The sequence below is a fragment of the Equus przewalskii genome, chromosome 5 (assembly GCF_037783145.1).
Source record: "Equus przewalskii isolate Varuska chromosome 5, EquPr2, whole genome shotgun sequence".
NCBI lineage: Eukaryota > Metazoa > Chordata > Mammalia > Perissodactyla > Equidae > Equus > Equus przewalskii.
In genome coordinates, this window is record NC_091835.1 from 8,643,030 (window position 1) to 8,772,736 (window position 129,707).

General features: G+C 51.0%; 10 protein-coding genes and 2 long non-coding RNA genes across 58 annotated transcripts; 7 read left to right on the forward strand and 5 right to left on the reverse strand.

Annotated features, from left to right (window-relative positions):
- The first annotated feature begins 8,666 nt into the window (after nt 1-8,666).
- Nucleotides 8,667-11,628, forward strand: ZFAND2B (zinc finger AN1-type containing 2B). 8 transcript variants are annotated; one of them, XM_070618360.1, is made up of 10 exons: nt 8,667-8,765; nt 8,889-8,961; nt 9,241-9,335; nt 9,562-9,693; nt 9,824-9,975; nt 10,230-10,322; nt 10,398-10,458; nt 10,544-10,611; nt 10,938-11,010; nt 11,231-11,628. In XM_070618360.1, the coding sequence occupies exons 2-10, from the start codon at nt 8,907-8,909 to the stop codon at nt 11,273-11,275; spliced, it is 774 nt and encodes a 257-aa protein (XP_070474461.1). In that variant the 5' UTR covers nt 8,667-8,765; nt 8,889-8,906; the 3' UTR covers nt 11,276-11,628. The 8 variants fall into 8 exon arrangements, with proteins under 8 accessions (XP_070474461.1, XP_070474465.1, XP_070474463.1 ...); XM_070618364.1 differs by having other exon boundaries at nt 8,673-8,765; nt 11,335-11,628; XM_070618362.1 differs by having other exon boundaries at nt 8,680-8,765; nt 8,886-8,961.
- A 121-nt stretch (nt 11,629-11,749) lies between these two features.
- On the reverse strand, nt 11,750-19,415 carry ABCB6 (ATP binding cassette subfamily B member 6 (LAN blood group)). Its single transcript, XM_008529957.2, has 19 exons — nt 18,088-19,415; nt 17,623-17,760; nt 17,186-17,372; nt 16,864-16,965; nt 16,517-16,700; nt 15,802-15,923; nt 15,179-15,288; nt 14,925-14,990; nt 14,652-14,777; nt 14,452-14,528; nt 14,299-14,362; nt 14,112-14,197; nt 13,846-13,903; nt 13,521-13,625; nt 12,952-13,126; nt 12,693-12,805; nt 12,357-12,451; nt 12,217-12,285; nt 11,750-12,033 (listed from the first exon to the last, which is right to left on the reverse strand). Exons 1-19 carry the CDS (start codon nt 18,634-18,636, stop codon nt 11,937-11,939), a joined length of 2,523 nt encoding a protein of 840 aa, XP_008528179.1. The 5' UTR covers nt 18,637-19,415; the 3' UTR covers nt 11,750-11,936.
- Nucleotides 13,069-16,192, forward strand: LOC139083236 (uncharacterized). The gene is made up of 2 exons (XR_011539789.1): nt 13,069-13,205; nt 13,485-16,192. It is a non-coding gene; the product is annotated as an uncharacterized lncRNA (long non-coding RNA).
- ATG9A (autophagy related 9A) lies at nt 19,312-28,670 on the reverse strand. 18 transcript variants are annotated; one of them, XM_008529958.2, is made up of 16 exons: nt 28,319-28,670; nt 27,262-27,319; nt 26,732-26,863; nt 26,569-26,612; nt 25,975-26,039; nt 25,036-25,197; nt 24,731-24,872; nt 23,751-24,499; nt 23,514-23,667; nt 23,231-23,410; nt 22,579-22,827; nt 22,199-22,377; nt 21,974-22,091; nt 21,005-21,227; nt 20,668-20,813; nt 19,312-20,385 (listed from the first exon to the last, which is right to left on the reverse strand). In XM_008529958.2, exons 3-16 carry the CDS (start codon nt 26,832-26,834, stop codon nt 20,380-20,382), a joined length of 2,520 nt encoding a protein of 839 aa, XP_008528180.2. In that variant the 5' UTR covers nt 26,835-26,863; nt 27,262-27,319; nt 28,319-28,670; the 3' UTR covers nt 19,312-20,379. The 18 variants fall into 18 exon arrangements, with proteins under 18 accessions (XP_008528180.2, XP_008528181.2, XP_070474438.1 ...); XM_008529959.2 differs by having other exon boundaries at nt 27,262-27,316; nt 28,319-28,513; XM_070618337.1 differs by having other exon boundaries at nt 27,262-27,316; nt 27,857-28,441.
- Nucleotides 28,642-34,895, forward strand: ANKZF1 (ankyrin repeat and zinc finger peptidyl tRNA hydrolase 1). 2 transcript variants are annotated; one of them, XM_008529971.2, is made up of 14 exons: nt 28,642-28,812; nt 29,077-29,254; nt 30,039-30,151; nt 30,369-30,471; nt 30,595-30,788; nt 31,196-31,308; nt 31,402-31,549; nt 31,833-32,061; nt 32,252-32,401; nt 33,034-33,517; nt 33,682-33,793; nt 33,925-34,092; nt 34,229-34,314; nt 34,543-34,895. In XM_008529971.2, the coding sequence occupies exons 2-14, from the start codon at nt 29,107-29,109 to the stop codon at nt 34,664-34,666; spliced, it is 2,172 nt and encodes a 723-aa protein (XP_008528193.1). In that variant the 5' UTR covers nt 28,642-28,812; nt 29,077-29,106; the 3' UTR covers nt 34,667-34,895. The 2 variants fall into 2 exon arrangements, with proteins under 2 accessions (XP_008528193.1, XP_070474459.1); XM_070618358.1 differs by having other exon boundaries at nt 28,676-28,782.
- On the reverse strand, nt 32,928-45,555 carry GLB1L (galactosidase beta 1 like). Of its 10 annotated transcripts, none has more exons than XM_070618350.1 (18): nt 45,318-45,555; nt 43,990-44,116; nt 43,645-43,811; nt 43,238-43,388; nt 42,983-43,043; nt 38,218-38,312; nt 37,929-38,118; nt 37,798-37,856; nt 37,575-37,696; nt 37,424-37,464; nt 37,107-37,225; nt 36,711-36,785; nt 36,519-36,608; nt 36,264-36,377; nt 35,860-35,991; nt 35,413-35,628; nt 33,899-35,260; nt 32,928-33,798 (listed from the first exon to the last, which is right to left on the reverse strand). In XM_070618350.1, exons 1-17 carry the CDS (start codon nt 45,539-45,541, stop codon nt 34,991-34,993), a joined length of 2,253 nt encoding a protein of 750 aa, XP_070474451.1. In that variant the 5' UTR covers nt 45,542-45,555; the 3' UTR covers nt 32,928-33,798; nt 33,899-34,990. The 10 variants fall into 10 exon arrangements, with proteins under 10 accessions (XP_070474451.1, XP_070474452.1, XP_070474457.1 ...); XM_070618351.1 differs by having other exon boundaries at nt 37,944-38,118; nt 45,318-45,542; XM_070618356.1 differs by having other exon boundaries at nt 37,944-38,118; nt 43,990-44,302; nt 45,318-45,542.
- STK16 (serine/threonine kinase 16) lies at nt 45,513-48,974 on the forward strand. 2 transcript variants are annotated; one of them, XM_008529974.2, is made up of 8 exons: nt 45,513-45,610; nt 45,992-46,181; nt 46,763-46,982; nt 47,241-47,374; nt 47,542-47,662; nt 47,788-47,883; nt 48,281-48,402; nt 48,515-48,974. In XM_008529974.2, the coding sequence occupies exons 2-8, from the start codon at nt 46,096-46,098 to the stop codon at nt 48,651-48,653; spliced, it is 918 nt and encodes a 305-aa protein (XP_008528196.1). In that variant the 5' UTR covers nt 45,513-45,610; nt 45,992-46,095; the 3' UTR covers nt 48,654-48,974. The 2 variants fall into 2 exon arrangements, with proteins under 2 accessions (XP_008528196.1, XP_008528197.1); XM_008529975.2 differs by having other exon boundaries at nt 45,585-45,664.
- A 1,434-nt stretch (nt 48,975-50,408) lies between these two features.
- Nucleotides 50,409-54,612, reverse strand: TUBA4A (tubulin alpha 4a). The gene is made up of 4 exons (XM_008529978.2): nt 54,144-54,612; nt 52,143-52,365; nt 51,688-51,836; nt 50,409-51,448 (listed from the first exon to the last, which is right to left on the reverse strand). The coding sequence occupies exons 1-4, from the start codon at nt 54,144-54,146 to the stop codon at nt 50,477-50,479; spliced, it is 1,347 nt and encodes a 448-aa protein (XP_008528200.1). The 5' UTR covers nt 54,147-54,612; the 3' UTR covers nt 50,409-50,476.
- Nucleotides 54,613-63,714: 9,102 nt separating this feature from the next.
- LOC103557443 (tubulin alpha-1D chain) lies at nt 63,715-69,403 on the forward strand. The gene is made up of 4 exons (XM_070618369.1): nt 63,715-63,839; nt 66,911-67,133; nt 67,473-67,621; nt 68,369-69,403. Exons 1-4 carry the CDS (start codon nt 63,837-63,839, stop codon nt 69,350-69,352), a joined length of 1,359 nt encoding a protein of 452 aa, XP_070474470.1. The 5' UTR covers nt 63,715-63,836; the 3' UTR covers nt 69,353-69,403.
- Nucleotides 69,404-74,259: 4,856 nt separating this feature from the next.
- Nucleotides 74,260-83,023, forward strand: DNAJB2 (DnaJ heat shock protein family (Hsp40) member B2). Of its 6 annotated transcripts, none has more exons than XR_011539791.1 (10): nt 74,260-74,372; nt 76,142-76,237; nt 76,906-77,015; nt 78,074-78,127; nt 78,294-78,416; nt 79,212-79,304; nt 79,519-79,621; nt 79,803-79,873; nt 80,712-81,849; nt 82,057-83,023. XR_011539791.1 is itself a non-coding variant. In XM_070618372.1 (10 exons), exons 2-10 carry the CDS (start codon nt 76,173-76,175, stop codon nt 82,065-82,067), a joined length of 837 nt encoding a protein of 278 aa, XP_070474473.1. In that variant the 5' UTR covers nt 74,272-74,372; nt 76,142-76,172; the 3' UTR covers nt 82,068-83,023. The 6 variants fall into 6 exon arrangements, 4 of the variants coding, with proteins under 4 accessions (XP_070474473.1, XP_070474471.1, XP_070474472.1 ...); XM_070618372.1 differs by having other exon boundaries at nt 74,272-74,372; nt 80,712-80,918; XR_011539790.1 differs by lacking the exon at nt 74,260-74,372 and adding an exon at nt 75,613-75,859.
- A 1,940-nt stretch (nt 83,024-84,963) lies between these two features.
- Nucleotides 84,964-122,385, reverse strand: PTPRN (protein tyrosine phosphatase receptor type N). Of its 7 annotated transcripts, none has more exons than XM_070619905.1 (27): nt 122,274-122,385; nt 120,260-120,364; nt 119,108-119,240; nt 118,837-118,876; nt 118,627-118,716; nt 101,447-101,497; nt 101,115-101,228; nt 98,122-98,218; nt 96,947-97,208; nt 96,508-96,862; nt 95,912-96,043; nt 95,279-95,313; nt 94,383-94,657; nt 94,083-94,169; nt 93,673-93,752; nt 93,448-93,512; nt 92,568-92,786; nt 91,944-92,144; nt 91,695-91,842; nt 91,461-91,534; nt 91,148-91,225; nt 90,939-91,058; nt 89,812-89,978; nt 86,848-86,901; nt 86,131-86,195; nt 85,851-85,924; nt 84,964-85,641 (listed from the first exon to the last, which is right to left on the reverse strand). In XM_070619905.1, the coding sequence occupies exons 3-27, from the start codon at nt 119,156-119,158 to the stop codon at nt 85,570-85,572; spliced, it is 3,006 nt and encodes a 1,001-aa protein (XP_070476006.1). In that variant the 5' UTR covers nt 119,159-119,240; nt 120,260-120,364; nt 122,274-122,385; the 3' UTR covers nt 84,964-85,569. The 7 variants fall into 7 exon arrangements, with proteins under 7 accessions (XP_070476006.1, XP_070476005.1, XP_070476007.1 ...); XM_070619904.1 differs by lacking the exon at nt 122,274-122,385 and adding an exon at nt 122,109-122,249; XM_070619906.1 differs by lacking the exon at nt 122,274-122,385 and adding an exon at nt 121,301-121,437.
- LOC139083453 (uncharacterized) lies at nt 121,479-126,096 on the forward strand. Its single transcript, XR_011540162.1, has 4 exons — nt 121,479-121,524; nt 122,064-122,260; nt 123,287-123,503; nt 125,944-126,096. It is a non-coding gene; the product is annotated as an uncharacterized lncRNA (long non-coding RNA).
- The last annotated feature ends 3,611 nt before the right edge of the window (nt 126,097-129,707 follow it).

Sequence of the window (129,707 nt, forward strand, 5' to 3'; positions counted from 1 at the left end):
CAACCTGGCTTGCTCCTTGTTGTTTACCACTTAGGTTTCAGCTTTCTCAGATCCCCAGTCATCTCTCTCCCTTTAGCTTTCCATTTTCCAAAGCATTTTTGTCATATCTCCTTGTATTCTTTCTTCTTCTGTTCTCTTTATTTTTTGTGGTTATTTTAGTGGAGTTTGAGAAGGGAGCAAACATAAAATGAGTGTGTTCGATCTCCATATTGAACAGCAAGTCCCTTTCCACCCTCCTAGCCTCTTGGGCGCTCAACCTCCTCTGTGTTCTACTTGGAAGGATAATCTGGAACATTTCCAGCGCTCTTGCCATGCCCTTCCTGTGGCTGGAACACCTGCGGCATCTTGTCTGCCTGGAGAACTCTCACTATCCCTCCCAGCCTCACTCCTGGGCATTACTGGCTCCCTTCTCTGTGTTCCCTTGGCCTCTATACATCCATTACAGTGTGGTTTGCAAACTGGGAGTCATGAAACTAGTGGGTCATGAAATCAATTTTGTGGACCTTAAATAGCATTTATTTTACATTTATATATATACTGCGGTGAGAATAAGATATATTTCTCACTGTGAGTCAAGGCTGAATAAGTTTGAAAGCCACTATATTAGGCCACTTTTCACTTTGAATTAGTTGTTTATGTGTCATCAGGACTAGACATTGAACAACTTGAGGGGAGAGAACACACTCTATTCACCCTCTCTGTGCCCAGGCCCTAGCGTAAGATCTGACAAGGCTTGGTTCATGTTTAGCAAATTGAACCAAATATATATGGAATCACTGTGTAACCTGTGAAGTCATACGAATTTGAACTATGTGTCCAAACTAGGAGTCTATAATTAGGTCACAGGAGAGCCAGGACAAGTGACTGAGTATTGTCACAGAGATTGCATATCACACACCTGCGAGAGCAAGGCAGACCTCAGTGAAGGCAGAGCCGTGCTTGTCTCCTGAGACCTGAAGCCAGCTCCAGAGAAAGAACTTCCCCACCCTGGTCATCTCACTCAGATATTGAAATACCTTGCTCTGATGGGGTGTTCAGTTATGGATAACCCACAGAGAGATTTGGGGTTTTCCACTATCCCTCTGAGAAAACCACCACTTAAATTCCTCTTCCCAGTTGTTAAAGAGGTTATAGAGTAGAATTTGGGAAGGCTGTGTTGCACAATGAAAGAACAAGGGACTTAAGGCAATACAAAAATCTGAGTCCAGATCCCATTTCTGTAAGCAAGCAACTGAATCTCTCTCCATCTCAGTTTTCTTCTCTGCAAAATGGGAATAGATAGTATCTACTTCAAAAGGTTTTCATGAGGGATTAAATAAACTAAGACATGAGTAGGAGCAGGACAGGACAGTTAACAAAACAGTTTTTTCTTTCTCTTTCTGTGTGCCCTGTGTCTCATAGCATTGATTGGGGGGGAGAAAAACCACTAAACAAACATCCGAGTAGAACTGGGCCCAAGATGCCCTTGCTGGCATCCTTGCTGCTTCAAACCTGCTGATGCTGAAATAAGAGGTGTCTGGCCGTGATTGCACCTGCTAATTTGTAGAGGAGCCGATTTCTGCTGTTCCAATGAGAGGCTGCTGCTCAGTTACCCACTGCTAAAGCCCAAAGCTGCTCAGCAGGTCTGCGTAGACTTTCTTGGTCTACAATAAGAGAGACTAGAGAATGCTCAATTGTTAATTGGTATCTTCTGACACAGCTCGTTCAAGGTGGAAAATGTTATTGGATTTCTCTTGGTGTTCTCCTTAATCCATTATTCAGGAAGTAGGAAACCTACATCCAAACTGTGTATGAGGGAGTGGTGACTTGGGTCGTTTGTCACCCTTTTTAACTTTTGGGAAGCTCCTGGGCTGTTGATCCACACAGGACTATAACCCATCAGTCAGGAAATGTTTTGTGTGAGAAAAGAGAGACTGTGAGGGCTTCACTCTCTCTAGTGGTCCGGGGGTCTCTGAGGCAAGCCTGTTACGGCAGTTCAAACGTTCTGGCTCATGCTCAAGAGACAGCTCCAAAGACTATTTTTATGGTGCTCTAAGCCTTTGGTCATCTGAGCATCCGTGGAGTGGGCGTGGGGAGAGAGGCAGTATTTATCTTTGTTTAGTCTGCTCCAGACAAGGTTCCCCAAACTGGAAGCCTACAATTCTAAAGCCACAGATGAATGTAGAGAGAGAAAAAAATGAATAAATAAAATTCTTGAAACTAAATGATTATGGTTTCACATGAAAAGAATGATTTAAAATCTGACAGTTGTATATTAAGACAAAATCAAAGCATTTATAAAGCCCTGAAGGTAATTTAAAATTAAAAACAAGTAAACAGAATATTAATGCACAGAATATAATATAACTATATCAGGAATCTTTCCAGAGCTGTGAGGGGAGGGTCCCTAAGGCTGATTGGGGAGCTCGGCAATCCTGCCACTGCTACTACCACAGTCACCACCTTGTGTAGACAAGACAGCAGCAAAAAGTTCCAACTGGGTGAATCAAATGCTCATTTTTATTAAAATGAGCCACAACAGGTGTATCACAAAGGAAACTTTGGGTTGAAAATGCAGAAAAACTTGCTAATAAGGACGTTTACTCTCTCACATAACAAGAGGCCAGATGTGGTGTGCGAGGTTGGTTAATTCATCAGTGACCCTGGATCTTTTTCATCTTTCTTCTCTGCCATCGTCAGCATGTTGGTTTGTCTTCTCTGCTTGGCTCCACTCATGGTCACAAAATGGCTGCCTGAATGCTGGATGTCACAGGTAATGTCTAGAGCAGAAATAAATTCTCATCCAAATAGACAGTATGTGTGTATAAAGGTTTTATTTAAATCATAAATGAGGAAACTGGTAAAGAAAATAAAAAGTTGTTTCTCTGAGTGTTTTCAGGAAAGAAATATATATATCAATAAGTGAAAAAAATTACTAAGTTAGATACAAAGCTGACCAACATTTCACAGGGCTAAAAATAACGCCTTTGGGGTTAATGTTTCTTCAAGGCTACACAAAAACAACACCTTATCAATTTCTACAGGTTCACGTTACAGAACTGTAAACTCTTGCTTTTATCAGTTGTAGACTGGTAGTCGAAAATACTGTGACAACAGTTCTATTCCCAAGAGTATCAGATGAAGGTCAAATAGGGCTTATTAGAAAAACTCTGGCATTATATATATATATATTTTTTTTTTTTTTAAGATTTTATTTTTTTCCTTTTTCTCCCCAAAGCCCCAGGTACATAGTTGTATATTCTTCGTTGTGCGTCCTTCTAGTTGTGGCATGTGGGACGCTGCCTCAGCGTGGTTTGATGAGCAGTGCCATGTCCGTGCCCAGGATTCGAACCAACAAAACACTGGGCCGCCCGCAGCAGAGCGCACAAACTTAACCACTCGGCCACGGGGCCAGCCCCTGGCATTATATTTTCAAAAAAAGGAGTGATCATCATTTTGTGTTTTTTAAAGTTTGGGATAAATTTTTCTTTCAGATAAAAATTGTTTTTACATGCCTTAACGAAGAGGAATGAGGGCAGTTTAACCGGCTTAGAGCAGGTTTTTCAAACTGAAGTTTGCAACCCACTAAAGGGATGGTGGTGTGGAAATCAATGTAGTGTATGGCAAGCAGCATTTTAAAAAAATGAAATAGAACAATATCAGAGTGTATCAACCATACTAAGGTCAAGTATCAGTTTTGTGTCTCTTTGCGTGTGTACATGTGTGTGTATGTTGAGTTACAAAACATAGTTCCTCACGTGGGTAATGTTTAAAAAGTTTGAAAAACACTGACTTAGACCATTTAAGACTCATCCTGGGAGCTGCAAAGGGACACAAGCAAAACACAACCACTCGGAAAAGAAGGATTAAAATCAGGGTTTTGTCCTCAAGGAGGCAGCTGGGGAATGACAGTTGGGTAGACAACCAGCAGAGTGGGCTACAACAGGAGACTGACCGAGCGCTGCTCAATCCTGTTGTTCTCATCCACACACCCCATGAGCTAAGAAAAAGACCCTGCACACTCTTGGCTGCCGTGTGACTTTAAGTGACCCACCCACCACCTGCTTCATTACTTCAAGCTCAGGAGGGTCCAAATATCATAAAAGTCATCCTTTATTTCCCTTCGTGACATTAGTTGTCTCCCAAATATCTGTTTTCCTTCACTAACATAATAATTGAAATTTTATCTGGGCACATGGCCACCCAGTTAAGGACTACATTTCCCAGCTTCCCTGGCACTAGGGATAACCATGTGACTAAGTGTTGGCGGGTGTATTGTGCACAGAAGTGATGTATGCAAATTCAGGGTCATGCCGTTAAATAGCGGCGGTATGCCCTCCTTTTCCTCTCCCACCTTCTGCTGCCTGGAACGAGGACTCATTTGGGACCGCGTGGACAAAGGCAGCACCATAGGGATGGTGGAGCAACAAAATAGGAGGTGTCTAGGTCCCTGACTTGCTGTCGTACTAGCCCTGGATTATTACATAAACAAGAAATTAAACTTCTTTCTTGTTTATGCCACTGTTATTTTGAGTCCCTGTTATGGCAGCTTAACCTATATCCTAATTCATACCCTCGTCTTATGCATTATTAGTAGAAAATGGTTGGAGTGTGAAGGGCTAAGGTACACAGAAGTTTGGCACATCTGATTTTAAGGAGTGTGGACTCGAAACCATACTCTCAGACAGTGACTGTTTGCCTTCATGTCTGGGCTCCAAAACCCAGCGGGCTGAGGATTAGATGGAAGGTCAGAGAAGAACAATTCTTGCCCACAACATGTGCTGCTTAGATTAAACCATATGATACTGTTATTTTTTTAAAGTAACAAAAAAAAAGTGATATATTAGCAATTTCATAAATTTGAATCTAATAAAACTGATGCTGGATTTCACAGATATGGATTATGGAATTCACAAGCAGTAAGCTCTTCAACAACTGTCCTTTCTAAAGGGCCTAGGCCAAAACCTGAATCCCCATGGCAGAGGTCCCTTAAGTGCACACCTGGGCCAAGAGTCTCCCGCTTGTCATTAGACTGACTTCAGGCTGTGACCAGAGATTCTGACAAAGCCTTGAGAAATATCCTGAATCTAATGGGATGACTTATAACTATCTTAACAGGGACAAAATGAAACCAATAAAGCAATGGCAGTTAGCCGCAGTCTTGCTGGGGGCTGTAGACTCGGGGAGGAGGCAAAAGAGTCAGGTGAGGATGAAACCCAGGGGTGTGAGCCGCAAGACCAATCTCTTTCTCTGGAGCTCACTGTGTCCCAACAGTGAGGGGATTGCAGGTGACCATCTCTTTTCCTGTCCCTCAGTCAGCATGACAGTCTCGTACAAGGGCAGATAGCCGTCCCTTAGCTTATATGTTACAGGCCCAATGGTGTTATGAACACTAGTTCTTTTGGCTTTGATTCCAAATTCCCAGGAATCAATCTGATTGGACATATATTTTAGATGCTCCTGGTGCCCCACGCCACCTCTCCTTGGCCCATCTCTGACTTCAGCGGCCGCTGTAGTAGACAGTTCTTATGAGCCCTGAAGGCTTCCCACCTTTATTAAAGCCCAGCCTCAGTATCTCTGCCTTGGGGCTTTCCCCAAAGCTGTCATTTATTTATTTTCATCAGGGTAACACTGAATTATAACATTATATAAATTTCAGGCATACATCATTACATCTCGATTTCTGTGTAGACTATATTATGGTCACCACTCAAAGATCAATTACCATCTGTCACTGTACACATGCGCCCTTTTGTTCCTTTCTCCCTCCCTGCTTCCCCTCTGGTAACCACCAATCTAATCTCTATATCTATGTGTTTGTTTGTTGTTGTTTATCTTCCACTTATGAATATCCCCAAAGCCTACGGAGCTCAATCAACTTGCACACAGTGCGGTTGGCTGTGTAAGACGGGTATGAGGGAGTTACCGCCCCCAGCAGCAACTCCCAACTTATGAAAGACAGCCTCCTGTCCTTTAGAGGGACAACTCTGAGGGGCTTTCTATATGCTTCCTCCAAGGGTTCTCAGTGGAATCGAGCTCCTATTACCTCAGTGGTAACAATAAACACTCTTTATCGGTTTTCCTGCCTTCCCTGTCTCCCTTCTTCCTACTCTCTTACTCTGGCTAGGATTACCTCCCATATAAATTAGTTGTACCCAAATCTTTGTCCCATGCTATGCTTTTGGTGGACCACAAGCTTAGATATCCAATATGGGTCAGATGACCACTCCCAGACCAATTATAGTTGCCAGGGGCAGAAACACCCCAGGGCATGAGGGTGGGTTGAGGGAAGCAGCTGCTGGAATTTCCCTGAAGGACTGGCCAAAGGTGTTCCATACACTAACAGAATATTTGGCTGAACTTTTGCATAGAGGTAGGTCAAGGTATTTCTTGCAGACAAGGTCAGGATTTTTCCTTTAAAAATTGAGTACTTTATGATTGCTCTGGATGTAGAATTTTTTTCTGTTTTATCTTTCAGCAATATATTGGAAAGTTACTTATGTTAAAATCTCTCTTTCATATCTAACCTTTCTATCACACTCTCGTTAATTCTAAGCATTGCCCCCACCCTGGTTCAAGCCGTCATCATCTCGTGCCTGGAGAAAAGCAGCAGCCTCCTACTGGACTCGCTTCCAGTCTCACACTTCCTCCAATCTGTTCTCCACTCCGAAACCAGAGCGTCTTTCCCAAAATACGAATCTGAACTTGTCCCTCCCCTGCTTAAAGCTATCTATAGTTTCTCATTATACAGTCATGTGTTGGTTAAAGACAGGGATACATTCTGAGAAATGTGTCGTTAGGTGATTTTGTCGTTGTGTAAACATCATAGAGCACACTTATACAAACCTAGATGGTGTAGCCTACTACACACCCACGCCATATGGTTCTAATTTTAAGAGACCACATCGTATGTGTGGTTCATCCTTGAGTGAAATGTCATTATGCAGCGCATGACTGGATTTATGTTTAAATTCTCAATACCAATGTGGCCCCCACTACCTGAGGTGACTTGGCTCCTGCTATCTCTCCAGCTTCATCTCCTGCCAAGCTGCCTCTTACACCCTAACATCCAGTGCCTCAAACTTTTTTAAAGCTCACCTAAAGGAGCTTGTTTCCTCTTATCTCCAAGTCTTCGTCTCTGCTGTTTCCTCTGCAGGAAAAACACCCCCTTCCTTTCTCCCTTGGCCTTCACTCAGCCAACATCTGATCACCTTTCAGGTTTTCACTTAAATAATACTTGTCGACCCCAGAGTGAGGGTACCTTAAATGTACTGCCATTTGCCCTGCACGTCCTCGTCTTTGCACGTATCATCCAGTGACAGGCACATGGGAGGACCCTCAATATATTGTTGTTAAATGAATAAAGGAAGGAATTGGAAGGGTTCTCTTGGGTTTTCTGGAAGGAGTGTCCAAGCCAGCTTGGTGATTTTCACTTTAGGGGGAGCTGACTCCCTTTCCCCAAGCCTGAGGCTCGCGCCCGGCCCATCAGAACATCACATACGCTGGCCGCAGGTCAGGGCTCGGCCGATGATCCAAGTCAAGGCAATCGGGCACAGGCAGAGCCAAGATCAGGCTTCCTGCCTGAGGAACCGGGATAACGGTTTTAATTTCCACTGGCCTTAGAGCTGTGAGGTTGTAACAAGCAGACACAGAGGGAAGCAGAGCCAAAAGTTGGAGAGGGAGAGGGAAGGGAAGAGGGAGAGGGAGGAGACTGGCTCCTCATTTCCAAGTGTAGCCTGGGTTCTCTCTCCATTTTGAAGAACACCGTTCCACTCTAAGCTTATTTCGCTGTTTACTTGTCTGAAGGCCCAAACTTACGGGAAGACAGAGTGCAACCAACCCCACGCCTGAGGGACCAGAGGCATGTGAGAAGCAAAATGTGCTGAAGCTGGAAGGTCGCAACCTGGGGCTCCCAGAGGAAGCAGGACATCAATCCAGTGACTCTCACGCTTCATTCAAGAAAGACATAATAAGAACTCAATATGCTTGGATCATGTTTTTCAAAGTGTAGTACACAGATAATCTGTGTCAGAATTCTCTCAGGTGCTTCCTATTGAATCAGAAGCTCCAGGGCCCAGGAATCTGCATTTTGCTCACTCCGTAGGTGATTCAGATTCACACTGAAGTCTGAAAACTACACAGTTGTACGCACCGCGCTGGCTGCTAGGGACCTAACACAGAACAAGGTGGACGTCGTCCCTGGCTTCCCTGATTTATGGCTGGGGTTGGGGGGGGATGAAGGAACAGCGGATTACATTAGGGTGTGACGGTGCTAGGACAGAATCAGGGAGAACACAGCAGGTGCGCTTAGCTCACCCCGGGGAAGGTCCGGGAAGTCTTACAGAAAGGGCATCAAACCCAAACCCGGAGGACCTACAACTCTGGAGAGAAACCTGTACCTCAGAGAAACACGGGAGTCGGGAGGCCGCGGAGAGTCAGCGCAGCCGTGGCCGTGAACGAAAAGGCTACGGGGACGGGGGAGCGAGCAGCGGGCGAAGGACCGACCTCTGAAAGACCTCACGCCGCCCCAGCCCGCCTTCCCCGAGATATCTGTCCTCGCCTTCGCCGGCCCTGTCGCCCTTCGTGGAGCTACGCGCGCTGCCACCCACTCGCCCGGGACGGCAGTGGCTCCCTCATCGGGCAGGGCCGGAGGGGGCGGGGCTCGGCCGCGGGGCGCTCCGCCCGGAGACTGCGCGGCGCGGGCCCGCCCTGCGCGGTGACGTCAGCGCGCCCGCGCGCGCCGCGGGAGGAGTGGGAGCCGCGGGCCGCCAGGCGCGGAAGCTCGGGTAACCAAGGCTGGGAGGGGGAGAGGAAGCGGCGGGGCAGGGAATCCCCCAGAGCGCAGGGTCGGCGTCCGGACCCGCAGCGGGAGCCCCAGAGACGCTCAGCATCGCCTCCTCTCCCAGCAGGCCCCACCCGGCCCGGCGATGGAGTTTCCGGACCTCGGGGCTCACTGTTCCGAGCCGAGCTGTCAGCGCTTGGGTGAGGGGCGGGGCGTGCGGGGGGCGGGGCCGGCGGAGAGGGTCTCGAACTGCAGGTGGGCGGAAAGGTGGGCTCGGGGGCTGAAAGTGCGGCAGAAGGCCGGGGCTCGAAGTTGAGGGCAGAGGCTCAGGGGGCGTGGCTAAGGAGATAGTGGATCAGGGCAAGGGTGCAGTTTGCTGTAAACAGGGTGACGTTTTCCTTCCCCTGAGTGGAAGGCTGGGGTGAGCGGGAACGACGTCGAGGTCCCGCTGGACCTGCAATCCGACCCACTCCCTGCAGATTTTCTGCCGCTTAAGTGCGACGCCTGCTCGGGCATCTTCTGCGCAGACCATGTGGCGTACGCCCAGCATCACTGTGGATCTGCTTACCAAAAGGTGAGGGGGCGGTCTGAGGGTGAAAGGGGGCGGCTGGAGGATGCATGCAGAATCTCCGGAATCCCTCTGCCTCCCGTTTCCTCTCCTTTGTTGTCTCTCTGAGGCTCAGTGCTGGGAACGTTGTTTCCTTATGCGTTTATGGGGGGCGTATCCAGGTTCTTTAAGGACCAGAGCTTTGGTTGGACTGGGAGTGGGCCACAGGCTGACCCCTGCTCCTTTACTGTAGGACATCCAGGTACCTGTATGCCCACTCTGTAATGTGCCTGTGCCTGTGGCCAGAGGGGAGCCCCCTGACCGCGCTGTGGGGGAGCACATTGACCGAGACTGTCGCTCTGATCCAGCACAGCAAAAACGTAAGGTAAGCGTTGGAGGGGTTAGCCATGACCAGCTGGGACTAGGGATGCCTGGAAACCTGAACAGCTGTTAGGATGGGGTTGGAGAAGGGGGTCAGAGTCTCAGCCGAGACAAACCTTCCCACTCCACCTCAGATCTTCACCAATAAGTGTGAACGCCCTGGCTGCCGGCAGCGTGAAATGATGAAACTGACCTGTGAACGCTGTGGCCGAAATTTCTGCATCAAACACCGGCACCCACTGGACCATGACTGCTCTGGGGAGGGGCACCCAACCAGCAGGGCAGGGTAATTGCAACCAAGTCCTCTACTTGCCTTTGGGATCATCTCATCCTTTTGGAACTGACTTAACCTCTATCATGACAAGTTGGGAAGCGACAACCCTGGCTCCTTGGCTAGGGGAGTCTTTTAGCTTCCTTTTCGAGTGCGTATTTTCCAGACTGTATGGAAGAACTCCCCTTCTGACTTCCTGGGTAAGGCCTGGGAGGAGCATGGAAGCTGGCTGTTCTGGGAGGCATGCCAAGAGTGTCTCTTCCCTACAGACTTGCTGCCATCTCCAGAGCACAGGGTCTGGCTTCTACAAGCACCGTCCCCAGCCCAAGCCGGACTTTGCCTTCATCTACCTCTCCCAGCAGGTAGGCCTGGCCCTTTCCCCTCTCCCTTTTTTCCCTTCGCATCTCTAACCGCAGCCTCTTGAACGTCTGCCATAGAGCCAGAGCGCAGTCTCCGTCACAGACAGCCCCTCCAGTGATCGCTTTGCAGAGTGGCTTGGTGAGTTGAGCAGAGGTCAGATGCACAGAAGCAAACCCACGGAGAGTAAAGTCCAAGGCAACTAGTCTTCTTTGTCCTTTTACAGAGTGAGGATGAGGCTCTGCAGCGAGCCCTGGAACTGTCCCTGGCAGAGACCAAACCCCAGAGCCCAAGGTACCTACTTTCTAGTGAGAGAGGGTGGGATGTGGGCAAGGGCTCAGTCTGGAGGGAAGTAGGTGAGACCATTCCAACCTGAAGCAGGATAATAGTTAGGAACTTGGGCTCAAAATTAGGCTTATGAACTATATGAGCTTTGACAAGTTCCCTAACTCATCAGGGTCTTGATTTCCTCTATAAAATGGGACAGTACTCATTAGCTACCTTACAGGGTTGGATGGAGATTGAGGTAATACTCAGAAGTGCCGGGCACAGTGGTGCCTAACAGATCAGGTGTTCACATTTTAGATACTGTCTCAACTTAATCTGTTCCTCCCTCCCAGTTCTCAGGAGGAAGAAGACTTAGCTTTAGCACAAGCACTGTCAGCCAGTGAGGCAGAATACCGGCAGCAGCAGGTATGAGGACTGGGTGGAGTTGGGGTGCTGCACTGGAGGGAGTAAGGAGTTTGGCGGGGGGTTCCTTCCAGTCGGTAGAGTTTTGGAATGGTGCTTGTCCTTTTGTTTTCAGTATGACTGCAGCTCATGCTGAGCTCTGAAGTGAGGACTGTGCCCTCATTTTCTTGATGTTGCACCCTGTCTTCCTCTCCTTCCCCTCCTTCCCCTCTCCTTGCTCCAGGCTCAAAGCCGCAGCTTGAAGCCGTCCAACTGCAACCTGTGCTAGGGCCTTGGGCTTGGGGAGGGAGGCTCAGCTGAGGAGGACTGTGGCCCCCACACCTCTAGGGTACACAGGGAGAGGAGGCCCAGAGCAGCTCGGAGTGAAGAGCGATGTGGAGGCCGCCTCCAGGGAGCATCAGGAAAAACAGCTTGTGGAGCTGAGCCTACAGAAGGCCCTGCTGGCTCTCCAGCTGCATGGGAGAGAGCATGAACTGTTCCCTGGTTGGGCCCTCGGAGGATGCTGGCCAGGCCCTGCTCCGTGTACTACGTCATGTCATCTCCCTTACACTGGAGCTGCCCCCATGTGGCAGGGGCAGGGAGGGGCCTGGAAGGAATAAAGGATCTTGGCAGTCAATAAGACATGCAAGTGGTATGTTTCTTTCTCCCTTCCAACCAGAAACAGAAGATCCTGTCAAGAATGTTCACCTTGACCTAAGGGGAGAGGCCCATAGCAACATCTCACACCACAAAGTCACAGTGATCCTAGCACTGTTCATACTTTTATTTCCCCCAAAAGTGCTTTTCTGAAAGGTCCCTTTCTCTCACTATAGTGAGCATCATACCCCAAGACCAGGCTCAGATATGCCAGGGAAGAGGGCTACATCTTATTCTCGTCGCAGTTTCCCTTTGGGAGGGCAGTGGCCACACTTCTGTAACCATGCCTTAGCCTAGGGCTTGGTGTCTTCAGAGGCTTCTTCCTGTCCCTGCTGCTGCAGCTGCCACATTTCGGCATACACCCCGCCTCGGGACAGCAGAGCCTCGTGCCTGGGCAAGGAGGAAAGTGTAAGTCCCCACTATCAGTTTGACCCCTAGAGTGCTCGCCACCAGCCCACAGAGACGACAGAGGGGATTGCCGAGGGCACTCTTTCAGCACCCCCTGGGATTCACAGCCTTCTCCTGGGGCCCCCAGTTCAGAGGCCTGCTCTGTCCTCCTGCTGTGTCTCTTACCGTCCTCTCTCCACAATGCAGCCATCCTTGAGCACGAGGATCTGGTCAGCACTGACTACCGTTGAGAGCCTGAGAAGTCAGAGATCAGTTCCCCACCACCCCACCCCAAGTGAGCCCCGCTGCCTACTGCCCGTCCGTACCTGTGTGCCACGACGATGGTGGTGCGGTTGGCACAGACCTTGGCCAGAGAAGCCTGGATGGCCCTCTCGTTAGGCGTATCCAGCGCTGAGGTCGCCTACAGAGAGGTACTGGATAAAACCGCCCCTGCCACCCAAACGCCCCCTGGAAGGAGGACGCAAGCTGCTGGCTGAGGCCTCGGGAATAACAAGGAACTTTGTCTGAGCTGCAGAACTGCAAGGTGTTTTTTTGAAACACGGATTCATGGTATCTATCCTAAATGAAAACAGTGCTCAGCAGGAATGGCGTGGGTTCAGGCAGGGGGGGAAGGAGGGGAGAGGGTTGCCCAGGGCCCTCACCTCATCCAGCAGAATGATGTCTGGAGCCTTGAGAATGGTGCGAGCGATGGCGACGCGCTGCTTCTCCCCACCGCTCAGCTTCAGTCCCCGTTCGCCTACCTGTGTATTGTACCCTGTGGACATTGCCCACCTCCCTCAAGTCACACGTGATACACTTGGTCTCTGTGACCAGATGGGCAAGGGAGGGATGGCACAGAGAGCAGAGGGGGTAAGAGGACTAAACTGGGCAGGGGAGGGACTCTGTGCAGCGGAAACTCACCTTCAGGGAAAGCCATAATGGCATCATGGATGCCTGCAGCCTGAGCGGCGGCCTCCACCTCATCGTTTCCAGCTGTGATGCGGCCATAGCGGATGTTGTTGGCGATGGTGTCATTGAAGAGGACTGTGTCCTGGGGCACGACTCCAATGTGGGAGCGGAGGGAGACCTGGGTCACCTGGGGCCAAAAGACCATATGCCCTGGCTTGTGAGGTCCCCCAGGCCTGGCAGGAATCACACGGGATGAGAGGCCCTGGGTAAGAATCCTGCCACCTCCCCCCTCCAATCCTAGCTGTGTGGGCAAAGCCCTTAGCCTCTGAGTCTGTTTCCCCACCTATAAAGAGAAAGTACGCTCGCTCTCCTCGCTTCCCTGGACTGCTGCATACCTCGTCTGGCACCATACCTATCATTGTCATGGCGACTTGACTTCTGTAGGTCACGTGGTGCTGGAAAAGCAGATCTCCTGCCCCAGCTTTTTGCAGGAGTGACATCTCCTCTCTCTGGATGCCTAGCATTTGCCATTCTTTTACACACAGGCCTCTAAATTACAGTCTTCTCCCAAGCAACCTTACTTGTGAAATGTCCCGCCCGTCTATTCGGATGCAGCCAGAACTGATGTCATAGAAGCGAAACAGCAGGCGCAAAATTGTGCTCTTCCCTGCTCCGGATGGGCCCACCTGTTGCATCGGAAACAGAGGGGAAAACAGTCTCAGGCCCGCTGGCTTTTAAAGCTTTCTCTCCAAGAGGCCACCAATGTTTGTGGAGGCTGCCACATTCTATCCTGTGACTTGTCCTGACACGGCTCTCTGACTCCACAGAGTGGGTCACAAGCTACCACGGGCCCTGCTATGAGGGAAGCTTGAGGAGTCTGGGCTAACTGGCTGGGTCTCCTCTCACCAGGGCCAGTGTCTGTCCAGGCATCACAGTGAAGGACACATCCTGCAGGGTCTCCCGCCTGCAAGGAAGAGTGGCACGGTCAGTGGGCCTGCTGCCCTCCCGGTGCCCCTTCCATCAACAGAGCTACTACCAGGCCCTGCCCCTGCCCCACTCGGGCCCTCCTCCCAGGTAGCGGTGGGCTGAGAAGCAGGGATGAGGGGCAGGAAGGCAGTGTGTAAACGGACAGTGGGAATGGGGCCTGTGGGAAGCAGAAGGGAGGGGCTCACCCACTGGTATAGCTGAAGTGCACATTCTCAAACTCGATCTGGCCCCTCTGAAAGTGAAGGGGCTCTGCTCCGGGAAGGTCCTTTACCTGGGAGAGTGCCACCAATGCATGCTGCTGTTATTCTCCAGAAACAAAGAACACCACACAGGCCCCTGCTCCCTACAAACCCCACTCCCCTCTGCACTCACTTCTGTCTCCTCTTTCAGCAGGTCAAACATGTTCTCCATGTCAATGAAGTTGGTCTGGATCATCCTGCAAGAAGAGTGCTGGTTGGAGCTCCTCTGAGGAGCTGGGAGAAAAACGGTGCGCCCCGGACAGGTGAGGGCCAGGGGCCAGGTTACCTGTAGTAGGTGCCAAACCAGTTGAGGGGCACGTACAGCTGGATGATGTAGGTGCCAAACAGCACAAAGTCCCCAACCTGTGAAGATCCAAGGAAGAGGACCAAGCGGGCTGTCACTCTGCCCGCTTCCCGCCCAGGAGCCTGGTGGCCTAGACAAAGGGCCCGGGCCCCTCTTCCCTGTCCCCAACACAATTCCCTTACCTGTAGCTTCTGCTCAGTGACAAAGTATGCACAAAGCAAGGAGCCAGCGAGGAGCCCAAGTCCAATCACCAGGTTCTGGGTCTGATTTAGTAAAACCAGTGAAGCACTTGACTTCCACTCCAAACCCTGGGGCAATAAGACAGGAAGGAGGAATGGCACACACATGCCAACTGGTACCTTCAACCTCACAGCCCCCATTTTACTCCTCTCGGCCCTGGCAATTCTGCACCGCCAGGCCATTGCTCTCAGTAGGCCTCAAACCAGCATCCTCACCTGATATTTGATGATGGCCTCTCGATAGCGGTCCACTTCATAACTCTGTGCGTTGTAATACTTCACCTGATGAATCAAACCACTGTTGTGGCCGCAGCATTCAGCACCTGGACTCTTTCCTCCAGATTTCCAACCTCTCCTGCCCAATTTTAAACAGCACACCTCGCCCCCCCCAGCTCCTCGTCAGCCCCGGTGGTGCCAGGCAAACTCCACATCTCCGTGCCTCACACCACTGCCACTGAGGCCTCCGTTACCGTCTCGAAGTTTAGCAAAGAGTCCACAGCTCGTGCCCGGGTAGCATTCTCTTGTGTGTTCATAGCTCGTCGAAACTTCGTTCTCCACTCAGTGACCACGATGGTCAGGGCTGGAGAGTGACAGGAGGAGGGGGAGGGAGAAGAAGACATCATGATGTCACTCCCAACAGCAGAGACGGCAAGTGTAAGTCTGCTTTCTGCCACACACACACTAACTCTGGGCTACAGCCCAGGGACCCAGATTCCGAAGGGAGAGCTCTGTGTCCCAGATGTCTTTGCAGCCTGTGCAAAGCCTGATGTGTAAAAATGCTTTTGGTGAACAAATGAAGGCAAGCTGCATCTTGTGACAGAAATGAGGTTTCTCCTTGACCTGCATCCACAGCCGGCGCCCAGTGTGACCAGGACGCCCTTCCCCGGCCCTCCATCCAGGTTGAGCTAAGCTTCCCTTGGCAGAGGAGGAGCCCTGTCCCCCACCCCGCCCATCACGTAGAGGAGCAGCACAGCCTGGTCAAATCCACTGGGCTACAGCCTCCCAAAGCTGCGTCCCCTGAGCCAGGGCAGCGCTCATGCCGAGGGGAGTCCCTGGATGGTTCAGGCAGACGGTTTCACCAAGCAGCACTCACCGAGGTAAAGACTCATGCACAGGAACACAATGAGGCCAAACCAGGCGTTGAAGAACATGCTGAAGTAGATGATGCCGATGATGATGTCGGCCAGCGTAGGGATGATGTTGAACACCAGGTAGCTAGGAGGGCAAGTCAGGTGACAAAGAAAGGTTCAGGGGCGTGGAGCCAGCACCTCTACCTCTAGGCGTTTCAGTATAGTGTTCTGTTTCCAACAGCAACAGACTAGAATCAAGTTAAATGCCCTGCAAGAGGTGGATGGCTAAATAAGCCATAGCATGCCCAAACTACAGAATGCTCTAGATCAATTATAATGAATGAGGGAGATCTTCATGCACGGATGAGAGTATGTCTCCATAATGTTTTGTTAATAAAGCAACTCTGAGAGTGACGCCTATGTCATGGTACCATTTGTTTTAGTAAAAACCTCCATGATACCACGTTGGTCCTGAGTCTGCAAACATATATGTAAAAATGCAAAAAACCAGAACTCAACACACTAAAAGGAGTGGGAACCTCTGCAGAAGTAAGTGGAATTCAGAAGAGATTTGCTCTCCATCTACTTTATTTGAGTTGTCATGAGCATTTATACATTAATCTCCTAACTTAAAAAAAACAAAGATGGAGGGACAGCTCCTCAAGCTGGGTCTGGTCCCTGACAGCCCCTCCATCCCTGCTTCTCCAGCCCCACCCTCCCTGTCCTCTGGCTTGGCACCTGAGCAGCCCTGTGACACTGGACGTGCCCCGGTCCACAACCCGCAGCACCTCCCCTGTGCGGCGCCCCAGGTGCCAGCGCAGGGAGAGTTCGTGCAGGTGGGAGAAGAGGCGCAGCTGCAGCCGCCGCGATGTGAACTGCTGCACCCGGATCCACAGGAACGTGCGCAGGTTGCTCACGAAGCCTGCGGGAAGCCAGAGGAGGCCTCAGTAGGGCTCGGGGGCCAAAGGACATCAGCCCAGCACAGGATGTGAAAGGGGCAGGGGGAGGAATGCCCGTGGGTAGGGCACTACCAGGAGGAGGGGAGGGGCTAATATCAACCAGGGTGAAAGCAGAGTCCCTCAAACCTGTACCACCGGTGCCACCTCCCTGGAGGAACTTGAGGAAGACATAGGTGGTGACAGTCCAGGCCAGGGAGCTCCAAGGTGCCTTCTCAGTCAGCAAGTTCACTATGGAGAAAATGAGTCAGAGCCCACATATGGCCCCTAGGACTCTCTTCAGGAGAAACTGCCCCAGGCACCCACCACAGCCTCTTTCTGACTACCCAGCTCCCACTCTGTCCCTAGGTGAGCTAGCCCCCAAACCCGTGCCCTCACCCCCACCCCCACCCCACCCAACCGGGCCGAGGAAGGACCAGAGCGCTGAGCTGGCCTTCCTTTTCCCCCTCACCTATGTCCCTATAGAAGATGGGGACCAACACGTTCAGCCCCCGGTCCAACCCCATGAGCCCCAGGCAGACAAGCACAACAAGCTGCAGAGCTGGACTCCCCCGGGGCCACAAGTAGCAACTCAGTAGGCGGAGCTTCCTGCCAAGGTCTCGCCAGGTAGACTGTGGTGGTCCCTCTGTTGACTGCACCTAGGATGGTGAAATGCATGGGCGGGGGGAGCTCAGAAATCAACAAGAAGTGCACTAGCCAGAGACCCTCTAGGAAAATGTATGGGATTACAGCTCACGGGTATCTTAGACCCACAAGTGATGCCTGATGGGGTCAGAAAGGCTAACAGTGCAAACTGAGATTTAGAAAGGAAGTAGTTTATTATAGTGCGAAGAAATGATGATGGAATGAAATTAAGATAGACCCTAAGGTTCAGAGATTGAGGTGTACCTGGTTCCTCTCTACATCTTGATCCTCCTCGTTGATCCGCAAGGTGTAGGACTGAGGACGAAGTCCAGGGGCCCAGAGCCCCAGGACAAAGAGCCCTCCAGAGACCACATACCGCAGTACCCACAGGCTAAACTGAACCTACAATGAAACATGTGAAGAGAGGATCAAGGAGGGCCAAAATCCTATTGTCACTACAGTACTTACAGTAGGGCTGGGAACTGGTGTAAGGCACACACCCAGGTCCTCCTCAGGGGCCCAGCATCTACTAGACTTAAAGAAAAGTCCACAGTGACTCAGCACAGACACGCCCCACCAGCTGGCTATCGGCTCCCCGCTGGCGCCGGCCTCTCCCTTCTTCCCTTCCTTAGAGGCATCCCAAAGCGCGGAGCCAGTACGATCAGACATGCCGTCCTTTTTCCCAGCCCCTCTGACCCGTGCTTCCCCTTTCCCCACGAGGTCCCTCACCTGCTGGCCCAAGTCTGCCCTTGCCCACCACCATTGTGGGCTGTTCCAAGACACCAAGGCCAAGTTCTCGGCTGCAAATGCCACAGTCCAGAGGAGCAGGAGACCCGCGCTGTGCCTGAACTTGATCCAGATGCCCATTGCTAGCTTCTGCCGCGCCTGGCTCCGTTCCACCACGATCAATCCCAGGCCACAGGCGCTGGCCAGAGTCCCCAGTACGGAAGCCAGCAGTAGGTAGCCTGGCAGTGGGGCCCCCTGGGCAGTGCCCACCCGGCCAACCAGGCCGGCTAGGGGCAGCGCCACCTGAAGTGTGGCCAGGAGCAGCTGCAGCCCATAGGGAGCGACGAGAGGGCCGGCCCCCCACGATAGCGCGTCGGCGCCAGGGGGCCGCTCCCGACGCTTGCAGGGAAGGACCAGCACCAAGGCCAGAGCCCCGAGGCCCAGCAGCGTCGAGGGCACCAGCGTGAAGAAGAAGCAGGGACTCAAGCCACCCTCCGCCCAGGCCGGACCCACGGGCCCTTCGGCCTCGCAGTAGTTGCCCACAGTCACCATGACAATGCGTGGCCGCCGGCCGAGGCTGCGGGGACTGCGGGTCGGGAGAACGGGACCGGCCGCTCGGGACGGGGGGTGGAGGCTGGGGCGTCTCGGGTCATGGAGCGGCGGGGCGCCAGGCGACAGGGGTAGCGGCAGGGACACACGTGGACCCCACCACACTGCCCACTCTCTCCGCGCACGCGCCGCCGCCACGCACTCACGCACGGCACGCACGCCGGCTCCGCTCGCCCGCCCCTCGTCGCGGCCTGGGACCCTGCTTCCAAGTCCCGGTGGCCAGGAATGTGGAGCGTGCGACTCGAGCGGCTTTCTTCCGCAGCAGCCCCGCCCGCCGGGCGGCCCCCGTCCCTACACAGGCCCCCATTGGCCAAACGTCTCCGAGGGGGCGGGGGGAACGGTGCACGCGGAAAAGGCAAAATAGAAGGGCGGAGTCGGCTTGTCCCTGGCTCAGGGCGGGAAATCTGACCGCACGTCCGGCTGGAGACCTTGACCTCCACGGAACCGTGGGTCGGAAGCGGCCCGTCTGCTAGCCGGCCAGCTGGGTATACCCGAGCGACGGCATGGGCCCACTTTACTCCAGGGCCCGGCCCAGTCTCAGTCACCTGGGGGTCACACGCACCCTACTCCGCTCGTTCCTAGAATCCTAGTCGCGCGAGACAGCGAGCCGCAACCAGGTCAAAGTCCCTTCTTTATTAAGGGCTATCAAGCTGTACACGGTCCCCACCCGACTCCGCTGTGAGCTCGGCAGCGCAGGTCACCGCTCACCCGCAGCAGACCCCAGCTGGGGGAGGGGGCCCGGAGGGGAGGAGCTGGGTCCCAGCATGCAATGCGGCAGCCCAAAGCCTAGGGCGAAGCCGTCCTGTCGCCCCTCCATCCCCCTCTAGGGGACATCGGGAGGCAGGTGAGAGCTCTCTTGCTGGGAGGTAGACAGCCAGGGGCACACTCCAGCCCTGTCAGTCCCATGTGCAGGTGGTGGGGGTACAATAAGCAGCAATGGGGGCCAGGAAGGCCTCAGTCTCCCAGGGGCCCATCCCCAAAGTTGGAGAGGGCAGCAAAGAATTTCCATCTTGCTCCCGCAATTTAGAAACTTTCCTTCTTAGTGTCAAAAGATAGCATGAGGGGAACTGGGAACTAGGGCCTCCACGTCAATGCAAAGCAAAAGCTGAACAGAAGGGGAGCAAGCGAACAGAACGTGAGCAAGCGGCACACACATGCCAGAGATGTGCAGGAAGCAGGAGAGAGGTGAGCAGGCTGCAGCACTGGGAGAGAACCGGGGGGGTGAGGTAAGGGCCACAGCCTGAGCTGCTCATCTGTTCAGGGTGGGGGGAGGGAGGCTGCAGAGGTTGAGGGTCCAGGCCAACCTCCCCACTCCACAGTTGGCACAGGGTCTCCCTGCTTGGCAGCTTCTGTGGTGGGCAGTCCTCTGGAGACTTTCAGGGCAGGGTGCGAAGGTGGCAGTATTGGGGCTGGGCTGGGGACCAGTTTCTAGCACCACACTCTGAGCCAAGGGGGGTCCTGGGGATGAGGCTAGAGTCCTGTGTGCCCTGATTCTTAGACCCCCAGTTTCTCTCCTGGGGCTGTGGCAAGCCCAGTGTTGGCACCTCCCTTGGCCAGGCACGGACACACAAACACCACACGCGTGGAGCCAGGCGACACTCAGAGGAGCCCTCCATGGCAGGCAGGTGGGATGGCAGGGCAACAGTGACCTCCATCCTGGGGCATAGGGACCCTTGTGAGCCTTGTCTACACCTGTGGAGAGAAAAGGACTGGCAGTGGAGATAGTCTTTAGCTATCTGCTTACCCAACAGAAGCCTGGAGATAAAGGAAAAAGGAAAGCTTGATTCTTGGGGAGGTGAGTGAAGGGAAAATCAAGCCCTGGATTTCAGAGGAGGTGAGGGAAAAAGGGAGTGTATTTTGGAAGGGAGGGTGCAGTATCTTTGCATGAGAGGCCCGCCTTTCTTCGCTTGAGAAGCTTTGACTTCAGCCTGGAAGTTACTACTGGCAGGTGTTCTTGGGTCCTGGAACACTTACCTTGTGCACCTGAGGGGGAAGCTCATCCTCTGAGCCCTCCTCAGGCACGGGCTCTGGGTGCCTTGATGCTGCCTGCCCATCTTCAGCCCACCCTCCAAGGGGCAGCCGAGAGAAGTGAGAGGGAGCCCGGGGCACTGTGCCAGGATCTAGAGACACAAGTAAACATACTCTTAGAATGAACACAAACAGGAATAAGGACAAGGGTTCTGGGGCTGCTCAGGGTACGGGGTTAGTCTCCTTGGGCCTGGTCCCTCTGACCTCTTTCCTCCCCTAGAGGCCATGGGAAGAATCACCCTACCCTGAAGGTTCTGTGTTGTCCTCTACCCCCATTTGATACCTGTAATGCCCCCATAGCGCCTCTGGAAGGCCCCCTGCAGGGCGGTGGTCTCAGGTGCTCCAGGCCGGGGTGTAGCACAGGGATAGCTGGCAGAGCGGGGGATAGGTTGGGGGGCCCGGGCACCCTCTCCCGCCTCTTCAGGGGCGCTCTCCCCACTTTCATCACTCTCCCGGCGGTGCCATACATGCCGCTCAGGTTCAGCCTGGGCCTGCTGCTTGTGGAGCTGAGAAGTGGAAGACTCGTTAGTTGGGGACAGAAGGATATCTGTCTGAAACAGCTGCCCCCACCATGGTTGTGGCCAGTTCCTATTTATCCCGCCTCATCTAGAATCACTGACCCAGAGCGCCTATTGTGTTATTAGGTGTAACACACGTACGATGTTTTACAGGTTAAATTCTCAGCAGGCCCCTGGAACAAGCCTGTGCATAGATTGTAATAGTTCTCATTTTACCTGGTCATTTGATTCAAGAACAAACTGGCTATGGATCTAAGTGCCAGGCACTCTTTTAGGTGCTGGGGACATAGCAGTAAACATCACAGACAAAAATCCCAGTCCTGGGTTGGGGAGACAATAAACAAATAAATAAGGAAAATATACAATATGTCAGATGGTGCTAAATGTTATAGAGAAAAATAGAGCAGGAATTTTCAGGAGGGTGGGCGAGGAAGGCTTTTACTCAGAGGGGACAACGAGGGTCTCATGGGAAAGGAGGGAGCAATAGGGATTTCTCGAAGACTTGGATTTTTGGCAGGGAAACCACAAGGCCACCAGTGTGTAAAGGCCCAGGATGAGAGTGAGCTTGGCTAAAATGGATGGTAAGAGGATATATGTGGAATGGACACAGCAGAGCAGATAAATGGCAGAGAAGGGACCGGAACCCAGGTCTGGCTTCTTCACATCTACAACCCTCTATTCTATTTTTCAGCTGCCACCTGGGTTCTCTGCCCTCCTCCTTCCTGCCCACTCACCTGGTGCATATACAGGGCATGCAGGCTCATCTCGGTGGATGCATATTCTGACAGCACCAGACTCTGCAGCTGTCCTTCCCACACACTGCTCCCGGAGCTGGCTGTCCTGGCATCCACCCTGTCCCTCCCAGCAAAGACAGACAGCGGTCATCAACATTTCTGAAACCCACACAAATTGCTGGGGGCTTCTGTGGTGCCCTCCCATCTTAGACCACCACTACTCACCCAGAGCCTGTCATGGTGCTGGGAGCCCGGCCCGTGGGCACCTGACCAGGTTGCAGAGGGGAGAAGGAGCGCAGGGCAGAGGCAACTTCAGCCCTGTGCCTGGAGCCCTGCAGGTCTCTGGGCAGTGGGGGACCCCGGCAGGATGAGCCGGCTACCACATTTGCAATAAGGCTCAGTGGCTGTGAAAGAAAGGGGTGGGTAGAATTCTCAGGGTAGGAGGGAGGCCTCTGGGTCCCCCGGTGCTCTGCACGTTAGAACCCAATGGCACAGACTGAACAGACAGAAGGAAACCAACAAGGTAGGCCCTTCCACCCCATGCCCAGTCCTCAACTCCCAGCTCTTGGAGTCTGCCCATCATCTCCCAGTCCCCAGGAACACACCTCAGACTCAGACTGTAAAGACTGGATGGATGTAAAGAGGGCATTTTCAGGGAGCAGACCCCCTTGGGCAAGGCCAGCAGCTGCTCCATCCCGCTGAACTTGCTCCTTGAGGAAGCCTAGGAAGGCCGTGCTCTCACGTGGTGGCTGCCAGCCAGGGTTGGTGATGGCAAAGTGCATGAGTGACAACTCTGTCTTCCCATCCTCGGCTTGCTGGTACACTGAGGCCTCTGTCTGCCCACCGGACAGCCACTGCACAAGGGAGGCTGCCGTGAACAGGGCTGTCCTCTCACAGGAACCCTTTTTCTACCTTTTCTCCTAGGGGGGAGGTCTTGCCCCTGGAGGACAGAGACCACAATGCACTGTTGTGTCTTGTCCAGGGGCCCTGGTGCCAACCGCTGGGGTGGCCACATGATGGACTAGTTGCTTGGTTTGTGTCTTTCTCAAGGGAGCCTGGCTAAGGGTACGTGTTTGGGGCTAAAATCCAGCCCAGGTTCCCATTTACCAAGCTGTGTGTACCCTGGTACAGGGCTGCCCAGAGGCACGGCTTCCTTTCTGTGCTTTGTTGGCTCAGAAGGGGTGCCTTTTTGCAGTCTGCCCAAAGACACTGTGCCAGCACCGCCTCTGGCCATCTGCCCCCCTCCTCTCCCAGTACCTGGGGATGCCCATGCTGGCGAACATCCATCTGAGCAAAGGAGCAAGTATCCCCAACACCAACGACCTCCACGGTGAAATTGCGGAAGAAGTCTATAATCTCCAGGGCCCGTGGGCGCAGGCAGAAGATGAGGATGAGGGGTGTGACAATGGGGCTCAGTAACTCCTCCAAGATGAACACCTAAAAGAGAGGGGACCACAGTCACAAGAGAGCAGGAGGGATCCCAGCCCTCACCACCGAGCTGTCAGCCAGTCTAGCAGGCCCTAACTCCAACTCCACTCACTGCCTTGTACTGGAAGAGCTGAGCAAACTCGTCCCGGGTCTGCGAGCGGTGGGCATTACCCTGCCAGTGGTCAGGCATGTAGTGGATGTGAGCGAGGATCACGCGCAGCAGCTGCTCAGGGCAGAACACCATGTGCTGGTCCGGGATAAAGGATCTAGTGGGATCAGGGTCATGGTGAGATGTAAGCCTTTCCCAGGAATGCTAGTCTGCTTGCTCCCACCTGCTGCCCTGGCCCACCTGCACACGGTCACAGTGACCCCCAGGAGCGTGACGGTCGTGAGGACATGTTCCACAGCCAACACATCTTCGTCATAGATGGTGAGGGCAATGAGCACAGCCAGGATGGAGCCAGCGAAGAAGGCGCCATTCTTGGCCAGCAGTGTCAGCAGAGGTGATAGGAAGCAATTCATGTACTTGGAGGCAGGCTTGTAGCCACGGTTCAGGCGGGACTGCAGCTCATGCTCCAGCTCGTTGAAGTGGCGGAGGTAACAGCGGCCATAGAGTGACCAGCAACGTGCTCCCAGGGCCCCGGGCTCCCGCTTCAGCACCTCGGCGTAGCTGAAGAAGGCATACAGGATCTGCCAGATGAGGATGAGGGGGCAGAGCAGGAAGTTGGCGATGCCAATCCACAGGATGCGGTTGCTGAGGCGCTGGGCCAGCTCTAGCCGTTGCCCCCCACGTTTGTACTCAGCCTTGAGGCTCCATTCATTGAGAAACAGAGAGCCAGGTCCCCAGAAGAGGATCAGCTCGAAGTTGTACTTGAGGCCCCGGGTGAAGAAGACAGCTTCCCCGAGGCCGGGCAGGCGGAAGCGCAGCGGCAGCAGAGATTTGTTAACCAGCGCCACCATGTAGTTCTGGAAACGGAGGATGCGGTGGTAGATGTCCAGCTCTGTCAGCTCGCGCTTGTGGATGCAGATCTGGTGCTCTTTCTGGGTCTGCACAATCCGGGCCTGCACTTCCTGCCATGTGCAGTATGGAAGGGCAGACTGTGGAGTGGAAGAGACAAGGTAAAGAAGGTGGGCTTGTTGCTTCGGCCACTTGCCCTGCCTTAGCTGCTCAGGGGTCCTGTACTGAGCTGAGGGGAGCCTTTAAGCAGATGCTCCCTGACCTGCCAATGACGGATGAGGATGCCTGATGCCCAGGAATACACCCTGCCCTTCCCAGGCTGCAGAAGATGTCTCGGGCCGTGGTGCTAACTCCCAGCTCCCCAGTCTCACCATGGGGATACGCAGAGCATGTAGGTAGAAGGAGTGGATCTCCCAGTAGCAGCAAATGTTGTAGATGAACTTGATAAGCCGGTGGATCCAGAAGACAGCAGCGATGACAAGGATGGTGATAAGGGAGCCATTTTCCTGAATCCTGATGGGGAATAAGGAAGGGAGGAGGGGTGACCCTTGAGGAGTCTCGGCAGACATGTTGCTATCCTGAAGGATTTGGCCTGAGTCTGTGCTCACCCTCCACTGCATTCCCCACCTGCTAGCAGAACTACAGGCCCCGGAGCCCTCTGCCTCGCAGCCCTTACCTGGCACTACAGACTTGGGCAGGCAAAAAGGCGTCTGGCAGAGTGACCTTGACAGGCTCGGTAGGGTGAAGACTGTGGTTCACCATCTTGTTGGCAAACAGGATGTCGTAGTCCACACAGCTGACCAGGAAGGTGGTGAAGGCCACCACAAAGAGGAACTGCCTGGGGAGTCGGGGAGAGTCAGAGACGCACCGGTAAAATAACACGGGAAAAGACAAGAGTCTGGAAGCAGCAGAACAAGATTGGGGAGCAGCCTCTGGGAAATGGAGGGGCTGGAGAACTCCCAGTGGGCTCTCTCTACTGCTCAGCCCTAGGGGACCTTCTCAGACCCAAACCAGCTCCTATTTTTGCACTAGCCTCAGGTGCCACAGAATCAGCCTGCTTTCCTCCCCTCAGAGTAAGCTCTGCCACCACTCTCTCAAAGGCCTCGCGATTGTGGTCTCTGGTCCCCAGGCTCTGATTTCCTTTTGAGGTGGTAGTTAGAAGCCCTTTGGGATCTGGACTCTTTTCTTACTAAGGGGAGATTTCCCAACTCCTTCCCCTTTGGCGAGGCCACATGGCTCCCTCCTCTTAGAAGGATCCTTGCCCAGCAGCAGGCCTAAGGGACAACAGAGGCAGAACACAGACTTTTCTCAAGTAAGTGGCTGGCATCTCTGAGACCTCCTGACTGAATCAGGCCCATTCCTTTGGAGCTCTGATGAAAGGATCAAGTCTAAGTTCTCTTTGTGGAAGAGAGAGGACTTGGAAACCTTTCCTTATAAGGGAGAGAAAAAAAGGGGGGCTGTAAATTTTGGTGCCACACCCAGTCCCTGAACTATAAATGTCTGCAGAATTTTGAGCCTAGGACTGAGCTGCACTGGCAGGCAGGACCAGGGGGCTGAAGGACAGGAGACTGAGATGAATTCCTTCAACATATCACTTATCCCTTCTCATACTTACATGAGCTCAAAGATCTCTCCGATGAGCATACAAGTGAAGCCATTCTTCTGGTGTAGATTATAAACGTGTAATCGTTAAGAAAAAGTGGCTGGCAGAGACAGCAGTTAAGAGCACAGACTTTGATGTCACATACCTGAGCTTAAGTCCTGGCTTTATGATGTTCTGGCTGGGTGACTTTGGCCAAGTTACTTAACCTCTCTCAGCTTTTGTCTGCAGTGGTAATACTGGGAATAATGGCACCTGCCCCATAGGATGTTAGGTCTGAGATAATGCATATAAAGTATTTAACACAGAGCTGACACAGAACGAGTCAGAAGACATTAGTTATTACAGTTATTAGCATCCCATCAGAAAGGAGGATCACCCTTAGAGAGGCGCCTTATAACTTAATATCACAAAGTGCAAGGTACATAGCTCTTGGTAAATGTGGGGCATCATTATTTATAACGATCATTATTTCCCCAGCCTCTTTCAGGCTCAAGAAGAGTTCTACCCGCCTTCTAGGGAGAGTCAAACCCACCCCAACTTCCCATCAGGGGCCTGGCTTAGAGAGGGGCTAAAGATCTAGAGCTCCAACAGAGACATGAAGGATATTCGAGAGAAGAAGAGGTCAAGGTTTTCGATGTGGTGCCAAGGTGCTGTGGGCACAGGAGCAGAGATGTCAGGGCCCTTAAGAAATGTGAGCCCTTGCTCCTCAGTGTTCTCCCACCAACTCCCCCCCACGACCCAGCTCTGGCTGTCATGTCCAAGGACTCACACTTGCTCCCCTCAGGGACGTGCACCAACAGGTCCTCCTCCCCCGGGGGCGAATCACTGTAGGAGGCCTCTAGGCGCTGGTATTCAGTGTCAAACTGCGCCATCACCACCGCCCCCTGTCCACCTTGTCCACCTGCCGGGAATGAGGAAGAAACCCACGTTCAGACCCCAGTAGAGCTCATCAGCTGCCCTGCCTGAAGGAGTGAGCAAGAATCCTTGGGTTTGGTCTTCACTACCAGTCTGCTTGGCTCAAAGGCAGAGGAGGAGGAGTAACCAAGGAAAGCAGCAAGCTCAGGGTTTGGGAGGCCTTCACTGACCAATGAGGTCAGTCATTCCCAGAACCTTTAGGCCTTGCTGGCCTGAAGCCAGACTCTGCCCCTTTGAGGGGGGTGCTGTTTCATCTTCTATTCAATGGAGAGAAGGGGCCCTCCGCCTCCCCTCCAGGGTTTGGGAGAAACCCTGGTCTCCCCAAAGACTAGCAGTTTGGAAGCACTGTGTAAACCAAGGTTTGAGATAAGCACGTGGCCCTACCAGCTCCATGGACAGTGTCTGCTCCACTTCAGCCGTTGACGCCCTGGCTCTGCAGCTGCTGGAGGAGAAGGTGTCAGGCCCCAGAGAGCAGGAAGTGGGGAGAGAAAGAAACCCAACTCTCCCACCACCACCCCCCTGATCCTCCACTAAAGAGGAGGCCAAGCATGGGGCAGGGAGGCTGCAGTGGGGAAGAGGTACCCTTTCAACCTAGGGCTATGCCCACTTCCTCTGGTTGTATTATACAGGGCCACTCATCCAACTCTAGCATCCCAAGAAGTGGCTTACAGAACCTGTGAAGACTGAGTCAGTACAGGCCTGAGGGCTGGCCGCCCCTCTGGACTGTTTCTCCATTACCCCATGTCAGCCTCAGAAATTAAGCCTTTCAGGGTCCACAAAGCCCCAGACCCCAAACCAAGAGTCTTTTCTAAAGAGCATCTTTCTGGTCAACCCCTTCCTCTACTTCCCAAGCACCAAAGGCCCAGCAGGCAGGCATAGCTCCTGGATGGAACATCCCTAGTGGGTCAGTGTAGACCCAGATCCTGGGGGAATTGTGGGTTCCCTAAGTCCCTGGAGCCAGGGTCTGGGTGGCACTCACCCAGTCAGTGCAGACCCTAGGGCCGTGGAGTACATCCCAGCCTGGCCCCGGCGAGATTCCCTGGGTTGGTGAGAGCCCTGGGTCCAAAGGAGCTGACCAAGCCCTCAGGGAACTCACCCCTCACCGGGTCACTGTGGACCCTGGGCCCCTGGAGCCCGGGCCGGCCGGGCCTGGGCTCAGAGGCGCCTGCGGATGTTGGAGGAATGGAGCCAGCCCGACAGCCAATACCCCGGGTGGGCTGGGTTGCGTCCCCACACCCAGCCGCCACGACCCGAGCCCAGTGCGCCCTCTGGTAGGCCGGCCCCAGGCCAAGGGTTCGGCTCCCAACAGCGGACAGTCTCGTGCGCGGCCTCGCCGCCCGCGCGCGCCCCCGCCCGCGCGCCCCCGCTATCAAAACATTCGGGCGGCGAGCCTCCGCCCCGCCCGCGGCGCCCCTTCCCCCGTTAGCAGCTGCGAGCTCACTTAGGGCTCCGCGGGCAGCCCCGGCAGGCCCGGCCCAGGCCCTGGGATTCCAGTAGCTCGTCTCGCGTCTCCCCTCAGGAACGGTGACCTCGCTGATTCCAGGGGTTCCGTCGGCTCCGCTGGGCTCGGCCGGACCGAGCACTAGGCCGGGCGTCTGCCAGTCACTGTCACCCGCAGCTAGCCTGGCCAATGAGCAGAGGAGGTGGAGACAAGACGGCCAATTCTTGGCGTCGGGGGCGGGACTAAGGGCTGGAGGCGGGTCTTGGACAGCCAGAGGACCAATAGTACGCACTACGTGGGGTGGGGGCTCAGGTGCCGGCGACGCCGTTTGTCCTCTTTGCTGCTCCGTAGTGACGAGGTTGTTGTGGTGTTGCAGAAATCCCGGCTTCGAACTGTAGGCGTAAGCGCTGCTCGGCACCCCGGGACCTTTGGTGCAGCTTCCGAGGCGGAGGCGCGTCCACGCGGTATAGTCATTGCCGGAGCCCATCGCACGGGTAACGAGGAGCGGTCGTTTAGGGAACCTCAGTGATTTAAACTCTGTGGGACTCGATTAGGAAGCTGGATGCTCCCCATTTCACTCTTGTGTGGTCCGAAACTGGACGTTTGACAAAGCGGGCTGGGATCTCGGATTAACCCAGAGCAGACTCCTGGTGCCAGGGTGTCTTGCGGCGTGGGGGAGACCAAGTCAGGCAGGCAGGAGACGTGGCAGTAGGACCTCGCTTCTGGGAGCTCTGTTTCTTCCCTCCTTTCTGCTCCAGAAGCTGCTTCTAAGTAATTTCTGCTCAGCCATGTCTCCGGCTCCAGCTGCAGCCCAGCCTCCTGCGTCGGTCTCCCTGTTTGACCTGAGCATGGATGCTCCGATCCTTCAGGGCCTGAGCCTAGTGAGCCACGCTCCCGGGGAGGCCCTAGCCCAGGCTCTGCGGACTTCCTGTCCAGGTACCCGGGGAGGCTTGGTGTGGGCCCATGAGGAACATGACGGGGCTCTTTGGAGCTTATTGCTCTTCTAGGGAACACATTCTTATTGGTATTCCCCAGCTTAGGAGCCCTTGTTGACATGTCTTTCTACTGGATAACATTTATCTTAAATTCAGTTTCTGGGTTGTTCCCAGCACAGGCCCCTGAATTGTCTCCAAACAAGTTTCTTGCCATTGCTTATGTCTCGTCACATTACACCAGGGCTTGCAAAAGCACTTCAAAATTCCTAGATATATTTTCAAAATTCCTAGATATAAGTCTGAAATTAACTGGATTCCAATCAAATCATTCCTTCTTGCTGAATATAAAACAATTTCTTACTGATTTTGTACAACTTTAATTTGTCTCTGGCTATGTTGTTTTTGTACTTTTTGAAAACCAACTGCACACTGTGATTGGAAATGTAGGCTGAAAAGCTGGTATTTGGGAAGTGGTTTTTGCAGTTAAAAATAATTTTAACTTCACCAAAAAATATTTTCTACAGGATTCCTTTAAACAGTCCCTTTGGTTAATTTAAATACGTTTGATTTATATTCATTTTATGTACTTTTCAGAAGCATATTTATTGTACACAGTGACTGCTTGCCATTTTCTTCATGATTGCTAGATTATAAATTCCTTGAAGGCAAAGACATGCCATCTCTTCCTTTTGTATTCTCTGCTTTGTGTGTCAGACACTGAGTGTGATTCTGGTACTGTGGATTTCGACTTCCCTTCGATCTCTCAGTCTCCTCCCCTTATTTAGGTTCAAAGGAGAGAGGAAGCCCAGAAAAAAAATCACTCCAGGGTCCTCTGGATATTTCAGAGAAATTATTTTGTTCAACCTGTGAGCAGACCTTCCAGAACCACCAGGAACAGGTAAAAGACCAGGTGCAGGGCTAAATGGTGGAAGCAAAAGTAGAATGGTGGCTGAGGAGAGGTAGGCATTTGATTTGTCTGTAATTAATAAAGGTCCATGTTTTGATTAAGGCACTTAGTGTTACCCGGTCGTTCTTCCTGGTGTTCTGTTACTGGTCTTGGGTATCACAAAAGGCCAGGCTGGGCATATTTCCACTCCCTCTTTTCCTCCTACTAGAGGGAACATTATAAGCTTGACTGGCATCGGTTTAACCTAAAGCAACGTCTCAAGGACAAGCCTCTCCTGTCTGCCCTGGACTTTGAAAAGCAGAGTTCCACAGGTGATGACTGGTGGGAGACCTGTGTGGGAGTGGGACATGGGGGTGGAGGAAGGCCCCAGTGTAGGAACTTGAGGAGAGGTCAAAGATAGGCCACCAAACTTGTGTGTCACATGTTGTTCTCAGGAGATCTTTCCAGCATCTCAGGATCAGAAGACTCAGACTCAGCCAGTGAGGAGGACTTGCAGATACTAGCGGAAGAGAGGGCTGACTTTGAGAAGCCTAACAGACCCGGAGGCTTCCACCCGCATCGGATTCTTTTCCAAAATGCCCAGGGACAGTTTCTTTATGCCTATCGTTGTGTCCTAGGTCCTCGCCAGGCAAGTGATAGCACAGGTTGTGTGGGGAACTCCAGCCTTTTATACACTCGTTCTAGATTTCCCTGTAGCCTAGTCCATTTTTCACTCCTTCCCTTCCTTCCTGTTGGGTATGAGTATCAAACACCTGACAGGAGTTTTGGATTGAACTGGCCTGAATCCTGGAAAGATCAAGTGTAGTAATGGAATTAAGTTTGGAAACAGACCGATCTAGGTTTGAATTGTGGTTCTGTCACTTGATCTTGACTGCTTCTATGAGCCTCAAATTTCCTTATTTGTAAAATGGAGACGAGCTTCAGAGTGGTTATATTAAATGAGAGAACGCATGTGAAGCTCAGCACTGGCACTTGGTTTCTTGCTCTCAGTGGATGCCACAGATATGATATCTGTGCTGCTCCTCTGTCGTCCAGGTGCCCCCAGAAGAACCAGAACTGCTGCTACAGAACCTGCAAAGTGGAGGTCCTAGATCCTGCGTGGTGCTCATGGCTGCAGCTGGGCACTTTGCTGGTGCCATTTTCAAAGGGTGAGAGGGTGCTGCGTGGGGTGAGGATGGAGTGGATCCTGTTAGCCTGGGAGTACCAGCTGGTTTCCAGTACTGAGTCTGTGCTGTCTACAGAAGAGAAGTGGTGACACACAAAACCTTCCACCGCTACACAGTGCGGGCCAAGCGGGGCACGGCCCAGGGGCTTCGGGATGCCCGGGGTGGGGCTTCGCGCTCTGCTGGAGCCAACCTGAGGCGCTACAATGAAGCCACACTATATAAGGTGAGTTAGGTGTGCCAGATTGGGTGGTTCTCGAAGCCACACTTTTTTCTTTCTCAACTCATGAAATGTTCCAGTAGGGAGGTTGACTCCTATATCCTTCCAGTCTTCATTATTTCTGGGTAGACAAAGGTAGAATAGGAATGGATCCTCAGCAGTCTTAGTTCTCTCATTCTTCCTCCCTCTTATCTTCTACCTCTCCCTACACATGAACTCTGGGCCATTTTTTGGTTGGAGATTTAATAGCAACTGAAGATATGCAGGGCTGAGTTACTCTCTTCTCTAGGATGTTCGTGACCTGCTGGCAGGGCCAGACTGGGCTAAGGCACTGGGGGAGGCTGGGACAGTACTGCTGCGTGCCCCTCGCTCTGGCCGGTCCTTGTTCTTCGGAGGCCATGGGGCACCCCTGGAACGGGGGGATCCCCGACTTTGGGATATCCCCCTCGCTACCCGCAGACCCACCTTCCGAGAGCTACAGCGTGTGCTCCATAAGCTGACCACCTTGCATGTTTATGGTGAGTGTTTGGTCCTGATCCTCAGACTCCCAAGACCTTCCTGTACCTTCCAGCCCAAGCCTCAGGTTGTCACTTGTGCATCCAGATAATTTTCTAGCCCTTAGACTACAGCCTGATAGCATCTTCATTGAGAGAAACCTGGACTGGCTTCTCCTCAGCTAAACTTGAGAAACATCTTGTTTTCTGGCAGGAGAAGACCCCCGAGAGACAGTAAGGTTGGACTTAACTCAGACACACTGGAAGACAACGAAAGAGAAGAAGAAGGCTATTGAGGAAGAAAGAAAGGTCCCCAGTGATGAAAATGAGGCAGCTGGGCAGAATGAGGACGCTCCCAAACAAGGTTTGAGCACCATCTGGCAATTGTCAAATTTCTATCTGGGTCTGTCCTGGAAATGCAGTGGCAAATTCCCTACTCTCATAACTGACCCACTTCCCTATTTCTAGATGAGCTCTTACACAACACACACACACAGGTCTGTTAATAATGTGGGGTACGGGGTACCAGTTACTGAGACATGTTTAGTGACCTTTCCAAATCTCCTGTTACCTCTTTTGGTCATTGCTGTATCCCTAGTGCTTAGAAAAGTCTTAGCGTGAGTCTCACATAGTTTACCTGTCTTACTAGATGCTGTGCTTTTGGGCTAAGGGCTGTTTCCCTGGCTTCAGACATTTGGCCCGCATGACTGTCCTGCTCCCCTGCTTTCCTCTGTTGAGCACCATCCTGAGGCTGCTCACGGGGAATGCCCAGAGACTTGTCTCTGCTTAGCTCCTTCTGGGCCTGGGCTGAGAGCCTCATTTCTGCATATGATACCAGTGGCTTCACCTCTTGACGTGCTGTTTTATCTTGGGTGACAAAATACAAACAATTTCATTTCAAGACAATCTGGATTATCTCTTTATGTACATTCTTAAGCATCTGGGCAGCCTCTGCTTATTCATTAGATGAATCTAACATGTCAAATTTTTTCCTAGGTTCAGGGTCAGAGGGGGAGGACAGCTTCGACGTAGAGTTGGAGCTAGTAGAGTTGACACTGGCGACCCTGGATCTTCGTGAGTTTGATGTATTACCTAAGCAGAAGAGGAGAAAAAGGAACAAGAAGGAGAGAAGCCGAGACCTGGAGGCTGGGGCACTTAAGACTCTTCCCCAGCAACCTCTAGAAGATGAGGCCTCACAGTCAGCCCAGGCACATGCAGCCCCTTTGGGGCCTTCCCTGGATGAGGTCAAGGCCCGTGGTCAGCCAGAGCTCTGGGACTTGCTTCTAGCTGCCTGCCGAGCCGGAGATGTTGGAATGCTGAAGCTCCAGCTAGCTGCCAGCCCTGTAGACCCTGGAGTTCTGTCTCTGCTCAGTGCCCCCTTGGGCTCCAGTGGCTTCACCCTCCTGCATGCAGCAGCCGCAGCTGGGAGAGGTTCAGTGGTTCGCTTGCTGCTGGAGGCAGGTGCTGACCCCACTGTGCTGTAAGTAAGGGTCCTCATGCCGATCCCTTGTGGGGTAGAGAGAGGATGATCTGGAGGCTAATGTTGGCACTGGCTACTTGAAAGGATTCCCCTTGGTCTGGTTGGGTGATGTTGGGAGATGCAGGAGGCAGGTTGAAACCATTTTTTTGGGTTTTCGCACCTAGGGACTCCCAGGCCCGGCCACCATATACAGTTGCAGCTGACAGATCAACACGTAATGAGTTCCGAAGGTTCATGGAGAAGAATCCAGACGCTTATGATTACAACAAGGCTCAGGTCAGCTGGAAAAGGAAGAAGCAGAGTGGGAAGGCATCATAGATCCTGGCTAGATCGTTTCTACTTTCTTACAGTTTTACTAAGGATAGTGTGTATAGGTCTTACCTTACACTTTCCCGGGACTCCTCCAGGTGCCAGGGCCACTGACACCAGAAATGGAGGCACGGCAGGTGATGCGGAAAAGGGAGCAGAAGGCAGCCCGGCGGCAGCGAGAGGAACAGCAGAGGAAGCAGCGGGAGCAGGAGATGAGGGAGCAAGAAGAGCGGCGGCGCTTTGCCGCCCTCAGTGACCGAGAGAAGGTGAGGCTGCAGGCTCTCTCTTCCACAGCAAGACTTCCTTAGAGGTCTGCCCCTTCCCCAGTGTGCAGCCGTCACTTCTTGGGTACCCTCTCCACCACTGGGGCCTTGACCTTAACACAGCTTCTCTTCCCGTCAGAGAGCTCTGGCTGCAGAGCGCCGACTAGCTGCCCAGTTGGGAGCCCCTGGCCCTCAGATCCCTGACCCTGCAATCGTCAGTGTTCGGTATGTTGAGGGGGCAGGTGTGAGCGGGTAGACTGTAATGTCGTAGGGACCATTTGAGGCAAGTAGAATGAGAGCCTACACAGTACTCAGGAAGGCTTGTTGAGGGGATTTGAGATGTTCTGGGAACCTTTGGAGGGAAAACAGAAATGGCAGGAGGAGGGGTGGGGAGAGCTTGGATTGGAAAGTTTCTGGGGTACCTGGCCAGCCATTTTTCTTCCTCTTGTTCAGACGCTGCTGGAGCTGTGGGACCTCCCTCCAAGGCCTCATTCCCTTTCATTACCTCGACTTCTCTTTCTGCTCCACACGCTGCCTCCAGGATCATCGCCGTCAGGCTGGGAAGCCGTCTTCCTGAACTCTTACAGCTCTGTCTGGGGCCAGCTGTAGGCCCTGAGCAGGCACATTCACACTGGCCCTAGGTTTCTTCCTCCCCTCGAAACCAGAGAGTAGTATTTGGAAGACTAGGGAGAGGGCCATTCAGGAACCAGGGCAAAGACAGGGCCACAGAGGTATGTGGAGGTGCTACTGTCTCTGGAACTTTAATCACAATAAAGTTTGGCAAGGAAACTGCCCTTGTACTTACATTCAGGCCTGTGGCCTGTGGTTCCGTGTGGTCACTTTAGCCAGCACCAAGGGATCCTGCCCAGTCTGTGTCCCAGATCCAAGGGTTACCTCTCCCTCAGTGCCCACTTAGCTGCATTGGCTCAGGGTCACTTTGTACCTCAGCTGAGAGGGAATAGACATATGTCCTGTGCAAGGTGCTGTTGAGGATGGGCCTGTCCAGGAACTGGACTTGGGGCTGGGGCGGCGCATTTTCCAGCTCCAGCAATGTGATTTTGTTGAGGGCTCCCCTAGGATACAGCAGGGGTCTTGGCACGTAGAGGGTCTGTTGCGGCCCCCGCTTTGTCCAGTAGCGGCCCAAGTTAAACCCATTGATCCAGACTTGGCCCTGGGGAAGAGGGAGGAGAGAGGAAAATAAAGGGTCAGCTCTCGGGGGCAGAAATATCCCGTTTGGTTTCTAATCAGGAATAATCAGCCTCCTACAGGATTTTCCTCTCTTCCCACGCCACCCCCCACCCCAACCAGCATAGTCAGCAATACCTTGGTCCATCCAGGTAGATAGAGAAATGTGTCTCCACTTGAGCCTAAAATTGCAAACATTGTGGAGTAGAAGGTGGGGCCAGAGGGAGTTTGAGGATGTGACCTTTTCAGCAGCTGGAGGGGAAACCACCACTTTACAAGCTTATCAACTTTCAGAGGGAACATCAGCCACCTGGTAAGGATTGTTTGCCCCAGAACTGGTGGCTCTATGAGGCCCTGTGGAGAAGGCAAATGAGCATTCATCATTCACTAAGCTCTAAGTCTAGACTGTCCTTAAGCAAGCCCTGGGGTGCAGCTAGTGGCCATGTCTAGATGCCACAAGCCACTACTTTGTTACCTAACCCCTAAGGACATGACTCTTATTTATCTTTCATTAGACTCCTATCTTTCCAAGGGAGTTTGGCCAGTAAGAGCATGGGTGCAAGGGGGCTAGCAGAACTAGCTTACCTTGAAGTCACTGGTGTTCGACCCGAAACTGAGCCTCCCCATGCTCTCCAGCAAGACATCCAGTTTGGCCCCCACTTGCCCGGTCAAAAATAGTTTGTGTTTCATGTTTCGTTCCAAAACACCATGAAACACCTGTGGATAAGAGTATCTATGAGAGGCAGGACCCAGCATCTAGCTTGTGGCCACCACACAGGAAGCCAGGTTAGGATGCTTATTTGGAGGGCAAAGAGATTGTAGCCCTTCTGTCAGTTAGTCATACATTCTGGAACCTTATCCTTAGTTGAACCTTTCCTCATCCCAGCTTATCCCTGGACCCCTTGCAAATGTGAGCAGGCAATGGGAAAAGGTAGATATGGGGTCTTAAGGCTCAAGGGTGCTAGGCAGGAGAGGAAACTGGGGCTTACCCCATCCACCATCACGTAGGCACGGTCATGGACTCCATTGTTTGGCACCCAGAATCGTGTTGGCTCAGAAACAGTATTGCTCAGATAGGTCCGATACAACACAAAGCCATGGTCCTGGGTGGGGTAGAATGAGTAACTTAAGACAGACTGAGAGAGAAGAAAGCTGCTGTGCGGAAGATGCTGAGCTGAGGGAACCTGTGGCTACAGCTGTTGAAGAAGGTTGCCATACTCACAAGATGTGAGGTTATGCCTTACCTGCTTGACAGCCTCAAAGGTCATTGGCAAGATTGAATAGATGGGCCCTTGGGGGCATAGGTAGTTTAGGAAAGCCAGCAAATCCCCATCCTATTAGAATAAGGGAGAAGTATCAGAATTGAGGGCAGGACAGGCTGGGCTATTTAGAGAATAAAAGGAGTAGAATCAGAGAAAAGATGGGGAGGAGCTTACCAGGTGCAGTGTCAAAGGTCCGAGCATCATCTTGGGGCTGGGCGGAGGTAAAGGTCCCAAGGGAATTTCCTGGAACTGAGCCCAAATTCTCTCAGGAGCCATAAGAAAACCAAATGAACAACCCCTATTCCAAGATCCTAGCTCAGGGTTCTTAACCTGGGTTCCAGGTAAAAGCTTCAGGGGATGCTGAAGATCCAGTCATTTTGTATATAACTTGTGTGTATCTCCCCAGGTACTCCCATTTGGGAGGGTGAGAAATGCTTCCATGGGATGCTTGGAGAGCTCTGTGGCCCCAACCACCACCACTGATTTATGGGATCCCTTTACAAACAGTTTGGGCACTCCCTTCCCCAAAATTAATAAAAGCCTTTGGCGCTTAGTCAAGTGGTAGGGCACCTTGCTGATGACATCTCGAAGAGCAAAAAGCTTAGGTGTGGGGTCCCCGGCTTCAGATATGGGTGCATCATAGTCATAGCTGGTGGTAATTGGAAGAAAGCGTCCCTTCTCATCAGCACCTGGGGTCAAACCAATTTAATTAATTCAATATATCTTTTGGATGACAGACACTAAGCAAAGAAATTCATACAGAGAATTCTGCCATCAGAGGGAGCAGTGGTGGCCATATCCAGCTTCTAGACATCCTAATCTACCAGCTCTCAAATTCTGATTCTTGCTACTTCCCTGCTTCCACCCCAGGGACTATCTGGACTCACCATTCCAGTATCCAAAGTTGGTACCTCCATGGAACATGTACCTGAAGTGGGGGAGGGTGGGAGGAAAGGTAATAGCTGACCCACTGAATCTTAAGTTTCATCCCCAACACCCAGTTAACAGATTCATGTTGGCCCCAGTGTCTCCAGTTACATGTTCACACTGGCTCCCAACTTCAGCATGTTCTCTAGTCCATTGGTTACAGAATGAACGGACCGTGTGGAGTGATTCTGGCCCCAGTAATCCAGCCAGCCTGTGTAGTACTCAGAGTTCACCTAGCGTGTAAAGTGAAAGGAACCGTGAGTGAGATGGGAGGTGAGCATGACCCATCCCAATCCTGCCTCTCGCTTTGATTGCCCTCCCTCTGGCTCCTCACCAGTGGCCCATGGGGTTCATAATTCCGAAGCAGGGTAAAGATTTTGGTCATGTTGTCAGCTGCAGAGAGGAGGCAAAGGTGAAAGATAAACATCATAGCAGAGGGGCCTCCTCCCCAACTCCACTCCTCACCCTTGCTCAGGAGACCTGGGCCAAAGTCTACAGTGGTATAGAGTCCCTCGAGGGAGCCACATTTGAGTCCCTCAGGCCCATCTGTGGTGAAGAGCAAGATCTCGTCTCCTAGTATTGCACGGAAGAGCCCAGCCAGGTGCCTCATGTAGTTGAAGTCACAGGCCCGGTAGCTACCATATTCATTTTCCACCTGCCAGGGGACAGGAGAAGCGGAGCTCAGCTATGAGGTGGAGAAGGTTCAGGACCCCGGCACCTCCTTTCCCTTGCCCAGTCAACTTTCCACTTGTACCTGAATGCTGATGATGTTGCCCCCATTGTGATAGAGCCATGGATGTATCTTGGGCAGCAAGACCTTGAACCAGGAGTCCACTGCAGCAAGGAAGTCTAAAGGAAGGAGCAGTGCTCTGCTCATTAGGGTACCACCACCTCCGGAGCCCCCACCGCAAGCATCAGTGCTAGCAGTTTCAGTGCTGCCTGAACTCAGGGCTGCAGTTTGCATCCAACTTGTCCCCAACTAAATCTGGGAGCAGTTACTCTTGTCAGAAGAAACTCTCAACCCTAAGCACTTATATTTTTGCACGGCAATGAAATTGGAGCATAGGAAACCTTAAAGTTGTATTTCTTGTAAATTTATTTTTTAAATGTAAGAAAAATGTTAAGTACATCATATAGAGCTATTATTAGATAATCAATAAATACTTGAGATTGTGCTGAAGTAGCATGGGAATTCAGAGAAATGTAGAATGTCTCACCTGTACCCTGCTATAACTGACAGTCCAGATGACTGAAGCTGTCAAGTGAAAGATTATTATAACAGGTATTGTGCCTTAAATTCTCAACTCCTATTTGTGATTTTTTTTTTTTTTTGAGGAAGATCAGCCCTGAGCTAACTACTGCCAATCCTCCTCTTTTTGCTGAGGAAGACTGGCCCTGAGCTAACATCCGTGCCCATCTTCCTCTACTTTACACGTGGGATGCCTACCACAGCATGACGTGCCAAGCGGTGCCATGTCCGCACCCGGGATCCGAACTGGCGAACCCTGGGCCGCCAAGAAGTGGAACATGCGAACTTAACCTCTGCGCCACCAGGCTGGCCCCCCTATTTGTGATTTTTGTGGATTCACCCTCAGGGTCTTCCTGCAAGTTACTACCTCTGCCTGACACTGTCTCCCTGCCCTCCTTCCTGGCCAACTCCAACTCAGGTGTCAGGTCTTAACTCGTATTTCACTTCCTCGAGAACACCTTTGCTATTCCAGATTAGGGTAGATCCCCCTGTTACACACTCTCGCATCACCTCATACTCCTCTTTCAAGCACTTGACAGATTACAATGAAGCATTTCTTTCTGTAATTGCTTCCTGCTGGTCTCCCCCACCAGTGAGCAGGAAGCTTGTCTGTCAGGTTCACTTGCTACATCGCTATCACTGAGGACGATGCCTAGCAGAGAGCAGCCTCTCCAAGGCGAGTTCAGTGAAAGATATTTTGGAGGATATTTTCATATTCTTAAAACATTTAATTCTTTTACATTTTGTGTTCTGTATAAAGGAGGCCTAGGTTTTATTGCCTCCTTTAATCCAAGCATACATTAAATCTCATTCAGCAAATATCTATGGTTGCTGACCATGCACCAAGCACTGTTCCAGGTGTTAGGGATACAAAATAGAACAAAACAGACAAAAATCTCTGCCATCATGGAATTTCCTTTCCAGTGAGGGAGGCAGATGATAAATTAAATAAAGATGGTGAGTTAATGCCAAGGAGACAAATAAAGCTGGGAAGGAAGATATAAACTGGTGGGTAGGGGAGCTTAAATTTTAGAGCATGGCCCAGGGAACGCCTCCTGGAGAAGGAGATTCTGCAGGAAGACAGAGGGAGCACCTCATGCAAAGCAGGAATGTGCCTGGTGGGTTTGAAGAACAGCAATGAGGCCAGTGAACAATGAGGAGGAGAACAGATGTCAGGGAGGTGACCGGCCAAGTGGGAGGACTTAGTAGACCATTTTAAGGAATCCATGGTTCATATTCTGAATGAGAACCTTTTGCAGAGGTTTAAGCAGAGAAATGACATGATCTGAGATATATATAATTAAACTTCTATTTTAACAGGATCCCCCTGGCCGCTGTATTGAGAATAGACTACATGGGCGAGGGGCAAAGAAGGGCAACCAGTTGGGAAACTATTAAAATAATCTGGCCAACGGGCTGGCCCGGGTGCATAGTGGTTTAAGTTCACGCCCTCCACTTCAGTGGCCCGAGGCTCGCAGGTTTGGATCCTGGGTGCGGACCTACACACCACTCATCAAGCCATGCTATGGCAGCATCCTACATACAAAATAGAGGAAGACTGGCACAGGTGTTAGCTCAGGGCGAATCTTACTCACCAAAAAATAAATAAATAATAATCCAGCTGAGAGGTGGTTTGGACCAGGAAGGTGGCAGTGGGGGTGATGAAAAGTAGTTGAATTCAAAATATTTTGAGGGTAAAGCTGACAGGATTTTCTGATAGAATGAATATGGGGTGTGAAAGGCATGAAACATACCATAGTGTTTAGCCTGATGAGTTGGAAAATGGAGTTGCCATTAACTGACATGGGGAGATTGCAGGAATTGCTGATTTGGGAGGCAATACCAGGAGTTTAGCTATATCACTATGCCCTTTATTTATTTATTTATTTTTATTTATTTATTTGGTGAAGAAGACTGGCCCTGAGCTAACATCTGTGCCAATCTTCCTCTATTTTTATGTGGGATGCCACCACAGCATGGCTTGGTGAGTAGTGTGCAGGTCCACGCCAGGGATCCAAACCGCAAACCCCAGGCCGCCAAAGCAGAGCCTGCGAACTTAACCACTGCACCACCGGGTTGGCCCCTCATTAAGCCTTTTAGATCTCCAAAGGCAGAAGTCAAGCAGGCAGCTGGATATACGTCTTTGGAGGCCAAGGGATGGTCCTGACTGGAGATACATATTTCAGAGTTATTAGCTACTGGGTGGAATTTAAAGCCATGAGAATGGATGAGATCATCTAGGGAGTGAACATAGAAAAGAGAAGTGTCCAAGGACTGAGCCCCAAAACACTCCAGCATTTAGCAGAAAGGGAACTAGAGAAGCAGCAGGAAGAGACAGAGCAGGAGTGGTCAGAAAGATTGTGGGGGCAGGGGCAAGGACCAGGTAAGTGTTGTGTCATGGAAGCTGAGAGAAAAGTGTATTTCAAAGGACAGAGTGATCAAGTGTGCCAAATACTGCCTGTATGTCAAGGAGGACAAGGCCTAAGAAATCACCATGGATTTAGCAATGAAGAGGTCGCTAGTTTTCTTGAGAAAAACAAAGATTGTATGTTGGTGTTCTATTGATACTTTATCATTTTAAATGTATTTCATGGTCAACTGAGTTTGGGAAGTGCTACAGGGGGCATAAAGCTCTCCAGCACCCTAAGAAGTGGAGCAGTCCCTAGCAGCTACAGGGCATTAATCAGAGTAATCTTTTTTTTTTTGAGGAAGATTAGCCCTGAGCTAACTACTGCCAATGCTCCTCTTTTCTTGCTGAGGAAGACTGGCCCTGAGCTAACATCCATGCCCATCTTCCTCTACTTTATATGTGGGACGCCTGCCACAGCATGACTTGCCAAGCAGTACCATGTCTGCATCCGGGATCGGAACCGGCAAACCCCGGGCCGCCGAAGCGGAATGTGCTCACTTAACCACTGCGCCACTGGGCCAGCCCAAGAGTAATCTTTTTAAAATGAATAAATCAGATAAAATTATTTCCTTGCTCTAATGACTTCCTATTTGCACCTGAAATGAAATCCAAACTCCTTGAAATATTGGGCATCTCAGAGCTTAATCTTGAGTTCTCATCCTTTCTTTCTCTATGCTCTTTCCCCAGGTGATGTCCCAATACCCTTGGATGTAAACGCCATATTTAGCCTGATGACTCCCAGATTTATATCTCTAGCTCAGAGCTCTCCCAAGCCCCACACTCACACATCCTATTGCTTACTTAATATCCTCACTTGAGTGTGATACGATAAAAATTTTACATGACCAGAAGTATTGCTTTTCCCTCCAAAAGTTGTCCCATTGCCACCCCTAGTCTTCTTTATCTTCCCTGTGTCAGTAAATGACACCACCATCTTGACTGGCCAGAAATTTGAATCCTTTCTTTGCAGACCCTACCCACACTGTCCCCACCTGTTCCCATCAAAATCTATCAACAAATCCTGGTGATTTTTTTTCTCTAACCTATATCTCAATTCTGCCCTCTTCTTTCCATTTCCACCACTATCACCCTAGTCAGGAGCCATCATCTCTCTCCTCAACCACTACAGCCATCGCCTCCCAATTAGATTCTCCACCTCCACTCTCGTTCCCCTCAATCCACTCTCCACGTCCAGGCTAAAGTAACCTGAAAACAAACCTGATATGTCTGGTTATACTCTTTCAATGGCTTTCTACTGTGCTTAGAATGAAATGCAAACTCCTCACAATGGCCTACAAGGTCCCATGTTAACAGTCCCTATCTATCTCCAATTTCATGTCGTACTGCTCTCTGCTTTATCCACTATACTCTAGCCATGCTGGCCTCAACCATGCCATGTTCTTTCCCATCTCTGGGCCTTAGAATATACCATTCCCTCTACCTGCTCGTTCTCGCCTCACTCTTCACATGACCAGAGCTTTCTCTTCCCTGGAGTCAAGTGAAATGTCACCTTCTCAGAAAAGCCTTTTCTCACCTCCCTCCCTAAAAGAGGCCCACTCTGTTATTCACGATCTCAACTCTTTGTCTATTTTCTTGTGTGGTATCTTTAGAGCTTGCGATAATCTTAGAGGTTTTTGGGTTTTTTTAAGAATCTGTTTCTTTCACTATAAGCTTCACTGCACAGGGACTGGGTCTGTCTGGTCCTCCAGTTTCTAGCATCCTACTGGGCATGAAGGACACACTCAATAAATATTCGAATGAATGATCTCCAACTTGGGGATCCTTTTGTTTTGGGCACCCAAATGACTCATTTTCTTGTTGTTTGCTTTTTTCTGTGTTACATCTTTTGTCTCAACTCACCTGGATCTGAGGTTCTCAAATGAATTTTAGGTTTTCGAAGCAACCAGGCTGGGAGACCCCCCTGAGACAAACATAAAGACAATAAAGCAGCATTTAGGTTTTGTTGTTTGGGAGTGGAGCAGGGAAGAGAGGGAAGAGAAGAAGAGAGGAAGTTGCGTAGAGGGCTGGAAGTGGCCGGAGAACGTGGGCAGATGGGTGTAGTCTAGGATCCGCACATGGTTGGCTGTGGCTCTATTCCTTCTCCAACTAACTCACCATATCCCACTCTGCACAGATGTAAGGTCCTGGTCTCAGTATGACCAACAGGTTCGCTATAGCTGCCTCATTCAGAAATGCAATGAGGTCCCGGCTGCCATGAAAGTTATAGACCCCAGGCTCTGGCTCATGGTAGTTCCAGGGCACATAACTGAGAAAGGAAGAGGTTAACAGGGCCCACGGTGGTAGGGAAGTGCCAGGGAGGCCCAAGGGCTCAGGCTTTGCAGGGAACCTCTGGGAAGCTGTTGGAAGGAGGTCCCTCGGCCCTTTCCCACACTTGGCCTGGAAGCCCTGGAGCTTTAATCCCTCCTCATACCCAGCCAGTCTTCCTGTCCCGACCCCCTTCTTCCAGGGGTAGTAGGAAGAGTCAATCCCACCCCTCCATGGCTCTCAGGAGCACTTCTTACAACTGCACAGCGTTGAGGCCACTCATTCGCATCTTGAAAAGCCGGTCTGCCCAAAGCACCCGCGGTACCCGAAAGTAGTGCAGGCTGCCAGACACGTAGCGGAACGGGACCCCATCCAGGAGGAATCTGTCATTATCCCGATCCACTACGAACGACCGAGTGTCTGCCTGCAAAGGGAGAGACCATGCTCAGCAGAGGTCTGGAGTTGGGGGTCAGCATCTGCCAAGAGCAGAGAAGATGGAACTAGCCCTGCCCATTGTTTTATGTTCACTTTCTTTCTCTCCTCTGCCAGATCCGATCCCACCTCACCGCACCCAGCCAGCCGGTTCAATCCTCTCATCTTACCTGGGGCAGAAGCAGCGTCAGGAGCGGCAGCAGCAGGGAGGGAAGGCAGGGCGGCTTCTTGGGAGCCATGGCGCTTACAGGGGTCCTGTAGTCAGAGACTGCGGTCCGGCGGTCACGTGGTGGATTCCTGGGAGGGAACTTGAGCGAGCAAGGGGGCGGAGACCACCTCAAATTGCCAGGCAATTAGCCTGGACTTTGTCTCCAGCCTGCAGCCACCCGCGACTCTACTAGTGTGTAAAATCCTCTATATCTTGAACCAGCTTCATCAGCGTCACCTGGGAGCTTGTTAGAAATGCAGAGTCCTACCTCAGACCTATAGAATCAGAATTTGTATTTTAACAAGATTCCTGGGCGACCCTACGCACATTCAAGATTGAGAAGCAGTGCTCTACTAGGCTGAGCTCCCTGAGGATAGGGAGTGCCTTGTCCCTTGAATCCTCAACTTCTAGCCCAGGGCCAGGCAGGTTAAATATAGATGAATGTCAGAATAAGGGGGCTAAAACAGGTTCAGAACCAAGGGAAATTGTAGGAAGAAATTCCCAGTGATGTGAAGTGGGCAGCGGGGGGGCAGGGGGCAGAGGGATGTAGCAGGTTACAAAAGGGATCTTTTTCCTAGAGAGCCCTGTTTCAGTAAAAGAGAACATCTAGCCCATTCCATCTTCTTTGGAAGTGCCCCCCTCTTCCAATTTATCCCTGACTGCCTGGGCAAGAGATATCAAGGACAACTGCCTGGTGCCAAGGCTTGGGAATTTGCCAATTTCCATGACCTCCTGCCTTCACAGTCCCAAGCCTGGGATGTGAGGACCAGGGCAATAATAATTATTATTTCTGTTTATTGACACTTACTGAGAGCTGTGTGTCAGATATTGTGCTAAGCACTTTACATCTCATTTAATCTTCAAATAACTCCACGAGGTAGATAATTATCATTCCCATTTTACAGATGAGGAACCTGAGGGTCGGAAATATTAAGTAGCCTGTCCAAGGTCACACAACTACTTTAGTAGAGCTGGGATTTGAACTAGGCAGTCTGATCTCACTGTTCATGCACTTAATCTTAGGTACTATTATACCTATTTTATAGTTAGGGAAAGTGAGGCTCCCAGAGGTTACGTAACTTGTCCGAGGTCACACAGCTAGTAGGCTGTTAAGACTGGATTTAGACCCTAGTCTGGTTCAAGAGCCTGAGCTCTTAACCACTGAGGTTAGGGTAGTGGGATACAGGTCAGAGCCTCCAAGGTTATATTGATCAGAGCTCCAGGGGTCCAGGCGGCCAGTACCCGCCCCTCCTTGCATCCTCCAGCGCGCCCAAGGATGAAGCCTCCTACCTCCGGCATTGGGAGATGCAGGTCCTGGGGGCCTCGGGCCGAGCCCGGCTTTGCTCCCCTTTGGCGTAGGTGTCTGCGTCTTGATCCCTACTGAAGGCCAGGTGTGGGACCCTCTGCGGGTCCTGGGACCCGTCCTTCTGCAGGCCTAGCCAGCCCCGGACCTGCCAGCTCCACGCCCAGACATCCTCCGGATGCCGGCGCGTTGCTAGGATACCGCGGGCCATTGCGCCAGCGCGGACTGATGACGTAACCGCTGCTTCCGGTCCCTGGTGCTTCCCTGCGGCCCGAGCCCGGTCAGTAGGCAGTCTGGGCTGGCTAACCCCGAACCCTGTGCGCCGAGGCTGGGGGTGGGTTCTGCAAGGGGTGGGTTCTGCAAGGGGTGGGCCCGAGCCTCGCTCCACCTTCCCCCGGAACTACCCTCTGCCCTATCTTTGCGGCCCGACGGGCGTGGGAGCCGGGCCGCCCGAAGGTGGGCTGGTAGTGGAGGAACCGGTCAGGTAGTCGCTGTGTGGCCTGAGGCTTTAAGGCGCCTGACCCCGGGCTTCTTGGAGCTGGCGTCGCCAGGACCCGTTTTCTCTAAGTTCCGAGACCTGGGCCTGAGCTCTCCACATTGAGACCTCAGGGGTCGTCTGGATTGTGCGCGACCCTCTACCCTGCCGGTTTTTTCCTTCCAGCATGATCCACTGGGCCTCCAGGGCATCGCCTGGAGGAGCCCACTCAACGTGGACGCACCCTTTGGCAGCCTCAGACCGGCTTTGAGGAGGATGACTGAGACACTATGGGCCACGCGCTGTGTGTCTGCTCTCGGGGAACTGTCATCATTGACAATAAGCGCTACCTCTTCATCCAGAAACTAGGGGAGGGGTGAGTGTTTGGAAAGTGCTTAGCTGGTCCCCAGGGTGATGGTGATTGAAGGACAGCAGTCTGCACATGATAGGGGCACAAAGGTTTTCTCCTCTAACCTATTCTTTAACTCACCTGACAGAGCCTAGCCACGTGGTAGTCAAGAAAGTGGATTCTGGAGCCAGACCTCCTAGATCCACCTTGTGTGACCTTGATAAACCATGGTTTCTTCATCTGCTTAGCGGAGAGAATTATCTTGTCACTGATGGAACTGTGAGATTTAAATGAGATAATGCATATAAAATGGCTCGCCTAGTGCCTGGTTCAGAGCACTTGATAAAGGTTGACTGTTACTTATTTAATATTTTATTGAGCATCTGTCATGTGCAGAGCACTGTGTTAGGACCATAGGACCTCAGGGATTACTGTGTTCCTGCTCTTGAGCTCAGAGTGTAATAATCTTAAGATGTCTCTTAGAGCCACATTTAGGGAGGGTTTCTACTAATTGGGGAAGGCACCCGCCTCTTCTCCTAGGGACTTCCTCTGAGTCCAAGCAGTGTGGGAGGTGACTTTGGTCCTTCACTGACCCCTTTGGCCCACAGTGGGTTCAGCTATGTGGACCTAGTGGAGGGGTTACATGATGGACACTTCTACGCCCTGAAGCGAATCCTGTGTCACGAGCAGCAGGACCGGGAAGATGCCCAACGAGAAGCAGACATGCATCGCCTCTTCCATCACCCCAACATCCTTCGCCTTGTGGCTTATTGTCTGAAGGAGCGGGGCGCTAAACATGAGGCCTGGCTGCTGCTACCTTTCTTCAAGGTCAGAAAGTCTCCTGGCTACAGAGGGGGTTCCAGCAGAGCCAAGGACCAAGGGCTGTGGGAGCAGGCGAGCTTTTTAGGAAGCAGAGGCTGTGTCCTGGGTTTGACCACTTCAGATTTGGGGTTCAGAGGAACCCTAGTGGGACTGTGGGGTGTGTGTGGTGAAAGGGTTGATAGGCTTTTAACATAGGGAAGGGATCGGGCTCAGTGAGCAGAGACTTGAAACACAGCTCCAGCTGTGGGGAAACTTGTGTTGCAGAGAGGTACACTATGGACTGAGATAGAACGGCTCAAGGACAAAGGTAACTTTTTGACTCAAGATCAAATCCTTCAGCTGCTGCTGGGTATCTGCAGAGGACTTGAGGCCATTCACGCCAAGGGTTATGCCCACAGGTCAGTGCGAGGGCCCTGTGTACTTGCTGAGACAGAAGGAAGAGCCTCTCCAAGAGAAATGAGAGGTCTCTGCTCTCTTCCCAAGGAACAGCCCCATGATTCTTGCCCCCTGGGATTTCAGCCTCCCTGTCCAGGGATACTCATGGGTCATTTCCACTTCCCTCCAGGGACCTGAAGCCCACGAATATCTTGCTTGGAGATGAGGGGCAGCCGGTTTTAATGGACTTGGGTTCCATGAATCAAGCATGCATCCACGTGGAGGGCTCCCGCCAGGCTCTGGCCCTGCAGGTGAGAGTCTCCAGGTTCCTTTGCCCACCTGTTCCCCATTCTTGACCTCTTCTGGTGCAGGCCCCAATTTGGTCACATGACCATGACCTGTACCCCACTTTTGAGCTCTGGGGCCACTGTTCCAGGACTGGGCAGCTCAGCGGTGCACCATCTCCTACCGGGCCCCGGAGCTCTTCTCCGTGCAGAGCCACTGTGTCATCGATGAGCGGACTGATGTCTGGGTGAGGAGCGTGTGGGTGGGAATCTGGGTAGGGAGGAATGCTGCTCTGCACCTTTTGTCGGGGAGAGGAGCAGGTCTTTGGTTGCTAGTGCATGGGGCCCCAGGCACCATGTATGTCCACATCCCCCTCCGCTTCCTTCCTGGGAACTGTCACTGTACTCAACTGCTCAGGAAGTGGTAAAATCCCGGGGTACAGTTAAATGTCAGGGCTGAAGGCTGTGACTAAGCAAGGGGTGCAAAGGCCTCCAGCTCACCAGCAGTTTCTTTGGGCCCTGATGGTGCCACATGGCTAAGGTCAATATATACATTTGAGCTTATGTAGTCTCCTTTCACTACAGAATTAAGAGGAGAGGTATCTCCATTGGTCCTCTTCCTAGGAATAACCAAATTATGCTCAGTCCCTAGGCTGCGTGTTATATGCCATGATGTTTGGGGAAGGCCCTTATGACATGGTGTTCCAGAAAGGTGACAGTGTGGCCCTTGCTGTGCAGAACCAACTGAACATCCCGCAGAGCCCCAGGTGAGCAGTTACAGGGGCACCAAGCATTTCAGACTCCTGCCTGACATTCACGGAGTTGGAGCCATAGCACAGGGGACGTGTGCCCTGCAGTCACCCTGCCCTCCTCCCACAGGCATTCTGCAGCAATGCGGCAGCTGCTGGCTTCAATGATGACTGTGGACCCGCAGCAGCGCCCTCACATTCCTCTCCTCCTAAGTCAGTTGGAGGCACTGCAACCCTCAGCTCCGGGCCAGCACACTACCCAAATCTGAATAAACCAGTGGCCACATTGAGAAGGTGGCCCCTGTGCCTTGGAAAGAGGCCCCTATCCTTCATTGCCATCTGTCCACTCTATCCAGGACTGCTCTCTTATAGTTGGGGGCAGCTCAGTCTTCTGTCTCTGCTTCTGCTGTTACCCCAAGAGCAACAACTGAACAGGGGGCCTGACTGAGCTGGGGTAGGAAGGGGGGATGGGAAAAGGGAAACTGATAGAATCTGTCAAGGCTCTCAACAGGACTGCTGAGCTTCCATCATGTCTGCTCCAACTCTGGGAGCAGGAGAATGTATTAATAAAGTGAAAACAGCTTGGTGTAGATCTTAGTCTCATTATTCCTGCAGTGAGAGAAGAGGTACAAGGGGCCCAGAGTCTGGTTGTCATTTCCAGGGGAGCAGCCTGGGAAGAGGGACTGGCATAGAGTCAGGAATGGCATGGCCATCATTCCACATCAGCAGGCAGGCATCCTTACCTTAGAGCTGGCTGGTTGGCGGTGGGCAGTTCTAGTTTGTCTTAGTCAAAAACTTAAAGCTGCTCTGGCTCAAGCTGGCTTCTATGCCAAGAACTGGGACCAGAGCCCCCTAAAAGCACCCTCAACCCATTCTTTCCTTCCTTCAGTCCCAGGGGTGGGTAGCTTAGTCAAAGCAGCCCAGCCGGTTTGCCAGGCAAGGGCTTCTGGGTGGGGACACCTGAGGAAGCTTTGGGACAGCTACGTATGCAATAGGTCTCCCAGCCTTAGCCTGGGGGCAAGAGGAGTGGAGGTGGCAGCCATTTTGGCCCAGTCTCACCCAGATGGTTCTAGCTCACACATGGTTAATGATTAATGAGGCCAGTGTGGTGTGGCAGTATCCAGCTGCCACTTCCTGCCTACTCTGCTGAGTAAACAGGGGCCCTGCCTTTGCTGGGCTTGAAACCTGTTCCCCAGGGAAGGGCACTGCGTCCCTGAATCACCAGGGAGGGGAGGCAAGGGCAAGGTTGGCATCTCCTGCTCCTGAGATTGAAGCTTCTTCCCCCAGCTGTGCACACCCCCACATGCTGATGTCAGTGTGGGCCCTGGGGTGCCTATTAGCAAAGTTGAGATTTTCCCCAGGGTCCTGGCAGGAGGCTCCCACCACCTACGCCGAGGCTGAGGGCAGAAAGAAAGCACAGACAGAGGGGAGACAACCTGACTTTTAATGGCACAGCCCTAGGCCCCAGCAAAGCGGCAAGGCAGACAGTAAGCTATGCAAAGCTGCTGGGAGGTGCGGTGACACACACAACTCGAGGAGATTGCCCTTGTTCCCTCCCATCCCCCAAGCTTATGACTAGGCTCCGTGCCCAGGAACTCTGGCCAGCTCAGCCCCACTCCCAAGCCCTCATCACACACAGAGGTGTCTGGGCCAAGCTTGTTCCCAGAGTCAGTGAATGTAGAAGCTGCAGCAGAATAGGGTAGCAGTCTAACTCTCAAATACAGAAAGTGCTGGACTTTCACTCCTACTTGGAAAGGAAGTGAAGACATATCCTTCAACAGCTTGTGGCGGGACAGACTGGTCCAGGATTCGGTCCTCATTACCTCCCTATCCTGGGTGCCCCTGAGATCTTACATCAAGAGGGTCATGTTTCCTGGGCCTGGCAAGGGCCCTTTGGCAGGTCTCACCTTCAGCCACAGAATGGAAAGGGTCATGAGCAGCAGATAGTGAGGGTGGCGGCAGCAGAAGCAGCACAAAGGGGAAGCAGCAGCAGCTCAAGTGCTCACAGAGGGGACAAGAAACCGTGCTTGGAGACTCTTTATTTTGAAAGGATTCTGCAATAAACATAGTGAGTGGGCTCCAGGCAGCTCTTCTATTCTTCTCCCTCATCCTCGTCCTCATAGGAGTCGATGCCCACCTCCTCGTAATCCTTCTCCAGAGCAGCCATATCCTCCCGGGCCTCGGAGAACTCACCCTCCTCCATGCCCTCACCCACGTACCAGTGCACAAACGCCCTCTTGGCATACATCAGGTCGAACTTGTGGTCCAGGCGGGCCCAGGCCTCGGCGATGGCAGTTGTGTTGCTCAGCATGCACACGGCACGCTGCACCTTGGCCAGGTCACCCCCGGGCACCACAGTGGGTGGCTGGTAGTTGATACCAACCTTGAAGCCCGTGGGGCACCAGTCCACGAACTGAATACTGCGCTTGGTCTTGATGGCAGCGATGGCGGCATTGACATCTTTGGGTACCACGTCTCCACGGTACAGCAGGCAGCAGGCCATGTACTTGCCATGACGGGGATCACACTTCACCATCTGGTTGGTAGGCTCGAAGCAGGCATTGGTGATCTCTGCCACTGACAGCTGCTCGTGGTAGGCCTTCTCTGCAGAGATGACTGGCGCATAGGTGGCCAGGGGGAAGTGGATGCGAGGGTAGGGCACCAGGTTGGTCTGGAACTCTGTCAGGTCCACGTTGAGGGCCCCGTCAAAGCGCAGGGAAGCTGTGATGGAGGAGACAATTTGGCTGATGAGGCGGTTGAGGTTGGTGTAGGTGGGGCGCTCGATGTCCAGGTTGCGACGGCAGATGTCATAGATGGCTTCATTGTCCACCATGAAGGCACAGTCTGAGTGCTCCAGGGTGGTGTGGGTGGTCAGGATGGAGTTGTAGGGCTCGACCACAGCCGTGGACACCTGGGGAGCTGGGTAGATAGAGAACTCCAGCTTGGATTTCTTGCCATAGTCGACAGAGAGCCGCTCCATGAGGAGGGAGGTGAAGCCAGAGCCAGTGCCCCCTCCAAAGCTGTGAAACACCAGGAAGCCCTGAAGACCTGTGCACTGGTCAGACTGAAAGACAAGAAAAAGAGCAATGTGGGTAGGGAAGGCGTCTGAGGAACACTATCTTCTGGTTCCACTAAACCCTAAAATATCTCAGGAGTCAGGGCAAAGATGAGTATTCTACAGCAGCAGCACACTCGAACACATACAGTTAGAAATGACCCCCTGATATGGATCTGGAAAAAACAAACGTTCCTGACCATTAACATCATCTCTAAAGCTCCCTGCCTTTTGTCCCAAATTCTCACCAGCTTGCGGATCCGGTCCAGCACGGGGTCAATGATCTCCTTGCCAATAGTATAGTGACCACGGGCATAGTTGTTAGCGGCATCCTCTTTTCCAGTGATGAGCTGCTCTGGGTGGAAGAGCTGCCGGTATGGGCCATTTCGGATCTCATCTGGAAGGGCATAAACCACATTAGGGCACAAACCACAAGGCTGTGCTCAGCAGGGACCTCCCTCCCCCAGGCTGGTGGCTGCGGTCGGGTGTTTGGAAGAGCTCATCCTTCTGCCAGCCTGAGATACCAGTGTGAGGGAGAAACCCAGACCTGCTGCCCAGACCGGCCTGCGATAAGTTTGCCTTCTTTAGCTTTAAACAGGGGAAGTTTTCAGGGCCAGGAAAGCCAGGTCTAGACCCCCTCCCTCCAGAGAGAAGCTTAGAGACACTCTCCACTCCCCTCAATTCCACCCCCTCTTCCTCTCACCAATTACAGTGGGCTCCAAATCCACAAACACTGCCCTGGGCACATGCTTTCCGGCACCGGTTTCACAGAAGAAGGTGGTGAAGGAGTCGTCCCCTCCTCCAATGGTCTTGTCACTGGGCATCTGCCCATCAGGCTGAATCCCATGTTCCAGACAGTAGAGCTCCCAGCAGGCATTGCCCATCTGGACACCTGCCTGCCCCACATGGACTGAGATGCATTCACGCTGAGGGATAGAGAGAGGGGAAACAGCATAAGCCCCACATCTAAAGTCCTCACCTGATGAGCCTCTCTCCCACCCTATCACCTACCAGCTAGGATGACTCACTTGGCAAAAGTGGAGGTTTGGGCTGGGCTGAGGTCAGAAGAGGCTGGCAGCCTGCCCAGGCTCCCCTGCATTGCACTTCCCAACCTTAGTCTACTACATGGGGACCTTGTCAAGAAAGAGCTGTGGCTCCTCATGACCCTGCCACATTCTCAGGATACTCAGGGAGGACAGAAAGGGCAAATGCATATGAGCAGGGCAGACACTGCAGTAACTGAGACAAGGATGAGTGACTTTCCACCTGTTCCTGACCCTACTCCCACAAACCAGCATCTCAAGAGCCTCAGAAGGCACAGAAGGCTTTCCCAGAGCAGGGAGGTAATAGCTAGAGGCCCCCACTTGGTTAATTCTTTGCTTTGAGGTTGAACAACTAGAATTTCACATTACTCTCCTTCTTTCTTTCCCGTGGGCTCCAGAGGTGTCTCTGCCTTGCAGTCTGGCATCAACTGACCACACTGGCCGTCAGGATGCCGTCTCCCCACCTGTAAATCCCATCTGGCTCTGGGGATCAATCCCATCTGGCTCCTTTCCCCACTTCCACCCCCCACACTCTGGGTGTCTTCACCACCTTCATCAATGCGCAGCCCTCACACAAATAGCACAGATGGCAGGTGCAGGCAATAAGGGGCAGGTGCGGGTAATAAGGGGCAACAAGCATGGTGGGCACTGGGGCACTCGCAGCCCTAGGCTTGACCCTGCCAGTCTGAAATTAACTCCTAAAGAGCCAAAGTGGTTCGGGCGCAGGGGTCGCCCAGCCTCCCTTCCCAACACCGAAATGGCGGGGTGACGGTTTCCAAATACCCAGAAAAGGAAGCGGAACCTGTGGTGAGGCCCCGGAGGTAACCCGCCCTGCCCTGGGTAGAGTGAGCGCCATCCTGCACCCCAGCCCTGCATTCGCCCCCCCCCCCCCCCCCCAGATTCTTTCCAGTTACATCCCAGCCGAAAGCGAGGATTGGATTTCGGCCGCGGTCCCTGGGCTATAAATACCACCCCCCTACACACCTCTCCCCCCTCCCCCCAACCTGGCCTCAGCCCGCGCTCTCGCTCAGCGCCAGCTGTCTCTGCCCGTCCGCGTACCCGAGCTCTGGCTGCAGAGGGGCCGGCTCGCCTCACGAGGCCGAACCCCATTCTTGCCACCCCTTCTGGCTCAGAAGCGGGGTGCTGAGTCACGGGGGTGGGGGGGAAGCGGGTAGGAGGGATGTACACAGTGGGAGGAAAAGGGGATGCTGGACCCAGTAATTTGACCCCTTTCCACCTTCCTGCTCCAAGCACGTGTTTAGTCAGTTCCAAGGACCGCGGGGAGGGGGAAGACGCTAGGGACAGGGGGCAGCCAAGCGGGTCCTCCTTCGCCCGCGGAAAGGACCGGGCGCGGGACCGCGTGACTCCCTTCCGGAGGGTTAGGGCACAAATACTTGGTGGAGCAGGAGAAGATTTCCAGGAGGAGTCGTCTCTGCTAGTGAAGAATCCAACCCCACGCCATCTCCCTTCCCCAGACTCCGAAAGTGGACGACACGGCTCGGCCAAAGTCACCAGGAGGGGGTGGGGGGAATGCAAAAACCCTCGCATCTCCTCGACACCCGGAACGCGGGATGGAGGGCCCCGAGCATCCCGGGAGGGAGCGTCCCCGAAGAAGAGGGGCAATTAGGGGACGGGTGCGACCCCAGCGGGGCCGCACTCACCATGGCGAGTCGGGCGGTGAGTCTCACGTAGAGTCCGGGTGACGGGTCTCGGTGAGAAGTGCGCTAGCTGCAGTGCCGCACCGCCCTTATAGGCGAGGGGCGGGCCCGCGCGCTCCGCTCGCCCAATAGGGGATGGGAGGCCCGGAGGCCACGCCCCCGAAGGGCAGGCAGCCCCGAGGGGTGGGGTCAGGCGGTTCCCCTCCCCCTACCGGACCTGGATCTCTCACCTGTCCAACTTGGGTTAGGTGTAGCCGCCCGGGCTTTAACCCTTCGCTCCCGGGTTTGAGCCGACGCTCCGGGTTCCCCAGCTCCGCTGCGGGGACGCAGGGCGCGGGGCCAGCGCGCGTGCCGCCTGCACCTGCGTCATGGGGGCGCCCGTCGCTCAGGTGTTCTGATTTGGGCCGAAGGCTGTAGAGGCTGTCCTTCCTAAGTGGCTGCAGCCGGCCTTCGCCCGTGCCCTCCCCGCCCCGCCTCCCTGGAGGCTCTGGCTGACCGCCTGGCTCTAGCCCCGGAAAGCTCTTGCAGCGGCACGCGGCCTGCTGGTCCCCGGCCGGGACGGCTGGCCTTCGCCAACGCCTGCGGGCGGCCGAGGACCGGGGGCTGCACAGCCTGAGCCCCAGGATGCCGATCTCTTAAGCTGCCCCGCAAAGCCAAGCCCCGCAACCTGTCTGCTAGGGCTGACCCAGGGAATCTGCTGCGGGTCCCCAGCTGCCCACCGGTCAGCGGCTCCGTCATCATCGCCGTCACTATTAGCGAGCCCTGGCCGCTGCCACCTGCCCGCTTTCCTGCTGCCAGAACCGCCGGCGCTCTGGACTGAAGCTCTCAGGACCTGGATTCGCATCCTGACTGCCCTACGTGACCTTGGGCAAGGGACTTAACCTCACCGAGTCCTTGGCATCTTCGTTGGTGACAAGCAGACAACGATTCCACCCTGAAAGCATTGTTGTGAGGTCTCAAAATGTTGACTCTGAAGAGGGAAAAAGGAAAATGGAGATTCTGATATCAGGGCTGATTTTGACTTTCCTATCCTGTTTGTAAGCCACGTGCAGGATGGGCCACCTGCATCTTTTTTTTTTTAATTTTAATTATCTTATTGAGGTCATATTGGCTTACAACATTGTGTAAATTTCAGGTGTACATCATTGTATTTCAGTTTCTGTATAGACTGCATTGTGTTCACCACCAACAGTCCAGTGTGTGTCTGTGTGTGAAGACTAGCCCTGAGCCAACATCTCTTGCCAATCTTCCTCTTTTTGCTTGAGGAAGATTGCCGCTGAGCTAACATCTGTGCCAATCTTCCTCTATTTTGTGTGGGATGCTGCCACAGCATGGCTTGATGAGCAGTGCTAGGTCTGCACTGGGATCCCAACCCGCAAACCCCATGCCGCCAAAGTGGAGTGCGTGACCTTAACCACAGACCTGCCCCTGCCACCTGCATCTTAACACCTGCCTCAGTGGTCAGGCGGAGCCCTCAGCAGAAGCTCTTCCTTCTTTCTACCTTTCATTTTCATTTCTTGCGAGAATGGGCTTTTCAATCTACTTCTGCTTTCCCTTAACATACCTTACATGTTCTAGCTGTCTCCCTTCACTGGGGAAATCATCAGGAAATGCCCCATGTGCCCAATGGCACATCCTTTAAAAGCAGTCTCCCAGGCTAGTCACTTGGAAAAGATTGCCTCTGCTACAATAGTGCTCCCTAGGGCCCAGGCTGTGTGACAATACAACACAACAGGATAAAATAACTAACAATGGCAACTTTTGACCAACAACATAGCCAATTGACATTTTACTTAGGCAAGGGGTGGAAAGGAATACAGGAAATATGACAAGGTCTCTCTTCCCGGTAGACTTGCCATCTGGTTGGAAGAACAAGACTCATTCGTAAGAAAGAAAACTGACAAGGGCATAGAGTGAGGCTGCTGTGGGAAATGGGGTCATGGTCTCTACAGAGCAAGGACCTTGATGATTACAGGACGCATGGCCTCTTGCAGACTTTCCCCACACTCTTTTTTCCTGTCCACCTCCACCCCAGCAGAGTGAGTGTCATAAGAGACTTGAGCTGTCTTAGCAAAACCCTAAACCTCTTTGACCTTCAGGTTCAGGTTCTTCATTTGTAAAATGGGGATAACAACTTCGGGTTGTGAGGACCAGATACATTTGGGAATGTGTACATACACAGCAAAGCACTGTGTAAGCAGCTGACTGCATTCCTAGAGCATTTTATTCATTTATTTTAGCGTGGGTGGCTCATGATGCTGCAATTATTTGTGTGCATGCCCATCTTACTAGATAGCAAATCTGTTGAAGATAAGGACTTTTTCTTATTCATGTTTGTGTCCCTAGTTCCTAGTATGGTGCTTAGCACATGGCAAGCATTTGCTAAATGTCAGATGAATTGTTTCACTTCAGAGCTGGGACTAAAATTAGGGCAGAACTCTAAGAAGCCAGCAGTTGCAAATTGGCAGCCAGAAGGCCAGATTTCCTCTCAGAAATGTTTTGTTTGACCTTCGCAGTGTTAACTCGCATAGTGTTTAGAATATGAAAAAAAATCAGGAATTGGGGCATCCCCAAGACCACTCCCATGCAAGGAGATCTGCTGGAAGGACTCACAGGACTTAGCATAAGGATGTACTCCCAGCTAAGGTTTATTACAGTGAAGTAGGAAGGTTGCACAGCTGGGTCAGGAGAGAAGGCACAGCAGTCTGAAGGAATCTCTGCCCTCTGCCTCCCATGAGGGCTCACACGGTGTACTTTTCCTCTAAAGCGAAAATGGAGCAACATTCCCTGCAGTGTTTCTGCCCAAGGAAGCCCACTAGAGACTCAGCTCCCAAGGCTTTTAGTGGGCGCTGATCACACAAGCACCTCTACTTTGCACATACCAAAATTCCAGACTCCAAGAAGAAAAGCAGGTGTTCAGCATAAGCCGTATTGTTTACACCCACAGCGTAGGCACAGCAAACCCTCCTCATCAGTTAACTGTTACCTGGGAGCACCCTAAGAGTGGAGTTCCAAGATGCTAAGGGCCAACCTTGCCAGCAGGACTTTCTAAGGATAGCATTCTCAGGCTGCTGTTATGTTAACTCTTTTCTGCACAGTCGTATAAAAATCCATATTTCTAGCTTATCTTGAAACGAATTGGAAGATCTGGCTATACCAGGCGTGCATCCCCATTTAGCAACTGTAATAGGCAGAATCACAGCCCCGAAAGCTGTCCACACCCCAGTCCCTGGAGCCTGTGACTATGCTACCTTACACAGCAAAAGACGTTACAGATGTTACTAAGGTAAAGATCTTGAGACAGGGAGATTATTCTGGATTTTCTGGGTGGGCCCCATGTAATCACAAGGGTCCTTATGAATGGAAGAGGGAGGCAGGAGAATGAGAGTCAGGGAAGGAGAGGGCAGAAGCAGAGGTCCGAGGGACGTGATTATTGGCTTTCAAGATGGAAGGAAGCCATGAGTCAAGGAATGTGGGCAGCCTCTAGAAGATGGGAAAGGCAAGGAACAGATTCTCTTCTAAAGTCTCTAGAAGGAAGGCAACCCTGCCAACACCTTGAGTTTATCCCTAAATAGGTTCTGCTACCAATCCCAACATGATCGGGGGGCTTCCCCACACACCACCAAGCAATTCTCAGATGCCAGCAGAGTGTCCGAGAATTCAACTCAATTCTGGCACTATCTACCCAGAGATAGCATCAGATTCTACAGGTTGAGGGCTCAGTCCTACAAGACTGCCCACCCCCCAACTTCAGATGCCAGTCACAAGCCCAAGTTGTTACCTGTGCTTCTGACCCACCAGCTACAATTGGAGGTTCCAATGACCCCCTCCAACTCAGGATGCCAATTGCAAGTCCAGGTTGTTACCTGTACTTCTAATGGACTGGCTATAAATGAGAGGTTCCCACAACCCCCTCCTCAGGTTCAATTAATTTGCTAGAGCATATCACAGAGCTCAGAGAAACATTTTACTTACTGGATCGCTGGTTTATTATAAAAGGCTATAAATCAGGAATAGCCAGATGGAAGAGATACATACGGCAAGGTATGGGGAAAGGGCATATAGCTTCCATGCCCTCTCCAAGTGTGTCACTCTCCCAGCACCTCCATGTGTCACCAAACTGGAAGCTCTCTGAACCCCATCCTTTTGGGTTTTTATGGAAGCTGCATTACACAGGCATGATTTGATTAAATCATTGGCCATTGGTGATTGAACTCAATCTTCAACCCCTCTCCCCTCCCTAGAGGTTGGGGGGATGGGACTGAAAGTTCCAACCCTCTAATCGAATGGTTGGCTCCACTGGCAACCAGCCTCCAACCTTAGGTGCTTTCTAAAAATCACCTCATTAACATAACAAAAGACACCATTATCATTCTCAACACTTATAAAATTCCAAGGGTTTTGGGAGCTGTGAGCCAGGAACCCTGGACCAAGACCAAATATATATGAGAAACATTATTTTGGTCATCTAAATAAACAAATATATATTTTTCTTATAAATCACAATATTGCAATCCCCATAAGACCTATGTTGGATTTCTGATCTCCAGAACTATAAGATAATAAATTCGTGTTGTTTTAAGCTACTAAGTTTGTAACAATTTGTTACAGCAGCACTATGGCAACAAATGGAGCTCGGTGGTGGGTACCCTCTTAGCATGGGCGACGAGCTGCTCCAGTTCACCCAATCTCATCACTCTGTCTCCCTGACACAGAAGACGACTGTCTGTTGCCATTTAATATCATCTGCTCAACCCACGTTACACATTGGCCCCTGTAGCAGGGAGCTTACAACCCCTGAGCAGGCCTTCTGGAAGGGAAAATGGAGAAGACAAGGGTGCAGGGAGAAATGCCTAAGGCGTATTCGTGGACTACAGATTCTGTTTCTGATTGTGTGTGCCCGTGCATGCGTGCTCACTCACATGTACACATGACTGTGAGTGTCTATGTATCTCCTCAGGATGTATACAGATCCTCTGAATTAGGGCCATAAGCTGTGGGTGGGTATGTAGGTGATGGTCCATATTACCAGACTGAAAACTTGTAGACATTCACATACAGGTACAGAATCTAGAAGATGGTGCCAGGCACTTCTTCACTCTTATTGAATCATGGCTCAATCCATATACCCTACCTGGGTCTCCAGTTGGCCACTCTCTCTTTGGCTCTCTCTCCCTCTTCCCCTGCCCATTGTTATCCCCATCTTTTCTAACACCTTCCTAGAGTCTCGCCTCCATCTTGGAGCAGTGCAGCAAAGTCCTCAAAGTTGAAAATGTCTCCACCGATTCCATCTGGAAGAGTGGAGCTGAGCCTTAGTGCACGTCCTTCCATTTTTTCAGGCTGGAGCATCTCCCAGCTGTCCTCCTTCTCACGGCACAATCTTTCCAAAGGGATTTCTCCACGTTTTCTCTTCTCCCCCATGGTCCATGCCAGCTTGGTTCACACGCTCCACTGAGATGCTCTTGACAATGTCTCTAGTGACCTCCATCTTGCCAAAGCCAAAGGTCACATCTCTCTGTTTTTCTCAGCCTCTCAGCAGTGTTTGTCATAGTTGATACTTCCTTCCTCCTTGAAACACTTTCTTCTTGGCTTGGATGACACCTCCCTCTTCTGGTTTTTGTCCTGGCCACTCGTTCATGGTCTTTGATGGCTTACCTCTAAAGGCTGTTCCCCCAGGCTTAGGCCCAGGGTCTCCCTTTTCTTCATGTGTTTCTCTTCCCAAAGGAGCAATTGTTAATGGTGAGTGGAGTATATGTGGTTTTATTAACCCCATAAAAATAATAATCTCTAATTTGGGGTATATTTTTAAATGTCCTTAATAAAAAGTTATTGTAACATTTTGAGGGTTATTCAAAATGGGATACAGCTAGAATCTATACATTCCCAAACCATAATGAAAGAATAGAATAAAAAGAAAGAAATATTATCTATATACAGATGACTCTCAAATTTATGTCTCCATTTTGGACCTCTCCTCTGAACTTCAGACTATTTGCCTTCTTGACATGGTTACTTGAAAGCCTATCAGACATCTCAAACAACCATTCAAAGTAGAACTCTCAATACCCTATCCTCACCTCACTCCCTGCCAAACCCACTTCTGTTGCTTCCAAGTCTAAGAAAACAACATCACCTTCCACCCGTGATTAAGTTAAAAACCTAGGGTCATCATGCATTCCTCCTTTCCTTTCTCCTCCCTGTCTTTTATTAGCTAGAATTTTTTGGCTGCAAATAACGGAAAGCCTAATTAATATCGACTTAAACAATGAGGATATTTGTTATCCCGCAAGAAATCTGAGTATAGGGTGGTTCCAGGGTTGATCCAGTGATGTCACCAATAATTCCGGTATTTCCAGCTTTCTGCTCTGGCATCCTCAATGGGCTGGTGATGTCTTCCCTTATGATCACAAGATGGCTGCAGCAGCTCCAAGAGTCGTGTTTTCATATGACACTGTCCTAAGGCAGGAAACAGCGGTTTCCTTTCATCTCTCATTTTATCAGGGAGAAAAACCTTTCCTTAAAGCACCCTTGCAGACTTCCCCTTATATCTCGCTAGCCCCATGACTGAACCAGTCGCCGGAAGGAGGGAATGGAATGTCCATGGATGATTTAGACTATTCTATAGTTTAGACCTCACCTCTAGGTGTGGGGAAAGGTCATCTTCCTTGAGCAAGTGGAAAGGTGGATAATTAAGCAAAATCAGGACCCTGCCAGCTAAGAAGCAGTTGAGGCAGGGAGTACATAAGGATGTTGGGGAGGTCTGCACACCTATATTCACGTGTCCTACCACTTTATTTCAAACCCAGCCGGTTCCCACCATCTCCCCTCTGGTCCACTCTCCCAGACCCTCATTTCTGGATGCCTGCAGTAGCCTCCCAACCAGCTTCCTGCTTCTGCTCTTGAACCCCTATAATGCATCCTCCACACAGCAGCTGCAATGATCTCTTTAAAACAAAGTAGGCAATGATGCTTGCTTACAACCCTCCCATTGCACGCGCAACAAATCCATTCTGCTTCCAAGGCTCCCTTGCCTCTGTGATCTCATCTTTTATAGCTCCCCTCCTCCCTCCCTCAGTTTCCTTAAATGCACGGGGCTCGCTCCTCCCTAGGAACCTTTGCATTTGCTGTGCTCTCTGCCTGGAGCACTGGTGTCCAGATCTTGCCATTGCTGACTCCTTGTCATTCAGTCCCAGTTCAAATGTCACCTTCTTAGAGAGCTGCTTCCCCTCAGGAGTAGCCCCCTTCCCTTTCTGTGCCATTATCCTGTTTTGTTTTCTTCATGTGTTTATTGCTATCGGAAACTGTCTTTTTGATTTACTCATGATCTGTCTGCCCCATGAAAATCTAAGCTCCTTGAGAGTACAAACTCTTTTGTCCTCCATGGATCCCTCGTGCCTGGAACTGTGCTTAGCGCATAGCAGACACTCAAAAAATATTCGTTGAAGGAATTCAGAGTATTGACTGCCTCTTGTTTTATAATTTAGATACCTGAATAGGCTTATAAAATCTCAGTGTCTTTACTCTGTTTTACATAACACCCCTCATCCCACTTGCCTTTAGGGTAATTTTCTTTCCAGAGTTGGCGATCCCCAGGCTGACTCTGAGACGCCCAACTTCAAAGACCAGCTGGGAGAAGTTGAAGTTCTGGACAAGAGAGTTTCAGGTCCGGGGGCCCTCCGGGCCCCAGATCTCTCCATCTGGCTAATAATCCCTCAGGATGATAATTCCTGAGGTCTACGGCTTCACGAATCAGCCCACTAAGAGGCTGGGCTTCCTTACTTTGAAGTGTTGGTTGGCTGTGTCTTTGCTCTGGGGATCTTGGCCTCTTGGTTCCAGGTGGAGAGAGAAGACTTCAGTCCACAGCCAAAACCAGAGTTAACTATCGTGATCTGCTGGGTCACTCCTTGGAGCATTGTGATGAGAAGCGCTCTGAGAAAGCAGCTACCTCAATATAATTCGCCCCCCTCCTCCCCAATTTGCCACAGTGACTGAAATGTCACCTTAGTAACCACTTCCTGGATAGGGTTGCCAGATAAAATTGTTTCATTTGCTAAATCTGGCAACCGTATTCCTGGTCGTGGTTGCTATCTGGAAGTGGCCAGAGAGAGAGAGTATGTTTTCTGGGCAGCATTAGGGTCCATTTGAGGTCAGTGGTCATGGATTTGAAGTCAGATCAGTCAGCATGGTTCTGGGTTTTTCTACAGCTACTGCTTAGCTGGGTCAGAGCAGGCTCAGAGGTGGTGAAGAAATCGATTTGACAAGGGTTGCGGTTGAGTCAAACAAGAATACTGAAGCCGGAGGGAGGCCAGGGAGTTGAGAGGTGTGCAAGAGAGTGATGACCACTGACCTTGGAATTTAAGACTGGAAGGAAGGAAATGAAGACGTGGGGAGGACAAGAGACAGGAAAAACTCTGCCACGTGGAAAGAGGAGCAGCACTGAGACCGAGTCCCAGATGAATCTTAATTCCACCACTGATTAACCTCCATGGGGCCTTGAGTAAGACACGAGATGCTTCCATTTCCTTTTCTTCACCGTGGGAATGGAGGCCCTGCCTTGCCTACCTCACAAAGTTATTGAGGGACTCAAAGGAGATAAGGAGGGACACCGCCTTAAGAACTACAAAGCAGGATACAAATGTGACTAACAATTTTTTTTTTTTAGGAAGATTGGCCATGAGCGAACATCCGTGCCCATCTTCCTCTGTTTTATATGTGGGGCACCTGCCACAGCACGGCTTGATAAGCAGTACACGAGGTCCATGCCCAGGATCCCAACGGGCAGACCCCGGACCATCAAAGCGAATGCTTGAACCTAACTGCTACACCACCAGGCCGGCCCCGTGATTATCGTTTTTATTTCATAACTTTGCCTAGGGCCATAGGGAGACTCCCTCTGTGGGGAAACCAGGCCGGGCCAGACCAGCAAGGACTTGCACTGGATTAAGGAGAGACACTTGCGAATAGTCCTGGGCTCCTGCTCGTCGTCCTGCTTCCCCATGGAGAAGAACAGCAATTCTAGACAACGCACTGAAGAAAGTTGATCTTCTTTGATCCACACAACACTACCTCTCCCCATTCTACAGATGAGAAAACTGAGGCAAAAAAAAGGTCAAGTGCTGGAGACCCAGCTAGCAGAGAGCCCTAGCTCCCTATGTTCTAGGATATTCTGAGTTCCCACCCAGAAGGCCCTGAGCCTTGGTCTCTTGCCCTAGGACTCCTCATTCCTGGTTCACTGCAGACTCTTCTTAGCCCCATCCCCACTCCCCTTCTAGTCCTCACCAATGCGGGGGTGGGGGGGGGGGAGGCTGGTGCTGGAGCTGGGGCAAGGGGAGAGGGGCCTTGACTTTTAAATCCCCTCCCACTTGTGAGGACTTGGCTTTGCCACCAGGAAATGGGATTGTATGATTGAGCAACAGACACCATGCACCCAGGGGCCTGGATACCTGTGTGGGGTTACCAGCTGAGGCCCTCCTCTGCCCACCCCACCTGTCTCCCTGTTTGGGGCCGGGGCCCAGTGCTTGCCTGCTGCAGGGTAACCAAGTCAACAGGTCTGCCCTCCCGGGGACGTTTCTAACAACATTCCCCTACTGAGAGCCGACCAGAGACTATAAAGAGGCTGGTGGCTCCCGGCCTCTCACAGACCCTTCCCTGCTTCCCACCAAGCAGCAGACCCCAGCCAGACCCCAGCCAGGCAGCATGGTGAGTAGGGGTGGGGGCTGAGCATGCAAGTGAGGGTCCCAGTGGGCCAGGTGGGTGGTATGAGGGACTCTTGGGAGTCTCAGAGTTCATGGGGCTCCAGTGTGTGGGAAGGTAAGGAAGAGGAGAGGGGAAGAGACTTCCAGATGTGAGCATCGTCTGCCAGGTGTGCTGGCATGTGGGGGCGTGCGCAGGGCATGGAGAGGGAGAGGGCAATGGTAGCCAGGAGGAGGGCTGCCAAAGGTTCTGAATTTAGGGGTAGGAAGTATGGGGTGAGCAGGACTGGAGCAGAAAGTGCAAGCACTTTCCTACAAACCAGGGGCCCCGGCAGATTCACTGTTGGCTTCGGGTCCCACCTCCCAGCTGTGGGGACACGTCTCACAGCCTTGCCCATCTGCTCACCTTTGACCTCTTGTTTGGGAAACATATCAGTGGGGAGAGGGAGGAGGAGAAAGGAGAGGGAGGGTGCTCCCATTTATGGGGAGCTGGCTGTGTGGGGTGGGGGTGGGGGGCTCATTCAACATCTTTTACCCATCTCCCCACCAGGCAGGACAGAAGAGCAGTTAAGAGCATGGTTGGAGGCAGGCTGTCCCCACTCTGAATATTCCTAGTCTTGCTCCTGACCTTGAGCTAGTTGCTTAACCTCTCTGAGAGTCCATTTCCTCATCTGTAAAATGGGGTAACAGAAGCACCTATCTAAGGGGATCGTTGTGAAGATTAAATGAGATGGTGTATGTGAGGCCTCAGCACAGTGCCTGGCACCTAATTAACGTGTAGGAACTAAACACCATTGCGACAAAGCCTGCCGACTACGAGATTATCCTATTTTCACAGTCAAGAAAAGGTGGCTAGAGCAGCTGAGGTGAAGTAACTTGTCTGAGGTCAGAGAGGGATGGGGGTCTGAGGCCGAGTCTGTGTGATTCCAGGGGCTGAGCTCTTTGCCCCAAACCTGCTGCCCCACAGAATTTTCCAGCAGCTCAGGCATACCTGAGAGGTCAGAGACGCCTTGTGTGGTGGCGGGCAGGGTGGTGTCCGGCTATGTAGATCTGTCTGCAGAGATCTGGGCAGGCTCTGAGGGGCAGCAACCGGCGCTGAACTCATCAGGTGACCGGTGAGCCGAGTCAGCCTTCCCTCCCAGACCTGGGGATCTCTGGAGTCCTTGTGTCCCTAAATCCCTCCCAGCTTAATTCATTACCTTCTCTTACGTGACACCAGGGATTGGGGTTGAAAAATTAGTAAGAGGACCCCATAGGTATGGGTCATCCTAGTATGTGTCATGCAACGAGCAGGACAATTTGCAGGCATTCTTTCATTCAATCCAAATCATAATTCTAGGAGGGAGCTCTTTTTATCGCCCATTTCACAGGGGAGGCCGCCCACAGAGAGGGTAAGACTCTTGCTCAAGGCAAGCAGAGAGGTAATGAGGCTGGTTACACACGATTTATGGATTAATCCCTGTCATCTCAAAATCATAAGTAGTCAAAACCCCTGTGTCATATTTAAAAAGTCAGTGAAGTGTCAAATTTATGGGGAGCGCATCCTCATGAAAAAATTAGGAAATATTTCAGACATGCAAAAAAGGTAGAAAGAATAAGACCATAAACACCTGCTACTCAGCTTAAGAAACAGAATCCCTCTCTACTGGCGTTCACCTCCCTCCACTACCAGAGCAAACCATTATTCCAAATTTGGTGTTAATATTTTCCCTTGCTTTCTTTATTTTTGTAATATGCACACATTACAAGAATTTACAGTGAATATATAAATTTGTCTGTAAATGATGCATAGTATTGATTTACAAGTTAAAGATGTAAGGTATCATATTGTACGCTTCTTCTTAATTTGCTTTTTTTCCGGGTAAGAATTTTTTCTTGGCGAGATTCTTATAGTTCACCCATTTCCACTTCTGAATCATTCTTTATCCGTTTTCTCCTGTTGAAGGACGTTCAGTTGCCTTCGGTTGCTATGGTGCTGTGACTGTTCTCGCACCTGTTTTCTTGTTTACCTGTGAGAATTCTCTAGAGCAAGAGCATCTTCAGCTTTCCTAGATATTGCTGAATTACTTTCCAAAAGAGATGCATCACTTTAGGCTTCTACCAGCAGTATGAGTTCCCATTTCTCCATGCCCTCCACATGATTAAGACTTCAAGTTTGGGGAAATTTGATGGATGTACTCGTTTTGTTTTTAGTCTGCGGTAATTACTTCTCAAGCAGACCTGGGAGACACACCCTGGTATTCCCACTTGCCACACTGTCGCATCTGTTAACATATGCAGCCGTCTCTTCCCTAGACAGTGAGCTACCCGAGGGCAGGGACTGGTGGCAAGGGTTCTGTATCCTTAGTGTCAGCACGGTGTTTGGCAGATGTAGAGGCTCAATAAATGTTTAATGAAGCAAGAGGGTCAAGCCTTCTTGATTCCCATGGAACTCCCCAGGAAGGGCACTGACCTTTCCCTTTTCTAGGACCAAGCAGGTTATCCCAGTTCTGCTTCAGGGCCCAAGAGTTGTTTACTACCAGCCTCGAATCACGTGGGGAAGAACTTTCCCCCCAGGCCCACTCTGCTCCAGAACCACGCACCCTCAAGAGAGGAAAGAACGTTCATTCCAGCCCGCTCTTCCCTTCCTCACTGGCACTGTAGCTGTAACACGAATCTAGAGTTCTTTCTGCTTTCTAAACCTCTTCCTTTTCTCTGACCCCTGAAACCTGACTAGGATCTTGCTTCCCTCACCAACGGCCCCTAATTTCTTTCTGAACATGAGTGGGTTGACTATCGTGCTCTGTCAGACTCGTTTGACCCCCTTAACATTCCTCAAGATGCTTAGTCACTGAGCAAGACTCTATAATCTTAGAACTGCCCACATCTTCTGCTTCCCTTGGGGTTTTGGCTCAGCCCCCGGAGGCAATGCCTGTCGGTCCTCAAAGCACTAGTAAATGCTTAAACATAGAAGGTGGGGCAGGGGGACCAGGGTCCAGGAAACTTTGCCCTCAGCCAGAGAACTGCTCAACGAAGGAAGCCAGGATTCGTGTCCAGGCATGATATGCTAAGGGTATTCTCTGCCCTTTGCCCACTCAGCGTGAGTGCATCTCAGTCCACGTGGGGCAGGCCGGCGTGCAGATCGGCAATGCCTGCTGGGAGCTCTACTGCTTGGAACATGGGATCCAACCAGATGGGCAGATGCCCAGCGACAAGACCATCGGGGGAGGGGACGACTCTTTCAACACCTTCTTTAGTGAAACTGGGGCTGGAAAACATGTGCCCCGGGCAGTGTTTGTGGATCTGGAGCCCACCGTGATTGGTAAGTGACGATCAGTCCCTGCCGTGGCCTCCTCCCGGGGACCACAGCAAGTCCTTCTCCATAATGAGAGCACTGGAGTTTGGGGTTCCCAGTTGCTACAGCCAATTAGAACTCCAGATCTTCAGAACCACTGTCACTCAGCTCCAGAGTCTCAAAATCACTCCACATCTCTTTCTTTTTCATTGAAGAACACTTAAAGTCAAGGGCAATAGCAGTAACCTGAATGGGGCTCCTCCAGGGCAGGACCTGGGACATGGTGACCCCACCCCTTCTGGGTACCCTGGGGCCCAAAGAGCCAGGCTGAAAGGAGAGGGGGCCCTAAAACTCCTCCCACTGCAGATGAGGTTCGGACAGGCACGTACCGCCAGCTCTTCCATCCAGAGCAGCTCATCACTGGCAAGGAGGATGCAGCCAATAACTATGCCCGAGGCCACTACACTATTGGAAAGGAGCTCATCGACCTAGTGTTGGACCGAATTCGGAAGCTGGTAAGAGAAGGACTGGGGGTGGGGAAGGGGGAATCTGGATTTGTAAAGTGGTCTGGAGACCAGATGGGAGGAGGGCAGCAATCAGCCTTTGGGAGAGCCTCCTGGACAAGTCTTAAGCATGCAGGATCAGGACTAGTGGGGAGGGGAGGCAAGGAAGAGGCTCCAGGCTGGAGCTGAGTTTCCTCTTTATCTCCTATAACGCTGGGCAGAGTGGCCCCCAGGACAAACACGTCCATGGGCTGCCTGGTGAAGCCATGGGGGTCCATAGGCATTCCCAGAATAGCAACTTGTATTGTAGGAATGTGGGCAGAAGACCCTGTGAAAAACAGGGATGCAAACAAAGCCAGCCCAAGGCTCTGTGATCGACTTTGGCCTCCACCGAGGATGGGGATCAGGTTCCTGGATGGTTGATCTTAGTGGACAAACCCTTTAGAAACATCTGAAGTTAAATCAGGGGCCACGAGTATGAAGCTGCATGGAGTTGGCAAGTTATGATGACAAGAACAACTAAATGAGAAGATTCAAGAGAGCTGCCTGTTAGAGGCCTCAGAAGGTTTTAGAGAGGAAGAGGGACAAGGAGGAGAGAGAGTGGGCCCTCCCTATGAGGATCTGTTTTGTACTGTTGGGAAAAAGTCTTCCAAGGATTTTATGAAACTTTTGGAGGAATTTGAAACAGTACAAGCTGGCTCTTTCCTGTTTGTCAGCTGTGCTTCACGTCCCACGTTTCTCTTTGCCTTCACTTTCTAGGCTGACCAGTGCACAGGACTCCAAGGATTCCTCATTTTCCACAGCTTTGGAGGGGGCACTGGCTCTGGCTTCACCTCCCTCCTCATGGAGCGGCTCTCTGTCGACTATGGCAAGAAATCCAAGCTGGAGTTCTCTATCTACCCAGCCCCCCAGATTTCCACAGCCGTGGTCGAGCCCTACAACTCCATCCTGACCACCCACACCACCCTGGAGCACTCAGACTGTGCCTTCATGGTGGACAATGAAGCCATCTATGACATCTGCCGTCGCAACCTGGACATCGAGCGCCCCACCTACACCAACCTCAACCGCCTCATCAGCCAAATTGTCTCCTCCATCACAGCTTCCCTGCGCTTTGACGGGGCCCTCAACGTGGACCTGGCAGAGTTCCAGACCAACCTGGTGCCCTACCCTCGCATCCACTTCCCCCTGGCCACCTATGCGCCAGTCATCTCTGCAGAGAAGGCCTACCACGAGCAGCTGTCAGTGGCAGAGATCACCAATGCCTGCTTCGAGCCTGCCAACCAGATGGTGAAGTGTGATCCCCGTCATGGCAAGTACATGGCCTGCTGCCTGCTGTACCGTGGAGACGTGGTACCCAAAGATGTCAATGCCGCCATCGCTGCCATCAAGACCAAGCGCAGTATTCAGTTCGTGGACTGGTGCCCCACGGGCTTCAAGGTTGGTATCAACTACCAGCCACCCACTGTGGTGCCCGGGGGTGACCTGGCCAAGGTGCAGCGTGCCGTGTGCATGCTGAGCAACACAACTGCCATCGCCGAGGCCTGGGCCCGCCTGGACCACAAGTTCGACCTGATGTATGCCAAGAGGGCGTTTGTGCACTGGTACGTGGGTGAGGGCATGGAGGAGGGTGAGTTCTCCGAGGCCCGGGAGGACATGGCTGCTCTGGAGAAGGATTACGAGGAGGTGGGCATGGATAGTGTGGAGGGGGAGGGAGAAGAAGAGGAGGGCGATGAATATTAGGGGAATCCTGCATGTCTGTCCTAAATAAAGTGCTGTGGACTTATGGTCTCACAACTGTCTTTTTCTCTTGGGAAAAACTATGGGAGGAGGGCTTCTTCACGAGAGAGATAAGGGGCCAGCCCCATGGCTGAGAGGTTAAGTTTGCGCGCTCTGCTTTGGTGGCCCAGGGTTTGCTGGTTCGGATCCTAGGCATCACCGTGGCACTGCTCATCAAGCCATGCTGCAGTGGCACCCCACATGGAACAACCAGAAGGATGTACAGCTAGAACATACAACTAAGTATGGGGGGTTTGGGGAAAAGAAGAAGAAGGAAAAGAAAGAAGATTGGCAACAGATGTTAGCTGAGATGTTAGACAATCTTAAAAAAAAAAATCAGAGAATTAAAAAAAAAAAAAGGGAGAGAGAGAGAGAGAAATAGGAAGGCTGATGTCTCGGCCTGGGTTCCCCAGAAAGCAGATCTCATTTCAGAGTTCATTAAAGAGTACAATTCCAGGGAGCAGAATGGGGGCCAAGGGGAGTAAAGCAGAGAAGGAGGGAGAATTCGCCCTAAAGAAGACGCAGCCAAATAAATGGCATCTCAGAACCATTTCTTGGGTGAGGCGGTAGGAGCGGAGTTGAGGGTGGGGGAATTTATTCACTGGCTCCATCCTTCTATTGGTTAAACCTTCACCCCAGCGAGCATGAACTCCCCTGCACTTCCGGGCTGCACACATTTGGGCTGCAGGGTCAATAGGGAAACCCTGGACCCTGGAGATGAGGTGCTTGTTAAGCTGCTTGTGTGTGAAGTTGGTCCCCGCTGCACAGGGCTGCAACATGCGCCTGGTGAGGCCAGGAGGGTCTGAAGTGGTGCCTTAGAGCAGCCTGACATAGCAGGTGCTCACTCGCCCATCCTACAGATCTGGAGTTTGTCTTCTTCAGGCAGCAGGTGTGGGTGTAGAGAGTCCAGAAGCTGGCATTAAGGCAGAACAGTGGCACAGTGGCAGCAACAATGGAGGAATGCCTTGGGACAGGGTGCTTACCTCCAAGGAATCTCCATCAGCACTCACTACTTTTTGATAAAGACAATTGACATCTCTTAAATCCTATGCCGTGTGTTATGCAAGCACAGCTTCAAGCCTCCACTTCCAACCAGATGGCCGCCCCTAAAACCCTTGTATACGGACTTTCCATAGCCCCTGTTGGGCTGGCTTAACCACTGCAGGTGTTGGAACTAGAGGAATCCCCACCCCACCTCCATCCCCAGCCAAGGGATGAGATGGTGATGCCAGAACCTAGGAGCTGGAACACTAGGTGGGAGCTGGAGCCACAGCAGAGCTACCCAGAGAGTGCAAGAGGGACCAGGGAGGGAGGGACATTTGGCAGGATTCAGAGCCATGGAGGAGACACAATCACTGCCTGAGGTGCCACCTGACTTCTCCCTTCCTCCCATCCAATCTCCCACCAGTGGTTCACCTTGTCTGAATCTACAGAGAAGCTAGTTGGCAGGGGCAGTGGGCAGGGGCGGTGGCTAGGAAAAAGGAGGTGCAGTCCATGAGACACAGAGCAGGCAGGGAAGATGAGATAATGGATATCAGAGAAAGCAGGCAAATCAAACACACACCTCACCTAGGTCTAGCACCCGGATGCCATTCAGGGCCTGTGGTGGGTGAAACTGGAAATGGAGTGACATCTGGTCCCCCTCACCTGTCCCTGTCACTTTTGTCCCAATGATTATTTTGTCGTGAGTAGAGGATGGAGTGGAAGCAACAGGATGGTTTAGAGAAGAAAATGGGCATGCAGAGCGTAGCTGTTCCCTCCTTCTGTATTGTAATTGTTTGCCCAGAGATAGTGAATATTCTCAACTGCTCTTTGAGGCTTGAAGCTTACAGAGGAAGCTCTGGCCTGGGAGGAGAGACGCCTGCATTGTGTGTATGTGTCTGTGTGGTCGTTGGGGAGGGAACGCAATTCAGAGGGAGTATTTAGAAGCTCATTTTGGCTGAACAATTCAGCTATATCCTCAAATCCACTTTTTCCTACTAAAATGGCTGACTTTCAAGTCTCTATTTGACTCTCGTGTCTTTCTCTCTCTCTCAACTGGTTTCAAACTTGGGGAGGGAACAGGGGTTCTTTTGCGAGCCCTTCGAAGCCCAAGAAATTGCTGTCACTTATTGAGCATCTGCTGTGAACTGGCCCTGTATCCATATTATCTTGTTTAGTCCTGAGGTCAATACCGTTATACCTCCTGGGTGGAAGCTCGTGGGAACAGCGCCTGCTCCACTCAGCACCCTCAAGGGTGCCCGACACGTATTAGACACTCAATATTTGTTGAATTGACTTGTTAAATGAACGCCTATTTTATGGATGTGGAGACTGAGACTCAGAGGAATTAGATGAGTTGCCCAAGGTTACTCAGCTAGTAAATGGAGGAGTCAGGATTCAAACCCAGGTCCGCCTGGGCCAAAGCTTATGCTGCTGCCCTCCCCTTCCTCAGATGCCCTCTCCTCCTGCCCACAGAAGTTCCAAGCACCCCTCCAGACGTCACCTCCTCTGGGCCTGTCAGGTTCCCAATGCCCAGACAGTGACTCAGGCGCCTCGAAGGCAGGGAGGGGATAATGCTTGACACTCCCTTGCCCAGGCACTGTGGTGGAGGGCATGCATGGGGGTGCAGGGACCCAGCTTCTGGGGCTGAACAAGGGCAGAGGTGTCTTTGGGGCCAGGTTTGGGGGCTGTCAGTGCCTTCTTGAAAGGTCCCCTCCCCCCGACATCATAGGAGATGAGGCGAGGGCTTGGGAGCCACCAGAAGGGAGGGCCAAGAGAGAGGTGAGGTCTTTACCTGCCAGGATGGCTAGGCATCCAGAGAGGTGGCCAGGCTCCCTCCTGTTTGCTGTCTCAGCCAGCCCACCCTGAGCAGGTGCATGGCCACCTCCTTTCAGAACCCGCGAGGCCTCCCAGCTGGTAACCCTATTGGCAGGCACTGGCAGGCCTAGGTTGGACTGGGAGTGGGTTTGGGGAGGCGGCAACCCAAACCTCCATAGAGCAGCTGGGAGTGCCACCCAGCCTGGCCCCTGGGGACTCCCTCAGTGCAGGGGAACGCTTTCATCCCTGATGCTTCTAAAGCCCGGGTACCATTCCCTCCTGCAGGCAGACACAAGAGACAGATTCCCAAGCTTGAATTCCACCCAACACGTTTATTCCCTCGCCTCTGATGTGTCAGGAACACACCTGCCTGCCAAGCTGCCTTCTCACCCTTCCCTCCTTCTGGAACACCCCTGCCACCTGCTCGTCTCAATATTTCCACTTCTGCCAGCTTAGGTCACAGTCGCCCAGAATCCATCCAGCCCTGCGGAGCGCTCCCTCCTCTAGATTCTCCTGACACCTACTGTCTTTCTCTACCACGCGTTTAGCACTTGGCATGGACTGCTTGGTATGGTCACACTTAGCTTTCTACCAATATCCTATTTCCCCAACTAGATTTAAAAAAAATATGCATGTATTTGAACACTTATTACATACACCTGCATCAGAATTCAAAAGGTACCAGGGGGATTTACAAACAGCAAAAATAAGTCAACACAACGAAAATAAATCCCCTTCATTTGTTCCCCTCTTGGCAGCCACCAATGTTAACTTTTTTGTTAGTGTTTCTTTCCAGAGACATCTATGTATATATTAATGTATGTATACACATTTAGATACACTTCATTCTACACCTTGTTTTCACTTAATAAATCTACAAGATGGTCCATACCAATACAAATAAATATGCCTCATTCTTTTTGATGAGAACGTAATATTCCATTGTATAGCACACCATTGCTTATTTAACAAGTCTGCTATTAATGGGTATTTAGGTTATTCGCAATCCTTTGCTATGGAAAAGAATGCTGCAACCCTTGTACCTACCTCTTTTCACACATGTACAACCATAAATTATTAGAATTGGAATCACTGAGTCAAAGGCTATGCAATATTAATTCTGATACATCTCATATTGCTCTCTTTAGAATTTATAACAAATTACCCTCCCACTGCCAGCGTGGGAGAATGCCTGTGCCCCCAGCCTTGCCCATACAATGTGTTAAACTCTTTGATCCTTGTCAATCATCTAAGAGAAACAAAGTACTTTGCTGTACCTTTTCTTTATAATTCCCTTGTTATGAATGAGATTGAGCATCTTTTCATGTATTTAAAGACCAGTATGTCTTCTTCTGGGAACTGTCTTGTCTGTGCCCTTTGCCCATTTAAAAAATTACATTGTTTGTCTTTTCTTAATAATTTGTTGGAATTCTTTGTGAATGAAGGAAATTAACCCTTTGTCTGCTAGATATGTTCCACATCATTTCCCTCAGCTGTGGTTTGTCGATGTCGATTTTCATCTCCTTGAGTACAGCACTGGCATTTAAACCTCTGTTTAATATAATACCACATACATGGCAGGTGCTAGACAAATGTCTGTTGAGATAACAGAAGGAAGAAGAAGAAAGATAGATTTGGAAAATTTGGAGTGACCCACCCTAACCTCTTCCTTCCTCTTACACCAAGACCAGTCAGGACTCTTGTTGTAAACAGCGGAAAGGAACTCTGGCAAAGTGAAAAAAAAAAAAGAAGAAGAAAAACCACACACACGCACATAAACACACACAGTTGGAGAGAGATTGAGTAGCACACAGAATCGATGCGAGGGCCAACAAACAAGTCTCCACAAACAGGTAGGCACCAAGGGAAGCTGACCAGACAGCACCATAGTCAAGGTCAGGGCACAGGACAGCCTGCCTAATAGACCCCTCCCGCCTCCACCCCCTGCAGAGAGGTCCCCTCCCAGCAGGCACTGAGGCTGACATTTCCTCCTCCAAACACTAGAGGCCGCTGCTGGCTCCGCCGCCAGCACTGCAGAAATGAAATCTAACCTGCCCCTGCTTCTCTGTGACCTGCTCCAGATTCAAAGTCCCAGTTGGAGCTTCCGGTTGGCAGAGCTTCTGTCTTTTGCCTGCACCTTGGAGCCGAGGAGTCTAGGAGAGCAAGCGGCCGGGCTTTGTGGCAGGTAGTGGCTTGCCTGCCCTCGAGACCTACGCAGTGGGAATTCCCCAAAATACTCAGGAGGCTCAGACCGTGAGCAGCCAGGAAAACTGCACGAATGCATGCCACCCTCTTCCCTCTTGTCTGACACAAGCCCTTCTCTTTGGTAAAGGGTTTCTGGGTCACCTAGCCTAAAACACTCTCTCGAGTCACATAACAGGTACCGCTTGGGCCAGTCATGATGCCAGAGCGGATGTGCACTGAGACCTACTGTGTACCATGCCTCATTTAACTTCCAGACAGCCCTAGGCATTACCTGTATTTAGGGAGGAAAAACTGATCCTCAGAGGTTTTCCCAAGTCACACCGTAGCACCAGGTTGCAAACCCCGGTTTGCCTGTTTCCAAAGCCTGGGGTTTCCCTGTGGGCTATATTGATGGGCTGGTTTCTTGTCAAGTTGGAGCTCTGTGAAGGCAAAGATTGGACCACATTCTTTTTACATCCTGGCAGCATCTACTATGTAGAAGATGCTCAGTTAATGCTTGTGGATTGGCCTGGATGATATCAAGCAGGAGCCAATTCTAGAAGGTTCTCTAACTCTCCCTTGAGGCTTGAACCCAGGAATCATATTGAGGTGGAAGAGGTCTACTCATCACTTTGGGAAGACAAACCTTGAATCTGGGGGATTTCCTTTTCTTTTTTTTTCCTTTTACCCTTTAACCCCACCTCCCCCCAAATATGTCAAAACTGTCGACAAGAGGTTGACATCTGTTCACTATTTAATCATCCAGTGGATTTTTTGAATCCCGTGAATGCCCTAATACTCTAGTGAGAAAAAAGACTGAATCTCGGCCCTGTGGAATTTACATTCTAGTCGGGGAAGTGAATGTCAATCAAATAAACAAAGAAATAAATGCTAATTTGTAGCTCTGACACGTGTGATAAAGGATGCCATGAGATGCTGTATGAGGCAGGTCTGATCGACTGAGGGAAGTCCGGCAGCCTCTTCTGAGGACCTGGGGGGCTGCAGCAGGGATGCGAGAAAGGGGGAGGATTCAGGGCCAGAGGGGAGTGTGTGAATCCTTGAGATGATTTCCTCCGGGGTGAGTAACCATCGATCCTCGAGACTGTTTATAGGCAAGCGACAGAGGGCCCAGGGTTCGGGTGGCTTGCTATTGCGAGCGCGCCACGCCAGAATGGCCCCGGCCGCTGTCTCCCAGGTCCCATCTGGGGATGACGTCATCCTGGTGCAAGCCCAAAATAGCCGGCTCCGCCCCCATCTCCCGGCAGCCCCTGCAGCAGCATCCCCCACCCCTCGCCCCCCGGGTGACAGGCCGAGCCGGCCTCCTTTGGGTGTCTAGTAGTTTCCGTGCCGCTGACGCATGCTTGCGCGCACAGCTGGGCCGGGCGCGTCCTACGCAGCAGCCGCGAGCCGGGCAGCCGGTGCCAGACGGTTCCCGGCGGGGGGCAGGGGCGGGGCGCTGCAGGAGGCCAGGGACTCCCGGCCGAGGAGGTGCGGGCGGGGGGGCCCGGTCAGGCTGGGGGGCCCTGGGCCGGGCTGCTGCAATGGAGGGACCCCGATAGGGTTCCCCGGGCCTGGGCACCTAGATAGCCCGTGGCACCGGCCTGCGGGGGCCGATAAGGCTGCCCGTAGGAGCCTAGTCACCGGCGGCAAGCAGAGCCTAGTGGGCTCCGCTTCCCCCGGGAGCGCCTTCCGCCACCCCGGGGGGGGGGGCTCCAGCCCCAGGGAGGGGCTCTTGGTTCTCTCTGCCTGATGCCTCCTTCTCTCCCGCAGCCCCAAGAAAGCTGACTGCTGACGAGTTGCCATGGCATCCTACTACGAGATCCTAGACGTGCCGCGAAGTGCGTCCGCTGATGACATCAAGAAGGCGTAAGTGCCTCCGTTGCGCATCAGAAAGCCTCTCTCTCTCCTCCAACCTCCCCCCCCCCCCTCGTCCTGGGGCCCTTCAGGAGTAATGCCAGGCAACCAAGTCCCTAGAAAAGATTGGAGGACTTCCTTAGAGAGGGACACCTGTAGGGCGGCAGGAGACCCCTGGATGAGTAGGATAGTGTCCATAGCGTGAAGAAGTTCTGCTGGGAGCTGCACTGTGGGTCCTTCTGCAGCAAACTCTCCCTTCCCCTCCCCTCCCCTCTTATCACCATCCCTGCCCCTAGGCGTGAGCTTTCTCAGGATGCTGTGCAAAGATGCCCAGGCGGTGTGACTGGAAGGGACCAGGGCTCCTGTACCCTCCGTGGCGAGGTGTACCCCCACCTTTGCAACCTCAGCCCCACTGAGCCCCGGGGAGGGGTTAGGGCTGGGGTGTCTTCTCACCCTCACGGTAGCATGGCTGAGGCTAGTGGTCCAGGTGCTGGCGGCAGAGGGGAGAGAGGGGGACTCCATGGAAACCCTGCAGCAGAGGCAGCCCCGGCAACCGGGGGGACGGGGATGTGAGTAGGGAAAGGACAGCGGTGGCCAGTGGGGAAATGGGTCACTCTGCTCTGTGGTGAGAAGTGGCTGGTTTGTCCCTTGACCTTCCCCTCTGAACCCACTTCATGCAGGTATCGGCGGAAGGCGCTACAGTGGCACCCGGACAAGAACCCGGATAATAAAGAGTTTGCTGAGAGGAAGTTCAAGGAGGTGGCCGAGGCATATGAAGTGCTGTCGGACAGTAAGGGCCAGGGCAGGGCAGGGCAGCACCCATCGCCCCCACTGCATGCCCCATCCCGCTCCTTTGCAAGGCCATGCTGCCACCACCCCAGCCTCCTCCGTGCCGTTTTCCAGTCTGGCACTTAGGTCACCCCTCCTGCAGGGACTCTGGGACTTTTTCCCTTTATTTTTTTGCTTCGATTCAAATGAGTACTTACTATGTGCAAAGCATCCTTTTCTTTTTCCTTTAATCTCCTGTGCTCAGTGTCTCCTCCCCAGGATCTGGTAGTTGCGGCACAGGTCCTGACAAGGGGAAGGAGGCAGGGCAGGTAACCGATGTGTGCTGAGCCTTCTCTGTGCCAGGCATTGGCGGGTGTAACCTCCCTGAGTCCTCACAGCCATCCTACGAGGCAGGGTTTATTACCCCCACTTTACAGGTGAGGAGATTGAGGCTCAGAGAGGTGAAGTAACTTGCTCAAGGTCACACAGAGCTGGAATATGAATCCAGGTCTGTCTTTTATTCATTCATTCAAACAATATTCATTGAATACTTATGGTGTGGGGTACTTGTTGGGTTCTGGGGAACAATGGAGGACAAGCAGGCAGTGTCTCTTGTCCTGATGGATTCATCATATTCTGGTCAGGGGAGACATTAACCAAGTAAATACAGACAAGAGTGTTCCAAAGCAAAGCAGCAGGTTGATGTGACAAGGAATCATGGGCAGCAGTTTTTGTAATAGTGGTCACCGGAGGCCTCTCTGAGGAGGTGACATTTGCGCTAAGCCCTGATAATAATAACGTAGTAATAATTAGCTAACATTTATGAAACACTTACTGTGTATCAGGGACGGTGCTCGGAAGTTTATGTAGATTATTTCATTGAATCCTGCAACAGCCCTATGAGGTGGGTGCTGTTGTGTCTATTCTACAGATGAGAAGGACTGGGCTGCTGCTAAAACCTATAGCCCATGGCCCCTGTGCACCTTGTTGTCCCCCTGGGCAATCCTCTGAAGGTCCTAGCCCGGAAGGGGAGGCTATCAACCCAGAGGGATGGAGAAATGATCTGGTTTCTCTTTGCAGAGCATAAGCGGGAGATCTACGACCGCTATGGCCGGGAAGGGCTGACGGGGGCAGGTAGGTGGAGCGGGAGCCCGGAGATGGAAGTGGGTCAGGGAGGAGGGGAGGGCAGGTTCTTGCAGTGGCTGTGTTCTCGAGGCTCCTGGCCATGCCTTAGGTGGGGTCCCCTGGCTCAGGTGAGATGTGCGCCCTCCACCCGCTCCTCATCCTGCCTCTCCTCCAGGAACTGGCCCGTCTCGGCCAGAAGCTGGCGGTGGTGGGCCTGGCTTCACCTTCACCTTCCGCAGCCCTGAGGAGGTCTTCCGGGAGTTCTTTGGAAGCGGAGACCCTTTTGCAGAGTTCTTTGGTGAGTGGACTCAGGGAGGCCCCTGACTAGCTCGACTTCCCTCTCCAGGCCCATCCTTCCATCAGCTGGGCAGCCCTTAGGCGAGAGGCTGAGAGGGAAGCAGAATTCCACAGACTGAATATTTTGTGGGGGTGGATCCAGTGAGAGCCAGGACAGAGCCCTACACAGGCCTGAGCCCACGTGACCCTGTATGACACTTCAGAGACTCGCCTTATTAAATAATAACAACAGTAATGCATTGTTAGACCTCCACAATGACAGCCATGAAAGGAAGACTCGAAGCATCATGTGACGATAATAACGACATTACAAACACCAACAGATGCCATTTTTTGAATGATTAATATATGTCAAGGATCCCCCCCAATCCTCTGATGAACCCTGCGAGGTGGATCATTTTATCCCCAATCACAGATGAGAAAACAGAGGCACCTTCGAATAACTTGCTTAGACTCACACAGCAGTTGGTAGAGCCGGAACTTGTGTCGCGTCTGCCTGACCTCATACCACGCTTATCTGCCCGGACCCAAGAGGCTGTCTGTCTGTTCTCCCTCACGCCGTCCCCCTCTTCCTTCCTCTATTCTTTATTGTGGACAGAATTTACTGGTGAACTTTTTCATATGTAATATTAACTAGGAGCTTAATTTGTAAATAAGTCCCAGCAAAAAAGAAAAAAATCGGAAATATTCCCAATTGCTTAGCAGCTTATATTTCCAGACCTACAAGCAGGGTTCACACGTTTTTTGGAAGGCAATCTCTTCATCAAATGACTGTTAATCTGCTTATTTGTTGCAGATGACCTGGGCCCCTTCTCAGAGCTTCAGAACCGGGCTCCCCGACACTCGGGCCCCTTCTTCAGCTTCTCTTCCTCCTTCCCGGGGCACTCTGGTAAGTTCTGTCCCTTCCCATTTTTGCAGTGGAACCCCTCGCTTTGGCTCATTGCTCTTCGAAGCCTTTCCTCCTGGGTGTCTGGAGCCCCGCCTCCGGGCAGCTCTACGGTGAGACCCCGTGGAGGCTGCTGGCCCGTTGTGACTGCACGACTGACCGTGCTGCGAGCACCTTCCATCTAACAGCCTCTCCCCCTCCTCTGTCCCAACACTAGATTTCTCCTCCTCATCTTTCTCCTTCAGTCCTGGGGCTGGTGCTTTCCGCTCTGTGTCTACGTCCACCACCTTTGTCCAAGGACGCCGCATCACGACACGCAGGTGAGGGCTCCTCTGGGACAGTCCGGGGTGTGGAGGTGGTGGGGGAGCTGCACGCACTTAGAGAGTGAGCCCCTGGAGGGCAGAGTCCAGCCTGTCCTGCTCACTGCGGCCTCCCAGAGCCTGCACGGGCGCCTGCAGGACCCAGGCATGCTCACTGACTGCATTGTGCTGCCCCTCACAGAATCATGGAGAACGGGCAGGAGCGGGTGGAAGTGGAGGAGGATGGGCAGCTGAAGTCAGTCACAATCAATGGTGAGGAACACTCTGCCACCCAGGCCCCGGCCCCAAAGCCCTCTCCCCAAACTGCTCCTCTTTGGACTCCCTTGGGGCAGGGAGGGAATCATAGCCACAGGCCAGACTGGCAGGGTCAGAGATGGTGGTCCTGGGGTGGGGGGCTGGGATGGAGACTTGAGAAGTCTCAGAGGGTCGGCTCATCATCGTTAGTGGGGCGCGTGGCGTTTGCAGAGCACTTTACTATTTTTAAAGCAGTTGCACAGATCCCGTATTCCCTGTATTGTTAAAACAGCCAGGGGGAAAGCAGGGCAGTTGGTATTCACCCTATTTTTCATTTGAGGAGACTGAACCTCAGTGTGGTTAAATGGCCTTACCTCCCAAGTAGCCCCAGGCCCAAGGCTTTGTCCTCCTTAGTAAGGGGAAAAGCCAGAAATGATGCTCAGGGTGCAGGATTCCGGAGCTGAATTCTCTCCTCAGCACCGTGCTGCACAGGATGGTTGCCATGGCTACCCTTCCCTGCCTGCAGCTGTGGAGCACCTTTTGCTAAGTGCTTTCCATGGGTAGTCGTAATTAACCATTGGAACAATGACAACGTGTGCATGCTCATCATCCCCATTTAATAGATGAGAAAAGGGAAGCTCAGGGGGCTTGAGTAACTTGCCTAAGGAGACACCTCGTACCTGCTGGAGCTGAATACCTGCCCACGCTCATAACCACTATGCCAGGTGCCAAAATGCATGCACGCCACTTCCAAAGGAGGGGCTGCAAGTGGTCAGAGTGCTTGCCGCATGAGGCAGCCTGGCAGAATTCTCCTGGCCTGGGTCTGAGAGCCTCATGGTGGCCATGACTCTTGCAGGTGTCCCAGATGACCTGGCCCTGGGCTTGGAGCTGAGCCGTCGTGAGCAGCAACAGTCTGTCACCTCGAGGTCCGGGGGCACGCAGGTCCGGCAGACTCCTGCCTCACGCCCCTCTGACAGCGACCTCTCTGAGGATGACGAGGACCTGCAGCTGGCCATGGCCTACAGCCTGTCAGAGATGGAGGCAGCTGGGAAGAAACCGGCAGGTGGGCGGGGGGCGCAGCGACGACGGCAGGGGCGCCCCAAGGCCCAGCACCAAGATCCAGGCATGGGGGGGGCCCGTGAGGGTGCCAGGGGTGACACAGCCAAACCCAGCCCATCCCCGGAGGAGAAGGCCTCTCGCTGCCTTATCCTCTGATCACCAGGCCCAACCCACCCCGATTCAGGGTGACCAGGGGTCCTGCTCACTGTCAGGAGAGCAGAGAGGGGCATGGCCTGAGTTGCAGGAGCCCCTTTCCCACTCCACACTCCCTCTGCAGGCTTCCCTCCGAGGTCTCCCGCACTTCAGTGTGGACTTGGGACTTGCTGTGCTCAGCCCTTGGCTCATAGGTCCCTGGTGAAGCCCAGGGTGGGGGTCCTCGGGGCAGTGGGAGGGCCTGAGGAGCCAGGATGCACTTATTATTGTTAGATGGGGAGTTTCTAAGGGGCATTAGTGGTTTCGGTCGGGCCTTTTGTGCCCAGGTCTTCTGCCACCTGTGTTGCTGATGATGTCAAGGAAGGAGGACTTGGCCTGGGGTTCTCTGAGCCAGAGTCGGCAGCCACACGGGGGAGTCTCCTGCTCTCCTTGTCCAGCTGCAGATGCCCCCGCCCCCTGTTTCCGTGCCGTACTGAGCTCTGACCGTCTCTGTTGCTTCCCTTCTGGTGCTGCTTCTCCTTCCTCGCACTCCTCTCTCTGCAATTCCCCGCGGGCCGCATCGCTTTCTTTCACTGCCAGCTGGCTAGCACTCCCTTCTTCCTTCCCCGAGAAGGCCTGTGTGGCGAGGAAGATGCCGTGGCCGGTAGGGCCATAAGGTCTTCCAGGGAGGCTAGCTGGGTGGGGCGGGAGCCGCTCGGCCGTCCAGATTCGGAACCGGAGCCCACTCCTCCTCCCTTCCTCTTGCTGCCTCAGCCTGCCCCAGGCCTCGGGACTAGGCAGAGGTGAGGCCGGCTAACCCTGGAGAGGTGGGATGAGGCCAGGGTGCCCCAGGAGGGAGGCCTAGGAGGGGACCGTTCCCGTCCTCCTTCACCATGCATCAGGGCTCGGGGGAGGCCACAGGGCTAGCCCAGGTCTGCATGCTCAGCTCCACCCTCCACGGCTTGCTGCTGACCCTCTCTCCTGTCACCCCGCCCCCGCTCTCTCCCCAGATGTATTCTGAGCTGGTGTCCGGGATCCAGAGTCGCTGCACAGTTCCAACAGGACAGCGCCCTCCCCTGTGCACTGGGAGGGGACCCTCCGTCTCTCTCCCTCACCCGTGCTGAGCGTAGAGCCAGGCCTGGGTGGTGGGTGGGGGCCGGGTGGGAGGTGTCGGTAGTCTTAGCCTGTAAACTCTTCCCTAGGTGCTTGGTGCTATCTCTTGGGGACCACAAGTCCCAGAATGCAATGCACCCTGCCTGATTTCTGATAGGTCACGCTTGGGGGAGGTGGTGCGTGGTTGTGGAGCTGTGCATCTTGGGACATGTAGTTCCAGCCCAGGTCAGCTTGTCACTCCCTGTGAGACGGGGAGATCTCGTCATTTCATTTGTCCCTGGCAGGGGTGGCAAGAATGTGGATGAAGGGGTAATGGTCCGAGCTTCGGTTCCCCTGACACCTCTTGCTAGCGCTGAGGTCGGAGTGTATGAATCGAAGCCCTGCATCTAGGAGAGGCTCTTTTCCTGTGGGCGGTCTGGGGTCTCAGGAACAAGCGGGGCGGACCTGCTAGGCAGGGTGTGGCCCCAGAGGGCAGCTGGGCGTGGGCTGGCAGGGAGCTTAGAAGGGAAGGCCGCCCTCTTGGGGGGGGGGGGGGGGCGGGGGGGTGTTTGTGTGTGCGTGTGTGTGTGTGTGTGTGTGTGTGTGTGGCCGGGATTGGCGTGTGATGGGCGCTCCGGGCATGTTGCTGCTTGTATGGCTTCTTGGCCTCTGACCCTGCTGCCCATTCCTTGTCTCCAACACCACAGATGAGCTGCCTCTCCTCCTCCATGCCTGGGGAGCCCAGTGGGCCAGGGAGGGGAGTGAGGGAGCCGGGGTGTTGCCAGCCCCTGTGACATTGAGCCTCAGAGACCTATCAAAGCCAGCAGGGCTGAGCTCAGACCGAGGGGGGAAATGCTGGAAGTCAATAAAGCTGTTTCGAGAGCGCGGTGGTGTGCTGTGTTCCTGTGTTCTTCCTTGCCGGGGTGTCCCAGGAGGGACCCTATGGGACCAGTGGGTGACACACTTCCCTTTATAGCCCGAACAGCTAGAGGTCGCAGCCTTCCTGGCTGACAGCAGAAGTCCCCTCTTAACCAGGCTGCCCTCCTCAGTACATTGTGGAATCCCGAGAAATGGTCACATTCTTCTGCCCTCACCTCCTGGGGCCCCACAGCTGGCTTCCCCAGGGGCCTGTTCTCCTTACACAGGGACCCAACCCCCAGCACCTCACAGCACGGCTAGAACCGGACTAAGCTGTGAGTTGACTGGAAGCATGAGGAAAGCAGAGAGCAGGGAACACGTGGTGGAAACCTGTAGAAACGTACTCCCAAGGCGCAGAGACGGAGCCCCTCCACAGGTTTCCTTAGCTCAAGGCCTGTGGCCTGTCTCAGAGGCCTGCCCCTCCCAGTGGAGGGCCACAAATCCATCCCACCCAGGGCCCGGGGGCCTCCCCTTCTCTCTCCAGATACCTGCAGAGAAGCCCTTCCAGCCGCTCGGACAAACACCTTCCCATTGTCAAGCAGGGCAGCGTGGCTCCCCACCGACTCTCTTCCATTCCAAGATAAGCCTTTGGCTTCATCTTCAATAGTCAAGGGCCCTGTACTGTATTTTTCTCAAGGTAAGGAAGCAGCCTGCCCTGAAAGGAATTTCAAGCCTTTGTCTTGAGAGACAGAGAATCCCCCGGAAGTTTGTGAAATGGCTGTCTTGCCCACTTCTAGCCTTTGAGATGGCAAACACATGGGAGCTGAGACTCAGCGGAGCCCAGGTGAGGTGCAGGGGGCCCCCGTCTGCTGCTGGCCTCCCCACCACCTGTGCGGGGCAGATGGGATGTGCCCTGTTTTTCATGTGAGGGGACTGCGCCTTGGCAAAGCTAAGTGGTCCTAACTCCCAAGTAGCTCCAGGCCCAAGGCTCTTTGTGCCTCATTTCTACGTCCACCACCTTTGTCCAAGGACGATGCCTCATGACACGCAGGCAAGGGCTCCTCCGGGACCATTCAGGGTGGAGCATTCTGGGAGCTGGGGAATGGGGCAGAGAAAGGGAGAAAGTGGCCCTTGTCCTCAGGTGAACGCCTGTTGTGACATCTCACAGGCCCAGCCTCTGAGTCGAGTTGCCAGGGGTGTTTAGCAAGTTTTGCTCAAGGTGTGGCAGGCTCTTTGCCTGTACCACCTCGTTCAATCCTAACCTCAATGCTGCACGATGCACACTCTTCCTGAGGCCGATTCCTGAGGCCGCAGGGCACAAAGCAGCTGCCCGAGCACCGAGAGGGGAGGCAGTAAGGAGGTTATGCACGCCCGGGTTCGAATCCCCCACCACTTACAAATCATGCTACCTTGGGTGAGTTCTGTGCCACAGCCTGTCTGTCTGTAAAATGGGCTAATAATTGGTAGCATCGTGGTGAAGATTAAACAAGTTAATGTATGTAAAGCACCTTGGAGACCGTCAGACGTGTAGGAAGCAGAGCATAAAAAACTGTGCTGGGGGCCTGCCCGGTGGCGCAGCGGTTAAGTTCGTACCTTCTGCTTATGTGGCCCAGGGTTCACCGGTTCGAATCCCGGGTGCGGGCATGGCACCGCTTGGCAAGCCATGCTATGGTAGCTGTCCCACATATAAAGTGGAGGAAGATGGGCACGGAGGTTAGCTCAGGGCCAGTCTTCCTCAGCAAAAAGAGGAGGATTGGCAGCAGATGTTAGCTCAGGGCTAATCTTCCTGGAAAAAAAAACCCTGCCAGATTGTTATCAGCTACCATTGAAACTCGGGAGCCTGACCCCTAGCCCAGCTCTCCCATCCCACTCTGCGTCTCCTGAGAAACGCAGCGGGGCCCGGCTCCAGACCGAGGCTGGGGCTGGAGTCTGGAAGCAGAGCAGACGGGAACACGTAGGAGTCTGCGTTGCAGCTGCACACACGACACACTTACTTTATTCACATTGATACAAAAGTAGATTTTTCTAGAAATGTTCTCTTGCGCCAGAGGGAGAGAGTTGAGTGACACGAGGTGGGAGGCAGGGGGAGGAGGCCTGCCAGGGGGCAGGAACGGCAGGGACCAGAGTGTGGGTCACGGAGGCAGGACAGTGGGCAGCGGGGGCCCAGAAAGCAGCAAGAGCTGGGTGTGGCGGCCCCTCCACCCTGTTCTGTCCACACTGGAGGATGGGGGCGTCCACACGGACATATTGGGAGCATCCAGAACGGCGGGAGATGGGGGCCAGGGAACTCAGGCGGGAGAAGGATCTGGGTGGAATTGCTGCCAGTAACTTTCCTCTCCTCCTGGCCAGCTGCCAGCTCCCCCGTGGGATGTCTGGCCCTGGCATGCGAGAGGCTGGGCAGGTCTGCCCCTTCCCACTTCCCCTTCCTTACACACTCCTCTCGGAAGGGCTGGACATGCCCAAGAGGGGCCACGGTGGCGGGTGGGGGAGTGAGGAGTGGGTACACAGACAGATGCTCACACAGGCAAAGAGGGAGCAGAGGCTGGGACGGCCACAGAGGGGCCCCAGGCCTCTCACTGGGGCAGGGCCTTGAGGATGGCGTTCACCTCCTCCGCGACAGCTGTCAGGGCAAATTCAAACTGGTCCTGGGGAAGGCAGTGGGAGGAGGGTCATGGGGAGGCTTGGCCTCTGCTCCTGCCCCTGGGGGGCTTTTGGAAGGGGAAGCGGGGGAGGTCGCTTGGGAGAGGAGGGAGTCCTCCTGGGGGAGGTACAGAGACAGGTGGGAGAGCTGGGCTGCTGCTGGCTTCCCTGGTGAAGGATGGCAGCTGGGGTCGGGGCAGGGAGGGACGGTCACCTTAGAGCGGACGAGGCCAGGCCGCTGGTCACGGACATGCTCCAGGGTGGCAGCGATGTCAATCTCCTTCACTCCTGGAGGTGCAGGGGGCACGGGGCTGCTCAGGAGTGTCCAGAGGAGGACAGGACCCAGAAAGCCTGGGGCATCCTGGGGTGGGAGGCTTGGAGGACCGGGCAAACCCTGAGGGTGTGGCAACCAGCCCCTCCACGAGCTCCTGTGACCCTGGGTGCTGGGGAGACTGCTCAGGGCTGGGCTGGGGCACCCTGGGGAAGGGCCTCACCTTTTGCCATGCGGTTCAGTACCATGTCAATGAGGATGTAGGTGCCAGTTCTTCCTGCCCCGTCACTGAAACAGGAGATGGTGACAGGCTCAGCGTGGGACCCAGCAGAAAGGGGGGGGGGGGACAGAGGAGACATGGAGGCATGGGGCCGGGAGCCACTGCTGGAGCCATTAGGGTGGCTTGGGCAGGGCGTGAATGAGCCCAAGGCGAGGGAACAGTCACAGCACCGGGCCTTGAGCGGGAGCCTGTGACCCATGGGGCGCACTTGGGCGGTGGGCCCACCAGAGAGGGGAGCCCTGGCTTAGCCCTGAGGTGGAGGCAGTAGGAGGTCGCGGGAAGGGCCCCTTCCAGGCTCTGGCCAGGCTTTTGCTCAGCAAACTTTTTGTGTAAATGGCCAGAGGATAAATAGTTTCAACTTTGCGGGCCACATATAGTCTCTGTGGCACGTTCTTTTTTTTTCCTTCAACCATTTAAAAATGTAAATACCATTCCTAGCTCATGGGCCATTAAAAAAAAACAGATGGTATGCTGAATTTGGCCCATGGGCTGTAGTTTGCCGGTGTCCAGGGGACAGGCAGGCAGCGTGCATGGGAGACGTGCACAGGGAGCAGGACCAGAGAGAGGGGTGGAATCAGAATGCCCCACTTCAGGGCCCTCTGGCCTGGGCTGTCCAGTCCCCTTCCACCCCCACCCTCTCCCCAGCCCCTCCCCACGCACCTGCAGTGCACAATGATGGGGCAAGAACGGCCCCGGTAACACTTGTTCACCTTCCTGCAACAAAAAACAGGGGTAAGGGCCAGGGCCACCAGCAGAGGGAAAGGGGAACCGAAACCCACACCTGTGGGCCTCACGATCTTCCTTTTCTCCCTTCATGCCCAGGGCAGAGGAGGGAAGAGGGCTGGAGACAGGAGTCAGGGCGGGAAGCAAAGAACCAGAGATGGTCTGGGTGGCCCTGGACTTGCCTGGTGGCTTACGAGCACATGCTCAAGCTATGCACCTGGAACAACTGACTTAACGGCTCTGAGCCTCAGTTTTCTTACCTGTAAAATGGGGATGATAATAATAATAACCTTCTTCTTAGTGTTCTTATCATGGTTACATGAGATAATCTATGTAAAGAATTAAGTGCAAGGTCTGGCACACAGTAGGTGATCAATAAATGGTAGTACTATTAATGACCATATAAAATAATATTAACAGCACCCTCCGCCAGAAGTCTAGGGAGGATAGGCTTTCTGGTGACATCACGAGTGTCAATCTTGCCACATCCCTGCTCTGCTCCTCTGCCCTCCTCTACAACGTCCCAGGCTACAACACCCCCACTCAGGCTCCTCGTGGTCCTCACCCACAGTGAGGTCAGGTAGCCCTAGGCACAAAGTTCCTCTGGCCAGGGGAGGACAACTCCTCATCTCTGAACATTATACTGCTGCCTGTCTCCCCGGACCAGCTTCACCTCAGCACAGGTGCTCTGTAGTTGGGTCATATTCAGACTTGGGGTCCACTTGGACCTCAGACTCCTGTCTGCTGCCCTGACCACAGCTCAGCAAGGAGCAGGGGGTTTCTCCCTCCCTCAGTGGCCCAGTCTAACCTGCCCTTGTCCCTTCTGACTTTCCTGCTTTGAGAGTTACCTGCAGAATTCTGATACCCGCCAATGGACCAGGACTAGGGAAGACTTTCTTAGGGGTCATCAGATTGTTTCAGGAGAAACTGGGAACTTACTGCCCTCCAGCCTGGTCCCCCAGACTTGCAGGGGCCAGGTGACTTGGAGTGGTTTTACAGGAGTCCACACGGGTTTCTAGCACACTGGCTCGTATGTTAGAGGGCTGGGGTTGGAAAGAAGTCACAACAGTGACTCTCAATCATTTAATCGTAATGACAATAAATAGTATTTAGGATTCACTGAACCCTTGCAATGTGCCAGGCACTTAAACTAGATTTGACAGACTTTATCCTAGTGACTCTCGTAACAAAGCCCTAAGGTGTGGGTCCTTGTCCTCATTTCACAGGTAAGGTCACAGAGGGAGATCAAGCAACTTGCTCAGGGTCACTTTCTGAGACTTAAAAAAATTACTTAGCCTTTGGTGGACCTTTGCCAAACTGTATTTATTAAGCAGCAATTAATTTGTCCTGGGTGTCAAAGGTCAACCGAGTTTCCAAAATTCCAGCCTGAAGCAAAGAAACGTAACCTTCTAGCTTACCTGTGCATCTTAAAACAGGCCCGTGCCCTAGGGCTACAGGGAGTCTTTAAATGTGGAAAACAGGAAGTGGTTCTGACACCCCTGGCATCGCTTCTCAGAAGCCTGTGCCTCGGGGCCCAGGGATCCCAGCTAGAAACCATTGTCCTGAGGCTCAGAAACTGTCCCCAGGTCCTCACCGCAGTTCTGCTCCTCTGCTCTCTGCTCAGCGCCTAGAGCCCTCAGGCCCGCCTGACAAGGGGCAGAGAGGCAGCAGGAGCCGGCAGTGTGGGTGAGCCTCTGCCAATTGTGGCAGGCTTCTCAGCCACGTGTGTGGGGAGGGGAAAGGCAGGGGATACTGGAGGCCTGGCCTGCTGGTGCCTCCCATGTCACAACAGGGTAAGTCCCTCAGTTAGCTCCCTGTCCTAGCCCCCACTGAGTCCCCAAGAAGCCAGAGCCTCCTGTACTTCGTGTGATAGGATTTGTCTCCTCCCTGAGTCCCCCCAGCCCCCAGCTCTCCCAGCAGCCTTCGGGGTGGTCTCTGGGCGCACATGTCCCGATTGTCCTGTCCATGAAGCGGCCACACCTGCCAATGATCACTTTTGTGACTATGCAACTGGAGCGAGAATACTAGCTGCAGATCACAAAAATGACACTGGCAGCTGTGAGAGAGAGAAAGAAAGAGAGAGGAGGGAGGGAGAAGGAAGGACAGAGCGGGAGACAGACAGAGGGAGGGAGAGACAGAGACAGAGAGAGGGTGGGACAGAGACAAAGAGAGGCAGAGATACATAGGCAGTGATGGCAGAAGGTGGAGAAAAAGAGGAGAGAGAGAGAGAGAGAAGAATAGACAGAACAAAGGAGAGGTGCAGAGAGGGAGAAATGGAGATAAAGAGAGACAGACTGAGTGAGAGAGAGAGAGAAGAGATGAGCAGGAGAGGAAGGAGGGGGAGAGAGAAGAAGCAGGGAAGGGAGGGAAAGAGAAGGAGAGAAATAAAAATAGAGGCAAAGAGACAGAGAGGGATAAAGAAGGGAGATGGGCAGGAGGGAGGGAGAGAGAGTGAGGGGACACTCAACACAGGGAACGGTGCTGGAGCCCTGGAAGAGCAGGACAGGAGGTAGAGAGGAGGCAGGAGGCAGGGGCCAAGCAGACGGAGAGGAGAGAGGGAGGGAGCTAGATAGAAACAAGGTGAGCCCTTTTGCGGGGAAGGGGGTAATGGAGAAAGAAACACACGCGGACAGGCAGGGAGAAAAAGAGGGCACGAGACAGCAGAAACGGAGCTGGACCAGAGGGCTGGAGGGATGGGCACAGCAAGACAGAGCATCACTCCTGGTTTGGGGGGTCTGGAAGGGGGCAGCTGGAGGTCAGGGGTGGAGGCTCCAGGTCAGGCTAGAGGGTCGGCCTCACAGGACCTGGGGGCCCAGGCGGAGCCAGCGGGCCGGGTGATGGCGGGCCCAGCTCGCGGCCCCCGACTCCTGCGCGGCTCGCTCCGGCGCTCGGGGCGCTCACCTGCGGAAGTCGAGCAGCGGCCGCGTGGAGGCCGGAGTGCCCTCTGCCGGCCAGCTGAGGAAGTGGAACTGCGTGAGCGTGCGCGTCTCCTGGGTCTGCACGTTCTTCAGGTAGAAGCTCCGCACCAGGAAGTCCTCGCACCAGATGTGCTCCGACACCAGGTTCACCTGCGGAGGGTGGCCCGGCCCCAGCACGTCGGGGCCTCTCCACGCCCGCGGGCGCGCGCCTCCCCCCTCCCAATCCTGCCAGCCTCACAGGCCGGTTCAAATTCTAAATCCTCCAGGAAGCTCACCCCACCGCCTGCCCCACCTGTCCCCAAGAATCCCAGCTGTGTGTGTCACCTATCTACTGCTCAGGACAACTGGTGGCTTTTCCATCTAGACGCAACTGTTTTGAGCTTTTTGAGGTGGGAGATTCTCCTTCCTCTTCCTCACAGTCTAGCAAAGTGTCTGTGCCACGCACATCAACTTTGATGAAATTCTCTAATATCTTTATTTGATTTTTTTTTGACCACGAGCAAAACCAATTTAAAAAAAAAATTTAAAGAGTATAGAGTGTTCATCTGATGATGAAAAAATTACTCTGCCGTGCTCATCTGGCAACAAGGAGCTGCCGTTGTGCTCTTAATGTCTCTTGTTTTGGGGGGTGATGGGTCACCTCCCATCTGTCGGGAATCTGTTCCTCCTTCCTCTACTTTGCCTCTGCCCAGTTCGCTCTGCCTATCCTCTCTCCTAATGAAGAAGTTTGTTTCTATTTTACATAAGCAACATATGTGACTGATGGTATTTCTTTCTTTGCTTTGGCCTCCAGGAAGCTCAGAGCTAAGTTAGGCTCAACTAAAGTAGGTCTTGATCTTGGTCTTTGGGTACACTTCTCTTCCCTTTCTCACATACTCTTTATTATCTCAGTTTTGGTGGTTTTATAGTTTTATCTGTACCTTTCATCATGTTCTCTACAAATGCTCTTTGGCCCCAGACTGGATGCACATACGTATATGTATCAATGTATGTGAACATACATATGTATGTGTATGTATGCTTATATAGATACATGTTCCTACATGTTTGAATGGTCCACCATCCACTTTGCCCACTCCCATTGTCCCCTAGCCATGGGGTCCTGCTGACCTCATATACGTGGTACAGGGAGGAGCCCTCATCTGGCCAGTAGCGGTCACATTGCTTGACGCCATCCTCCACCAGTGGGGTCAGCATGACAATAACGGTGCAGCCACTCTCCCACACCATCTAGAGACAGAGACTCTGGTAAGCTCCATTCTCACCTCCATGGGACCTGGCTGGTGCTGGCTGCCCACGAGTGCCCCCAGTGAGCCCACCTGCCAGAAGTCTGCGATGGTATGGGACAGCGGGCCCTGCGTGGCTATGTAGGCTGGCATCCGAGGGTCATGCTCAATCTGGGGGCAGGGAAGACACGTCATGAACCAGAGGGGAAATGCTGCTGTGGAGAGGCTTGCTCACAGGGAGTGGGCCAGGGTCTGGGGGAGCCTGAGAACCCCCATTTCTGCCCTAGGATATCAGGCCCCACCATTCCAAGGCCTCGGGTGATGTGGGGGGTGACCATAAGGAAATGGAGTTTATGGGGGCAGAATCAAAATGAGGCAGAGGTGGATGGAAGTCAGAGCCACTCACGATGGGGCTGGCGTTGATGTAATCGCTCCGAGAAGGGCTGCTCTCCACCTTCAGCTTGATGCGAGCGTGGTCATCTGCACAGACCCGCATCCCACCTCAAATGCCCCTCCAGTCATTCAGGTCCTGGCACATCTGCCTCTCAGCCTGAGCCAGGAGCCCAGCCCTCCCCCCAAGCCCTCCAGAGCTCCCAGCAGAGAGAGGGCTTTGCCAAGCTGGCCAGCAGGACTCACTCACAGGGCAGGAAGTTGGGGTGGCGGTTCTTTTTGACGTTGCCCTCCCCCTGGGCGGTGGCACAGGTGTTGGGCTCGGCCTGGTAGGCACACAGGGCCTGCCACTCCTTGGCCAGGCGGTCCCGGTTCCGCAGGTGGTCCTCCATGTACGCCTGCAGGGACACCCAGCCTGGCTCCGGCCCCCCCCCCACCAGCCCTGCCTCTCCCACCCTCCTGTCCCCTCACCCACTCCGTGCCCAGGCCCTGCCCTGACCAGAATCATGTGTCCCGTGGAGATGTCCATGTTGGCCTGGGCGGGCTCCTCGCACCAGGACGGCGTGCTGCTGTGGGAGCTGGGGCTGGCCTGGGCCGCATCGCTGAACTGGGAGGACACGCTGCTCACCCGAGAAGGCTCGGGCGGACCCTCTGCCCGGGTGAACAGGGACTTTGTGGCCATGTGCTGGCGGCACAGGTCCTGCAGAAGAAGGATGGAGCAGGGGCCAAGGTGACCTGATGCTTTTTCAACAGAGTCCTGCATTCAATTCTGGATCCCTAAGCTCATCCTTGCTTGATTTTGAATGAAGCCCATCTCCTCTGGGGTAGGTCTTCCACGCTGGACCTCATCCTTCTTGGGGCTGTTCTGTTTGAGTAGTACCTGTGACAACCTTAGCTATTACGGAGTGGAACCCCAGGACCCCAGAATCGGAAGAACTTTAGGAACCACCTGCTTCGAATTCCCCCCCATTCAACACCCCTCCTGGGGCTTCTCCAGCCTGGCCTGGACATTCCCAGGGGTGGGCTCACTCCCCACCCAACTCCCCACACTCACCCCACGCAAGACCCAGCCTCCCAAGCCCCTCGACTCCCCTCTCCCCAACGAGCCTCTGGGGCTGCACACCTGGTACTCAAAGGTAGTGTCTCCGTGGGCCCCCTCAGGTCCCAGGGCTGCCAGGCGCTCTTTGTCCCGCTGCCGTGCCTGCTGCCGCACACACAGAGCCACTGCCAGAGCCACTAGCAGCCCGGCCACACCCGCCAGGGCCACCAGAGTGAGCAGCACGGAGCGCATGGGAGAGGTGCTGTGGGCCGCTCGGGGAGGGGCTGCAGCCGCCTCCTCCCTCTGTGGGAACAAGGCTAGAATCAAGGGGGGCAGTGATGGGAGGAGCCTTCAGAGCTGCTCCTCACCCCTGTCCCACGCCACACTCTCTGCTAGGATGCCTCCTGGGGCAAAGCTGGAAGGGCAGGGGCATGGTGGGACAGGCCGAAGGACTCAGACAGACCCAAGACCGTCCTCTCCTTCTCAGTCCCCATTGAACCAACTCAACCATGCTGCACAGCCAGAGACTTAGTGGGTGACCCCACTAGGATTCTTTGCATTTAAAAGTGGATGTAGGGAAGTGGAGAGAGAACACAAGGAATCAGATAGTAGAATGTGAGGCATCAGTGTTGAGTGCAGAATAGAAACATATTCTGAGTTTAATGTCCTTTCTGTGCAAGGTTTCCCCTTGGAATTTAGAGACTTGGCTCCGGAGGGCTATGGGCACTTCAGCTAGCTGTTGCCAAGCGTCCTGCCTCCCTAGAGAAGACTGGTCCTGCAGGGACGAGAGCCACTGGGGCCATCTGCTGGTCAGAAAGGAAACTGCAAGGGGAGGGCTGCTTTGGCGAAGCTGGCGGGGAGCCTGGTAAGTGGTTTCATCTCCAGTTCTGTTGAGTTTGCCTCCATCTCTTGTGGGCAACGTCAGCCCTCTGGGGCTTTGACTGATTCTCCAGTTAGCTCATACCTGTCCCACTCCTGTCTGCAAGATCTGGAGTCCTGTCTGTGCTTCTAGTTCAGACTTCATCAGCCCTGCAGGGAGGACGTAGTTCAGGCTCTCTCCAGCCCCATTTGGTCTCCACCCCATGTCCATATGCCAGGTGGCAGGCAGGGCCCAGGTGGATTGGGAATATTTCAAGAGGAGCCTGGTTATATCTTACTGGGCCTTGGGCCAGGGCCAGGCGGTATTTACCAGCTTGCTGGGCCACATCAGCCAAAGACAGGTTCTGATCATTGTGCCGGATGCGGAAGGTGAGGGCTGGTCCCACCACACTGCCGAATAGGAGTTATGTTACTGCCTCACCCACTGTAGACCCCAGACTCTAAAAGAGAGGCCAGCTCTGGCCCTCTCTCCGTTAGAGGATGGGGCTGGAGCCGATCAGAGATGCCCTACAGCAGCGTTTGGGGCCAGGGAGATACCAGATGGGGCCAGCAGCAGGGCTAGGTGTGTGGCTGTACCTTCAATGCAGCTGAGAGCAGCTGACTGCACCTTGGCCCCTTACCAAGAGCCTGTCTTCCCTTCCTCTCCTGAGCCCTTCCAGCTTCCTCCCCCCTTAAGCTACCTTCTGGTTCCCTGCTGCTCCAGACAGATACAAGCCCCACCTGATGTTGATGAAGCTGCCTGAGGACACGTGCACATGCTCAGCCAGGATCTCCAGCAGCTTCACTCCTGCAGCCAGACTCAGGGGCCTGGAGATAGGGAGCAGGCAAAGCAAGGAAAGTGGGGACCCTCTTGGCCACTTTCTGGAAACAGGACACCTCCAGGGGTGCAGAGCAGCCCACTCCTCTCCCCCCTACCTCCGTCTACTCCAAATCTGGATTCCTGCTCTCTATGCTTCCTGCCAGGCAGGCCAGCTCGACCCCCCAGGGGAATGGATGGCTTCCCCAGGCTGGAGCCCTTACTTCTGGTCCGTGACAATGTAGCCATACTCCTCCGCTGACGGCCGAGCTGAGGGCTGCCCTGCCACCGTGGGCTGGCTGTGGCCCAGTGGACTTTTCTTCTCCAGCAGGACAGGTGTGGCAGGGGGGACAGCAGCTTTGAGGGGCTCAGAGGATCCAGAGGTAGGCACCTGCTGGGCTTTATCGGAGGCGGGGCTGGCAGTGGGGTATCCAGGCAGGGAGGGCGTGGGGGGCGGAGGCTCCGCCGTGTCTCCACCCTGCACCTGCTCCTCCATTGTCTGTTTAGAAGAGAGGATGGAGGTGTGGTCTCTGGGCAGTGGAGGGACTGGGGGACTGGGGGTCCACACCCTGGACTCTGAGCTCCCTACAGAGAGCTCAGGACTTATTTCTTTCTACCCCCAGGACCCAGGGCAGCGCTGGGCATAGAGAGGGCACCGAAAAAGGTGAGCCAAGTGGGTGAATGAATGAATAAGGATTGGATGAGTGGAACATGGTGGGTAACAATCCACAAGACAGGGTTGGAGTGGGGAGAACCTCTGGAGTGAGGGAAGCTGGGGTGAGGGTGGAAGATGAATGGTAGGCAGCGGCTTTAGACTTGTTTAGCCACAAAATCTTGGAAGTTCAACATGTGGAGCAGATAGAGCTCCTCAGGCTACAGGGGGCACAGTCTGAAATGATCATAGTGATCAAAGCAGAGTCGAGAATTCTGGCTTCTAGAACCAGCTCTGCCATCAACTTGTGGCAAGACTTAGGCAATGACTCGCTGTCTCTGTGCCTTGGTTTCTCCAAATTGAGGGGTTGGAGGATACTGATTCTGGGTCCTGATCCTGAGGTCTAGATTTCGGCAAGGGGCTTTGCTGCCACAGGGCACTATGGGTCAGGGAGGTGCAGGAACTCACTTTCTTGATGTCAGCTCCAACGTTTAGAAGCCCTCCTGCAGAGACAGGTAAACAAGACTCTGGGCAAAGGGCCAAGGCCAAGGTCCACTCAGCACAAGTGGGAGGAAGGGCCAGAGGCCCTGAACCTGTTCCATCTGCTGTGGCCTCTTTCCCCTTAGTTAGTGACCAAGACCCTGTCATTGGTCTTATCCTCAGCATGGCCTCATGCCTCGGTGCTTCTGCCTTATAATCCATTGTTTTACTAACTTTTCCCTTTGTCATTGGCCAAACCTCTCAAAGCTATTCTTTGATCAGTCCTCCCTCTACGGATCAATTATTGGCTTCTCCTTGGCATTGGTCACCCTTCCTTAGATCCTCATTATCATCCACCCACCCTTCTGGGTGCCTCCTGATCTCTGTTGGCTTCTTTTCCCATTACTTCCACCCTCCAGTCCTTTCTTGGTCTAACTCCTCAGCTCATCATTGCATCCTTTTCCTCTCCTCCCTTTGTTGGCAATGACCTCATGTCTCAAAAGAACTCCCTTCCCCCGACCCTGACCCTTCCTCTCTAGGCTGCTCCTTGTGGTCTTGAGAGGTGGGGCAAGAAGCCTTCGTGAAGCTGGTAGGTGCTAGTCTCTCTGTCTGGACACTCACCCAGATTTCGTCCTGAGCCCTTGGGCAGGAGCTGCAGCAGAGTCGAGAGGGTGGAGAGCTGCTCAGGGGTCAGCTGACGCAGCTCCACCCCATAGCCTGCCAGCACAGCTGCCAGCCTCTGCAGAGTCACATCTGCTGGGAGCCAGACACAGAGCTTAGGGCTGGTGGCGATGCAGATGGGTGAGTTGGGGGTTAGGGATACTAGCACATTCAAGAGCTTCTTCTCAAACACTAGGACATTGATGCCCTCCCTTTCCAGCCCTTGTCCACACTTTAGGAGAAAGGCCTTCCTGGGGCCAAGACCAAACTTCAGGCCCACCGTGGACATCTTGACTCTCCATCTGAAGAAGAGTTACATCAGCTCCACCCGCCCCACCCCCACCACCCGCCCCACCACACACACACACACACACACACACACACACACACACACACACACGCTGCCTACTCAGTGCCTGGCATAGATCAGGTTGTCAACAGACATTAGTTAAATGTATGAATGACTTTAAGGACAAATTAACAAATGCATGGATAGCTAGGAAGGAGCCCCAGCAGCAGCCCCGACGGGCAGGAGTGGATGCTGAAGACCCTGTTACCTGGCTGCTCTGCTGGGGAAGGAGGCCTCTCCCCGTGACCCTCCAGTCCATCCTCCTCATAGCCCTCTGAGGAGTCCTCTGCCCGGCTGCTGCCCCCTTGCTCTGGCAGCCTTGGTGCCCTGGCCCTGCTGGGCACTGGCGACTCCTGGGCCAGGTAGAGCAGCCCTGACTCCTGGAAAAGCTGAGCAGGTGAAGGCCCTGGAGGGTCCCCATAGGAGTGGCCAGGGTGAGCCCCAAACATGCCCTTGGAGGCAGTTCTGCTGAAAAGGGCAGGGGGTTCGGCCTTGGGCAGGGGGCCGACACTGACCATCCCTGGGGAACTCTCGGAACCCCGGGAGCCATCACGGGAGCCAAACTGTGGGAAACCAGAGATCCGGGTAAGAGCAGACATCAGGACTGGGGGAATGGGGTGGAGGCGGGGCAAGTGTCCAGGGCTCACCTGATGGAACAGGTAGGGCTGCAGCAGGGCAGGTTCATAACTCAGGGCAGGGTGAGGGGGCTGCGGGGGCAGCAGCAGATGCTCCAAGAGAGGGGGCAACAGCTCAGCCTGCAGAGGGGACAGGGGGGAGCCCGCCCCAGCTCCACCCCCGCCCACTGGAGGTCGAGGAAGCCGGTGCTGGGCAACAGGGGCGGAGCCAGTGGGGATGCCTTGTAAAAGCAGCTCCCCCGTGGGACCCGGTCTCCTGGGCACCAAGCCAGATCTGGAGAGGAAAGCAAAACGCGTGTGTGTGTGTGTGTGTGTGTTGGTTGTGTGGGACAACAGCATAAGGAGTCTACGAGGCAGAGATGGTGAGGCATGCTCAGCAGTTTAGAGTAAGTCTGACTTCTCAAGAAGTGAGTTAGCCTCAGGGGAGGAGAAAACAGCACAGGGAAGGGCCATAGGGCCAAGCCTAGGGCAGAGGCCATCGTCTTACTGGTAAGCATGCCTGGGTCCCTGCAACAGCGGCAGAGGCTAGGGAAGTGTGAGACCGGGGATGGAGGGGGAAAGAATGGGGGCAGAGGAAGGCACCTGGGAAACTCTCTAGATGAACAGTGGCTGCAGCTTGCCCTGTTGCCCCTGTGTGAATGTCCCCACACCTGGCTCTCCAAGTATACATTTAAACCCTCAATACTGTGCCCTCTTTCTCTGCCCCCAACACTTCATTCTGCCTTCTTCATCCTGGTGTCATTGTCTGAGCCCCATGGCCCTCATTTACTTTCCCCTGCTTTACAGGAAACTGAACAATGCCTTCAGAGGCCCTAACCACGAAAAGATGATGGCATCTTCTGCCACAGGCAATTCCACATAGTAACGAAACTGAACTTCAAACAACTTCAGTCCAGCACAACTCTAATTTGTCCCATGATGACTACTTTGATGCTTCTTTTAAAATATCAAATGTCCAAGTTTTTCAAAACATTTTTTTAATACCTCTGTTTTGCTGGATCCCCAGGGATGAACTCAGCTCCTGCTGGGCGTGTGAGCACATCAGAGGACCAGTCCTGAACCTCTTTTACCAGCACTTCAGCCGGCTGACCTTGGTGCCCACTTCCCTCCCCCTTCCCTCTGTCCATCAGGAAGACCACAGACCCACCAGCCTTGCCATGCTAGAGTTGTTGAGAGAGGATGCCTACCTGTCCCTTGGATGGGGCTCCGTGGGGCGAAGCCTGGGGATGCGTTCCATCTCCTGGGAGATCACATACTGGGTGAGGTCATCGTGCCAGGACAATCCTGCCAAGGGACAGGATAGGGTGAGCTTGGCTTGGGACAGTCTGAGGGCCCAGGGGGGGATCAAGACAGGGAGCAGTGGCCATCAAAACTGCACTCCAGACCCTGCAGTGTGTGGAGTTTAGCAGAGCGGAGGGGCAGTGGAGGGGGTCTGGAGACCTGGTGGGTGATCTGAGCTGTCCTCTTCTGACCCTCAGGTACAGGTTTTGGAGTCAGACTGCCTCCGGTCAGACTGGATTTGAATCCTCTGCCATTTGGCAGAGTCACACACTAATTGTGTGACTTTGGGCAAATTGCTGAACCTATCTGAGCCTCAATTCTCTCATCTGTAAAATAGGAGTTTATACCTCCTAAGATGGTTGTGATAATTAAAATAACACAATATAAAATGGTTAGAACAGGACCTGTCCCATAGTGAACTTTAAATAGCCACTATTATTATTATCATCATAATTACTATTCCTCTTCTTGTTTATCCTGAGCCTTAGTTTTCTTTAATTGTGAAGTGGGAATAATACATATTTCATGGGGTTGTTGTGAAGATCAAGTGCAATCAGAGAAATGAAAGTGCTTAGGAAACTCTAAAGCACTAAACACGCTTTAAATATTCTCCATCGTCATCATCCTCACCATCATCAGCAGCATCATCTCTCCTGAAGCGGATCTCCTCTTTGACCCTTTCCCTTCATGTAACTGCTCTCAGGAAAGGTCAGTCTATTCTAAAGGAATAATCTCTCGCTCTCCACTCCTATTCCTTCTTCCCTGCTTCTGGATTAATAGTCTACACTGCTCTCAACTCATATTCTGGGATCCACTGGCATCCATACCTACCTTCTTGCCTACTGGCATTAGATGATCTATCTGTGTTCCTATTTAAGGCCAATTCCTCCACTTGGGCATTAGATTTCATCCTCTATTACCTACTCAAGAACATCTTCCCCACAATTCTCTCCTACTTGCTACATCATCGTTTTTTTCCTGTTCTCTACTGAATTATTCCCAAACATGATGCAATTTCCTCCATCTTAAAAAAATACTACTTGACCCCTCATTCCTCTCCAGCTATCATCTCATTTCTTTGTTTTCTTTGTAGCAAGACTCCTTGAAAGTGTTATCTCTACTGGCTGTATACAATTCCTTTCCTCCCATTCCCTCTTAATCCACTCTTCAGGATTTTATTCCCAACTATTCTACCAAAATTGCTTTCACTGAGATCACCAGTGACTTCTGCATATCTAAATCCAGTGGTCAATTCTCAGATCTCATCCTTCTTAACCTACCATCATCATTTGACCCCATCGATCACTCCTTCTTCCATGACACACTTCCACTTGGCTTCTAGGACACCAAACACTCTTGTTTTTCCTCTTACCTCACTGGCTCCCCCTTCTCAGTCTCCTTTATTGGTTTCTCGTCTTGTCCTTGTCCTCTTAATATTAGAATTCGCTAGGGCTCTTATTCATATACACTCAATCCTTTGGTTATTTCATCCACCTCATGAGTTTAATTACCTTCTATATGCCACAGAATTCCAAATTTATATCTCCACTTCAGACCTCTCTTTCAAGATCCATTCTCATATACCAAACTTCCCACTCTACTTGAATGGATATCTTAAGCTCAATATATTAAAAACTGAAACCCCCTCCCCCAAGGTGATCCTTCTGTACAGCTGATGATATCTCCATCAATCCAGTTGTTCAGGCAATAAAACCTGGGTGTCATCCTTGACTCCTCTCTTTCTTTCACAGCCATATCCAATATTTCACAACATCGTGTTCACTACCTCAAAAATACATGTATAATTCTGTCATTCCTCACTACCTTCCTGCAAGAACCCTGGTCTACACCACATTCATCTCTTACCTGAGTTATTATGGTAGCTTTTAATGGTCTCCTGCTTCTACCCTTGACTCCCTGCAGTCTATTCCCAATACAGCAGCAAGCACGACCCTTTTAAAGTAGAAGTGAGATCAATTCTCATGATGGTTCCCTCTTTTACTCAGAGTAAAGCCAAAGTCCATACATTCTCCTCCAAGGCCCTACAGTGATCTGCATCCCTTCCCCCTTCACCTACCTGACTGCATCTTCTACTCTTCCTCTCCATCTCTCCTCTACAGCCACACAGTAGTGGTGTACTCCATGGTGTGCCTCAGACTTGTGCTCCTGCTTTAGGGCTTTTGTTCTAGCTTTTTGGTCAGTTTGAAGCACTGCCCTAATACAACCTTCTGGAAAACATTCCCACCTTGACATCTTTGTTCAAATTTCATAGTCTCAATAAGGCCTATCTTGACCTCTTGATTTACTGCTGCAGCTTCCTACCTCACCATTTCTGATCACTTTATCCTGCTGTAATATCTGTTTTTTCCATGACACTTATCACCTTCTAACATACTATATATTTTCTAATTTATATAGTGTATTGTATCCCCTCATCCCCCAAATGTAAGCCCCAGTAGGCAGAGATCTTTGTGTATTTTATTCTCTGATACATCCTAAGCACCTAAAACTAAGCTTGTCACATAGTAAGTACTTATTGAATGAGTGAATTAGATGAGTTGGGTGTTCTCCTGGCTGAGGACTCCGGGATTCATGGCTCTGGAGCACTTGGACAGTTCCAGGGAGTGGTTCTAAGGTTGCTGGCCTCTTCCAATGGCTTCTTCTAGAAGCCTCCTCTAGATTCCTACAGAGGCTTTAAGTGTGAACAGCCCATCTGTAGGGTTCCACTTCTACGCCTGTCTTGCCTCCCTCTCCAGCAAAGTCTGGGAAGGTGAGGCTTCAGAGTGGGTGTGATAAGAATGTTTCATGAACAGAAAGCCTTGAGTCAGATGGCGTCTCACTTCCCCACCCTTACCTAACCAAGGTCCAGTGTCTCTCCTCCAATGCACCTAGACCTCACCTTGGGACATGAGCTGTCGAAGCACACCTTGTAAGCGTTGAAGAACTGGGGAGGTGACTTGCAAAAGGGGCCGGGCCTGCCCCACTCCCACCTGGCACTGTCCAAACAAGCCATCTAAGAATACAAAAGTGGCATCAGCAAGCGGCTTGGACAAGAGGCCTTCCAAAGTCCAGGTTGCTCTCCATTTCCTCTCTTGGCTGCAGGGAGCTCTGCTCCTCCAGGCCAGTCCCCAATCTCCCCAAGGCCAGTACCCCTTCTCCCTTCCAGGCCTCCCCGCACTCCTTTCCCACTGTGGCCCCGTCTTGTAAGTCCTATGCTTGGGCCTCACTCACCCTGAATGCAGACTTCCAGGTGAGAGCAGAGTCTGCGATCAAACAAACAGCCTGTAGAGGGACAGGTGAGCAGAGGATCAGACACCATAGAATGGTCAGGTGGATGGACAGGCTGGGAAAGGGGGAAGCAGACGGGGTCTTTCACCATTCTTTCATTCTAAGGAAGGCTTTGAGCTGGGAGGAGAGTAGAGAAGAGGCCTAGAATTCTTAAGAGAAGGAAGCATAGGAACTGGCTTTGGATTTTAAGGATCTGTGATTCTGGGTCCTTTCTCTAAAAGCCTCAGTTTGCTTAAGAGTGGAGGAACCTTCCAGGTGCATCGAGGTAGTGGTGGTGGAGGATCATATACTTCTACTGTCACAGAATTACTATAGGGAAGTTTTGGGCCAAATTCTGAGGGAAAAGGGACTTCCTTCCAAAATCTCCAAAAGCATCCTAATTATGATGGCCCGGGCTCAGAAGAGATGGAAACCCTAGCACACCTCCCCTCCGTATGGGAAAGGGGTAAGGCTGGGGTGTCTCTAAGGCAATGCTCCCCGCGCTGTCCCTGCTGTCCGCGGCCCAAGAGCCGCTGGCTCTGTCCGCGGTGCTGAAGCTCTGAGCCTGGCGCTGCCAAGGGCTCGCCTGGAAGCAGCTATAGGGGAGGGAGGGGGGACAGGGTGAGGAGTCTCCACAAGATCTGACCCCTCCGCCGTTCCGGACTTCATCTACCACCTTACCAACCCACAGCGCCACAGGAAGTATCCTGCATTGGCCTCCAAGCTCGGTGGGGGGGAAGGGCGCCAGACTGAGAGGCTGCGCCCCTTCCCCCACGCGCCCCCCGCCCCCACTCTCCCCCGGCCCATGAGTCAGCGCTGACTGTCTCTGTCCGCTCAGATGTGAGTCAGCACTGGGCCTGACTGTGGGGAGGGGGACGGAAGAGGACCCTTCCCTCTTCGTCCTATTCTGCCCCCTCCCCCAACTGTCCCCCTCTGATTGGAGATCATAGCGGCAATCGGCCTCTGTAGGCTTAAAGAGAAACCCTGGCCCCTCCCTCGGCCTGATCCTCTACTGGGAGCTGGGACCCTGACGCTCGCGGCCCGGACTCTTACTACCGGCAGATCAGGGTTCCCTCTCCCTCTTTCCCCGGCACTCCGCCCCTCCCCCACGCCTCCATCCTTGAGCGCCAGTCACCACTTCTTTGGCGCCTCGGCGCGACTTGCTTATCCCGCGGACTTGCAGCCCGTCTCTGAGTCCCTCTGGCCATATGCACCTCCATTCCTCCTCCTAAACCCGCAATCTTCCCCTGAGCCGGTTTCTCTTATGTCCCACCTCCGTATTCCCAGCCCCACCTCCAGGCCTACGCCCCTTTCCTCTCAGACGCCCTCTCATCTTCCTCATCTCACAGTGCCTGCCCCACATATATTCTACCTGAGCTTCCTACGTTCTTGACACTGCCCCCCACCTGCCACTGAGTTTTGCTCCCGGCACCGTCCCCCCACCCCCCATTTCCTCCTGACCGTGGGCACTAATGGCGCTGCAGCCTCCCGGGCGGCTGCTCAGCAGCAGGAGGCAGAGGAGCACCCGGAGACCCCCGGATCCCCCGGGACCCCCAGGCCGCCGCGGGCGCCGCATCCTTCCGGGCTCCGCGCGCGGGCTCCGCTGCCAGAGCTGCAGCGACGCTGTCCGGAGCCTGCCAGAGGGGCCAAGGCGGAGCCTGCCACTCCCCACCCACCTACGAGGCGGGGTCTATACGCCCCTCTCGCGGCAACTCGGCCAACCCAAGGCGGGTGGTGACGACACCTCCACCCCCGGTTCTTACGCTTATTTGCGTCATACGTGTCGTAAGAGCACCGTCTTAGCGGGGCACCTACCCACCCCATCCCTCCTCCGCCAAGTAGTAAGCGCCTCACTAGAATTCCCACTTGTCCCCGTCCCTTTTGACGTATGCTTCTCTCCAAGGACTCCCACTTCTATCATCCAGTCCCAGGGTTGGCGAAAAGGGTTCGATTGAGTGGGGGCCGGGAAAGGTGCATGAGTCAAGTAGTATAAACCCTAAGATGAGGAACATAAAAGCGAGTAGACTAGGTACTCTTATGCGTCTCGATTAATGGCACGGGTGTCATCCTCAAGAGCAGGAAAGGTTATGCATGTGTACCTAGATTACAGTTCTAGCAATGCCACCTCCTAGGGGTGTAACTTTGGGCAAGTTATTTAACATCTCTGCGTCCGAGTGATCTGTATCACTACCCTGTCTAAACTACCGTGCCCTTTCATCGCGAACATTGCAGCAAACATCTAACCAGTTTTTTGCTTTCACTCTTTCACCCAATATCCTAGGGAGTGAGTTTTCTAAAGTTCAAATTTGATCCCTTTACTCTCTTACTTTTCAGTTAAAGTTTTCCAAAATACAAAAAAAAAAAAAAAAAAAAAGGTAGAGCATAGTAAATACTCATACGCTCATCATCTAGACTTAGTTATTGATATTTTTTCATATTTGCTTCTTTTTAATATTTAAAAGTATATGATAGACAACATATTTCCCTTAGAGATATTTCAATACCCATCTCCAAGAAACAGGGACATCTCCCCACATAACCAAAATGCCATTGACATCTAACAACATTTACAAGAATTCCCTAATGTCACTTAATGCTCAGTTCATATTCAAATTTCTCAAATTGTTTCCAAAATTGCCTTTTTTTCCAGCTGTTTTGTTCAAAATTGAAGTCATTCAAAGATCACCATTGCATTTGGTTATGTTTCTTAATTCTCTTTAAATTAGCCTAGACACCGCTCCTCCCTGCCCCGCTCCCATTTTTGACATTGTCTTCTTGAAGAGACCAGGTCAGTTTTTCTTTACAACCCCTCACCTTCTGGATTCACCTCATTGTTTCCTTGTTATAGATTTTCTTGTGTTTTCCCTGTATGTATCCTGTGTATCCCCTGTATTTCCTGTAAACTAGAAGATATATTTAAAGTCTTGATTGGATCAGGTTAAAATTTTTTTAAAGCAAAAATATTTTCTACGTGATGCTGTATGCTTCCCACTGCATCATTTCAGAAAGTGCATAATGTCTGGCTGCCCTACTGTTAGTGATGCTAAAACTGATCACTGGTTTAAGGTAAAGACAGCCAGATCACTGTGGGCAAAGTTACTTTTGCTTCTTGTGCCAGTCTGTAATCCGTTGGATGAGATTTTGGCCCTCTGAGAATATCTAATTCCCATCGACTTTTCACCTAATGGTTTTGCCATTCATTGATGATCCTTTGACTAAATTGTTTCATCAGAGGTTGCAAAATGGTGATTTTTATAATTCTATCATTCCTTTAACATGTATTGGTTGATATTACTTTGTAAAAGAAGATCTTTCTTGGGGCCACCCAGTGGTGGAGTGGTTAAGTTCCCGCGCTCCGCTTTGGATCCTGGGCCTGGACACGGCACTACTCATCAAGCCGTGCTGAGGCAGCCTCCCACACAACTAGAAGCACCTACAACTAGAATATACAGCTATGTACTGCGGGGCTTTGGGGAGAAGAGGAAGGGGGAAAAAAAGAAGATTGGCAACAGATGTTAGCTCAGGTGCCAATCTTAAAAAAAAAAAAAAAAAAAAGAGCTTTCCCTCATCAGCTGGGCTTGGTTATCCTGAAATACAGTTCCAGCTGGAAAGGCAGCATACATTCTTAGTTTTTTTCTTTAAGTAGCAATTTTCAGAGTAATGAATTGGTATAATAGTTACCTCCAACAGTGGCAAATAAGTTTTTAAAAAATATATTTTATAACTTTTTTGGTTTGAGCGTTAATCTGAAAGTACAGATTTTTACATATTCAATGTATATCAGTTGATCACAGTAATTATTCTTTTTGATATTCACATGGTCCCAGGGTAAGTCAGTGAAAGCTCCTTTAGACTGGCTCTGGCGTCTTTTTGAAACATCCCATTAATCACTAAATGCTCCCTTGCTTTCTGTCACTCCAAGGTGTTACAGGTTCATCTTTTTTTTTAAAAGATTTTGTTTTTCCTTTTTTCTCCCCAAAGTCCCCCCGGTACATAGTTGTGCATTTTTAGTTGTGGGTCCTTCTAGTTGTGCTATGTGGGACTCCACCTCAGCATGGCTTGATGAGCGGTGCCATGTCCGCGCCCAGGATCTGAACCTGCGAAACCCTGGGCCGCCGAAGCAGAGTGCACAAACTTAACTACTCGGCCACGGGGCCGGCCCCCAGGTTCATCTTTTTATCCTCTGCCTTAGACATGGAAGCAGCCACTCCTCCAAAGAGCCTTGGGAGCTTTTAGTAAGGACTGATTTTAGAGACCACTATCTGGGTTTTAGGGGTGATGATAGCTACTGAGGTGATCTTGCTTCTAGGCCCTCCCGGTGCACAGAGCTAGGATATTAAGATACACACACACACTGATATTTCCAATTAAAATTTAACTGTGGTTTTTTTCTGAACTCTTTTGATTTTATACTTGCATCTCTTTATTCTTACACCGAAAAATTTGGTTTTTAATGACATTAACATAATCGCTTAGGTGTTTAATCCTACAATCTACATACAATAATTTACAAATAATAAGACAGATATTATTCTACTAATAAAACAATGAATACATTTAAGACTTTTGGTAGTTTATTTTGTCCTTAGAATATAACCTCTAGGGGTATACCATCAAAATACTGTGTTCTAAAATCATTTGAAATAGTTCTTTTGTTTGTGTAGTCATTTTTACCAATTTGGTTTGTTTGCTTCAGTTTGATTTCAATTTTACAGTTTGCTTTTTTGAACATTTTACATTGTTCAAAAAAGAAAACCATTTAATGTGATAAACTCAGGGAAGTCTTCTCTGCACCTTCCACAATTCCCCCTGTCATTTTTATCACTTCATCCCATTTATTTCCTTTCTAAAAACTTTGTAAATTGTGAAACATAACAAACAGAAAAATGCATAAAACAAAAATTAACACTTCTACAAATTATCACAAAGTGAACACCCACGCAACCCAGGTCAAGAAATAGAACATTTCCAGCACCTTACAAGCCTTCTTGTGTCTTCTGGTTATTCCCTCTTCCCAAAGGTAACCATTATCCGTTCTCTTGTTGACCATGTTTCTTTGCTTTTCTTTACAATTTTATAACCTAAGGCTGCATGCTTAAGTTATAAAACTGTAAAGAAAGTCTAAGAAACACGTATTTTGGATTATCCCCAGTCTTGAGTTATCATGAATAGTGTGACTATGTTTACCCTTGTGCATGTTTCCTGTTGCGCATGTGTGCCAGGGGAAGCAGACAGCCTGTAACAACCTCACAGGGAGGAAGCTGAGGACATAACTACCCTCTCCTCACTCTCTTCATTCCCTCCCTCTGATCTCCTTCTAGGCATTCCCATTGTCCTAACCTGACCAGAATCCAGAGGAAGAGGGAGCTCATTGAAGCAGTCCATACGTCAGCCTCTTGGGACAGAAAATGGTGAAGACAGGTGAAGAGAGAGTCCTAGGGGCACACTTGAGGCATATGCTCACTAGATCCCCTTCTCCGACTTTTTCTAGTGTTATTGGAGAAATCATTTGTCAGCATAATTGTTACTCTTTTGGGGATCGCCTGTCTTTGATGGTCAGCGGTTTTACTAGGTTGTGACTAGGGAGGGATTTCTTTTTATTTATTCTCTTTGAGATTCAAAGAGCTTCTTGAATATGTGGCTTGATGTCTTTCATAGGTTTTGAGGCATCCTCAAATATTATCTCCTTAAATATTAATTCTGCCCCATTTTGTTGCTCCTTTATCTGTGGTGCTCTAAGTAAATATGTTGGACTTTCTTGTGGTATCTTCTAAGATTCTACCTTATGTTTTGTATTTTCCATTCTTTTGTCTCCCTACACTTCATTCTGAATATTTTCTTTTGAACTGCATTCCAGCTTACTAATTTTCTCTTCAGCTGTGTGCAATCTGATGTCTTGAACTTGGCTAGAAACAGATGGCACACTCAATCAGGGTAATAAGAAGAGTTTAATGAAGGAAATATCTATAAAGGTATAGACAGGTAAAAGAGTATAGACTTTTGTCCACTCACAGATGGTCAGGGAGGGAGCCAGAGGAATACACAATTTGACCCCTCTCCCTTTTTGGCCTCTGAGCTGTTGTCAATACCTACTATTGGCCAAATTCAACCAGAAATCAGTGAGCAAGGACCTCTGGTTGATGCAATCCAATGACATCAACCTGGAACATATAGCAGGGTGAAGAATGATGGAGCACAAATATGGATGGGAAAATGGGGACTATCGTAATCCTAGCTTCCATTCTTGTCCTTAGTTTGGATAAAAATCTTGTACCCTTATGAAAAGTGACACATACGTCCCTAATTCAGACACGCTGTCATATGAAACTTAAAATATTGTTCAGTGCTGGTGCACCAGATATAAAGTAGCAGGGAAAAGAAATGAGAGAACAAAGGAAACTTCCATGCCAAGTTACCTTAAACACAGCTGCTACAATCTCTGTTTCTGTAGCTGGACCTGAGGCCTAAATTCATAATTACAACTAACTTATTCTCCCACCCATTTCGTGGTCTTCTTACCTTGGTCAGCGCCTTGACTGCATGGGATTTTTAAACTAGTGGATTGAGCCAAATCTTTATTTCTGCAAGATCAGAGTCTTTGATGTTCCTGGCTTTATTTGGTTTCTGTAGTTTTCTATTGACCCAGTACTATTGCGAAAGAGAATACAAACAACCCCAGCTGATCACTTTGGTTCAGTTTAACCTTTCTTTGCCCTCATTTTAGAGCAGCAAATCAACTTCCCCCTGGTAATTGGAGCCAATCACTGTGACTAATATAGTGACACCCATATCTGTCTATTGATTCAGTGGCAGAAGGAACCTAAAGTGATCAGGTGGAGGTCTCAGCTTCCAGCTGAACATAACTATGACTGCTGTGAAAGCCTTCCTTCCTTGGCCACCAGGATCAGAAAACTCATCATTCAGGAGATGGAAAGCAAACATTCCTTCAGAGGTTTTGAAGTATAATAGTGAGAGGGGCCATTCTGACCTTTACTCCTTCGTTCCAGAACCCTTAGGGATGGATAAGGCATTCTGTAAGTTCACTAATGGTAGGCGAATTCTGCCAGAAGCATTATGGACAGGAAAGGCAAATCCATATCCAGAATATGCTGCCCCTTTTCATGGTAAAAGGAATTCAGACTGAAAATCTGTCATCATGTGCACCATATTGGGGGCTCAACATTGTCCTTTGCTGTTGGCAAATTGGTCTGCAGGGCTGGTTGTAACTATATCATTCTCAGGGAGGGAAATCCATGTTGTTAAACCCATGCACAGCCTCACCCCCAGCCACCATGTCCATTGGTGCATGGGCCCATTAAGAAAGCACCAGGCTAGCCAGGAAAAGAGGATAATTGATATTCACAGTATAGGTTATTTTATAAGCTGATTATTGACAAGCTTCTCCACAGTCCGTGCCTTCCGATGGTCATTTATGTAGGAAACCATGACTATCTTCACACTCTGTGTCCATTCCAAGTGATCCACCCCAGACCTCCTTATCACAGATCTTCATGTCTTGTTCTATTCAAATCCCAGGCCAGCCAACCAATGTGTTAGCCATAAACACTGTATAGATCCCTATCTCAGTTCTCCTCTTCTTCTCTTCCAAGCAGATAACCAGATCTACCAACAAAACTTCCCACAGAGACGACTTCTCTTCACCAATGTAATTCACAGACACTCCTGAGTTGGGCTGTAACGTAGCAACCTTCCACTTCCGGCTGATGCCTGCATTTTCTGCAGACATCTGTAAATTAGCTCTGTGTTTTTTCTCTGTCCGTCAGCTGGTCATAGAGAATTCCCCATGAGGCCATAATAAGGTTGTGAGAGGGAATGAAGCAGTAGGAGTCTGAGCTACCTGCTGATGCAACTTCCTTGTTCCATCCAGATCTTCTTAGGTCCAGCTTCATATATACCATTTCCATTTAACAATGGAATGCTGTGGTGAACCTCCAGTTTTATGATTTGGTGGATCAGTTAATACCCAGTTCGTAATTACTTGTTGTCCCATGACCAGGCGTCCAGTATGCCAGGGCCTGGTAAACTAGGAGCTGCTTTTCAAATGGAGAATAGCCGATGGCGTAAAAGGGCACAATGTTACTCTAAAATCCTGGGGGTCTACACTATAATAATCTTACAGGGGTTTGTCAGAGGATTCATGTGACATCTTGGTCTGCCGCAGACACTTCCAATGCCACTGAGACCACTGGGTCGTGGTTCTCAAGTGAAAGGGCTGCTTGCATTGTAACCTGGAACTGCTGCAGAAACTTTTCTTGCTTCAGGCCGTCCTAGAAGCCTGATGGATTAAATGGGTCAGATTAGCACATTGAAATGTGTTGTACGTTGCCTCAAATGCTGAAGAATCCCCTTCTTGCACAAAGGATATTGTCTCTTTTTTTATTGTGGTAGATGTCCAAGGTGAAGTAATTTGTCTCTTTTCTGCGAGGTACGTCCCCTGGAGTTGGAAACACTGGGTCGTATGGGTACACTTAGCTTCAGCAGGTGTTGTGGCTTTGAAATGTGTCAACTCAGCTAGGCTGAACTGAGTTTCTTAGGATTACTTTCCCTGGATGTTTTCAGTTAAGATAGGCAACAAGAGACACTTCTGCATGAGATTTGAAAGGCAGAAATGAAGCAACAGCCATTTTTAAATGTTTACAGTTGGAAGATCAAGGAAGGCACTGTTAGCTCACATACGTTGTCACTTATCTGCTGGCTCCGTACGCTGGTGCGAGGCAGAAGCTGGGCCTGTAACTGCTCCACCTTCTCCTGGATCCTCCTTTTGCTCCTCTGACTCCTGGCCCAGGTGTGACCAAGGGGGCCAGCGTCAACTGCAGGACACTCGTTCATCAAGGTTGAAACAGCGAGAACTGACCCAAGTTCCAGCTAATGCTTGTGAGTTGTAGCTTCCCCTTGCTCTCTCCCACTTTATGTCTCTCTTCCTTTCTGGACTGCCTGCCACACAAACTTTAAGCTCCAGCATGAGATGTGAAGACAACAGCTATAACAACTGCATAGAGACTACCTAACAAGATCCTACAATTGTATAAGGTCTGTATATATATATAATAGCTACTAGTGATTCTGCTGCCCTGATTGAACCCTAACTGGTGAGAATTAGGTACTGATTGTGGTTCCAAAGGAAGAGAATCTTAAGGATAAGTTCTCTGAGGGTCTTCTGTTATTGGTGCTCTGCTCTGATTAGATTTACAGGCATTAATGACTTTTTCCAGTGGTAAAGGTGATATTGGCAGTCCATGACATGCAATGGTAAAATAATTCCTCAAATTATTACCTGTAGATACCTGTAATCAAGTGCCTATAGAAAGCAAGACTCTGCATGACCAAGAGTTTATTGCTATAGAGAATTTCACAGAAATAAAGAGTGTAATGGAGTTTATTGGTTGTTTCTACGTGCACTGGAGACTTGGGGGCAAAAAATGATGAGCTCCGGGCTTAAATTTCCAGCTCAAGTTTGGTGTAAGGAACCCAAAAGTTTCTATCTAAATTTGCTCTGAAAGAAGCCATCTCTTTGTGACCTCAGCTCTCTGATATGCTCACGAAAAGTAATGATTTTGTAGTTAAACCAGCTATTTTCTTGTTGTTAGAATGGGAGTGTTATTTTCAAGCTTCCTACATCGTCAACAGAAGTAGAACTCCATTTCAAAGGATAATTTTGCTAGTTATCGAATTCCAGGTTGACAGTTATTTTCTTTCAACACGTTTAAGATACATTTCTCTGGCTTCTATTGTTGCTGTTGTGGAGTTAATTTCCAGACAGGATATTGATCCTTTGAAAATAATCTTCTCTGCCCCCACATTCACAGCTGCTTTTAAGGTTTTTTCTCTGTCTTCGTATTTCTGCACTTTCACTATGATTTTTTGTTTGTTTTAGTTTTTTAATAGTATGTAGGATTTGTTGGTATCTTGAATCTCTGGATTGATATCTTTCAACAGCTTGGGAAAATTTTCGGCCACCATCTCTTTAAATACTGTTTACTCCCTAGTCTCTCTCTTTTCTTTTTGGGATTTCAATTAAATGGATGGTAGACCTCCTCACTGTATCCTCTTGGTTTTTTACCCTTTTTAATGCATTTTCCATTCTTTATCCCTTTGCACTTTTTGGAGGGAGAGGCTAAGTCTCTTCGGACCTGTTTCCTGGTACATCAATTCTGTTTCAGCTATTTCTAATCTGCTGTCAAACCTGTTCACTTAATTGAAAATTTTTGTTCTTGTACTTTTAAGTTTTAGAATTTCTGCTTGATTTTTTTTTCTTTTCAAAGAACCAGTGTTGATTTTCATAATTTTTCTCTATTATTTTCCCATTTTTTATTTCATTGATTTCTGCTCTAATTTTTGTTTCTGCTTGCTTTAAACTTAAATTGCTCTTCTTTTTCTAGTTTCCAAAGTGTGAACTTAATTTGTTGATTCTATATCATTCTTATTTTCTAATATATGCTTTCATTGCTCTAAATTTCCTTCTAGGCACTGCTTTTGCTGTGTGCCGCAAATTGTGATAAATTATATTTTCATTTTCATGAAGTATATATTTCATTTAAAATAGTGTTTTAAAATTTCCCTTGAGATTTCTTCTTTGGCCCATGAGTTATTTAGAAAGATGTTGTTTTCCAGATATCTGGGGGGGTTCCAGCTATCTTTCTGTTATTGATTTCTGGTTTAATTTCATTGTGCTCTAAGAATGTACTCTGTATGATTTCTATTCTTTTAAATCTTTTAAGGTCTGTTTCATGGCGGTCTATCTTGATGAAAGTTCTACATGAGCTTGAGAAGAATGTGTGTTCTGCTGTTGTTGAATGGTGTGTTCTAAATATCCATTAGGTCAAGCTGAAGAACTGTTCTGTTCAGGTCATCTATATCCTTATTGGTCTGCCTGTTTGATCCATCGGTTACCAACACAGGAGTATTGAAGTCTCTGATTATAAAAGCATATTTTTCTATTTCTCCCTTCAGTTTTATCAGTTTTTTTGCCTCATGTATTTTGACACGTTCGGTTCTTTTAAAAATCTTCTATATTACTTTCTCTGTTTTCTAATTCCTTGTCAAAATTATGATTTGGCATTTATATGCTTGAATGTAGTTAGCACAGTTATTTCGTGTTGGGATCATTGGAATCCCTGTGGGTCTGTTTCTATTATCTGTTGTGTAGGACATAGTATTTGAAAAATCATTTGTAGAAATAATTCAAGATCTTAGAGAATTTCCGTTTGCTTCTGCAGGTGCCTAAAAGCACTAGCAATTTGATATAAACTTAATCCAATTTCAAGGACTTGTTGCAATGTGAGCAATGGTTGATTCATTTCCATTTTATCCTAATTCCTAGAGTTTGCTTCTTGGTCCTAGACCAAAACAGAGAGCAGTTTGCTAGAGTTATTCCTGTCATAGGCCCTGGACACTGACATCTAATCCTCTAGCTCCGTAGGCTCTCTACATCAGCCTTTCACCTGCTTGTTAGAATGAAAAATTGCCCCAGTCTAGCAACTCTGAACATTGGGTTCACTATCTCTGGATTCTGTTCCTCTCCTGCATCTTGACCTGAGTCAGTTACTCCTCACTCTCTTGCCAGCTCCTTGATGCTATTTAGAAGATTTGGAGTAATTTTTCATCCAGCATTTTTTGGGGGGGGGGGGGAGGGAGGAAGATCAGCCCTGACTTAACTTCTGTTGCCAATCTTCCTCTTTTTTTGTTTGAGGAAGATTGTCACTGAGCTAACATCTGAGCCAATCTTCCTCTATTTTATGTGGGATGCTGCCACAGCATGGCTTGAGGAGCAGTGCCAGGTCTGCATCCAGGATCCCAACCTGTGAACGCAGGGCACTGAAGGGGAGCACATGAACTTAACCCCTGTGCCACTAGGCTGGCCCCTCATCCAGCATTTTAAGGTATATCAGATGCCACTTATCACTCCATCTTGCATCGTCTTAGGTTACCTTTGAACTCCAGCCATTACCTCAGCCACCAGCTACATGCAGGTGTAATCTGACACCATCTGCCTCACTTGCACTGCAGATTTTTGTTTTGGGCTGGGTCTTCTCTGCTACCACAGCATTAGATACCCATGGGAATCTGCTCAGACATTCTCATGCATGAAAAAGCTGGAAGTAGAAGGAAATCAGCATCCCATAGTGCAATCCTCGACCCAAGGTGGGGGATGGGCCCACAGGATAAATACTTTCCTTTTCTTTATCTCAGAGGACATTCTGAGGTGCATTGTACACCTCAATAAGTGTACACTCCGGAAGAACTGACCTCAATTACCTATAACTGATTAATGTGCCCTTCAGTTAGCTTTCCAAGCCCTCTATTTTGCTCCTCCCATTCTCCCACTCTTCATCTTGCAAGCTCGTCCCAAACTAAATGACCCTTGTGAAAGTCCTTATTTCAGGCTTTAATTTTGGGAGCAAACAGACTAAGACAAGTTGTCTTCAGCAAGGAGGATAGTATGAATATCCTATCTCACCATTACCAGAAGCAGAAATTGAGAAAAAAAGTTAATATAGGAGATATTACAGCATACTTGTATGTTGATGAAAAAAATCAGGCATCCAGGGGAAAAGTAATGATGGAGGAGAGAATTGCTGTGGTGATGTCCTTGAATAAGCTTCTGGCTTTAACCTTTAAGAGTACATCCATTTCCCTTCCCCAGCCAGTCCTCCAGATGTCCCTGCTCTACGAGTGACATCATTATTCACTCAGGCAGAACATCTCTAAGTTCAGGTATGGATCCTCTCACCAACAAAACCCAGTCATCTGTATTAGTTCCACAGGGCTGCTGTAACAAAGTACCACAGACTGGGGAGCTTAACCAACAGAAATTTATCATCTCACAGTTCTGGAGGCTAGAAGTCTAAAATCAAAGTGCCAGCAGTGTTGGTTCCTTCTGAGGGCTGTGAGGGAAGGATCTGTTCCAGGCCTCTCTCTCTGGCTTGAAGATGGCCATCTCCTCCCTGTCTGTCTTCACAGTGTCTTCCCTCTATGCATGTCTGTCTCCAAACTTCCACTTTTATAGGACACTAATGGTATTGGATTAGGGCCCACCCTAATGGCCCCATCTTAACTAATTACATCTGCAACACCCCTATAAGCTCACATTTGGAGGTACAGGAGATTGAGACTACAATATATGAATTTTTAGACCAGAATTCAACCCATAACAGTTGCCAAGGCATATTCAGTCATTCTTCAAAATACCTCTCCTGTACGTCTTCTTCCACTCAAGTTCAGGTCCTTGTGTGGCACACCCACACCATTTCAACAGTCTTTCTAAAATGTTTCCAGCCCTCTCCACTCCCTAGCCCATCCTTAGACAGAAATGTGAGATTGTTCTTCTTAAGCACAGTTTTCACTGTGTCACTCCCTTGCTCAACAAACGTTCAATAGCTCCCTATTGTCTATCAAATACGGTCCAAAGCATGTAACTGCTCTTCTGCAATAAGAACTAAACTTACCTTCCTTTTTTAAAAATGGCCATCTTTTTCTCCCCATTCTCTCTGTTTCAGAATTATCAGCTTATATAACTCCCTCTAGGTTTTTATCTTTCCAACCTCTGCAGCTTTACTCTGGGGGTTAAAAAGATGTTAGGAGGGTCCGGGAATGGACTAAAAGGTATGTTGGGGATGGGGCACTTGGAGCTGGAGGGACCTGCATATACAAGAGCCCAGGAACATGAACCAGCTGGGCACATTCTGGGAAATACAAGTAGGGCTGAATTTCTGGAGCGAATAGGAGGGCAGAATGGAGAAAGCACTGTGGGACCAGAGAGGGTGACCAGGACCTTGAGTGCTCTGTGGACCAGATAAATTGCTTGGAGTTTTTCCTATAAACAAAGGGTTAGGAAATGGTTTATAATCAAACTCCAAGGCAGTGAACACTTTTCTTATTCACAGCTGTATCCCCAGGGCCTAGAAGAGTGCCTGGCACATAGTAAGCTTAGTTTGGGTTGGCCCAAAAGCAGACTGAAACAAGAACTTGGGTACAGGGAGTGTGTGTGGGAAATGACCCCAGAAATCACAAATGAGGGATCAGCAAAGTGAGACAAAGAAGGAAGAAAAGTCAATAATATTAAGGATATTGTTGCACAGGTTACCCCTGTGGGCAGCTGAGCTGAATCTCCCTGAGGACCCTCTGAGGGATCATACTGAACATTTTCAGAGTTGTCCACAAAGGGCTGGAGGAATCTGCAATATTTTTGCACTAAACTTGATCCTTAGCTGGTGAGAGTTGCCCCTGGGGGTGTTAAGTCTCAGGCACTTCAGGGCCATCTGGAATGCAGGTAAGTGAGTCCCCCTGGTATCCCAGAAAACTCGTGGGACCAGAAGCAGAGTCCCGGAGCAGGAGGTGGAAAGCTGTTAGTGGGCACTAACTGTCCACCTGCAGCTGAAGGCGAAAGGAAGTGTGGGCCAGCAGATATGGCGCAGGGCAGCCACTGCGTCCACTTCCTGTGGATACCTGTTGAGGGAAGCTATGGTCTATATGCTACTTTCCTGACCTCTCTTCAAGGTCCTTGAGGACATGAACCAAACGTACTCATAGAGCCCAGGCACAGTGAAGCGCAGGGTTTCTTAAATGTTCGAGAATGAATGAGAAAAAAAGGAGGAACGAATGAGGGGGAAATATGGGTGAGTGGCAGGGGTTAATGGATTTAATGAGAACTAGATGCAAATGAATATGACTGGTCTAGTGTTGGGGTTAGCTGCGTCCTTGAACTCAACAAATAGCAGAGAGACGGCAAGACAGCAGCTGACTGAGAATCTGTGCCATCAAGAACTAAAACTTAATTTCTCTGGGCTGCTTCGCTGGGTGAGATGTATGGCCAAGTCCCAATTCCTTAGAGAAACAAAGTCTTGATACCTGCCCATCTGCTTACACCTGGGAGTATCCAGTGCTTGGGAGAGTACTTTGCAAAGTGTAAAGCTCTGTAAATAGGACATTGTGGTGTGCAGTTGGCCCTTTTAAGATGTTTAAGCCACCAGGAGCAAACTGGCAAGAGTCAGCGGAATATTTAATGTGTGTGTACTTTGATCACAGCACTTCTCTGTTGATTCTTTGGAGCATGAGTGGCAGAGCCCTGGCTGGGACTGTGATGCTGGAGGTGGAGACCCTCATAAAACAGCAGGGCCCAGGCCCGTCTGACATGGAAATTCGGGCAACCAGACCACACAACATGGCTGGGTGTGGGTGGGGAGGGCTGCCAGTCCAGCTGGCGTTCCACCCTCATTTCGCCCACTTCGGGAATGGTCACTGGAAGGAAAACAAGACAGAAACCAGCCTTCCATCAGCACCGAGGAGCTGTGTTCTCCTCATCCCCACCCCCCATTCTGGTCCCACCTCTCTCACTTCAGAGGCTCTGGCCAGGTCCAAATCCCACCCATCCTGCTTCAAGACAAGCCACAGAAAGAGTTTGCATGAAGGTCACTTTAATGATCCAGACTTAGGTCATCCTAGAGCTGTCCCTCGGGAGGGCAACAGGGAGGGCATTGGGGCAGAGAGCCTTCTCACAAGCTCTCAGTCAGCAACAAGGTTGCAGCCCACAGTGGGGAGTGGCTCAAAGAAGCCCTAAACAAGAAGAAACAAAGGATTGGAATCCGTGTGTGGGGAGGTGGCCCCCCCCTTCACCTACTCGCCCTCCCCAAATGCTTCAATAACAGCCCGATTTCAGGAAGCCCAACAGTGACGCAGCCCACCAGTGAGTGCCTGTCTGCTTGGCTCCCACAGAGAGTTCACCCTCGCTCTCTGATTTCCCTTTAGGCTGGGAGCTAGAGAATGGCAACACCTTGTTTGAATTCGTGGAAGCACCATGGCAACCCGTCCCTCACAGGTGGGTCTGTCACTTAGCTATGAGTGTATTGACCCAGCAACCAATCCAGGCTTAGGAAGCCCAGCTGCCACCTTAAGGGAGTGGGAACCAGTTTCCTAGGAGAGCATGAGGGGCTGGAAGCCACCTGAGGTGCAGGCTGCCTCCAGATGGAGTGCACGGCCAGCTAGGGGTGCTAGCTCCACTGCCACCACCCCTGTCCCCCCCCAGGACCAGGACGATCGATGCTTACAGGCCTCTCAATTTTCACTCTTGCTCTCCCAAGAATCCATTCCCCCACATGACTAGAGTGGCGTTTTAAAATCGTGTATCACATTATGACATTCCCTTCCTTGAAATTTCCCAGTTAACTCGCCACTAAGAATAAAATCCAAAGCTTTTGCCGCGACCTATGAGCCCCCATATGCTCAGTCGTGGACCCACTTCTCCAACCTGATCGTCTACCACTGACTTTCCCGCTGTTCCTCTAACAGGCCATGCTGTGCTTGCCTCAGGGCATTTGTCATTGCAGAACTCTCTGCCTAGGATGCTCTTCCTTAATATCTTCCCCCGGCTGCCACCTCTTGTAAGTTAGGTCTTAGTCCAAAAAGACTTTTGTCAATGTGGAGGAGTATGATGTTTGGAACAACCCACCCCCACTGCAGCCCTGAGACGAAGGGCAGGGGCTGTGCGGGGGAAGGGCTGAGAGTCAGGAGATGTGGGCCCAGTCTTGGCTCTGCCGTGAACCTGCTATGCAGCCTTGAGGAAGGCCCTTGCTCAGCCTGGGCCCCAGTGTTTCATCTATAAAGATAGATGGGAGTGCTGGATGGGTTTTCAATCTGGATTCTGAAGAGTTCAAACATCCCAGGGGGATAACTCAGAGCCTTGGCCAGGTGACTTGCCCTGCCCATAGTATGGAGCATGGGGGGTGCTGACCGTGAAGGCCTCTGGGCTACCTCTCCCATTTATCCAAAGGAGCTTTGCTACCGCTTGCTGCATGCGAGGGAGTGTATGGAGAAAAGGGGGATCTCTGATTTTGAAAACTGTGCAGTTTTCAACGTCTATTTTAAAATCAATGCCTAAGCCTGATCCTAGAGATCATTTCACCCTTAGAGGCTCCAGGCACCTGCATCATGCCCCCCAACCTCTCATATGGACACCCACAGGTAGTCTGAGACAGGAAAGCAGGGGTACCCTTCAGTTGAGAAAGGAAACATCTTTTCTTCAGCTTATCTGTTCACACCCCAATACACATTCCCCCCTTCACCCAAGCCTCCCTCATTTAAAAGGCCTTTCGTGATTCCAGCCTCCCTAGGAAAAGGGGGCCCCTCACCTTGACAGGGGTGGCCGCCTCTCGTTTCAGGGCCTTCGAAACTGCTTTGGAGGTAACGCACTGATCCCTGGTCACCTTGGCCACTGGGCTCTGTGAGGAGGGAAGCCGGGAGTCAAGATGGAGCAGAAAAGGATGGCAGGGCTCCAGAGGGGAAGAGGTGGAACCCAAAGGCAGGTATTTCAAATTCTTGAGAGGACATCTGAGTCTCACCTTGGGGAATAGGAGTCGAAGTTTCTCCTCTTGCTTGCCCCTAGAAGAGACAGGGATGACAAATGGGGCCTATGCTTGCTAGCACCCACCTCCTCTCCCTTTGCAGATGTCACTAATGACTCATGGAGTTGTTTCCTGCGGATCCCAGACAGGACCACGCAATCATTCTCACAGCGCTCTTGGAAGCTCTCACCTGCGGTTTTAATACCTACTCCCTCCCTGCTCCATCTGTCCACCAGGCAGCAGGGACTGACCACAAGGCCTCACACACCTCACTCCAGTGCTTCTGGTGGGAAAGGCTGCCTGCCCGTCTCTCAGACATGGATCTTGGGGGTGGGGTCTGCTGATGTGCTCCATCTTCTGTGTCATCGCATCCTGGGTCATGCCATCCTTCCAGAACAAACCTTCGGGGTGAAAGGATGCAGTGAATTGACACTTGGGACATTCTGACTGGTCTGCTCCAGGGACCAGAGTGAGATCAACACTCTCCCCGGGCCCAAGAAGATAAAGGATCACAATTTGTGGAGAGAATTAAGTGAGACGGCATATAAAAATTGCTTAGCACAGTGCATGGCATGTAATAAATATTGTTAGGATTAGGATTCTCTCTGCTGATTCTTTTGATGATATTGTGAGGATTAAATGAGATTAGGGATGTAAAGTGTGCTTAGAAAATGCTAAGGCGGTGATTCCCAAACTTTAGTGTGCATCAGAATCTCCTGCAAAGCTTATTAAAACACAGATTGCTGTCCCCAACCCCTAGAGTTTCTGACTCCGTAGGTCTGGGATCAAGCTCAAGAATTAGCATTTCTAACAAGTTCCCTGATCATGCTGATGCTGCTGCCCCGGAGATGCACTTTAAGAACCACTGCTGTATATTAGACATCAGTAGTAGTAGTAATATGAGCTCAAGGAAGATTTCCTATCTGACTCTTCTCCCATTCATGAAACTCTGCTCTAAGGAAGGGTCATCCATCTATCTCCAAGGGACTCTCCACTCCCTTTCATCCCTCCCCTCTATTTGTCATGCAATTTGTTCTGCTTCCTACTTAGAGGCTGAGGTGAGCATGTGTTTGTGTGTGTGGTGTGTTTGTGTGGTGTGTATGTGTGTGTGTGTGTTCTCTTGGCTGAGAACTTAAGGATTCCTGGCTCTGGAAAAACTCAGATACCACCAGGGGTTAGGGCTAGTCCCAAGAAGTTGGATGCTGGCCTCTTCCAGGGGCTTCTTCTAGAAGCCTCTGCTGGACTCTTGCAGGGTTTTCAAGAGCAAATAGCCCACCCACCCATGAAGTGAGCATAACAGGAAAGTTTCAAGTAGAGACATTGAGGAAGAAAGCCTGTCCTCAGATCAAACAGCCCCTCCCTACCCTCCCACCCCCATATCTGACCTGGCCCCAGACTCTCTTCTCCATCTCTTACTTACCTTGGGGCACAATCTGCTGGAGTACAACTTGCAAGTTTTGGAAGACTGGGGTGGCAAATCCTTGGAGGGGCCAGAGCTGCCCCACTCCCACTTGGCCCTGACCATCTGAGGGCAAAATAGTGGCATCAGCAAGGAGCTTGGGCAGCAGCCCTCCAAATTCCAGTTGAAGAAAAGCATATCCCTTCCACTACCACCCCTGGGTTCTCTGGTCTCTGACCCCCTCATCAGGACCCCTCCTCCTTTCAAGACCTTCTTCTTCTCATTTTTCCTTTCCCCCATCTCCACCTGCCCTGTTCTTCAGCCCCTGTGCCTCATTCACCTTTGGCACCAACTTCCAGGTGAGAACCAAGCTTACAGGTGAAGAGCAGCCTATGGGGGTTCAGGTAGGCAAAGTTACACACATGAAATAAATAATCGAGTGAACAGGTGGTGGCATGGGAAGCAGGTGAATTGCATCTCAGAGAAGGCTGTGAAGCCTGGAGGGGATTAGAGAGGAGGCCTGGACTCCTTAGAGGAAGACGTTTTGGTATGTATAGGGTTTGAGTATCTGGATCCTGTCGTGAAAGTCACAGTTGGCCCAACTGTGCAGAGAGGAAGAAGAGGGGGTGGAAGAAAATAACCCTAATGCTATATACACCTTCCTTATTCCACGTAGATGGGGTAGGTTTGGAGGACAGTCCTGTTTTTTCTACAGTGGAATTACCATGAGTCATTATGGACAGGCCTTAAGAAAGGAAATTTCTTTCCCCAATCAAATGGATCCTACTATCAGTTTCCCGACTTTAGGAAAGAGCAGAACCTCCAGCACCCTTCTGAGAAGGAAAAGAGCTTCTGGAAGGGAAGATCCTTCTCTGAGGCGGTGCTCCCAGGACTGATAGGAAAAGTGGTGACCTGAACACCCTCGGCCAGACCTACAGGGCGCCCGGCACTGTCCGTGGTGCTGAGAGGTGGCCGAAGCCTGGCACGGGGTAATCTCTGGGGGGGGGGGCGGTTAAAAAGGGCGAGGCATCCCCACAAGGCTTGACCGTCCTTCCCCCTGACCTTTCCTGTCATTCGCCACCAGTTCGCGTCCCCCGTACAGTTCTTGGAGAGTCCCCTGCCTTGGCCTCTGAACCCAAGAACCGGGCGGGGAGGGATGGCGTCAGTCTAGGAGTTTGTGCCGCGTTCCCGACGCGCCGGGCGCGGGAATCCTGGAGTCTGCGCAGTCGGGCTCTAGCTACTCGGACTGAGTCAGCGCTGGTCTCCCCGCGGGCGCCGAGGGGAGGGTGAGAAGGAAGGATGGGCCCTTTCCCCTCCATCCTCTTTTACCCCAGCCTGGCCTTCCCCTTCTTATTGGAAATCGGATGGCAGCCACCAGGCTCTGGGGGCTTATGAAGAAGCTCTGGCTCTTCTCTCGGCCCAGCCTTCTTTCCGGAGCCGGGACCCGGATGCCCGCGGTTCCTGCCTCTACTGTGAAGGGATCCTGATCCCCTGCCGATCCTGATCCCCTGCCGATCCCTCAGCCCTGGGCATCTCTTCCCCGGCCCTTCGGCGCGTCTTCTTCTCCTGTGGCCGCACAGGCCAGTTTTACTTCCCTCTGCCCATTTGTCTTCCCGGCCTTCCCTGCCACCCCCTCCCCTGGCCCGAATCCCCAACCTTCCGGAATCCGCTTCCCTTAGGTCCAGATCCCATATGCAGAACCCCACCCCAAGCCTCCGCCTCTTTCTACGAGATGCCCTCTACGTTTATTTCTTTTCACGCCCCCAAACACATTCTTTTCCTCTTCATTTCCTAACCCTGAGGCCCCCTGACCCACTTCTCTCAGGATCGCTCTCTGGCCCTGTCCGCACCCCCCATGTTTCCTCCTGACCGTGGCCACTAGTGTCGCTGCAGCCTCCTGGGCGGCTGTTCAGCAGCAGGAAGCAGAGGAGCAGCCGGAGCCCCCCAGAGCCCCCAGGCCACAGCGGGCGCCGCATCCTGCCGGGCTCGGCGAGCTGACTCCCCACCTAAGTCGCAGAGGAGGTAGAGACCTCACCCGGAGGGGGTCAGGCGAGCTGTTGCTTCCCCCAGGCTAGCGAGGCTGGATCTGCGCAGCCCTCCCTTGGCCGCTCGGCCAATCGCGGGCTGGCCCTGTCCCTACGGATGCCTACCCAACTCCTCCTTCCCTTTACGGCCCCCTCAGCCACCCCACCCGACCCCCGGGCACCTGCTCCTATTTAAATGTAAACCAAGTCCCAACAACTAGCACTTCTACTTCCCGTCCCGTGGCTGGAGAAACTGATTGCGTGTAAGATGTGGATGTGAATTGTATCCACCTCATAGTTTTGTTGTGAGGATTAAATATGAAGAGCGACTGGACAGTAGACACTCAATGTATTTAGTCTATTTTTATTACCTTTGAGGCTCAGTTTACCCTCACGCTCCTAAAAACCTTCAAACCTACTTAGGTAGGACCTGCAAAATGTATTGCACATCTATCCACTTCTCTCCGCATGCGCTGCCGTCTCCCTAGCTCAGACCCCGGAGTCTTTTTCAACAGACCTATTACAATAACTAAGTAGCCAGCTAACTAACTGATCTCTTGCTTCCACTTTTGTTTATTTATAGGCTAGTATGTGAGCTTTCTAATCCCTAGACTGACATTTCAGTATTTTTTTCATTAAGCTTAGAATATTTATTATGAAATTTTTCAAATATTAAAAGGGAGAAGAATCTAATGACCTCTCATATACCTACCACCCAGACTTTATTATTAAGATTTTGTCACAGTTGCTTCCTTCTCTTGATGAAGTATTTAAAGGTAATTTACAGACATCATGACATTTCACTCCTAAATAATTCAATATACATCTCTTAGAATTAACGATAGTTTCCTATATAACCCCAATACCATTATGACTTCTGTGGTCGGGTGAATAACGGCCCTTAAAGATGTCCATGTTTGAACCCCTGGAACCTGTGAATAGGTTGCTTTACCTGGTAAAAGGGACTTCACAGCTGTGATTAACCTTAGAAGCTGACTGACCTCAATTATCCCGGATTTTCCAGGTGTGCCCGATATAATCACAAGGGTCTTTATAAGAGAGAAGCAGGAGGGTCCGAGTCAGTAGTGGGAAGACGTGATGTTGGAAGCAAAAGACTGGAGTGATGCAAGGAAGGGGCCACAAGCCAAGGAATGCAAACAGCCTCTAGCAGCTGGAAAAGGCAAGGAAAAGGAACACAGCCCTGCTGACATCTTGATTTTAGACTTCTGACTTCCCGAATGGTAAGATACAAAATTTGTGTTGTTTTAAGCCACTAAATTTGAGGTGATTTGTTACAGCAGCAATTGGAAGTGAATATAAAGTCTAAAAATATTTACAATTCCCTAATTTACATAATTCTCTCATACTTCCGATATGACTCCTTTATTAGATAAATGGTTTGTAAATATTTTCTCCCACTCCAAGCATTTCATTTTCATTTTCTTAATAGTGTCTTTTGAAGAGCAAAATGTTTTAATTTTGAGGAAGTCTAATTTATTAATTTTAGCTTTTATGGCTAATGCTTTCTGTGTTGGTGGAAATGTTTGCCTACCCCAAACTTACCAAGATTTTCTGTTTTCTTCCAAAAGATTGGTGATGCTGGCCTCATCAAATCAGTCAGAAAGAGTTCCCTCTTTTGTTCTGCTCTGAAAGAGTTTGTGTATGATTGATATTTCTTCTTCTTTAAGTGTTAGGGCCTGGAATTTCTTTTTTTTTTTTTAAGGATTGGCACCTGAGCTAACAACTGTTGCCAACCTTTTTTTTCTTTTCTGCTTTATCTCCCCAAACCTCCCGTACATAGTTGCAGGTCCTTCTAGCTGTGGGATGTGGGACGCCGCCTCAACGTGGCCTGACAAGCAGTGCCATGTCGGCACCCAGGATCTGCACCCTGGGCTGCCGCAGCGGAGGGCACGAACTTAACCACTCCGCCACGGAGCCAGCCCCTGGAATTTCTTTGAGAGAAAGTTTTATTACCATTTCAAGTTCTTTAGCTATTCAGACATCCTATTTCTTTTCATGTCTGTTTTGGAAACTTGAATTTTTCAAGAAATTTGTCCCTAACATTCCAGTTACCACATTTGTTAGCATAAAGATGTTCATAATATTTATTACCCTTTTAATAGCTGTAGAATTTGAAGTGATTCCACTTTTTAAATTCCCGATTGTGATAATTTGTATTTTTCCTCTTTTTACCTTTATCAGTGTAAATAGAGGTTTATCAATTTTAAAGAAGTGCCTTGTGGTTTAACTGCCTTTCCTCTATTGTTTGACCATTTTATTAATTTCCCATCTTATCATTATTTCCTTCTATTTTCTTTGGGTTTCATTTCTTCTCTTTTTCTGGCTTCTTGAGTTGGTAGCTGAGATCATTAACTTTAAATGTTTTCTTCTTTATAATAAATGCATATAAAGTTATACATTTCCCTCTAAGCATTACTTTTGTGTGTTTTTATTATTTTTGGTTACTATTTTCTAATTTTTCTTGTGACTTCTTAGACCCATGGATTATTTAGAAGGATATTGCTACTGGGGACTTTTTAGAGTTTTTTTGTTATTTATCTATATTTTAATTTCAGTGTGGTCTGAGAACATGCTCTGTATGAGTTCAGTTGTTTTGGCTTTATTGATTTTGTCTCATGGCTCAACATATACTGTATCTTGGTGAATGTTCCATGTACATGTAAAAAGAACGTGTATTCTGCAATTGTTGGTTTTAGTGTTCTATAAGTGTCAAGTAAGTCAGGTTGATTAATAATGTTCAATTTTTTCACATTTGTATTGATTTTTGTCTGCTTGATCTATCCATCATATTCAAATATATTTGTGGAATTTTCTATCTTTCCTTTAGGTTCTATCAATTTTAATTTTTTTAAACAATGTTATTCAGTGCATCCACATTTAGGATTGTGAGGTCCTTTTGAAGAATTGACCCTTTTATCATTATGAAATATCCCTCTTTATCTCTAATAATACTGCTTATCTTAAGCCTACTCTTTCTGATATTGAGATGGCCACAACAGCTTTCTGTTGGTTAGCATTTTCATGGCATGTTTTTTTCCATTATTTTATTTTCAAGTTATCTCTGTCGTTATATTTAAAGTATATCTCCTGTAAACAAGATATAGTTTGATTCTGTTTATTTTTAAATCGAGACCAGCAATCTCTGCCTTTTAATTGGATTGTTTAGTTATTTGTATTTAATATAATTATTGCTATGTTTGGGGTTAATTCTGCCATTTTGTTATTTGTTTTCTATTTGACTTATCTGTTTTCTCTTCCTTTGTTTCCTCTCTCCTTTCATTTGGAATAATGAAGTAATTTTTAGTATTCAATTTTATTTTATCTATTAACCTTTTAGCTGTACCCCATTGTGTTATTTTTAGGAGGTTGCTCTAGAAATTACAGTGAAGTCTTAATTTATCACAACCACTTTAAGTTAATATTATGCCAATCACTTAAAATATATAAACCTTACAACAATAGAATTCATTTGTTCCTCCCATTGTGTAATATTGTTATATGTTTTATTTCTACATATTTTGTAAACCACACAAGACTTTTTAAATTTATTTTTGCCTTAATAAGTCAGTAAAGTTGTTAATGACATTAAGAAAAAATGGTCTTTTAGATTTACTCACATGTTTACCATGTCTGATGTATGTTCCTTATTCCTTCCTTCAGATTCCACTTTCTCTCTGGGATCATTTTCTTCCAGTTTGAAGAGCTTCCTTTGGCATTTCTTGTGCAGGCCTGCTGACAATGACCTCTCATACTTTTGTTTGTTTAAAAATATCTCCATTTCTCCTTCATTTAAAAAAATGTTGCCACTATGTATAGAATCTTGGGTCTACTTTTTTTGTTCCGCGTTTAAAGATATCGTTCTGTTGTCTTCTGGCTTCAGTGGGCTAAAAGACAGCCTTCATTTTCAGCATTGTCCCTCTGAAAAAAATGTGTCTTTTTTTCTCTGCTTTAAATATTTTCCTCCTCATTTTGGTTTTCAGCAACTGGGTTATGATGTGCCTATATGTGGCTTTTTTGTATTTATCCTGCATGGGGTCTACTTCTTTATATGTGAGTTGACGTATTTCACCATTATTGGAAAATTTTTAGCTATTATCTGTTCAAACACTTTCTGTCCCCCATGTGTCTCTCCTTGCCTTCTGAGGCTCCCATTACATATAGCTTAGACTACTTGCTATTGTCCTACAGGTCTTAGATTCTGTGTTCTGTTTTTATTTTAATCTTTTTCTCTCAGTGCTTCTGTTTGGATAATTTCTATCTACTTGATCCTTTCTTCTGCTGCATCCAGTCTGCTCTTAAACTCATTCAATGAATTTTTTATTTCAGATATTATTTTTTTATAGAATTTGAATTTTATTCTTTTTTATAGTTTCTATTTCTCTGTGGAGCTTCCCCAATTGTTTATATTTCCTTGTAAGTTATTTAACATATTTATAATAACTGTTTTTAATTCCTTGTCAGCTCTCCTATGGGTCTGCTTTTATTGATGATTTTCTCTTGATTATGGTTTACCCTTTCCTGCTTCTTTGCCCACTACTTTGTTGTTGTATCTGGACATTTGGGGTCAATGCATGGTAGACACTGTGAATTTTATTATCTTCCTTTAAAAAGTGTCAAGTTTGTTCTGGCAGGCGATTACATTTTTTGACAGAAAATCTGGAAGCCTGGTTAGGGCAGGAGTATTTCAGTTCTTCTCTTAACCCTAGACTGTATCCCTTAGGCCTGGGGCACTGTACTTATGCCTAGGATGTGGTCCTTTTGGCATTCAAGGAAAACCCCAAAGTGTTTACCAAGGCCCTCTAATTTTATGGGTCTTGAATCCCAAACTTAGTCTCCCTAACACTGTGGCAGCTTCTAAACTCCCTGTTCAGATATTTGACTTTTCCACTCGGTTCCTTGAAATCTCACCTTGCACAAGTGCCATTTAGAATGTAGCTACGGATTTGTGGGGAATTTGTATGTGGATTTTTGGATTCCTCTCTCTGTAGCTCGCTCATTTTCCAGATTTCTTCCTCAATTTCCAGCTGCCCTGGCTTTTCTGTCCTCGAGCCTCTGCTTCTGTGGCCGGTCAGACTGCCACTCTCTGCCTGAGCTCTATTTCCCCATGTGCCGCAGGGAACTGTGAAGTGCCCTCAGGGGAAAAGCCTGTTAAATGTGGGACTCACCCAGTTCCCTTTTATCAAGGATTATATTCCCTCTACTAGTTTTTCTTGCTTTTAGTTGGTCTCCATGCTTTCATACAGTTATTTTTATATTTCGTCTAGAGTATATATTCAGTGTCAGTAGGAGAGTCATCAAGCTATTTTGTCACACCAGGAACTGGAGGTTTATCTGGTTATCATTGATTGTGTACTGCACATGGGATTTTTAAGTTATTCACAGAAATAATTTGAGGCCTAGGAACAACTGAGTGTGAACCTGCTTTGAGAAGCATAATGCTACAGGAAAAAGGGATATATTGGTCTTTGGGTGGGTTGAGCAGAGGTAGATATGCTCTTCTCTCCCTTTTAAGATTTCAAACCACCAGGGAAATAGCCATCAAAATGATAAATTTCATATGCATCGATACCATCCTTCTTTTTCCTCTTTATTGGAGGGGGCCCTGATGCTGACAGCAATACCCTCAGAAGGCCAAGCAGGTTCTCAGGCCTATTGGAGCTGGAGTTTAAAGGAAAGACATTCCTTTCCCAAGGTGGACAAAGACCACCATAAAGTGTGCGTGAGGTGGGATAAGTGGGTGAGGAAAGATTGCAGTTCAGCTGTGGTCCTACCCCACCTCCCATTCATGTTAAGAATGATGTCTAGAAGGAGAAAGGGATCAGAAAACTGGTCTCCGTCTGCACCAAGGAGCTATTCCACATCCCCACCCCAGATGTCCCCACTGTTCTGGCCCTATAGTTTATTTCAGAAGCCCTGGCTGGAGCCCACGTGTCCTGCCACCAGACAGGCCCATAGAAAGAGTTTTGACGAAAACTCACTTTAAAAATCCAGAATCAGGTTGTTCTAGAATTGCCCCTCTAGATGGAAATGCAGGGGGTGGGGGCTAGAGATGCCTCAATCAGCTACAAAGTTTTTTCAGAAAGAAACAGTTCAAAGAAGCTGTAAAATGGGAGGGAATGTAGGATTTGGGATCTGTGTGTCTATGCGCTGGAGGACTCCCCCTCTACAACGGCACTTCCCGCCCCAGTGAATGACAGACTTTAATAGCAGTCCTGATTTGGGCAAGTCCTGAGGCAGATGACTCAGCAGGGGCCTGACAGCTGGCCTCCCCTTGGCTCCGCATCTCATCTTCTCTCCCTCCCCTGATTTGCCCTTAGGTATAGAGCTAGTCAAGGACCCTGTCCAGGGGAAGAATGGCAGACTTTTATTTGCATGCTTTAGCACCATGGCAACCAGTTCTCATTTTTCGGATCTGTCACTTTCATGTTGCTGATGTCGCCCCAGCAACCAATCTGGGCAGATGAAGCACAGTTGCCATGGTGACAGGAGTCAGAAGCTGTTTCCTTGGAGAGCATGAAGGTCTAGACTCCTCCTGAGGTTCCGGCTGCCTCTGGGTAGAGTGCATGGCCAGCTGGAGGTGCTCAGCTCTACTGCGGTTGTCCACTCCAAGCCACTACAGTGTCCCCTGGACCAAACAATACTTCCTAACTGGTCTATCTGTTCCACTCTTGCCCTCTGTCACTGTATTCTCTGACAGTCTTAGGGTGGTCTTTTAAAGTTGTACATCACATCATTCTATTCACTTCTTTAAAATCCCTAGTGATTTTCTTCTGTTCCCTTTGTGTAAGATCAAGACTCTTTACTGTTATCTAGAAGGTCCCATACAGTCAGTTCTGGGCCTGCTTCTCCACCTGCATTTCCTACCACTGGCTATTCTGTTTCTTCCTCTAATGTGCTATAGTAGAACTCAAAAATACAACCACCAAAATAAAAAACTCACTGGATTGGCTCAATGACAGAATAGGAATGATGGAGGAAAGTGTCAGTTGACTTGAAGATGGAACAACAGAAATGATCTAGTTGGAACAACAGAGAGAAAAACATTGGGGGAAGAAAGTTATCAGAGCCTCAGGTCCCTGTGGGACAACATAGAAGTCTGACATTCATGTCACAGGAGTCCTAGAAGGCAAGGAGAAAAAGGGGAGTACGTAAAAAATACTTGAAGAAATAATGGCCAAAAACCTCCCAAATTTGTCAAAAGCCATAAACCTACGGATTTAATAAGCTCAGTAAACTCCAAACAGAAGAAATCCAAAGAAATCCGTGCCCCGAGACATCATAATCAAACCTCTAAAAACTGAAAACAAAGAAAAAATCTTGAAAACAGCTAGAGAAAAACAACACATCACTTAAAGGAGAACAATAATCCAAACGACTCTGGATTTTTCATTATAAACCATGGGGACGAGAAGGAAGTGGAATAA

Bases quoted from the DNA above. Each gene is read 5' to 3' on its own strand.
- ZFAND2B (XM_070618360.1), top strand. From the start codon at position 8,907: ATGGAGTTTCCGGACCTCGGGGCTCACTGTTCCGAGCCGAGCTGTCAG. The intron at 8,962-9,240 runs GTGAGGGGCGGG...CACTCCCTGCAG, and splicing joins GCCGAGCTGTCAGCGCTTGG to ATTTTCTGCCGCTTAAGTGC. The intron at 10,612-10,937 runs GTACCTACTTTC...CCTCCCTCCCAG, and splicing joins ACCAAACCCCAGAGCCCAAG to TTCTCAGGAGGAAGAAGACT.
- ABCB6 (XM_008529957.2), bottom strand. From the start codon at position 18,636: ATGGTGACTGTGGGCAACTACTGCGAGGCCGAAGGGCCCGTGGGTCCG. The intron at 15,924-16,516 runs GTGCCAAGCCAG...TTGCCCTCCTAG, and splicing joins AGTGTCACAGGGCTGCTCAG to CTACCTGGTGTTCAACATCA. The intron at 13,127-13,520 runs GTAAGGTTGCTT...TTTTGGCCCCAG, and splicing joins ACGGGCGGGACATTTCACAA to GTGACCCAGGTCTCCCTCCG.
- ATG9A (XM_008529958.2), bottom strand. From the start codon at position 26,834: ATGGCGCAGTTTGACACTGAATACCAGCGCCTAGAGGCCTCCTACAGT. The intron at 23,668-23,750 runs GTGGGCCAGGGC...TGATCCCACTAG, and splicing joins GTCACTGTGACCGTGTGCAG to ATCCTTTATCCCGGACCAGC. The intron at 22,092-22,198 runs GTGAGTAGTGGT...TGGGAGGGACAG, and splicing joins AGCACCATGACAGGCTCTGG to GGTGGATGCCAGGACAGCCA.
- ANKZF1 (XM_008529971.2), top strand. From the start codon at position 29,107: ATGTCTCCGGCTCCAGCTGCAGCCCAGCCTCCTGCGTCGGTCTCCCTG. The intron at 30,789-31,195 runs GCAAGTGATAGC...TCTGTCGTCCAG, and splicing joins GTGTCCTAGGTCCTCGCCAG to GTGCCCCCAGAAGAACCAGA. The intron at 34,315-34,542 runs GTATGTTGAGGG...CCTCTTGTTCAG, and splicing joins CCTGCAATCGTCAGTGTTCG to ACGCTGCTGGAGCTGTGGGA.
- GLB1L (XM_070618350.1), bottom strand. From the start codon at position 45,541: ATGGCCCGCGGTATCCTAGCAACGCGCCGGCATCCGGAGGATGTCTGG. The intron at 43,044-43,237 runs GTGAGTTAGTTG...TGTTTGTCTCAG, and splicing joins TCTGTGCAGAGTGGGATATG to GGGGGTCTCCCAGCCTGGTT. The intron at 38,313-42,982 runs GTGAGTTGAGAC...TCCTTCCTTTAG, and splicing joins TTTGAGAACCTCAGATCCAG to ACTTCCTTGCTGCAGTGGAC.
- STK16 (XM_008529974.2), top strand. From the start codon at position 46,096: ATGGGCCACGCGCTGTGTGTCTGCTCTCGGGGAACTGTCATCATTGAC. The intron at 46,983-47,240 runs GTCAGAAAGTCT...CTTGTGTTGCAG, and splicing joins TGCTGCTACCTTTCTTCAAG to AGAGGTACACTATGGACTGA. The intron at 47,884-48,280 runs GTGAGGAGCGTG...AATTATGCTCAG, and splicing joins ATGAGCGGACTGATGTCTGG to TCCCTAGGCTGCGTGTTATA.
- TUBA4A (XM_008529978.2), bottom strand. The intron at 51,837-52,142 runs GTGAGAGGAAGA...ATGCCCTTCCAG, and splicing joins TTTGGAGCCCACTGTAATTG to ATGAGATCCGAAATGGCCCA. The intron at 51,449-51,687 runs GTGAGAATTTGG...CTTGTCTTTCAG, and splicing joins TGGACCGGATCCGCAAGCTG to TCTGACCAGTGCACAGGTCT.
- LOC103557443 (XM_070618369.1), top strand. The intron at 67,134-67,472 runs GTAAGTGACGAT...CTCCCACTGCAG, and splicing joins TCTGGAGCCCACCGTGATTG to ATGAGGTTCGGACAGGCACG. The intron at 67,622-68,368 runs GTAAGAGAAGGA...TTCACTTTCTAG, and splicing joins TGGACCGAATTCGGAAGCTG to GCTGACCAGTGCACAGGACT.
- DNAJB2 (XM_070618370.1), top strand. From the start codon at position 76,173: ATGGCATCCTACTACGAGATCCTAGACGTGCCGCGAAGTGCGTCCGCT. The intron at 77,016-78,073 runs GTAAGGGCCAGG...TTCTCTTTGCAG, and splicing joins ATATGAAGTGCTGTCGGACA to AGCATAAGCGGGAGATCTAC. The intron at 78,417-79,211 runs GTGAGTGGACTC...TATTTGTTGCAG, and splicing joins CCCTTTTGCAGAGTTCTTTG to ATGACCTGGGCCCCTTCTCA.
- PTPRN (XM_070619905.1), bottom strand. From the start codon at position 119,158: ATGTCTGAGAGACGGGCAGGCAGCCTTTCCCACCAGAAGCACTGGAGT. The intron at 91,226-91,460 runs GTGAGTGGCTCT...CCCTGCCCCCAG, and splicing joins ACATCAACGCCAGCCCCATC to ATTGAGCATGACCCTCGGAT. The intron at 85,642-85,850 runs GTGACCGTCCCT...TGCCTTCCCCAG, and splicing joins CTGGCCTCGTCCGCTCTAAG to GACCAGTTTGAATTTGCCCT.